Source organism: Salmo salar, chromosome ssa10 (assembly GCF_905237065.1).
Source record: "Salmo salar chromosome ssa10, Ssal_v3.1, whole genome shotgun sequence".
In the NCBI taxonomy this organism is placed as follows: domain Eukaryota; kingdom Metazoa; phylum Chordata; class Actinopteri; order Salmoniformes; family Salmonidae; genus Salmo; species Salmo salar.
In genome coordinates, this window is record NC_059451.1 from 23,992,158 (window position 1) to 24,136,336 (window position 144,179).

The 144,179-nt window shown below is 43.5% G+C and overlaps 7 protein-coding genes across 8 annotated transcripts in view; 6 read left to right on the forward strand and 1 right to left on the reverse strand.

The window, feature by feature from the left end:
• Positions 1 to 4,240, forward strand: part of LOC106613828 (cysteine-rich motor neuron 1 protein) — a 5,125-nt gene extending 885 nt beyond the window's left edge. The window contains exons 3-5 of the mRNA XM_014216479.2: positions 2,970 to 3,128; positions 3,288 to 3,440; positions 3,589 to 4,240. Of these exons, the coding sequence (XP_014071954.1) occupies positions 2,970 to 3,128; positions 3,288 to 3,440; positions 3,589 to 3,836 (560 nt within the window). The 3' untranslated portion in view covers positions 3,837 to 4,240. The remainder of the gene's footprint in view (positions 1 to 2,969; positions 3,129 to 3,287; positions 3,441 to 3,588) is intronic.
• A 93-nt stretch (positions 4,241 to 4,333) lies between these two features.
• On the forward strand, positions 4,334 to 8,167 carry sec22bb (SEC22 homolog B, vesicle trafficking protein b). Of its 2 annotated transcripts, XM_014216480.2 has the most exons (6): positions 4,359 to 4,594; positions 5,748 to 5,759; positions 5,952 to 6,061; positions 6,228 to 6,388; positions 6,548 to 6,694; positions 7,209 to 8,167. In XM_014216480.2, the coding sequence occupies exons 1-6, from the start codon at positions 4,520 to 4,522 to the stop codon at positions 7,361 to 7,363; spliced, it is 660 nt and encodes a 219-aa protein (XP_014071955.1). In that variant the 5' UTR covers positions 4,359 to 4,519; the 3' UTR covers positions 7,364 to 8,167. The 2 variants fall into 2 exon arrangements, with proteins under 2 accessions (XP_014071956.1, XP_014071955.1); XM_014216481.2 differs by lacking the exon at positions 5,748 to 5,759 and having other exon boundaries at positions 4,334 to 4,594.
• Positions 8,168 to 20,658: 12,491 nt separating this feature from the next.
• notch2 (notch receptor 2) lies at positions 20,659 to 75,285 on the forward strand. The gene is given in 36 exon segments (XM_014216483.2): positions 20,659 to 20,984; positions 38,589 to 38,670; positions 50,718 to 50,983; positions 51,266 to 51,607; positions 51,955 to 52,077; positions 52,261 to 52,494; positions 52,651 to 52,806; positions 52,956 to 53,141; positions 53,281 to 53,394; positions 53,493 to 53,606; positions 56,840 to 57,073; positions 57,924 to 58,034; positions 58,150 to 58,342; positions 58,620 to 58,765; positions 58,906 to 59,019; positions 59,129 to 59,248; positions 59,331 to 59,483; positions 59,679 to 59,907; positions 60,145 to 60,346; positions 60,488 to 60,641; positions 61,640 to 61,824; positions 61,957 to 62,089; positions 63,336 to 63,587; positions 63,693 to 63,805; positions 64,255 to 64,799; positions 65,447 to 65,800; positions 65,916 to 66,058; positions 66,279 to 66,483; positions 69,072 to 69,153; positions 69,256 to 69,409; positions 69,528 to 69,847; positions 69,973 to 70,120; positions 71,462 to 71,559; positions 71,724 to 72,902; positions 72,904 to 72,942; positions 72,944 to 75,285. Coding segments are annotated over 36 exon segments (7,467 nt in total). The 5' UTR covers positions 20,659 to 20,911; the 3' UTR covers positions 73,115 to 75,285.
• Positions 75,286 to 75,778: 493 nt separating this feature from the next.
• On the forward strand, positions 75,779 to 89,490 carry slc35a3a (solute carrier family 35 member A3a). The gene is made up of 8 exons (XM_014216484.2): positions 75,779 to 76,157; positions 76,749 to 76,961; positions 77,131 to 77,285; positions 82,961 to 83,083; positions 83,248 to 83,422; positions 83,936 to 84,054; positions 88,066 to 88,199; positions 88,318 to 89,490. Exons 2-8 carry the CDS (start codon positions 76,772 to 76,774, stop codon positions 88,406 to 88,408), a joined length of 987 nt encoding a protein of 328 aa, XP_014071959.1. The 5' UTR covers positions 75,779 to 76,157; positions 76,749 to 76,771; the 3' UTR covers positions 88,409 to 89,490.
• A 278-nt stretch (positions 89,491 to 89,768) lies between these two features.
• On the reverse strand, positions 89,769 to 93,671 carry fam78bb (family with sequence similarity 78 member Bb). Its single transcript, XM_014216485.2, has 2 exons — positions 92,539 to 93,671; positions 89,769 to 91,506 (listed from the first exon to the last, which is right to left on the reverse strand). The coding sequence occupies exons 1-2, from the start codon at positions 92,799 to 92,801 to the stop codon at positions 90,984 to 90,986; spliced, it is 786 nt and encodes a 261-aa protein (XP_014071960.1). The 5' UTR covers positions 92,802 to 93,671; the 3' UTR covers positions 89,769 to 90,983.
• Positions 93,672 to 118,134: 24,463 nt separating this feature from the next.
• On the forward strand, positions 118,135 to 120,057 carry foxe3 (forkhead box E3). The gene has a single exon (XM_014216907.1). It carries the CDS (start codon positions 118,333 to 118,335, stop codon positions 119,656 to 119,658), a length of 1,326 nt encoding a protein of 441 aa, XP_014072382.1. The 5' UTR covers positions 118,135 to 118,332; the 3' UTR covers positions 119,659 to 120,057.
• An 8,209-nt stretch (positions 120,058 to 128,266) lies between these two features.
• foxd2 (forkhead box D2) lies at positions 128,267 to 130,792 on the forward strand. The gene has a single exon (XM_014216486.2). The coding sequence runs from the start codon at positions 128,773 to 128,775 to the stop codon at positions 129,883 to 129,885; it is 1,113 nt and encodes a 370-aa protein (XP_014071961.2). The 5' UTR covers positions 128,267 to 128,772; the 3' UTR covers positions 129,886 to 130,792.
• The last annotated feature ends 13,387 nt before the right edge of the window (positions 130,793 to 144,179 follow it).

Below are 144,179 nucleotides of genomic sequence, written 5' to 3' on the forward strand. Positions count from 1 at the left end.
AACTCCATATTCATAATTATTACATATCTACGTATAAATCGATCTGTTTTTTCTACATTGTCAGGACAGAACGGTGGTGTCGGGGGAGGGGTGTGTCTCTGTTAACACCTGGTCTCTAATATGAAGGAAGTCTCGAGTTTCTGCTCGCCGGAGTTAGAATACCTCATGATAAGCTGTAGACCATACTATTTACCAAGAGTTTATCTATATTTTGCTATCTATTTACCACCACAAACCGATGTTGGCACAAAGACCGCACTCAACGAGCTGTATAAGTACATAGACAAACAAGAAAATGCTCATCCAGTGGCAGCACAGGGAAACTGAAATCTGTTTTACCTCATTTCTACCAGCATGTCACCTGTGTAAGTAGAGGCGAAAACACTCTAGATCACCTTTCCTCCACACACAGAGACGCATACAAAGCCCTCCCTCACCCTCCATTTAGCAAATCTGACCATAACTCTATCCTCCTGATTCCTGCTTACAAGCATAAACTCAAACAGGAAATACCAGTTACACACATGCTTAATATAGAAGTGGTCTGATGAAGCGGATGCTAAGCTACAGGACTGTTTCGATAGCACAGACTGGAATATGTTTCGGGATTAATCCGATGGCATTCAGGAGTTTACTACATTAGTCACCGCCTTCATTAATAAGTGCATCGATAACATTCGTCCCCACAGTGACCGTACATAGATATCCCAACCAGAAGCCATGGATTACAGGCAACGTCCACACTGAGTTAAAGGCTAGATCTTCCACTTTCAAGGAGTGGGACACTAATCCGGACGCTTATAAGAAATCCAGCTACGCCCTCCAATGAACCATCAAACAGGCAAAGTGTCAATACAGAATCCTATTACACTGGCTCTGATGCTCGTTGGATGTGACAGGGCTTGCAAACTATCACGGATTACAAAGGGAAACCCAGCCGCAAGCTGTCCAGTGAAACGAGCCTTCCAGACAAACTATATACCTTCTATGCTCGCGTCGTAGCTAGCAACACTGAACCATGCATGAGAGCACCAGCTGTTCCAGACGACTGTGTGATCACGCTCTCCGTAGCCGATGTGAGTAAGACCTTTAAACAGGTTAGCATTTACAAGGCCGCAGGACCAGATGGATTACCAGGACGTGTACTCAGAGCATGCGCTGGCAAGTGTCTTCACTAACATTTTCAACCTCTCCCTGACCCAGTCTGTAATACCTACATGTTTAAGCAGACCACCATAGTACCTGTGCCCAAGAACGCCAAGGCAACCTATCTAAATGACTATCGCCCCGTAGCACTCGCATTTGTAGCCATGAAATGCTTTGAAAGGCTGGTCATGGCTCACATCAACACCACCATCCCAGACACCCTGGACCCACTTCAATTCGCATACCGCCCCGACAGATCCACAGATGACGCAATCTCTATTCAACTCCCCACTGCCCTTTCCAACCTGGACAAAAGGAACACCTACATGAGAATGCTGTTCATTGACTACAGCTCAGCATTTAACACCATAGTGCCCTCAAATCATCACTAAGCTATGGACTCTAGGATTAAACATTTCCCTCTGCAACTGGATCCTGGACATCCTGACGGGCTGCCCCCAGGTGGTGAGGGTAGGCAACAACACATCTGCCACGCTGACCCTCAACACGGGGGCCCCTCAGAGGTACGTGCATAGTCTCCTCCAGTACTCCCTGATCACCCACGACCTGCATCATTAAGTTTGCCGACGACACGGCGGTGGTGGGCCTGATCATCGACGATGAGACAACCTGGCAGTATGGTGCCTGGACAATAACCTCTCCCTCAATATCAGCAAGCCAAAGAGGCTGATTGTGGACTACAGGAAATGGAGGGCTGAGCATGCCCCACATCGACAGGGCTGTAGTGGAGCAGGTCGAGAGCTTCAAGTTCCTCGGTGTCCACATCCCTCAGGAATTATCATGGTCCACACACAGCAACACAGTTGTGAAGAGGGCACGACAACACCTCTTCCCACTCAGGAGGCTGAAAAGATTTGGGATGGGCCCTCAGATCCTCAAAAAGTTATACAGCTGCACAAGTGAGAGCATCTTGACTGGCTGCATCACCCCTTGGTATGACAACTGCTTGGCACCTGACCGCAAGGCGCTACATCATTTCAATAATGAGTGAGAAAGTTAGACGCATAAATATCCCCCACATAAATAACACCCACAACGAAATGCTAACCTCCCATGTTATTGGAATGTTGAGAAGTTAGCGTGTCTAACTTTCTCACACATCATTATTCATGACTCCTTCAGGTAGCATCCACATTAATGTATAAGTGGTTAGAAACACTATATTCTTATTTAGAATAAAAGTGACTCAAATTACACCGTACATTTATTTACCATTAAATTATTTTGGGCACAAAATTATCTGAAACACAACCAAAACCAACAGCAAATGCATCCAACAAATGTGTAGAGTCACAAGCTTGATGTAGTCATTGCCTGCTATGAATATGGGACCAAATACTTAACTTTTTACTACTTTACTACTAAGTGAAATTGTCCCAATACTTTTGGTCCCCTATAATGGGGGAGGCTATGTATCATTTCAAATCCAAAGTGCTGTAGTACAGAGCCAATACAACAACAAAATATTGCCACTGTCCCAATTATTTTGGAGCTTACTGTATCTACCTCAATTACCTCGTACCCCTGCACATTGACTCAGTATTGTTACCGTGTATATAGCCAAGTTATCATTACTCATTGTGTATTTATTTATCAATTTATCTTTTTTTTGTCTCTACATTGTTGGGAAGGGCCCGTATGTAAGCGTTTAACTATTTGTTTACGAAGCATGTGACAAATAACATTTTATTTTATTTGACATATATTATAACAGATCTTCAAATAAAGTGTTACTTTTACTATCTCGTTACCTTATCCCAGTAATCTCAACCTGTCTGTGACTCTCCCCTGTCGTGTTCCAGTGTTACTTGGGCATCAGGCAGACCCCCTGGCAGACCCCCTATGCCCCTGGATGTGGGGCTGCAACGTCAGGGCAGGGGCCTGTGACTGCTACACCCTACAGACTTGTCACGCTGCCTTCTCCTATCACAGTTTGGACCAATGTCTCAAAACATTGAGAGGTGAGATATATAGACCTAGGCACCCATGTATACAGACACACACAAACTGATAAGGTTGGAAAGTACTGTAGCCTTTCAATATTTTGTAGAATGAGCTCCAGCTGTATGTGCTTTTGAAGTTTTAGGCATATGATTGAACTTTGGCTATCGATTTTCCAGGGGATGAGCTCTGGAGTGAGATGGAGAAACAAGGGGAGCATATATGTGTGGAATGGGGCTGCGAGTTGCAGGGAAGCCAGTGTGTGTGTATGGAGAGGAGCTGCTACTCACCCACACCATTACTCTCTGAAGACACCTGTGAAAACATGCTGCGTGAGTTTCACCACAAAAATAATAACCAACTGCTGCAACACAATAGAGTAAATCTATATTTTGCAAACAATATGGTATTCAAAAACTAAACGTGAACATCTATACATTAATCTCCGTTCCTCTTTCTCTCCACATGTCTCTATCTCAGAGGGAGCTCGCTGCAGCAATGTTATCTGCCCTGAGGTCCAAGTCCCTTCCTGTCCTGCTGATTCCTTCCTCACTGAGCCTTACATTCCTCATGGCCAATGCTGCCCCCTGGTGCCAGCTATCTGCACATGCAACTTCGATAAATGCCCGTTGGCACCCCCGACCTGTCCTCCTGGCCAGCAAGTCCACCGTGTGGAGAGCAGGGATGGTATTCCAGGGGCTTGTTGCCACCAGTACCAGTGTGTGTAGGGTTAGGCACTGCTTAGGCAGCAAAGTGTGATGAGATGATGACAGACAAAGAGAAAGAAGAGAGAAGGGGTAGACAGGCCAAATGAAAGTGCCAGGACCTCACACAGAGCTGGACTCGACAGACAGGACTCCACTGGTTAATAGCTGATGGACTGCATGGGCAATTTTATATGCATTATGACTCACACATTGCCTACAGTTTTTATTTCTGAAATCATGGCATTAATAGCTTTTTTGAGCAACGTAGCCTAAAAGTAACTAAAACCATTTAACTAAATTCTAATACATTCTAATACATCACTGATAATGGGTTGGGAGGAATAGGGTACTGTGCCCGTGGTAGGATACTGGATGTCATGTGCACATTTTCATAATAAAGGAAACAATAGACCCCTCTTTTCAAATGACATGAGTCGTGATTTATATTTTATGCATAGTGGTCATTGTATTTAATCCCAGAGGCTATTCGATTATAATAAGTGAGGGAGTAACGCGGAAGCTTTGAGGCGTTCCTGTCTGGGATGGACGGACATATTTGAGCGACACCCAAAGCGCTAGCGTTTCCGGCCAGCTCAGCGCGTCCGGAGTGTTGTGTTGTCAATCTAGCTACTGCTGTCATTAGCTTTCACTTAGCGACACTGTGGCGATCACTAGTGGTGGACAATAACAAATTCAGTTCCAAAATGGTGCTGCTGACAATGATCGCTCGGTTGGCGGATGGACTGCCGCTTGCCGCCTCAATGCAGGAGGACGAACAGGTTAAGATTTTTAGTTTTCCTAATGCCATGTATGTTAGCTTGAATTGCTTGTGCTAGCTATCTATCGACCCACCTACTATTGGCAAATAGTTGTTCGCTGGTGTGCTACGTGTGCAATATGGACCTTGTCATCTATGCAGGCCTACTTTCTTCTTTCATATTATATGAGCTTGATTGTGTCTGACATTGAAGTCCAGATGGACTTATTCCAGCTGTGTCAGAGTAACAGGCAGCTAATCATTTAATGGTCTAGCTACAGATAATGTGTTTAAACAAAGATTGTTGGTATCCATTAGTGGGATAGGTACTGTTTGGTGTAGCTTGGCAATGCTTTCTTCGTCCTCGATACGTAGTAACAGGAGTCTCCATTAAATGGCCATGTCCAGTTGCACGGGGTCCGTTCGAATTCAGAAAATGTTCCGTTATTAAAATAAGTACTTTTTTGCTCCTTTTAGTAATCCAACACTGCCATCTTGTCTATTTCAAGTATTCTCTAATTGACCGAGACAGGTGGGTGTCTACACCGAAGTGCCGCATTTCTTGATCAATGTGCGAAGACTTGAAATATACAAGATGGTGGTGTACACGTTGTTGGATTACTTAGACCCCCCAAATTATTTATTTTAATAAAGGAGCATTTTCTAAATTCAAATGGACCCCGTGCAACTGGACATGGCCATTTTGAGACTCCTGTTTCCACAACTCGAGGACGAAGACAGGGTCCCCAAGCTAAGGTTGGTCGAAAATGCTCTGCTACACCAAACAGTACTTATCATGTAATGTATACCAAAAATCTACGGTTAAATCACATTATCTGGTGTAACAATCTGTAGCTGCTAATGGCCAGGCGTTGTCAGCTCATGTGATCCATTTGCTTACCATTTTGAATGTTGGGATACTGTATCTCCTTTGGTTAATAAAGTAAGTCCATTGAGTAAATTCTGCTCAAGTTAATTTGCGATTTGTGACGGTCTACTGTACTCCCACATTAAATTGTTTATCAAAAGCATCATTCATCCTTGTTATTTCCTTGTAGTCGAAGAGAATGAGGAGGCAATGTATTACTGAGTTGCTGTAGGCTACATGTGAGTCTTGCCACCTGCTGGAAGAACTCTAACATGTTTCCCTTGCTTTCCTAACTGCTCTCCCAAAGGGAAGTGAGAAGGTTGGTCTTTTCTCTGCACTGTAACCGATGCTTGGAAATCATACACATTGTTCCTGTGATGTGTTACTGTTTTTACCATACCCAGACCACCTGCTTCTTTGTTGATGACATTTTATATTGATCCCAATCATTGGTTCAGTGTCCTTTTAAATCTTCTTGGATGCTTAACCTCTTGCTCTGTCCTGTGTTTAGTTGGGTCGGGACCTGCAACAGTACCAGAGCCAGGCTAAACAGCTGTTCAGGAAACTGAATGACCAGAGTCCCACACGTTGCACATTAGAGGCAGGCTCCATGTCCTTTCAGTGAGTTCAAACCACACTCTCTTGGCAAAACACTGGTCATAACACACCTTTCTCAAATGTTTTTTTTTTTTTTGAGTAATGACTTGCACTAATAAGCAGGTATCCACTGACCGTTATGCATACCAGACACTGACTCATGTTTCCGTTCTTATGTTTCTCCCTCCAGCTACGTCATAGAAAAAGGAGTAGTCTACCTTGTGCTCTCTGAAGCAAGCTTTCCCAAAAAACTTGCCTTTGCTTACCTGGAAGACCTGCAGGCAGAGTTCCATGAACAGCACGGGAAGAAGGTCCCCACTGTGTCCCGGCCGTACTCCTTCATTGAGTTTGGTGAGATTCAATGAAATATATAATCGTTAGAATCCCTACTAACAACCCAATGTTGATATAATAGGAAACCCTAGCATTAAATTATGAATAAATATGCCTTAAAGTCCTGTAACGTTCCCGTGTCTCTTTTTTATGGCGTTTTTCCGTCTCTGTCTACAGACACCTACATTCAGAAGACCAAGAAGTCGTACATAGACAGCCGAGCCCGTAGGAACCTGGGCAGCATCAACACAGAGCTGCAGGACGTCCAGAGGATCATGGTGGCCAACATTGAGGAAGTATTGCAACGAGGGGAGGCCTTGTCTGGTAATGTCTACTTCTTGTTCTTCCTTCTCATAGATTTACAGTGATAATGGTTCATGTAGGTCGATGTACAGTGAGGGGGGGAAAGTATTTGATCCCCTGCTGATTTTGTACGTTTGCCCACTGACAAAGAAATGATCACTCTATAATTTTAATGGTAGGTTTATTTGAACAGTGAGAGACAGGATGACAACAAAAAAATCCAGAAAAACACATGTCAAGAAAGTTTTATAAATTGATTTGCATTTTAATGAGGGAAATGAGTCTTATTTCATTAGCATAAATGCATATCATTGCAACAGAATGATAATAGGTAGAATGTAAATGTTAGGTAGAATTTACTAGATTCACTAATAAAAGGGAGTATCACTTCTGCTACACACTGTTCGTCAAGCTCTGACAAAGAATAGTGCTTCAGAGGAAGAGGAAGCAGATGCCATTCTCACTTGTGTTAAATGAGGATTTGTTCTGGTTTCTGTTCCCTCTGATCACCTGGATCCACTCCTATCACATCCAGCTCTGGACTCCAAGGCCAGTAATCTGTCCAGCCTGTCGAAGAAGTACAGAAGCGATGCCAAGTACCTGAACACTCGCTCCACCTATGCTAAGCTGGCCGCAGGCGGGGTCTTCTTCATCATGCTTATCGTCTACATCCGCTTCTGGTGGCTCTGAGAGAGGAGAGGAGAGGAGATAGAGGGGTTGGAGAAGAAGAGCTGGAAGAAGTTGAGCTCTGGTCTCACATTCTATCCAATATGGGATCCCTCCTTTTAACACAAGACTGTTGAAGACTTATTTTTCCCAACTGTCTGTCCATATATCTATAAAGTAATTACATGTTATGTTTTATTAGCAATTACGTAGTCATCCTGTAGTGGTTATACCTTGGAGTTGAAAGAGTGTGAGTATTGCATGTGAGAATGTGACAGAGGAAATGTTTGTTTTCCTGTGTGTGTGTGTGTGTGTGTGTGTTACCAAAACCTGTATGATGACAAATCTTCTCTTATCAATTTAGTTCTGTATAGCAGGAAGAAAGAGAAAATCTACATAATTGTATTTACCCAGAGGACATCATAAGGGCTTTGCCGTTAATAACACTACTATTATTATGTTGGCATTGTGGTTTGGTGGAGATTTCTTGAAGGTTAACCTCCTGTTCTGGGGTGATCAATCACATTACATGTGATATTGGCTGCAGAAATAATATTCCTCATTCACCTTCATCTTCACACTGAGAGATTGGAACAGTTTATCACCAGACCAGACACGTTCATCGGTTGATATCTAAAGGGGGCATCTTTTATTTTGTAAAAAGTTTACACAAGTGAAGACACCATGTTAAAAAAAATAAAAATAAATCAGGATGAGAATTGTAGCTAGTTTGTTATGTAACTGGCTTATGCTAATCAGCGGCTGGATAGGCTAATGAATATCAACTTCACTGTTTCATCTGCTATAAATAAAATGATTTTCACTAAAGTATTGAGTTTCTACTACAGAATGCAAACTTGCTTACAAATCAAGATGCATGCTGTACCGTTCTAATAGAAACACTTGTATTCCTGCCCGGTGCTTGTTCATGAACTTTGGACACAGCCAGTGGTGGTCTATCAGGTCAAAGTCAGACCTCTAAATACATAAGAGGAAGGGGTGTCATCAGCTGAGTTTTGGTCAAGTTGTGTTTGTTTAAAAGAACCAACAGCTACTGGTAGGCCTGGTTCATGCATCAGCTCAAGCTATTCCTATCCCAGCCAGCAGTTGGTGCCCTTTGCTTATGATAATGTTGCATGTGAAAATGGCATTCCCTTGCAACTTGTACTGTTGCGGCGAAGACTTCTGCACAAGATCTTAAGGTAGTATTGGAAGAAAAATATAGACTGCTGCTTCCGGGGTAGAAAAAACTATCTACATACGTTTAGAAAGTGCTGAAGCTTGTTTCTGCTCACGTAGTTTGAACAGGAAGTGGGCATAGCAGAAATGAGAAGCAGCGGAGGGTAGCGTCAGTAGTAGCATGCAGAGCTAACCACAGGGCACAGGCTAGCCTTTTCACCTCTCACCATACTCTCATCTTCAAGGGAAGTGTGTGTGACTGACCTAGCAGAGACAGTCTTTACAGGAAGGACACATCAGATACCGATGGTACTTAATGGATTCAAAATGATAATGCAGCCTACAGTCATCACTATAGTCGCCATTATTCTAGTCTGTTACATTTCCGGAATCAGCCCATATGCTTCACATGAGCTCTTGGCACTTACATTTTATTTCACACCCTATAATAGATGTGTCCAGCACCACTTATCAATCCCTCAATTTTATTTTATGCAGGTAGAAACAGTAACAAAAGTTACTAAACAAGTGGAACTCAAAGCTGTAAAGCAATTTGCATTTATTTCATGAAATGTACTTTGAAAGGGTAGAGTTCATACTGTTGATCCCTCTTGTCAAATAACTCTCTTGCTAGTCAAATCACTCTGTCTTGTTGGAGGTGCGTTTGAATGGGTTCCTCGGGCCTTTGGCCATGGCTGAGAACACCCTGATGATGAGTCTTTTTTGGGCTTCTCCTCCAGCTGAAAGATGGAGGAAGAAATGTCTCGAACTGAAGGCTCAGCACCATGAGGCTCAATGTGAGGGGCTAAAGACAGGAGAGGGTGGGGGGCAGAGAGTGAAGGAATGAGAGAGATGTATTTATCATTGTTCCGTAGCAACTGCTATTTACATGTTCCTAACACACACCTAAACAAAATTACAAATCTAGTTACAGTTGAGCTCTCAAATATTGTTACAGTGGAAATGTCCATCAGCAGAGGAAATATGGTCCTGGACTGACTGGCAGTTCTTCTTGTGTCCTCTCTTGGAAAGCTAGCGGGTGAAACAGAAATAAATTACGGAGGGAATATGTAAATAAATGTAACTCCTCCTAATCCCAAAGCCAACAATATAGTGTTGAATAGCAGATGCCGCTCTTGTATTTCTCTCATCATCTCCACATCAATAACACAACCTAATTGGGGGAAAAACAAATCTGTCTGATGTACCTTGAAGATCCTGAGTTTGGTCATTGGAAAACAATGGAAAATCCTTCCTTTCTGCTGAGCCTCGATCTCTGCTCTTTATTTACGCCCCTGAACACCATGTGGATACGCAGGATTCATGGAGCAGCCGGACGCAGAGCAGAACTCAGACAGGACTTGACTGATGAGCTGCCGAGATGTTGTCATGTCCGCTGACTATTGGGAGGGCCCATCTAGAACTGGGAGTAACACGAAGTACCTGGGATGCTGTGGCTCAACATGCTATTGGATGGTCCTACCTGATCCAACCCCCATGATGAGGGGGGAATCAGAGAAGGCAGCAAACAGTGCTTCACCGACTCCTCTGCAAAGGTGTATAGGTCTTCAGAGGCAGTAAGATATGAGAGGAGAGCTGCCCTGCCATCTCATCAGCTCCTTGGACCAGTATTTAATCTCAAGAGCCAGCAGCCTTCTGTCCATCGGGCTAAGGCTCCACTCCTCAGGTTCACCCCCAGGATACAAGCCAGCACCGGCAGCAAAATCTTGAGGGCCGTATGGGTCACGATCTTAACGATCTTCAGGCACAGCATGGATAGCTGCTCGAACGTCAGCTTTAGCCAACAACAGTGTAGGGTTTTGTCAATATCTTAATTTTGTTTTGCCTCTCAGATGACACCCTATTCCCTATATAATGCACTACTTTTCACCAGAACCCTATCTAAAGAGACTTACGTTATTCTTCATGCCATGCTTGATCACTCTCCATTGGCTGGATAAAAAAATATATATATATTTTAGTTGGTGTTCACTGGTGTTAATGAAGTTACCGTGTCACCAGATAGCCATTAGCTATAACAAGAGTCTATTCCGTTAATAGTGACTACTGAGTACATGAGCCATTTGTTCTAGGCTTATGGTTAGAGTGAAGGGTAGGGTTGAGGTTGTGTGTAGTGATTGCTGTTATTGTATTTGAGGTTAGTGAAAGACATGGGATATACTCATCCGTTAGACTTCAACTTCTCAGGTAGTTGAGGAGGATTGGAGCACAGCCTTTCGCTATGTTGAGAGAAGGCATTAGAGTCCTCTGAGCCTCTTTCTCCAGCTGCTCAGTGGTAGACCTCCGGTCCATTTTAACCACACCTGGGTCCCTGAGAGGACTCTCGGGAACCACAAAGAGAAATATGGAGTTGAATCTTAAGTTATATGGGATTGATTTGCACTTTTCTCACCAAAGTACGTTCATCTCTAGGAGACAGAACGCATCTCCTTCCTGAGCGGTATGACGGCTGCGTGGTCCCATGGTGATTATACTTGCGTACTATTGTTTGTTCAGATGAACGTGGTACCTTCAGGCGTTTGGAAATTGCTCCCAAGGATGAACCAGACTTGTGGAGGTCTACAATTTTTTGGGGAGGTCTTGGCTGATTTCTTTTTATTTTCCCATGATGTCAAGCAAAGAGGCACTGAGTTTGAAGGTAGGCCTTGAAATACATCCACAGGTACACCTCCAATTGACTCAAATGATGTCAATTAGCCTATCAGAAGCTTCTAAAGCCATGACATAATTTTCTGGAATTTTCCAAACTGTTTAAAGGCACAGTCAACTTAGTGTATGTCAACTTCTGACCCACTGGAATTGGGATACAGTGAATTATAAGTGAAATAATCTGTCTGTAAACAATTGTTGGAAAAATGACTTGTGTCATGCACAAAGTAGATGTCCTAACCGACTTGCCAAAACTCTGGTTTATTAACAAGAAATTTGTGGAGTGGTTGAAAAACAAGTTTTAATGACTCCAACATAAGTGTATGCGAACTTCCGACTTCAACTGCATTCGGAAACTATTCAGACCCCTTTACTTTTTCCACATTTTGTTACATTACATCCTTATTCTAACATGGATTGAATTGTTTTTTCCCTCATCAATCTACACACAATAGCCCATATTGACAAAGTAAAAATTGTTTTTTAGAAATATGACAGTTACATAAGTTTTCAGACCCTTTACTCAGTATTTTGTTAAAGCCCCTTTGGCAGCGATTACAGCCTCGAGTCTTCTTGGGTATGATGCTACAAGCCTGTATTTGGGGAGTTTCTCCCATTCTTCTCTGCAGATCCTCTCAAATTCTGTCCGGGGCTCTGGCTGGGCCACTCAAGGACATTCAGAGACTTGTCCCGAAGCTACTCCTGCGTTGTCTTGGCTGTGTGCTTAGGGTTGTTGTCCTGCTGAAAGGTGAACCTTCACCCCAGTCAGGTGCTGAGCACTCTGGAGCAGGTTTTCATCAAGAATCTCTCTTTACTTTGCTCCGTTCATCTTTCCCTCGATCCTGACTCGTCTCCCAGTCACTGCTGCTGAACAACATCCCCACAGCATGATGTCACCACCATGCTTCACCGTAGGGATGGTGCCAGGTTTACTGCAGACGTGACACATGGCATTTAGGCCAAAGAGTTCCATTTTGGTTTCATCAGACCAGAGGATCTTGGTTCTCATGGTCTGAGAATCCTTTAGGTGCCTTTTGGCAAACTCCAAGCGGGCTGTCATGTGCCTTTTACTGAGGAGTGTCTTCCGTCTGGCCACTCTACCATAAAGGCCTGATTTGGTGGCGTGCTGCAGAGATGGTTGTCCTTCTGGAAGGTTCTCCCATCTCCACAGAGGAACTCTAGAGCTCTGTCAGAGTGACCATCGGGTTCTTGGTCACCTCCCTGACCAAGGCCCTTTTCCCACGATTGCTCAGTTTGGCCGGGCGGCCAGCTCTAGGAAGAGTCTAGGTGGTTCCAAACTTCTTCCATTTAAGAATGATGGAGGCCACTGTGTTCTTGGGGACCTTCAATGCTGCAGACATTTTTTGGTACCCTTCCCCAGATCTGTGCCTCGACACAATCCTATCTCGGAGCTCTACTGACAATTCCTTTGACCTCATGACTTGGTTTTTGCTCTGACATACACTGTCACCTGTGGGACCTTATATAGACAGGTGTGTGCCTTTCCAAATCATGTCCAATCAATGGAATTGACCACAGGTGGACTCCATTCAAGTTGTAAACATCTCAAGGATGATCAATGGAAACAATATGCACCTGAGCTCAATTTCGAGTCTCATAGCAAAGGGTCTGAATACTTTTCTAAAAACCAGTTTTTTCTTTGTCATTATGGGGTATTGTGTGTAGATTGATGCAAAAAAATATATATTTCATCCATTTTAGAATAAGGCTATAACAAAGCAAAATGTGGAAAAAGTCAAGGGGTCTGAATACTTTCCCAATGCACTGTATATATATTTTACAAAGTGCAGAAAACCACCTTCTCCTTTAACTCTAGTGTGGTTATATTATAAGCCACAAGCTGGTTGTCAACATTCCAAACAACAGCCCTGTTCCGTCTGTGACATGTACTCTGTAGTTAGAGCGTGCATGATTAGTGTGCCCTTCTGAATTTCCTGTCAAATGTCCTTTTTATATGTGTCAGCATCTCACAACTTCAGCAATTCCTTCCTCGCCCCTCTGTTCTTTGCAAATCTCAAAGCCCCCATGTTCCCCTTGCTGCTTGTAAACCATCAAGTCACAATGTTTTTGAGGCCTGCAAAATCTCTCACTGCCCCATCTCCCCTGTTATATCTTTCCACATTCAGTAAGTTCTCATGCTTCACCTCAGACACAGATCTACTATGTAGCGTTAGCAGGGAATGGGGAGTAGAATTCCACCACATGGGAAAGCTGAAATGTCAGACTGATAAAAGGAATGAAGGAGTTGAGAGAGTGATGTATTGCTCACCCTCCTGTCCTTTCTCTCACCCTCCTCTGTATGTTACCATGGCAGCAGGGGGTGCGTGACAGTCATGTGAAAACAAAGCTGATTGGATTAAAATACTTTGTGTGATCAGGGGTCAGGTAAAACTGCACACGCACTAAACACACCATAAACTGATTATATATACACACAGACACAGGCAGACACACACACACACACACACAAAATATTCACACAAAACACACACACACACAATCACATTAATGGCATAGAGCATGGCATACAAATTTAGACCACAGCGACATAGATACAATAGACAATGCATGACACGCTAACTTGATTAAAGACGTTTACTACAAAAGACTCGCAAAGACACAAATAGATGCACATAGTCCCTCATGTCTCCTGCACATGTTTTACTTACTTTAAAAAGCAACAGCACCTTTAATTGATGACATCCAAGCCACATGCTGTAAACCTTGTTTGAGGGGAAATTCAATGACAGATCGTTGTTCCAAGCTTATGAAACATGGATTCATTCAGTCCAGGCCAAGAGCCTCACTAGACAGGATGTGAGGATAAAGGCCCACACACACAACTGTCCTATGTAAAGTACATGAGTTTAAATGATGGATGTGACCGTGCAACGTACATGCAGTGTTATCAGTTTCTACTACAGTAATACAAGCCCCTCTATTGTAGTTCTACAACTTAGACATAATCATATTTACTATAACAGTATTGAATAATATCAATAACAATCATTGTCATTAAACCAGTGTGTTTCTCTCCTCCCAGCTTTCCTTATGCTTCCCTGTCTCTTCCTGTTCCTCTTCTCTCACGCTCCCTCCCATCATTCAGCTCCCTCCCATCCAGCAGCTGCATGGTAGTGGACGATGGGGTTGTAAAAGCGAGGGCCGAAAGAGGAAGTCAGCGGGACCTTGTGAGTTATTATCCCCCCACCCCCCAACGTACACACAGGGGCCTGGGAACTGTCCTCTTCTCATAGAGGACCACAGTGCAGCGTGGAGCAGGGCTGTTCTCCGGGCCTAGTTCCTCCATCCCCATCTGTGTACCTTACCACCCCCTCACAGGCCTGCTATACGTCCACAGCCGTCATAACAACACATGAGCGTATATGTACAACAAGACAGCATTTGCTTCACAATAAAACCACTTGCTCACCATTGCCTAACAACAGATTTGTTTCCACCGTGATCACTTGCGGGTACTGCCCGAGGTGTCTGTTGCTGTGTGGCCCTAAACACGTCACAACGTGATAATTCATGGCAAAGTCATGGGTCTGGCAACAGAAATAGAAAATGTACGTAAATGTATGACTCAATGGGTCGGACATTATTACCGGGTACACCAAGATATAGACCATTTAAAACACAGTCAGATTTCACCTGTGGAGGCCCATGGTTATGGTGTTGAGATGCAGCATCTGGGTTTATTAATAGTGTCCTATCTGGATCCCTGGCCTCTGGTCTGAGAGAAAACTGTGAGGTGTGAATACCAGTCATGCCTTTCCTCTAACAGCTGGTGATGATACAATTAACCCCCGCCTGGAGAAATGCCAGTCTCACTCACTTTACACTCGGGACTCCCGAGTGGCGCAACAGTCTAAGGCACTGCACCTCAGTGCAAGAGGCGTCACTACAGTCCCTGGTTCGAATCCAGGCTGTATCACATCCGGCTGTGATTGAAAGGCCCATAGGGCGGAGCAGAATTGGCCCAGCGTCGTCCGGGTTTGGCCGGGGTAGGTCGTCATTGTAAATAAGAATTTGTTCTTAACTGACTTGCCTAGTTAAATAAATAAATAAAAAACACAATTTCTCTGTTTGTCAGACACTAACTCACAAACATGAACAAACACACACACCAGTGCTTTCATCTCACTTGCACCTCACTGATAAACACTCATCACTGATATAGAAGAACATCTGACTTACAACAGCAACACTTTTTTAAATTCTCTCTCTCCCCCCTCCCCTCTCTCTCTCTCTCCCCCCTCCCCTCCCTTTCTCTCTCTCTTTCTCCCCCCCTCTCCCCTCCCTCCCTTTCTCTCTCTCTCCCCATCCCCTCCCTCTCTCTCTCCCCCCTCTACCCTCCCTCCCTTTCTGTCTCTCTCCCCTCCCCTCCCTCTCTCTCTCCCACTCTCCCCTCCCTCCCTTTCTCTCTCTCTCTCTCTCTCTCTCTTTCTCCCCCCTCTCCCCTCTCTTTCTCTCTCTCTCCCCCTCTCCCCTCCCTTTCTCTCTCTATCTCTCACTCACTTTCTCACCCAGTCAGTGTGTCAGTGTGGTTAAAAGGCCATGGACTATGGCAGATTAGTTTGACCTTAGTGTACCGTGGGGCCAGAGAGACAGGATATGACTCCAGAGGGGAGAGAGCTGGCACCATGAACTCCAACTCCAGCCCATATACCAAGTCAAACATACGCATGCATTTGTTATTGTGTATTACAGAGGTCCTGGTATTGACCTGAGAACCTCAGGGCTCCCCATATTCCTCTAAATAATCTGCTCAAATCATATCAGCTCCAACTCTACCATACTACAAACAGACCTTGACCCAGCTAGGAGCTGGTTCCATGTATCATGTCTTTGAGTCTCCAGGTCATAAATATGACAGGGAAATAAACCCTGCAGAACCCAGCTCCCACTACTGGGGCCATCCTTTTCCCACAGTGCAGTATAAATAGCCCAGAATAGTGTAGGCCGGGTGACAGCATGGCCACTCAGGGAAGGATCCCACACGCAACAGCACATTCCAGCCCACCTGGCCTTGACAGCGCCCAGGTCACCTTTCAGGATATACATCCCCCTCCCGCCTCCCCAAATAACCTCACACCTTCAAACCGCTCCCCCCGCTGACCCTCTGCTTTCTCCATATCCCCCTCAGTAGGACCCCTTTGCTCTGAAGGCATCCAGGCTACCTCATGCCTGCCTCCTCGGCTCACGCTCAATGACCTTCCAACCCTGACCACTGTGGAACGCCATGACATGGCACGTTGGCGCGCCCAGAAAGAGGGGAGGGGGGTTTGAAAGTTGAAATGTTTTGAAAGCTGAAGCTCATTTATTGCATTTCTATTCAATTAAAAAACTTTAAAATGCTATTTGGAAAACCCTATCCATTATCACCTTAGCTGCTGTAGGTTAATTCACCTCAGTAAATCTATAAAAAAACACATAGACTATTAGCTATACAATTGTAATATGAAAAATGGGGGGAAATATATCGGACATATCTGTAAGCGACTATTTATTTACTAGTTGTGCACTCATTCTCCGAGAGTCGGTTTTTGTTTGTTTGGGGGATGTCCATAGACACCGCAGGAGTCGCGGGACAGGTTTAAAATAGCTTTTTGCCCGGCATCTCGCCAAAACCGTCAGCAGCGTCTCTAGACTGTTGCCTATTGCGCAGACTGCGCGTTGGGGTAGTTCATTTTACGTCCGCGAGAAGGCGAAGTTAGCCGTTTTAGAAAGTGGTTCACGTTTTGGTAAAAAAGGCACATCCAGGAGGCAAATCCGGGGGACGCAGAAGAACATAACGAACTAACCACTGTTAAGGATTCAATTTGTTAGCACGGATGCAAGCGCTCAGTCAGATCAAGAATATAAGAGTTCTGAGCTTTGATCAACTGGGAACAATGTTGACCCGTAATTTATTTTCAATATATATTTTTTTATTGTATACATTTTTTTTTAATGAGAAATAATTACCTCACGTGCTTCTCACCAACTTGTTGTGATGTGGTTGTGAAGTAGCCTTAAGCATATTTCCATGTATGAACATCAAGTGCAATATGATATTGTGTGCTGCTGTAGAACCTGATTGGGTTTTGTAGGTCACACTGCATATCTCAGTCAGTGTGTGGAGACATTGTGGAGACCAAGGCCTAGTCACTTATCTATAGCCTAGTCATAACAAATAGTTGAGGGAATCAGTGGTTAGTTGTTATTTAAGGTCTGAACTTGTGACTTGACAAGACCAGAATTCAACAGTATTTATCGAACTTTATTGTCCAATGTGTATTGTCAGTCAATGTCGAAAGTCAACAAGGTAAAGGAATACCACAATGTGTAAATAACATTTGATATGGGTTTCTGTCAAGTCAATCACATACTGTAGTTGAATTATGAACACGTTTAATGATCTGGGTGTTCTCTATTTCCTGACATTAACATTGGCTCATGACATGATTAATGCAATGTGCTTCTTATTTTGGAAGTGCATTTCTGCAACTGTATCACTTCATCTCTAGCATAGACTAGAAACACTAAAGATATGTTGACGGTACAACATGAAAACAGTTGCCTCCAATGCAGTGTCCACCCTTGAAATATCTGTTTGGTGACAGTAGGCAAAGCTTGTCTGTCATTTTCTTGGATCTTGTAACCCATCTATTCCTCTAACCGACAGCCACTTTATATCGGGGTGTTGTGTGTGCATACCTTTTCTTATACCTCAACATCTCAACATGCCCTAAGGTCCTGCCCAGTGCTGTGTCGTGCAGACATGTATAGCTGTTTGTGGTTTCATTTCCTACGGATGTCTCAATGGGTTGGTGAGAAGGGGGAGGTAATCGGCCCTAAATATACCCGTTGCTTCCTGTCACCGGGAGGGGGGGTTCTAACTAAGGCACAGCATCTCAGTGCTAGAGGCACCACTACAGACCCTGGTTCGATTCCAGGCTGTATCACAACCGGCCGTGATTGGGAGTCCCATAGGGCAGCGCACAATTGCCCCAGCGTTGTCCGGGTTAGAGTTTGGCTGGGTAGGCCTTCATTGTAAATAAGAATTTGTTCTTAACTGACTTGCCTAGTTAAATTAATAAAATAAATAAATAAAAAACTATCACCAAGTGTATAATTATTTTGATCTTTTGGTCTGTGTTCAGATATTTTCTGTGGATTAGTCCAGGAGCCTACTAGGGGCCATGTTTCATAGATGAGTGTCGTGAATTACATGTAAACAACTCCACCAACCATCAATGACTTAATGTCGATATGTCTACCTCAGAGGAGGCTTGTGGTAGGAGCTATAAGAGGATGGGCTCATTGTAATGGCCAGAATGAAATTCATGAAACGGAGTCAAACGTGGTTTCCATATGTTTAATACCGTTACATTTATTCCATTCCAGCTTCCCACCAGCCTCCTCTGGTATAACTATATATTCGTCTCACTTGCCAACTATGCCGCTACAGAAGGTTACTTCCTTCTAGAATGACAACCAGTGATTTGGTTTCCCACGGCTATGAAATTGGGGTGGGGGAGTACCAATGAGGGGGGGTACCAATCCACGGGCAATCACTCTTCAGCCCTTTATCTGCCCTCTGACACCAATGTCCACCGCTATAAATCTATTGCCTGGCAGCTGGAGTCTTCCTGATAATCACTACAGTGGTGTGAACCACGCTACTTGACAAACACACACATTGAATCTCCAGAACTATACACACACAGATCTATACAGAACAATTCAATATCTGTTGGCCTACATCTTCCTCAATTGAACAGATCAATTCATCTTAGTTTGTATCCTTGTTTTGCCTCCCAAATCAGGAAATGGGTGCTACAGACTCAAATACATAATTTGTGACACTGCACTGTTCAATCAAAGACTCTGAAGTGAGTGGGGTAGTTTCCAGGTGTATGTCCTTGGTTATTAAACGTATTTGAGTTGTTTATAAAAACAGTCATGTTTTTTTAACATGTTTAACATGTTCTAGCCAATGCATCAAGAGAAGGATGAACAAACTGAAGTACAGCAACCAGGTGAAGCTGGTTGAGAGAATGCCAAGAGTGTTCAAAGCTGTCATCAAGGCTACTTTGAAGAATCTCAAATGTAAAATATATTTTGATTTGTTTAACACTTTTTTTTAACTGGTATTGTATGTCTCATTTTCAAGTAACTTATGGTCTTTGGATAAAGTGTCATTTTACGATCCAACTCATGATGTATCATAAAACTGTTTTGATATTTGTTGCATGAAATGTTTCTACAGCAGTGAATTTGTGTCCTGTCTGTTAAAAGAGAAGACAAGGTGTTTATTGAAGGCAGATGGTAGAACAGAGAAAGAGAAAGTGATGGCACTGTAAAGGAATAGAAAGCGAGCAAATGTCTTTTTTTTGTTGCTTTACATTGCATTGACCCTGCTGCCATAAGGGTTGTCTTGACATTGATTACCGCTACAATAGAGTTAGGTGGAATCCCCGAGGAGATCAATTTGCTCCCCCTGGACCCAGCTCTTTCATGAGCGGTGAATAGGTACAGCGGGAAGTCCCAACAGCAGGGGTCCTACAATGTTTCTCTAACAGAGTGTGAAGACAAACACATCACTGTGATGAGCTCTTTGTTTAGGTCATGAGCTTGTTATTTACACCTGGATCAGAATGATATGACCACGTCAACCTGCAATAATTGTTGTAATTATCTGTGGATACAGTAATAGATAATTAAGTTTGTTGTTATATTGGAGGTTGAATGATATCAATAAAGTGATGCTCTTTTGCTCAAACTGCATGATGGAAATAGGATTTTGATAAGATCACTAACCCGTTTCTAATATTGAACTATGTCAAGACCTACAATAACTCTAATGTATGGCATATCACCCACTATTTTACTGTAGACTACCAGATTGCTCAGTGACTGCTCTACTAGATTGCTCTGTAACTCATTTTTATTTACGTTGCTTTTTTACTAATCGATTGAAAGTTATTTTGTTCATCAAAAGAACATTGACTGTAAATACTATGGTATAGATATTGAAGGGAATATTCTTTCACAAATACCAGTAAACCTGCCGATGAGGGCAACCTATAGTTGCACAATGTTTAAGTGGAAGTTAAAAGGCAGAACGGAAAATCGTCAACATCTCTGCGGAGAAAAATACTAAGAAATAAATCAACGGGTTAGTTTAGAATCGTACGAAGCTTTGAGAAGTTGAAAAGGAGTGAAAATTCCTCCGCGACAGAAAAAAAATGAAGTTAAATTCGAAAGGTGGATATTTAAAACAGTTCTACAATTAAAAGCACTCAAATATCTCAGTAATCCGATTGTAATGCAATGTTGGTTGGGTGAGTGTCAAGTGTATATTAAAATGTGACGACACTCAAACAGATAGGCCAACTCCTCAGATAGATCCTCCTCTGTAACTTCTGCGGAGGAATATATTTTCCTTTGAGTGACTTCAGTAGTGACGGGGTGAGGGGATAGTAGTGAAGAAGCTTTGACCAGGGTGACGTTGTCTTTTATAGGAAAATATAAACAAAAACGAATATTTTAAAGTTAGAACAGACGCGGAAGAAATAAAGGGAACGGGTGTTTTATAATTTTTTTACTCAGTAACAGTATTGTTCTTGGCGACAGACGTTTGAGTTCATTTCACCTAACCAGAGACGGAGCTCAGCCTCGCGCTGGCGACTCTATGTGGATTTTACAGAAAACATGGGCCAATTACCCGGTTTAGCTTCGGACAAAGTATTAGTCTTCGTCGTCTGCTGCATTCGGCTTTCTTTGGGTAAGATACTGCGATGTTTTTTTGAAATCCCTTTATTTTTTAACCTAAATCGTATTCTCTCGCAAGTTGCTTAGCATCTCTGCACACATGTCTGCATACCAACGCAGATGTGATTTTGACTTATTGATTCGCAAGGTGATTGGGCTACGTTTGATACAAAGTAACACATTTCGATACTTTGAAACTTTGTCACGTCAGTTTAGTAAATAGCCAGAAAGAACGTTGTAGTGGTTACATGGCCTTAGCAGCTCGAGTAAAGGTGAAGAATGGGAAAAAGTTACAGGACAGCTACTGTATTCTTTAGCAGTTTATTATTCAGGGTACATTGCATAGGCCTATTTATATTTTAAATATGTGATATAGTACACACAATATCACGTAAGATTGATAGATGGTGTTTAATTATAAATTATACTTAGTTGCCGAATTGTAGCTATATTGACTTTATTCTCGAGAGCTCGCACCGCTGCCCAGATGTTAGCTAACCATTGCGCTCGTCCATTATAGCTAGGGCTACAAGTGAAAGGAATTCAAAATGGTTGTGTTGTGTTAGCTGTGAAAGTCGGAATTAAAATGTACGAATAAATCTCTTCTTTGTCATTTAATTGAGGTTGATGGAGTGTAGATTTGAGATGTCTATATGGTATTTTTTTGTATTTTTTAAAATGTTTTGGCCGTATGTGTTTAATGCTTATTGCTGATTGGCTCAAACAATATTTTTTTCTGACAACACGCATATTGTCACATATTGACGATAATCACAACAATCATAGTGATAACAGTACTATTGTCAATAGAATCATTCAAATCATCACGCTATGAATTATTATGCTAATACCAATGATATAAATACAGAAATTGTTATTGTAAGGGACAGATCGAAATATACTGGGGGGGTGGTCCAAAATAGGGGAGAGTTGTCAAACTTTTTTTTTCTGCTTTGGGGAGGGACGGTAGTGCTTTTTCCCCCATTGGTTTACATTTGCTCTTCTGCTCGTATTTCCCCTATAACCAATGGCTTGAGTTATTTTTGATATTACCCATATAAAGTTGAGAAACATTTGTGAATGTTTGGTATTGTGTTGGTATTACTATCTCTCTGGGGTTAGGCCTATGCTTCTCTTCCTTTGTACAGTTGTTGGAAGTTTACATACACCTTAGCCAAATATATTTAAACTCAGTTTTTCACAATTCCTGACATTTAATCCTAATAAAAATTCCCTGTCTTAGGTCAGTTAGGATCACCACTTTATTTTAAGAATGTGAAATGTCAGAATAATAGAGGAGAGAAAGATTTATTTCAGCTTTTATTTCTTTCATCACATTCCCAGTGGGTCAGAAGTTTACATACACTCAATTAGTATTTGGTAGCATTGCCTTTAAATTGTTTAACTTGGGTCAAATATTTTGGGTAGCCTTCCACAAGCTTCCCACAATAAGTTGGGGGAATTTTGGCCCATTCCTCCTGACAGAGCTGGTGTAACTGAGTGAGGTTTGTAGGCCTCCTTGCTCGCACATGCTTTTTCAGTTCGGCCCACACATTTTCTATGGGATTGAGGTCAGGGCTTTGTGATGGCCACTCCAATACCTTGACTTTGTTGTCCTTAAGCCATTTTGCCACAACTTTGGAAGTATGCAATTGTCCATTTGGAAGACCCATTTGCGACCAAGCAATAACTTCCTGACTGATGTCTTGAGATGCTGCTTCAATATATTTCATAATTTTCCTCCCTCATGATGCCATCTGTGGCTCAGTTGGTAGAGCATGGTGTTTGCAATGCCAGGGTTGTGGGTTCGATTCCCACAGGGGACCAGTACGGGGGAAAAAAACATGTATGAAATGTATGCATTCACTACTGTAAGTCGCTCTGGATAAGAGCGTCTGCTAAATGACTAAAATGTAATGTAAAAATGTGAAGTGCACCAGTCCCTCCAGCAGAAAAGCACCCCCACAACATGATGCTGCCACCCCTGTGCTTCATGTTTGGGATTGTGTTCTTCGGCTTGCAAGCCTCCCCCTTTTCCCTCCAAACATAACGATGGTCATTATGGCCAAACAGTTAGACCAGAGGACATTTCTCCAAAAGTACGATCTTTATCCCCATGTGCAGTTGCAAACCGTAGTCTGGCTTTTTTATGGCGGTTTTGGAGCAGTGGCTTCTTCCTTGCTGAGTGGCCTTTCAGGTTATGTCGATATAGGACTTGTTTTACTGTGGATATAGATACTTTTGTACCTGTTTCCTCCAGCATCTTCACAAGGTCCTTTGCTGTTGTTCTGGGATTGATTTGCACTTTTCCCTGTCATGTTGTCCGACGCAAAATGTTCCTAAAAGTAACTCTGAAATGGTATTGTTTTTATGAAGATTTTTGAATATTCACATGAAAATCTGTCACCATTTGGATGGAACCTAGCTATAGACACTCTAAAGACTCTGGCAAGTGAGCCCCAAACATCTAAAGAATAAGCTACCAGCCAAACAAGCTTGTAAGAATTGTACTTAAATTCCCCCCTCGTACTCATCTGGAGAGTGAGCATTTTTTAGTGTCTGTATCTATGTAATGTGTCTGTATCTATGTAATATGTCTGTATCTATGTAATGTGTCTGTATCTATGTAATTGTTTTCATGTAAAAAATAGGGACCACAATGGAAATAAGTCCCAGACTTTATTGTGCAATCCCGGGCAATTTTAAAAATCTTTGTGTGTGTATATATATTATATATATATTATATATTTTTTCTTTGCTCACAAATAAAATCAATCAATCCAAACCGTGCAGCAGCCAATTGATGAATGAAAAGAGACGTCTGTTACAAAACACCAAAAAGTTGAATGACATTCAGAAATTGTCAAGTCAAGCCTTCTATACTGGGTAAGCCTACAAAGTAGGGAGGGATGTATTTTCTGTTTGTCAAGATTTACATAGTATATTTATTGTGGTGTTGAAAATGCAAACCATGAGGGGGGAGGGTGTTCCGTTTATTTTACAGTACAAGGGGAGGGTCATGTGAAAATATTTGTATTGTTGGGGAGGGGGGTGCATTTTTTTTTGACACCTTGAGTTGGACCAGCCCCCCACCAGTACATTTCTATATGTCCCTTACTATTACTATCTGCTCTGTACTATTACTCCTTTGTGATATTAACCAGATTCAACAGTACTGGTGCAGACACAGGCATAGCACAGAAATGGTGGTCAATAGAAAAACACATGAATTCCACCCAGGTAAGGGACACTAACAAAAAAGTGATTACATGTGACTGTAATTTATCCATTTTACATGGACTCTCACAGTTTACAACAGAGGAGTCACACAAAAGAACACAAGACAATGCAAAACTGCTGCATGTAGGAGAAGAAGCGAGTGGAATGTTGCTGTTGGTGTTTCACATTCCTCCCTCTTTCTTTCTCTCTGTCCCTCATGCTTTCTCTCTTCCCCCCTCTCTTCACTCACTCTCACAGTGCAGCACTCGGCTGTAACCTCCCTATTGTGTCAAGCAGATGATGCTGTCTTCTGTTGTGCTGTATTAAGTATCATCCCTTGAGGAGGAAGCCTCTGCCTATTTTTGTGGCACACGACCTAGTGCTTGCTCTTAGTGATGGCTGCATGTATTTACTCAGTCCAGACGGCGTGTGTGTGCACTGAAAAAGCCCAGTGATTGTGCCTGTAACTGCATTGCTTGTTCTGCAGTCTGACCCATGCTGGAGCGTGGTGTGAAATGTAATTTATCTGTGACATGCTGCCCCCTTCGCATGGAACACAAGCATCTGTTTATTGACCTGCCCACAGTTCTGCATTACTGAGCAGCCGGTGGCTGAGAGCCTGCTCTTTCCACTGCCAGTGGTGGGCACCGTGGTCGGCACATCAATCCGTCCCAGCTCTGAGTCTGCCTCTACAGACAATTTTTGATATTGTTCTGTTTGTTGCTCCCTTTCTCCTTCCTAAGCTATAATGCTCATATTAGAATAGACCACATGTGTTTTTCCCTGTTCTTTTGGTTGGGGTAGTAGTAAAAAAGAATCAAGTGGCGTTACAGCAGAAAAGAACAGCTGTGTGACGAGGTCAACGGCAAGAAGCTATGGAGCTCCAGATGTGTTTTTAGTAAAGTAGAGGGGATAAGATCTGATGCAAGGGGGTCTTGGTGTGGTTAATGCATACATCAAAAGCACAGGCTGCCAAACTGAGCCTGAAGTGGTATCAGTGTTGGATGAGTGAAATAGCAGAGGAGGTGAGAGAGCAGAATGGAGTAAGAGAAGGGGGTGCTGCTGTGAAGGGTGGGGGGATTACAGGGTGTTGTCTGCATTGTTGAACAGGTTAGCAAATTAACAGGGAATTAAGATATCCTGCATTCCTGCCCTAGCAGAACCCAGTAATCCTGGAGCCACCAGGGCAGAGAGCTAATGCCCATGTCCAGGGCTCTACAGACTGTACACTACACCCAGAGCATTGCCCTCTGTGTACACAGCTTTAGATCAGGGGTGCTAACTACTTGAAACAGCAAGATTATCATTGGGACTTAATTGTTGCTCTTGGCACTCTGCATTTTTTTAAAAGTCGCCTCCCTCGCTGTATGTGACCTAGTCCTAGTACAAACCTAGCTTGATGTTGATGCTGCTGTTTGTGCAGGCCACAGATGTAAGTAACCCTCTGACAAAGTTGTTTAGCTTAGTTTCTCTGCATGCTGAGCCAGGGTATTTTATTGCAGGCTCCCATGGCAACTGTTTGGCCCCTGGATATGGGCTATAGCAGTGTTTCCCAACTCCAGTCCTTGAGTACCCCCAATAGCACACATGTTTGTTGTAGTCCCTGACAAACCCATCTGATTCAACTCATTGAGGGCTTGATGATTAGTTGACAAGTTGAATCAGGGGTGCTTATCCGGGGCTACAACAAAAATGTGTACTGTTGGGGGTACTCGAGGACTGGAGTTAGGAAACACTGGGTTAAAGCAATTCCAGGAAACTGGGTTACTTCCTCAGTCGGTGCGAACAACTTCCTGTCCTCTCCAATATTGGACTGGAGCCAGTGCTCGGGGACGCCCATGTGTGTGCACCCTTTGTCAGTGTTTCATAATTACTTCCCCATCTCACTCCTCAGCCATTAGTTCAAATCCCCTTCGTCACTCATTCCCTCTCCGCAATGGGACCCAACTAACAGAGCCTCCCCTCCCCAGGGTTTGTAGGGGTTTCAGTAACAAAGCAGTGGTGAGCATTGAGGGAGGAATCAACGTGTGCCAGCCAGCTGCACAGCAACATGCCAAGGCCCCTGGCCCTGACTAGACATACTGTTTGTTTGTCTTTGATCTGTGCCCTTTTTTCAATTCCCATTTGTTCCAAAATATTTTCATTAATGACCGTCTTGTGATTTATCCTCATTGGAGCTTCTGAAATAGACATGGAACTTTGGTTAATATTGAACTTCTGAAATGAACAGAGATCTCTGGTTGTCAAATGTCTTACAGTGCACAGACCAATGCAGGCACATGCACACACGCACAGAGAGAGAAAGGAAGAGGGAGCGTGAGGAAGAGGGAGCAATAGATATTCACTTCCATTTCTACTCATGTGGTCATTTCATTGTCCAGCCCACACAGTCTCTGACCGCAGTCACACATGCACCTGCTCGCATCACTACACGTGTGGTGGAGGAGTCATTACTGCCTCTCTGTGTGTGTGTTGTCACAACACCAGAATTGTGACTTTGATACTAATACCAGGTTTAGTATCACAATACTCTATACCATCACGATACGCGATACCGAAACGATACCAAAACACTATACCACATCAAAAAAAGAAGGAATATTAGCCAAAGTCGCAGAATGGGACTTGATCCAGACAGATAAACTCAGCTACTGCTCTGTTCAATCATTGGGCATCTTTTGAATTGCATTTAAAAAAATGTATATGTCAACTTTTTTCAGAGACTGCAATGTATGCGTTAATGAATCAATTATACAATCATACAATCAATTTGACTTTGTTTTTACCAATATAACTTTTATTTGAGTGTTAAATCAAGATGCAGCCTAGACCTATTCACAGTACAGGTAGCCTAGTGGTGGGGCGGCAGGTAGCCTAGTGGTGGGGCGGCAGGTAGCCTAGTGGTTAGTGTTGGGCCAGTAACTGAAAGGTTGCTGGATCGGATCCCAGAGCTGACAAGGTAAAAATCTGTTGTTCTGCCCCTGAAACAAGACTGTCCCCCAGTAGGCTGTCATTGTGAATAAGAATTTGTTCTTAACTGTCTTGCCTAGTTAAATAAGGGTTACATTTTTGTATTTTTTTTAAATGCATATCAATAGGAGTGTGTGTGCATGCATTGAGTTATTGATCTGGTTTTGGCTGATTTCATGCGTCTACTGATCAACAACGTTTGCATAGAAGTAGTTTCTCTTGTAAAAATGTGCGCTGTCTCTTTAACAAGTAATGACATCATTCACGAAGCAAGAGGGGGGCGGCCTGTCAGAGCACAGTCAGTTTGCTGAGGCAATAGATCATCTCTGGGAGAGATGTGAGAGAGAGAATGAATAAGTGAATGAATAAAGTTTTTGGTGGCAATCAGCTCCTGGAGAGAGAGGCAGTCGGGACTGGGCTGTATAGACGCCTGCCCCATTCGCCACTCCGCTCAGCCTCTGCTTCACATTAGCTCCTCACAGCTTCACACTCACATCAGCAGGGATCACAAGCTGCTCCCACACAGACACTGTAAATCTCATCCGTTCTTCCTTTCTTCTCCTTTCCCGTCACGCCATCTCTTTTTTTCTTCTTCATCTCTGTTCCTGCGCTCACTCCAGCCATCCCTCAGTCAGTAGCAATGTTGAGGAAACTAGATGGAGGAGGTGAGGAAAATGAATACAAATATAGCTGTAGTAGTATGTGAGGGAAGGAGGAAGGGTATGTTTTAGTCATCTAATACCCTTTGTGTTCTCCCCCTCCTCTCCAACTGACCCCAGTTTTCCTTAGCCGCCTGGTTCTTATCATGTCTACAATGTCAGGGAATTCCCCTAAAGCACATTTCACTGAATAGGAGAGCCTCCATTAGGGGGAAGAAAGAATGTCAGTTTGTAGTTACAATAGCTTGGTAAAAGTTATTTATCAGCGGGGTGTGTGGTCGTGTGGTGGTACTGTTTGTTGTGTCTGTGTGAGAGGAGTGGGGCCAAGCTGCAGTGGGGAGGACCCTCACCTCCCTCTCCCAGAGTCCTCCCTCCTTTCCTCCCTCTCCCAGAGTCAAAGCCCGGGCCGGTGGCCTGCTTCAAGGGCTGTCCCTGACAAAAAAATGAAATAAATATTGGTCTACCGGAAGTCATCTGTTCTTTTGACCAATTGATTGGTTGAAATGTTTAAACGTCTATTTTTCCGTTTATAGACACACCCTATGTGTTTCAATAAAATCAACTATATGCATTCTATAAGCCTTGAACTTGTCTGATGCTTTAAGTTTACGATTTGATTAAATAAGACAAACCCCTCGAGGGCGCCGTTTTCATATCTCAAAATAATTGTCATGTGGTTAATCAAAATTCTTTTCCAAATCTAAATGAAAATGATACAAACCTAAAAAGTAACTTTTATTTCCATTGCCAGCTATGTAAAAATAGCCTACATAAAACCAACAAATAAAAATATTGCATCCTGCAGGTAGAAATGATCCTGATAAAAATCCTGTAAATCACATTGGCTACACATGGCCTGTCTGCAACGAACTTAAAACATTGTATCAACTATTAACTTGGGTCTGGCCTGAAGCTTGCATTGGCTAACTTGCAACATTGTATAAAATATTCTGGGCCCTCAGAGTTTCCTGTACCAGTGAGCTCGGGACAGACACAACTGTAGGCTATTTGCGCAAGGGATAAGAAGCAGTGCTTGATTTGGGCAAGAGCTCACCGGAGCTGAGTACCGGCACCACCTCTCCTAAAGTCCATGGAGAAGAAGAGCACCTCCTCCCAGCTGCCCACTGCACTGAGGCTAAGAAACACTGTCACCACCGATAAATCTACGATAATCGAGAATTTCATTAAGCATTTTTCTATGGCTGGCCATGCTTTCCACCTGGCTACCCCTAACCCGGTCAACAGCTATGCACTCCCCACAGCATCTTGTCCAAGCCTCTCCCATTTCTCCTTCACCCAAATCAAGATAACCAATGTTCTGAAAGAGCTGCAAAATCTGGACCCCTACAAATCAGCTGGGCTAGACAATCTGGACCCTCTCTTTCTAAAATTATCCGCCGCAATTGTTACAACCCCTATTACTAGCCTGTTCAACCTCTCTTTCGTATCGTCTGAGATCCCTAAAGATTGGAAAGCTGCCGCGGTCATCCCCCTCTTCAAAGGTGGCGACACTCTAGACCAAAACTGTTACAGACCTATATCTATCCTACCCTACCTTTCTAAAGTCTTCGAAAGCCAAGTTAACAAACAGATCACCGACCATTTCGAATCCCACCGCACCTTCTCCGCTATGCAATCTGGTTTCCGAGCTGGTCATGGGTGCACCTCAGCCACGCTCAAGGTCCTAAACGATATCATAACCGCCATCAATAAAAGACAATACTGTGCAGCTGTATTCATCGACCTGGCCAAGGCTTTCGACTCTGTCAATCACCGCATTCTTATCGGCAGACTCAACAGCCTTGGTTTCTCAAATGACTGCCTTGCCTGGTTCAACAACTACTTCTCAGATAGAGTTCATTGTGTCAAATCAGAGGGCCTGTTGTCCGGACCTCTGGCAGTCTCTATGGGGGTGCCACAGGGTTCAATTCTCGGGCCGACTCTTTTCTCTGTATACATCAATGATGATCTTCTCAACTGTATACATCAATGAACTTGACTTCTCAACTGGCCTACCTGGTTAAATAAAGGTGAAATAAATACAAAATAATGTTCTGTTGCTGGAGCTCCTGTTCCTCTTATAGAATATTAGCTCAAAAGTATTGTTGAGCTCCTGCACCTAATATAAACACTACCAGCACCCAAAATGAGTACCGGAACCTATTTCAGTCCAAGTCAAGCACTAATAAGCACTAATAAGTAATCAGGAAGCCATAAGACTCCTGAACAGCTAATCAAATGGCTACCCAGACTATTTGCATTGTCGTTGATGTTTGAGGTGAAGAAAACATTACTTTGAGAAGCTGCACAGGTCATTAGTGGAGGTGCGTTAAGCCAATCAGAAATACTATCAGATCCCCAAATGGGCACATTAATATGCCTACATTTGTGAGCAGGCCAGGTAGCCTATAGGCCTACTTCTGTGCGTGTGCGTCCTTACTCAACATTGACAGGGGCGCTCCAAACAAAAGACTGAATAAATTGACAAAAATCGTAAATGTAATGAAATTAACCAAAACTTGTTTCTCACAAGTGTAGCATAGGTTGTGCACTCTGCAAACGATGTGTCCACTCCTACAATGAGAACAGAAAGACCGACTAAATAAACTAAATATAATAATATTGAATGCATTAACAGAAATTACCATAACCAAAGTAACAAACATTGTAGATTACAAATGATAGGAATTAACGGTAAATGTACTACTGGTGATATATGTAATGGGGAATTGATATACATTAACAATCAAACGCAAACAAAAACAATTCACACAATGAAGTTATGAAACAATGAATGTGCACAAATTGTCGGGAGAGAGCGCATTCTGGACTGAGAAGTGCATTATTGTCACGTCCTGGCCAGTATAAAGGTTAATTAGTATTGTAGTTTGGTCAGGACATGGCAGAGGGTATTTGTTTTATGTGGTTCAGGGTGGTGTGTCTTGTAAAAAGGGTGTTTGATTTAGTAATTCCGGGTTTTGGTTTATGTTTAGGTATTTCTATGTGGAGTCTAGTGAGTGTATGTCTATGTTTGATTAATTGGGTTTGGGACTCTCAGTTGAAGGCAGGTGTTGTCTATCTGCCTTTGATTGAGAGTCCCATATAGTAGGGTGTGTTTGTGTTTGGTATTTGTGGGTGATTATTCTGTGTTGAGCTTTATGCTTTGCCAGACTGTTGGTTGTGCGTTCATTCACGTGGTTTGTTATTTTGGCATTCATTTTTGAAAATAAATAAACGTCAAGATGAGCCTGCACTTACCTGCTGCGTTTTGGTCCTCCTTCACCGACGACAATTGTGACAATTATGCATCTGGGCGCATGGTCAATCTGATGTCTGCATTGGCCATGCAGCATTTACGTGATAAGGTCTCAGCAGAAGTCAGGGCAAGAATGGCCTCAGCAGAAATCAGGGCATTCATACGTCTTGCGCTTCGCGGAGTAGTACAGAGCTGTTGTCAAGGAAGTGAGTTTGTGTTTTTTACAGGATGTACCACCCCCACCTACTGTCAACCGATCATGTCAATCCAGAGCTATACAGCGCACTCTACATTGTTACAACATTTGGGGGATGAATGGTGATGCAGTACGGAGTTCGATTTGGCCTCTGTATGCCTCTGGAGGCTTCGCAATTGCGTCACACCCTTTATATGGAGCCTCCGACCTCATTTTTGGATCAAGTATTGGCTTTTAGTCTAGGCACAAATATATATACAGCTGGACTAAAACAATCTCGGGTTGACCAACAGCCTAACGACCAAGCAAGCGACCAGTCGATTAATTGGGGTCAGCCCTGCTTCAGAATGGAAATGGAGTAATTAGTGACAGCCCATCCCAAATCCTGAGATCACTGCACCTGCAGTGTTTCCCCTAGGATTTTCTTCAGCAGCGGTGGCAAAGTTAGCTTGGAATAGTGGGCCTGGCCAATTGTGCAGTCTCCAACCAAAATGTTTTGAGACCGGCCTCTTGGCCACAAGAGAGACAAAGAGCTAATTTCCTGAAATTATATACTTTGCTATGGGCAGAGAGAAAATGATACAGTTTTAAAGCTAGTTTCCTGCAATTCTACACATTTTGACATGGCTTATGCTGTGTTCTTATGCTATCTGAGTGACTCAAGCCTTATAACAAAATCAATGCCATGACATTTTTAAAATTTTAGATTCTCCCTAACGGTCTAGTTTTTATTTTGTGATTGTTAGTTCTCAATGATGTTATTTAAAAATATGTAACTCCATTATCTTTTCTACATACTTTATATCTGGTTTTAGTCATTTAAGTTTACACTGAAAACGTTTTACCGACCACTGCTAAATGAATATAGGGGCAACACTGGCCTGGCATTGTGACGGCCTGTATGTGGAGCTTGTCAAACCAGTCAGGGGAAAGATCACAGCCGCGTACTCGCTTACTCTCCTTCTTGTTGCTCTTTTTAGCGCTCTTTCATGTCGCTATACTTTGCTATTTTTTCTGTCCTCCTACTCAGTTCTGTTTTTCTCTTGTCTTTTTGCTTTCTGTTTCTTTAACCCTTTATATACTACTTCCTGCTTTCTGTCTATTTCTCTCCTTCGTGTCTAAAAAGTTATGAATTTTGGATCAACGTGGTGGCTGGCTTGAGCAGTTTTTACTGAAGAATTTCCTATTAATGAGCCAGTGTCTGTAGAGTGAAGCCCTAGACACAAATTTCACTGTTCAATCATGTGCATATTTTTGGCCCCTCTTTTTTAACCACAATGACCACAAATGAGACAGGACAGGAAAAGTGTGTCTGCCTGTAGCGCTTCCAAGTGTGTTTCTGTCACAAGAAGGCTAATAGGCCTAGCATATCATTTTAGAAATGTTTTGATATGCATTTTCTTGCAAATATCCCATTGATAATAGCCTCTCTATTCCTATCTGTGGTTAATGCACATGTAGACTAAGTTATCACAAGTTAGGATCAGCCTTGAATCATCAGTCACATGGGGACAAAAGTGAAGGATCCAGACAGAGAGTGACCTCAGAGTGATCTGTAATGTCTTCCTGTCTAAGTAGCATGAATAGTAGGTGTATTATTTCCGTGGTCAGTTAACATGCAAAGTCACACATGATATCACAGCATAGTTGTACGCAGTACAGCAGTATGTGGTCTGATATGTCAGCTGATGAGTGTGTCTTTTTGCCTCAGGTGTTCCAGGCTCATTCGGTTGCCCTAAATGGTAGTGGTCATTTTCATGTAAAAGGACTAGGGCTGTCAAATGATAAAAATAATGAATCGCGATTAAGTGCAATTTTTGAATTTGCTCATGTGGACCTAAATAAACCATTTTCCATTTAAAAAGCAGTGTATTGAGTTATAGGCATACTACACTGAACAAAAATATAAACGTAATATGCAACAATTTCAAAGATTTTACTGAAGTACAGTTCATATAAGGAAATCAGTCAATTGAAATAAATTCATTAGGCCCTAATCTATGGATTTCACATGACTGAGAATACAGATATGCGTCTTTTGGTCACAGATACCTTAAAAAAAGGTAGGGGTGTGGATCAGAAAACTAGTCAGTATCTGGTGTGACCACCATTTGCCTCATGCAGCAGCGCAACACATCTCCTTCACATAGAGTTGATCAGGCTGTTGATTGTGGCCTGTGGAATGTTGACCTACTCCGCTTCATTGACTGTGTGAAGTTTCTGGATATTGGCGGGAACTGGAACACGCTGTCGTACACGTCGATCCAGAGCATCCCAAACATGATCAATGGGGGTTACATACAGGTCATGGAAGAACTGTGACATTTTCAGCTTACAGGAATTGTGTACAGATCCTTGTGACATAGGTCTATGTATTATCATGCTGAAACATGAGGTGATGGCGGTGGATGAATGGCACAACAATGGTCCTCAGGATCTCATCACGGTTTCTCTGTGCATTCAAATTGCCATCTATAAAATACATTTGTGTCCATAGCTTATGCCTGCCCATACCATAACCCCACTGCCTCCATGGGGCACTCTGTTCACAATGTTGACATAGGGCAAACCGCTTGCCCACACAACGCAATACATGCTGTCTGCCATTTGCCTGGTACAGTTGAAACCGGTTACGACACCGAACTGCAGTCAGGTCAAGACAATGGTGAGAACGACTAGCACGCAGATGGCCTTCCCTGAGACAGTTTCTGACAGTTGGTGCAGAAATTCTTTGGTTGTGCAAACCCACAGTTTCATCTGCTGTCCGGATGGCTGGTCTCAGATCATCCCGCTTGTGAAGAAGCCGGATATGGCGTTCCTGGGCTAGCGTGGTTATACATGGTCTGCGGTTGTGAGGCAGGTTGGACGTACTGCCAAATTCTCTAAAACAACGTTGGAGGCAGCTTATGGTAAAGAAATTAACATTCAATTATCTGGCTACAGCTCTGGTGGACATTCCTGAAGTCAGCATGCCAATTGTACCTGTGTAATGATTATGCTGTTTAATCAGCTTCTTGACATGCCACACCTGTCAGACGGGTGGATTATCTTGGCAAAGGAGAAATGCTCACTAACAGGGATGTAAACAAATTTGGGATGTAAATACATTTGTGAGAAATAAGCTTTTTATGCATATCAAACATTTCTGGAATCTTTTATTTCATTTCATGAAACATGGGACCAACACTTTACATGTTGGGTTGATATCTTTCTTCATGTTACACTACCGTTCAAAAGTTTGGGGTCACTTAGAAATGTCCTTGTTTTTGAAAGAAATGCAGATTTTTTTGTCCATTAAAATAACATCAAATTGATCAGAAATACAGTGTAAACATTGTTAATGTTGGAAATATTTTAAAGGCTGATTTATGAAATATCTACATAGGCATACAGAGGCCCATTATCAGCAACCATCACTCCTGTGTTCCAATGGCACGTTGTGTTAGCTAATCCAAGTTTATCATTTTAAAAGGCTAATTGATCATTAGAAAACCCTTTTGCAATTATGTTAGTACATCTGAAAACTGTTGTTCTGATTAAAGAAACAATAAAACTGGCCTTCTTTAGACTAGTTGACTATCTGGAGCATCAGCATTTGTGGGTTCAATTACAGACTCACAATGGCCAGAAACAAAGAACTTTCTTCTGAAACTTTGTACTCTGGTTAGAGCCAGTTTGCGTAGTTCTGTGAAGGGAATATTACACAGCATTGTACGAGATCTTCAGTTTCTTGGCAATTTCTCGCATGGACTAGCCTTCATTTCTCAGAACAATAATAGACTGACAGGTTTCAGAAGAAAGGTCTTTGTTTCTGGCCATTTTGAGCCTGTAATCGAACCCACAAATGCTGATCCTGCAGATACTCAACTAGTGTGTAGAATAATTCCCAAATATGCGGAGAAGGATATCACATATCTATATAACTTTTGTGTACCTATTCAGGATACATCACCGTGAAGAGATTCATTCATATCCATAATTATGCATTTATATGCAGTACAGATCAGGGACCCATGATGAAATTCCGTTACTGCAATTCCGTTACTGGGTGTAAATCCACTTTACTTAATGTAGTTCAAAACCCAAAATATATTTTTTTCAAATTCAATGTGTCGTGTCATAGCTGACACCCCATTCTTTCTACAGACATTGTTGAATCTTAATTCAGAGCAGATATTTAAGAGTTTTTGGAAAACGTGGACACATAAAAAACGGAGGGAGATTTTACCGAAATTCTGTTATCAAACTTTGCGTCTGCACATTTCTTCCAGTAAATGTATTTTATGTTAAATGTTCAGTGTAAATTGTTAAAAGTAGTCCTTGAGCATAGAGTTGGTTTGTTAATCTATGAAATCAGTGTTTTTTCTTTGGCATACATTTTAAGTGAAAAAAATCTGAGCCAGTGCAATTCCGTTTTTGTGGAATTGCCCCAGTGTGGTTGTGTTGATCACAGTTGTTCATAGAAACTCAGTGATTATTAGTTAATATCTATTGATTCTTGGACCTCAGTCTGATTCCCTTCTTTGTCCTCCAACCATCACTCAGTTGTTTAAAATATTTTTGACAAAGATCTCGGCTTTTCCTTTAAATTGGTAGTAGCTTTGGATTTGTATGTGAGTCTGCATCGTGTAATTCCTTTCAGAATGGTATGCATACAATATGTGACAGTCTTCTTACAGGAAGTAGTGTTAACGCTGAGCACACTTCCTGTGCTGTGATGACTGTCCTGTCACACGAGGGTTGGCGTTGCTGTGATGTTGTCTGACCTGCCCTCTTTCTTCCTGGAAAGAGCTCCCTCTGGGTTTTGGCAGTGACTCATCCACTGGTTGATTATGGCAGTGAACGTCAGGCAAATACTTAGACCACACTAAATTAGGCATTAATGAAAAAGGCTTATTTTTTAACGTTGTCTTTCTAGCAGCTAAAGATTTTCACAAATGCATGTTCTGTTCCTTCCTGTTGAAAATCCACATTTTTAGAATGGTGGATACTTGGTAATCTGAAATGCTGTCAGCTTTTTTCATACCTTGAGTTTAATCAACGCTATCAGCCCTCATATTAAATTTGAAAATTGATATTGGCAACTAACATCATCATTCTATTTGGCATGTGCCACCACCACCTGGTATGCATCAGGACCACTTGAGTTCCATCTCTTGTTGAATCCTCACCACATGATGGAGGATGTGTTTGGGCCTGAGTGTCTGATTGGCAGCCAGATAGATGAGCTTTGTGGTCTCAATTAAGGCTCACTGATGTCTCTGTCTGCTGCATGTTCACTCGCTGACTTATCTGGCTTTAGTAGTTTCCTATGTTGCTATGATCTCCTGGGGATGGGTTTTGCAGTACTGGTGAGTTATACATGAGTTTGATTGGCATAAGACTGTTGGAATATATATTAGGATAATTGGATCTACACTACATGATCAAAAGTATGTGGACACCTGCTTGTCGAACATCTCGTTCCAAAATCATGGCTATTAATATGGAGTTGGTCCTCCCTTTTGCTGCTTTAACAGCCTCCACTCTTCTGGGAAGGCATTCTACTAGATGTTGGAACATTGCTGTGTTGACTTGCTTCCATTCAGCCATAAGAGCGTTAGTGAGATTGGACACTGATGTTGGGCGATTAGGCCTGGCTCGCAGTCGGCATTCCAATTCATTCCAAAGGTGTTCGATGGGGTTGAGGCCAGGGCTCTGTGTAGGCCTGTCAAGTTCTTCCACCCCGATCTCGACAAACCATTTCTGTATGGACCTCACTTTCCTGTTTCAGCATGACAATGCTTCCATGCACAAAGGGCCTTCCTCAAACTGTTGCCACAAAGTTGGAAGCACAGAAACGTCTAGAATGTCGTCGTTTGCTGTAGCATTAAGATTTCCCTCTGGAACTAAGGGGCCTAGCCTGAACCATGAAAAACAGCCCCAGACCATTATTCCTCCTCCTCCAAACTTTACAGTTGGCAGTATGTATTGGGGCAGGTAGCATTCTTCTGGCATCCACAAATCCAGATTCGTCCGTCGGACTGCCAGGTGGTGAAGTGTGTGATTCATCACTCCAGAGAATGCGTTTCCACTGCTCTAGAGTCCAATGTCTGCGAGCTTCACACCATTGCAGTTGACACTTGGCATTGCACATGGTGATCTTAGGCTCATGTGCGGCTGCTTGGCCATGGAAAACCATTTCATGAAGCTCTCGACGAACAGTTCTTGTGCTGACGTTGCTTCCAGAGGCAGTTTGGAACTCGGTAGTGAGCGTTGCAACCGAGGACAGATGTGTCCCATTCTGTGAGCTTGTGTGGCCTACCACTTCGCGGTGAGCCATTGTTGCTTCTAGACGTTTCCACTTTACAATAACAGCACTTACAGTTGACCGGGGCAGCTCTAGCAGGGCAGAAATTTGACGAACTGACTTGTTGGAAGGGTGGCATCCTATGATGGTGCCACGTTGAAAGTCACTGAGCTCTTCAGTAAGACCATTCGACTGCCAATTTTTGCTATGGCGATTGCATGGCCGTGTGCTCGATTTTATACACCTGTCAGCAACGGGTGTGCCTGAAATAGCCAAATTCACTCATTTGAACTGGTGTCCACATACTTTTGTACATATAGTGTATGTTTTCAAGAGGGTTCTGAGTAAACAGATATTGGAAGGCCTATAGAAAAAGATCAATAACATTATTTATCATGTTGCGTGTTCTACACATTTTCCTTCCCAAGAAAATTGCAAGAAATTACCGGGCTTCCTGATATTCCCGTTCAAAGTGCATATGCTATTTAAAAGCATATAATACCTGCAAATTTTGTCATTGTTGATGTTTCCTAGTTTTAACAGGCCTATGAAGCACTGTTGGCCGATTGGTCAAATGTTATGAGGTTATTACAGTCTAGTGAAAAATTTAAATTTGTTTTAGCCTACCTTTGTTACCCTATGAAATGCGATTAAAGGTTGCATGTACAGTTTCACCATAAACAATGCGTGCACTTTGAATTAAGGGCGACTTTGTGTAAGTAAATACGGTAAACTACAACAATGTGCGCACACACGCACAAACACACACACCCTGAGTGTTGATTATTGATTATGCAGAGAGCAGAGAAGCCGAAGGAAGACCGATTTAGACATTGCTTGCATATCATTTCCATTTCACATCATGCTGTTCAAAGAAATAATGTATTATAATTTACCGGTTTCTCGCAATTATTTATCCCAGGAAAGGGGAGTGGGTTTGGATGGAAAATCCCAGTAAATTTTGGTAACCCAGCTCCAACCATTAAACCCTATTCTTGACTGATGTGTTGTATTCCTGTCTGTTACAGCTCTTCAGTGTCTGGATGCTGTTAAGCCGTGTGTGAACAATGCTACGTGTGCCACCTTCACCAACGGGACAGGCTACTGCAGGTAAGACTGGCTTGGCTGAGGAGGAACCCCTCAGCTGATTGTTGAGTCCAGGACTAACCCAACCCAAGGGATAAATCAAACCCCATCTTTCCACAGGCACAGGGAACACTGACTAATACCAATACTGAGAGCACCACCAAAATATATACTTATACCTCCAAAGAGATCTCGGGGGATCTCCCAAGTTGTTGTTGCCAAATTAATAAAGACTCTGCCACTGTATTCAATGGTAACACTATCATTAACTGTCTAAATCCAGATAGGGTATTGCTTTTTAATGTTGGGGAATTCCACATTAACAGAGTGATGCTGAGACTGACTTTTCACTTTAAAATGTATGTGAAACAGAAACCAATGATTGCAAAGTTAAACAATTTCTACATAAAATTTTCCAAAAACACATTTACTTTAAGAACCGTGCAGATGCAAAGTTTGATAACAGAATACCGGCACGAACAGCACCAACCGTCATTCTGTTACCAAACTTTGCATCTGCACTGTTCTTCAAGTTCTTCTCTTAACACAGAGGCCCCCCAGGGGTGTGTCCTCAGCCCTCTGCAGTACTCCATGTTCACTCACGACTGCGTGGCTTTGTATGACACCAACTCCATCATTATGACCATCCTGTGTCACTTTACTTGGACTATGAAAATATACTTTATGAAACTGTCAATAAGCATTATGACCAGCATAATCATATAAGCTAGATAGGCCTATCACATACATGTCCTTATGTCAATCATCAGTCAAAAAGAGGGTGTCTTGTCCTACTCCTGAAATGTGCATTAGGGTAGGTGCATGTCTGACATCAATGTGAGCGCAATTACGATGATAATTAAATATGGTAAATTTCAGAAAATTGTATATAACATAAACATACTGTTGACAAGTAGGTTATGGTGTAATGGAATGTTTTGCCTTGTGAGTTTTGACACTCTTATGTAGGTGTCATAACCAGCAATAAAATAATGCAATATATCTCACAACAGGTCTAAATATATGTTGTGACAGTGTTAGGACCATATTATGACAGGTTATGTCAGCTGTTATGACATAATGACATGGTATTGACCGTGTCATAACGTGTTAGGAGGCTGGATGTCAAGTAAAGTGCTACCTAATTTTAATTGGAAATTGTTAAGTAGTCATTTTGCATAAACAAACCATACAACTTTAACTTTGCAATCATTGGTTTTTATTTGACATACATTTTACAGTGAAACATCTGAGTCTGTGTCACTCTGTTACCATGGAATTGCCATGTTCTGTAAAGGTCTGTAGTTATTTAGGTTTGTCATGGCATAGGCCTAAGCCTAATTCCTTTGAAAGTGCTTGTAATTATGACCTTAGCAGAGAAAGAACAGATACTCCCAATATGATCACCAATTATGGAAGCACACAGCTGGGTCATAAGCCTATTATGTTTCATTTAATGGTATGTGAATCACACCATGTTTCTGTTCCCAAACCTGTGGAATCTGAAAGGTTTGCTGCTTTCAAAATAAATAGAAAACATCTAGGCTATAATCAATGTTTGCAAATACACTACATGACCAAAAGTATGTGGACACCTGCTCGTCAAACATCTCATTCCAAAATCATGGGCATTAATATGGAGTTTGTCCCCCCCTTTGCTGCTATAACAGCCTCCACTCTTCTGGGAAGGCTTTCCACTAGATGTTGGAACATTGCTGCGTGGACTTCGATGGGGTTGAGGTCAGGGCTCTGTGCAGTTCTTCCACACCGATCTCGACGAACAATTTCTGTATGGATCTCGCTTTGTGCACGGCGGCATTGTCATGCTGAAACATTAAAGGGCCTTCCCCCAAACTGATGAGACAAAGTTGGAATCACAGAATCGTCTAGAATGTCATTGTATGCTGTAGTGTTAAGATTTTCCTTCACTGGAACTAAGGGGCCTAGCCTGAACCATGAAAAACAGCCCCAGATCATTATTCCTCCACCACCAAACTTTACAGTTGGTGCTATGCATTGGGGCAGGTAGCATTCTTTTGGCATCTGTCAAACCCAGATTTGTCCATTGGACTGCCAGATTGTGAAGTGTGATTCATCACTCCAGAGAATGCGTTTCCACTGCTCCAGAGTGCAATGGCGGCGAGCTTTACTCCACTTCAGCCGACGCTTGGCATTGCGTATGGTGGTCTTAGGCTTGTGTATGCGGCTGCTCGGCCATTAAAATCCATTTCACGAAGCTCCCGACGAACAGTTCTTGTGCTGACGTTGCTTCCAGAGGGAGTTTGTAACTTGGTAGTGAGTGTTGCAACCGAGGACAGACGATTTTTACGAGCTACGCACTTCAGTACTCTCCGGTCCCTTACTGGGATCTTGTGTGGCCTACCACGTTGTGGCTGAGCCATTGTTGATCCTAGACATTTCCACTTCACAATAACAGCAGTTACAGTTGACCGGGGAAGCTCTAGCAGGGAAGAAATCTGACCAACTGACTTTTTGGAAAGGTGGCATTCAATGACGATGCCATGTTGAAGGCCATTCTACTTTCAATGTTTGTCTATGGCTGTGTGCTCGATTTTATACACCTGTCAGCAACGGGTGTGGCTGAAATAGCCGAATCTACTAATTTGAACTGGTGTCCACATACTTGTGTGTATATATAGTGTATGTTACTCTACAGGTGTAGGGAGTCCATTGTGTGTCCTCCCCTGGTCTAGAACATGACACTGACCTTGAACTTGGTGTAGCTTTTTACCATCAGTGGTTGTAATGAGAACGACTAGGAGGATAAGGGAGCCGAAGGAAAATAACACTGAACTTGAGTCAAACACACTGGTTTTAAGGGTGACTATTGAGTAACTGGCATTGACTGCACCAGAGGGAAGTTTCAACATTCAAGTTTGTCCCTCTTCTCTATTATCTAAAAATATAAATGTACTCCTTTGTCCCATATTGAATGTCTATGATGATAACGGTAGCAGCAGAGTTGAGTATGTGAAGGCTGAGGGGCCTGGCAGCGGGCTGCGCCTCCTGAAGAGAGGAGTCTTTCAGTCCAAGGCCAGTCAGGTGACCGAGAGCAGGGCAACTGTTAGACTGATTAACCAATCAGTCTATGTGCCGTCGTCACACAGGCACGGCTCCTTCCCGCCGACCGACCTCAAAAGAGTCATTGTGTGAAAATCCCATTATGTGTTTATTAGACTTCTAACATATTAAAAGGCAAGCAGTGAAAAATAAACAGTGACCTTCCATTCCCCCTCAAGACGTGTAATTATGGACTGTAGAGCAGCCCAGGGGTGAGAGAGATAATTATGATGACTACTGTTGTGTTGACATGCTGTCTTTTGGACAAGGCTGGACACCGGCAGGGGACGAGGGAAGCAGGCTGAAATGTGCTCGAAGATGGATTGATGGCTGCCCGTTGGCTTTTGTGCAAATGAAACAGGAGGATACAGAGAAGGGATACAGGAGGATACAGAGAGGGAACAGGAGGATACAGAGAATGGATACAGGAGGATACAGAGAAGGGATACAGGAGGATACAGAGAAGGGAACAGGAGGATACAGAGAAGGGATACAGGAGGATACAGAGAAGGGATACAGGAGGATACAGAGAAGGGAACAGGAGGATACAGAGAAGGGAACAGGAGGATACAGAGAAGGGATACAGGAGGATACAGAGAAGGGAACAGGAGGATACAGAGAAGGGAACAGGAGGATACAGAGAAGGGAACAGGAGGATACAGGAGGATACAGAGAAGGGATACAGGAGGATACAGAGAAGGGATACAGGAGGATACAGAGAAGGGAACAGGAGGATACAGAGAAGGGAACAGGAGGATACAGAGAAGGGAACAGGAGGATACAGAGAAGGGAACAGGAGGAGACAGAGAAGGGAACAGGAGGATACAGAGAAGGGAACAGGAGGATACAGGAGGATACAGAGAGGGAACAGGAGGATACAGAGAGGGAACAGGAGGATACAGAGAAGGGAACAGGAGGAGACAGAGAAGGGAACAGGAGGATACAGGAGGATACAGAGAAGGGAACAGGAGGAGACAGAGAGGGAACAGGAGGATACAGAGAGGGAACAGGAGGATACAGAGAAGGGAACAGGAGGAGACAGAGAAGGGAACAGGAGGATACAGAGAAGGGAACAGGAGGATACAGGAGGATACAGAGAGGGAACAGGAGGATACAGAGAAGGGAACAGGAGGATACAGAGAAGGGAACAGGAGGATACAGGAGGATACAGAGAAGGGAACAGGAGGATACAGAGAAGGGAACAGGAGGATACAGAGAAAGGAACAGGAGGATACAGAGAGGGAACAGGAGGATACAGGAGAATACAGAGAGGGAACAGGAGGATACAGAGAAAGGAACAGGAGGATACAGAGAGGGAACAGGAGGATACAGAGAAGGGAACAGGAGGAGACAGAGAGGGAACAGGAGGATACAGAGAGGGAACAGGAGGATACAGAGAAGGGAACAGGAGGATACAGAGAAGGGAACAGGAGGATACAGAGAAGGGAACAGAAGAATACAGGAGGATACAGAGAGGGAACAGGAGGATACAGGAGAATACAGAGAGGGAACAGGAGGATACAGAGAAGGGAACAGGAGGATACAGAGAAGGGAACAGGAGGATACAGAGGAGGGAACAGGAGAATACAGGAGGATACAGAGAGGGAACAGGAGGATACAGAGAAGGGAACAGGAGGATACAGAGAAGGGAACAGAAGAATACAGGAGGATACAGAGAGGGAACAGGAGGATACAGGAGAATACAGAGAAGGGAACAGGAGGATACAGAGAAGGAGATAGGGGCACATTCAGCTGATGCTTAGTAATGCTTTTTCATTGAGGTGACACCCAAGCATTCCTCTGTCTATCTTTTTGCTTACTGGGAACGTATGAGAGAGATGAGTCTGGGAGGGAGAGGCTGGCTGGCTGGCTGGCTGGCTGACAGAGCAGATTCTGGGAGGGAGGGGCTGGCAGAGTCTGGGAGGGAGAAGCTGGCTGGCTGGCTGGCTGGCTGGCAGAGTCTGGGAGGGAGAGGCTGGCTGGTTGGCAGAGCAGGGTGTGTTTCAGCTGTTGGACCGGTGGGACTACAAACCTTCAGCCAGGGTGTGTGAAAGAGGCGTGTGTCACCGCTGTGTGTTTTGTGTGTCGCCTGTCTGTTGAGCCGGAGCCCAAGTGAACCTATGTGTCACAGCACAGTGTTGATCTTAACATTTAGAAAACATAAGCTACGCTAGACCAATAAGGCCCAAAGAGAATGGCCGTTGGATGATATTCCTGTTTTTAGGAACATTCACAAGATACTAGAGCCCAGTACCTGAGAACAGCAACCCTAGGGCGAGAGTGATGGCATCCAAACCTTTTTTCTTTGCTGAACAAAATCCCTTTGTCTACTGCAGTGCCATGGTGCAAACTGATTATTTCTCCTCTCGCTCTCTTGCTCTCCCTTTCTTTTCTGGCTAGAGAGTTTAGTGTGTAGTTTGTTTGACCTGACAAGTAGAATTTGCCTTGGGGCAGAGGGAGGGAGAAAGAGAGAGTAAAGAAAGGAGGATGTCTCTAGCAGTAATTTGAGGAGAGTATCTCAGAGCAGACTCGTCGCTGATGAGCGGTGGGGAGGGGGGAGAGAGAGATTAGCCTGTCACTGCCCCTCGCTCATCACTCTGTCTGTCAGTCATCTCTCAGTCTGCCGGGCTAGATGCCTCTGGACACAATTTATCTGGCTTCTTAATCCGTTGCTCCCTCTCTCCCTCAATTTATCTCCCTTTTCATTATTCCCACCATCTCCTCCCTTTCTTTTCATTTAACCCCTCCACCCTACTTTTTGTATCTCTGTCTCAGTCCTTCAATCACTCTGTTACCCCTTGTCTTTGTCCCACTGACTTAACCTTACCCCCTTTCTACATGTCTGTCAGTCCTCTTTCATCCTAGGCTTTCCCTGCAGAGAGCCATGATCCCAATGGAGCATCATACAGCCTCAGGTGAAACAGGAGAGAACCAGAAACTCTAGCAGTAAGGAGGGAGAGCAGAGTGGAGGAGCACTGCTTTAGCTCAATCACTTCCTCACTCCTTTCACTGCACTCTACTCCATACCTCTACTCCACTCCAGCAGACTAGCAAGCACACAGCCGCAGTAGCTGATAACACACACACACTTGAGTGGCCAGGCAAACACATGACCAAAACCTAAGTCAATAAAACCCTGTGATTTTGAAGAAACAAACCCAAGGCGTTGATTTTTCTCTTCATAGTCTCGAGTCATCACGGTCCTCTTACCCACCACAGCTCAACTAGATGCATTGATAGTGTGGAACCACACAGATTAGAGGCTAAAGCCAGGCCCAAGGGCACCTTGAGACTAGGGAGTGGCTGGCCTGGCACTGGGACAGTCAAGCAGGGAAGGAGCTGAAGTGTGGCTGGCACAGAGGGCTAGGAAGAGGTCTGCCGATGGGGGTGTTGGTGGATGTTAGGGAGGGGTATGACTGGGGGCTGTGTGTATGGTCTATGGGAAGGTTCGGAACGGGGTGGAGACGAGACCATTCATCATTGCCAACTCTTGTCAACATGGCCCGCTAGCCAAGAGGGACTGTCCCTTTTGAGGGTGTGTGTTTGTTCCTGCCACACACACATGCACACACGCGCACCCCCCCCCACATGTCCACACACTCTTCACACACCCACTCTCACCCTCAAAGGGAGGAAGCCTTACAGAATAGTGGGGAATATAACAACCAGATTCTAAACCCACAAGACACTGCAGTGACAAGAGGAACTCTGTGACAAAGATCTGTGGTGATAATGACAATAATGAAGAGGTGATGCCACTCTGAAGCCATCCCACTGTGGCCTCATGTCCCATCTCTGAAGCCAGTACAGTTAAGCTGGGCTAACCATGTGAAGTTTAAAATGAGAACCTTTTCAAAGGCCCAGTGGTTGTATGACCTCAATGAAATATGTAGGCCTCCTAGACCTTAATAACTAAACGACACCACACAACAGAGGAAAGCAGATGGAGCATACAGACTCAAAATGGATTCTTCCTTCTGTCTGTCAGATCTTGATTCTTTTGGAGTGTGCTTTTAAATACAGTTTGCTATTTTACCACACAGCCCAACATTGGACTCCACCCTCCAACAGTCTCTTTTTCTCTCCTCTCTTCCTCCTTTCATTCCCTCTCCCGTCTCCCCGCAACCCACCCTTTTTCTCTCTCTATTAATTACTTTCCATTCGCACCCCTCCCCCTTTCCCCCCATCACTCGTGTTGTTTTTGCAGCCTTTCTTTCTTCTCTTTATGAAAATAGGTTCAAGCTGAAGCTGAACGAGACAGAGTGTTTGCTTCCAAAAATACCACTCTGACATGTCTTCTGAGTAAAGAGCATAGAATGCAGTGAGCAAAAAGGAATGGGAGAGTTTTATTGTAAAGAAGCCAAGAAAGAAAAGCAATACTTTTTCTATTATGCCCATGGTGTCCTATAGCCTAGATCAGGTGTGTTAACCACACGGTCCCCCAAGGACGATTCTGTGATTCAATTTTTACAGCTAGGAAATATAGCACATTTTCAGTGTGGACCTCCAGACCTCATTGAATACCGAATGTGGCCCCCGGGGAAATGAGTTTGACACCCCTTGCCTAGATCTTCTAAAAAGAGGCACACATCTCCCAATATTTTCAACCTACACCACCATTTTTGGTTTTGAATTGTTACTTTCTACTGTAGAATATATACTACATACTTGCACCAGAGAGTCCACCTACGCTTCAGTCCAACCAGCCAAAGCGAATGAGGCGAGTGTGAAATGTGAACAGGAACTCTGTTTGTACAGCCCAGTCAGTGTCTGATGGCCAGAGGGAGAGAGGAGAGGAGGAGGGCATGACAGAACTATTAGGCATTAGTGAGCGGGCGGGGATAAATGAGAGAGTTAGAGAGGCGAAATCCTCCCCTCAGCCCTCACCCACGCCCCAGTGGACAGGACCGGGAGAGGTCAGCCATCGGAGAGCCAGAGGTAGAGTGAGAGGGAGAGGGAGAGGGGGTGCAGGGACTGGACGGGGGCCTCTAATGTGAACCAGCTGTAGAAACCTGACACCACGAGAAGAGGGAGGAAAGCTGCAGGGAACTGAACTGAGAGAAGGAAACAGGGAGGGAAAGAAAAATCCCACATTGAGGATAACAAAGAATCCTATAGATGAGTTTGGCTGCAGAACCTCTGGGTTATTCCTGAAAGTAGAGCTGACTACAGTCTAGTTATGTGGTGAGGAGCAGTCTGGACCGTATTTGACTGAAGGGTTTTGTGCATGATTTATACAATTTATTTTTTTGTTCAAGTTCAACATTTTTTATTTGTTCAACATTTGAGTGAACAGACTCCACAGGCCAACATGTTTTGTTGTATTATATACACTGAGTATATCAAATATTAGGAAACACCTTCCTAATATTGAGCCGCACCCCTTTTGCCCTCAGAACAGCCTCAATTCATCGGGCATGAACTCTACAAGGTGTTGAAAGCGTTCCACAGGGATGTTGGCCCGTGTTGACTCTAATGCTTCCCACAGTTGTGTCAAGTTGATTGAATGTCCTTTGGGTGGTGGACAATTCTTGATGGAAACGGTTGAGTGTTGAAAAACCCAGCAGTGTTGCAGTTCTTGATACACTCAACTGTGTGCCTGGCACGTATTACCATACTCCGTTCAAAGGCACTTAACTATTTTGTCTTGCCCATTTACCCTCTGAATGGCACACACACAATCCATGTATCAATTGATTTAAGGCTTTAAAATCCTTCTTTAATCTGTCTCCTCCCCTTCATCTACACTGATTGAAGTGGATTTAACAGACGACATCAATAAGGGATCATGGCTTTCACCAGATTCACCTGGTCAGTCTATGTCATGGAAAGAGCAGGTGTTCCTAATGTTTTGTACACTCAGTGTATGTAATTTTAGGTCCTCTCCCATAATAGTAATGATGTGTGTCATGCACAGCCTTGTTCTTCTGTTGCAAGGGGTAGGTACTGATTTGGTTAGGGGCAATATTATACTGAACAAAAATGTAAGTGCAGCATGCAACAATTTCAAAGAGAGTTACAGTTCATATAAGGAAATCATTCAATTGAAATAAAATCTGGTGTGACCACCATTTGCCTCATGCAGTGCGACACATCTCCTTTGCATAGAGTTGAGAAATTGCTGGATATTGGCGGGAACTGGAACACGCTGTCCTCCAAATCAATCTAGAGCATCCCAAACATGCTCAATTGGGGACACGTTTGGTGAGCATGCTGGCCATGGAACAAATGTGTACAGATCCTTGCAACATGGGGCTGTGCATTATCATGCCGGAACATGAGGTGATGGTGGCGGATGAATGGTACGACAATGGGCCTCAGGATCTCGTCATGGTATCTGTGCATTCAAATTGCCATCGATAAAATGCAATTGTGTTCATTGTCCGTAGCTTAGGCCTGCCCATACCACAACCACCATGGGGCACTCTGTTCACAATATTGACATCAGCAAATCATCAACAACAACGCCATACATGTGGTCTGCGGTTGTTAGGCAGGTTGGATGCTCTGACAAATTCTCTACAACTATGTTGTAGGCGGCTTATGGTAGAGAAATGAACATTAAATTCTCTGGCAACAGCTCTGGTGGACATTCCTGCAGTCAACATGCCAGTTGCACACTCCCTCAAAACTTGAGACATCGGTGGGATTGTGTTGTGTGACACAACTGCCCATTGTAGAGTAGCCTTTTATTGTCCCCAGCATAAGGTGCACCTGTGCAATGATCATGCTGCTTAATCAACTTCTTGATATGCCAGACCTGTCAGGTGGATGGATTATCTTGGCAACGGAGAAATACTCGGTAACATGGATGTAAACAAATTTGTTCACATCATTTTAGAGAAATAAGCTTTTTGTGTGTATGGAACATTTCTGGGATCTTTTATTTTCACTCATGAAACATAGGACCAACACTTTACATGTTGCGTTTATATTTTTGATCAGTATATATTGAATAGAGCACAAAAACCTGAAGGACAACTATGTATCGCTGACACTGTGACATTTCATTTTGTCAACACCGGTTTGATAATCCCAATTTAATTCAATCAAACTTATGTCATCTTTCTTTCAACACTGGTGAATTTCAGACAGATTTTTCAAATAAGTGCACATTAGTTTATAGCCATCTTCACAGTAAAATATATTGTTCCCTTTAATCATACAGTATAGGTCTTACTGCTGAAACATAAAACGAATACTAACGTGGACATGGTCGGCTTTGTTTGACAGGCTGCTAATGTGATCTATGTCTGGGGGAGCAGGGGCTGTGTCATCATTCTTTCAGAGGGTTGAGAGGTTGTCATGGAGTAGAGGGGAGTGTAAATTCCCAGGGCATTAGTATTGTTGCGATACCTCGTAGTACAGCCTGTCGATGGTGTGGATAGTGTTACTGGAGAGAAGTGCTAAGACAGGGAGGAGACAAGATGGAGGGATGGGGAGGTAGCTATGCCTGTGGAGCATGTCCAATCGGAGAGAGGTGAGGTGAAGAAGTCTGTGTCACAGCTCTTTGAAGATCTGTTTTCCTTGTCTTTCTAGAGGTTGTGTGTGTGTGAAACAACAAGTGTGTTAAAACAGGTGTGTGAACCCTCGGACTGTGTGATGAATACTTGGGTGAAGACAACACTTACACACTTTCTATTGATCTATTCTGGGCTTCTCTCTGTCATTGATCATGACAGCCGGAGTTTCCCATGCTCTCTCAACCTAATATTTTCAAGCTGCGTTTAGTGTAGAATAAATATAGTACTGTGAGACTTAATTAAAAAAATATTTCCATCTCCATTTCAAAAGATTCAAATTATTCTAATTTACTGTGCTCCTGCATGTTTGTCCGTCAATTATCTGCGAAAAAAATAAATATATTACCGGTTTGAAAAGGTAACTGTGTGTATGGGGGGGGTGAGATGTGAAAGGCTGTGTTTGTGTTCCTATCGTCTGTTACCTGAGCCTCCTCAGGGAGGTAGGTGTGGTTGCCTGTATCTGTGAGGCAGCAGTTCACTCTATGGCTGAGAGTCCCTCGACAATGTGTCGGCAGTGTGCCAGACACACACACACACACACACACACACACACACTCAGCAGCACTGAGGAGCAAAAGGCCCCTGAGACAGTGTCTGTCTAGAGCAGGGTGACTGACCACTGATGATGCTTCAACATCAGTCTCTGACCACAACCAGCAGATAGCACTTAAGAAAATACAGACACAACCAAGACAAAATACCAGACTTAAATACACACACGTCTAGCTGACTACAGTACAAATTACACTGCCAAATAGAAAGAGTCAAACTGAGAGGGAAATGTCAGACCGAGAGAAGCGGAAAGTGAAAGTAGGGGGTGGTGGGACAGGGGTAGGTCATAGAACGGGTGGAGTGCAGGTTTTCATTTTTCCTCTTGTGCAATATTGTAATTCCCTCTGTGCTGTTCGTCATGTGGTTAAATCACTTTACAGAGAGAGAAGAAAAGAGAAATGTATTCCCTATGTCTTGTGACCTAGCAAACACACACACACACACACACACACACACACACACACACACACACACACACACACACACACACACACACACACACACACACACACACACACACACACACAAGTTCCAAGTGCTTGTCCAACTCCACATACGATTGTTCTTGTTTTTAGTTTTTGCCACTTGGGTAACTTCCATGTAAAACCACCTCGTCACATCCTTCTGCTTTTTGATATGTCAAAAACCTGACCTTGCTGTCACCCTTTCAGTTCTTTTCAAATTTCTTAGCTCCAGCGAAATTAACATGAATAGTCCAAATAGTATTTTCCCTGTATGAATCACACACACCCTCTCCAACATAAGATTCTCACACTATGACATGTACTGTCCACTATTACTGCTTCTCTTTCTCTTTGATGTATAGTGTTTGTTGTGTAGGTTTCTATAGCTGATAACGTGCTGTCTTTAATGTAGTAGCTAGCTGAGAAAACTCCTATTGTCCTCTGTCTACAGGTGTGCCGCAGGCTTCCTGGGTGAGTACTGCCATCACAAAGACCCGTGTCATCCTGGTTACTGTCTGAATGGAGGGAACTGCTCAGTGGCTGTGTTGGGCATCCCGGGCAGCCCCACCTGCTCCTGTCCCCTGGGCTACACCGGGCAGCACTGTCAGACCCCCCAGAACTCCACCTGCTATCCCAACAACCCTTGTACCAATAGAGGAGTCTGCACCCTGCTCTCCCTCGACAAGTACAAGTGCCAGTGTGCTCACGGATGGACAGGTCAGCTCCTCTCTGACTCAAAAGTACTACTGTACAGTCCATTCCTGACAAGTCCTGTGCAGTTCACTAGTCCAAATCCCAATACATTATTTCCACGATTCGTCATATGTTTGGTACACGTGTTCAGGACAGTTCTTAGCCTTTGCTTTGATCAGAACTCTGTACTGTATGTTGTGGTCATGATACGTAACCAAGGTTACAAGGACATGAGGCTCTGTTTCCCCTATTTTTCTGTTATATAACCTTATATAAGCCCACTCATCTCTCTCCCTGTGCATCCAGGCATACGATGTGAGCGTGTGGACACCTGTCTACCAGGACCCTGTGCTAACGGAGGCACCTGCAGCTCTCTGTCCGAGGGCAAGTTCAGCTGTACCTGTCCTGCAGGCTACTTGGGTCCCCGCTGCCTCAATGACACTGACGAGTGTGCTGCCTCCGCCCCGGTGTGTCAGAACCAAGGGACGTGTGTCAACACCCCCGGCTCCTACAGATGTAACTGCGCCCCCGGGTTCACCGGCCGCCACTGTGAGACCCCCTACATCCCCTGCACCCCCTCGCCCTGCCTCAACGGGGGCACGTGTCGCCAGACTTCTGAGACCAGCTACTGGTGCCACTGCCTGCCAGGTGAGAGAGAGCGAGGAAAGAAAAGAAAGAAAGAAAGAAAGAACGAGAGAAAGGCTTCATGAGGCCTGTATGCATGCAGCATATTGTTGCAATCAATGTTTGAGGTGCAAGCACTAGAATCCTGCTGGCGCTGAAACACTATTCACCATGTATTAAAACCCTACTGTACCCAGCAGAGCTTTATGGGCACAACAATCAAGCACTGTCAACCATAGCCCATGTTATCTGTTTACAATATAACTTGTTATCACTATGATAACTGATACATGATATGACAGAGGTTGCCAGCCAGATTGATAGCGGTGAAATAATAAGTATCATTCCTATTTTTGACACTGTCATGGCAGGTTTCAATGGGACTAACTGTGACAACAACATTGACGACTGCCCCGACCATCACTGCCGAAATGGAGGGACCTGCATGGATGGCGTCAATACCTACAATTGCAAATGTCCCCCGGAATGGACTGGTAAGTATAAAGATAGTCTATGATTTTTTTCTGTTTGTCTTTTTTCTTCTTTGTTTCAGTTTCTGTCTTTTGTTCAGTGTCTGTGTTTCTGTGTCTGTCTGTGGTTTCTCTCTGTGTCTAAATGGGGGACTTATTTCTACTCTAGTCTCACGTGTCCAACTCTCTTCCCCCAACCCCCTACAGGTCAGTCCTGTACAGAGGATGTGGATGAGTGTCGCCTGCAGCCCAACACGTGTCAGAATGGAGGGACCTGCAGCAACATCCAGGGCAGCTACACCTGTGTGTGTGTCAACGGCTGGAGTGGCCTGGACTGCTCTGAGAACATAGATGACTGTGCTACGGCTGCCTGCACCAAGGGCTCCACCTGTATCGACCGTGTGGCATCCTTCCTCTGTGTCTGCCCCTATGGAAAGACAGGTGGTGACAAACAGCCTGTCTGCTGCGTAGATATATACAGCTGTCTCATATAGACTGATCAATGGATAAGTAGAAAGATAGTGTATTAATCCCCAAGGGGAATCTATAAGCACAGAAAACACACAGGCTAAGTAACCGTTGAATATTGCCTGCCAGGTTTGCTGTGCCACGTGAACGATGCCTGCATCAGTAGCCCGTGCCGGGACGGGGCGCAGTGCGACACCAACCCCATCAACGGCATGTTCAACTGCAACTGTGCCCCAGGCTACAAGGGAAGCACCTGCAATGACGACATCAACGAGTGCATCATTGGTGAGGGACAGATCAAAGCACATGATACCCAAAGTGTTTTGCGATTAGACTATACAGACTATTCTGTAAGAAGTATCCTTCCTCTCTGTTTGGTACTTTCTGTACTCCTTTATAGTTCTGTGTAACTAACCTCTCAGGCTTCCCCTCAGGTCCAAACCCCTGTGAGCATGGAGGATTGTGTGTGAACACGGATGGCTCGTTCACATGTAACTGTGCAAGAGGTTATGATGGGCCGCGCTGTGAGACAGACATCAATGAGTGTGTCTCCAGCCCCTGCCAGAACGACGGCACCTGTCTGGACCGCATAGGAGACTACAGCTGCATCTGCATGGAAGGTAAATGTGATCAGTGATTCCCTATCTCTCTTTCTCACACACACACACACACACACACACACACACACACACACACACACACACACACACACACACACACACACAATACTGTTGTGTAATATTCTCTCTCTGTTTCCAGGATTTGAGGGAACACACTGTGAGATTGACATCAATGAGTGTGCTAGCTCTCCATGTCTGAACCAAGGAATCTGTCTGGATCAAGTCAAACGCTACGTCTGCCAGTGCCCTCTAGGTTCGTCTGCCTTTTTCTAATCAAATGAATTTCTCAGTAGTGTTTCAGAAGGTGTCTAGCTACAGTATGTAACGCTGAGTTCCGTCCCTGGCCTTTAGGATTCAGTGGGGAGATGTGTCAGATCGACATTGACGAGTGTTCCAGTACGCCCTGCCTCAACGGGGCCAAGTGTATCGACCGACCCAACGGATACGAGTGTGAATGTGCTGAAGGTACTAACCGTGTGTGTGTGTATGTGTGTGTGTGCACTAATGTTCAAAAGTTTGGGGTCACTTAGAAATGTCCTTGTTTTTGAAAGAAAAGCACTTTTTTTTCTCCATTAAAATAACATCAAATTGATCAGAAATACAGTGTAGACATTGTTAATGCAATAAATGACTTTTGTAGCAGGAAACAGCAGATTTTTTTATGGAATATCTACATAGGTGTACAGAGGCCCATTATCAGCAACCATCACTCCTGTGTTCCAATGGCACGTTGTGTTAGCTAATCCAAGTTTATCATTTTAAAAGGCTAATTGATCGTTAGAAAACCCTTTTGCAATTATGTTAGCACATCTGAAAACTGTTGTTCTGATTAAAGAAACAATAAAACTGGCCTTCTTTAGACTAGTTGAGTATCTGGAGCATCAGCATTTGTGGGTTCGATTACAGGCTCAAACCCCTGCCTTTCTTCTGAAACTCGTCAGTCTATTCTTGTTCTAAGAAATGAAGGCTATTCCATGCGAGAAATTGACAAGAAACTGAAGATCTCGTATAATGCTGTGTACTACTCCCTTCGCCGAACAGCGCAAACTGGCTCTAACCAGAATAGAAAGAGGATTGGGAGGTCCCAGTGCACAACTGAGCAAAAGGACAAGTACATTAGAGTGTCTAGTTTGAGAAACAGACGCCTTACAAGTCCTCAACTGGCAGCTTCATTAAATAGTACCCGCAAAACACCAGTCTCAACGTCAACGGTGAAGAGGCGACAATTAACAGGTGTGCCTTGTTAAAAGTTCATTTGTGGAATTTCTTTCCTTAATGCGTTTGAGCCATTCAGTTGTGTTGTGACAAGGTACGGGTGTCTCAACGTCAACAGTGAAGAGGCGACTTTGGGATGCTGGCCTTCTAGGCAGAGTTGCAAAGAAAAAGCCATATCTCAGACTGGCCAATAAAAAGAAAAGATTAAGGTGGGCAAAAGAACACAGATACTAGACAGAGGAATTCTGCCTAGAAGGCCAGCATCCCGGAGTCGCCTCTTCACTGTTGACGTTGAGACACCCGTACCTTGTCACAACACAACTGAATGGCTCAAACGCATTAAGGAGGAAAGAAATTCCACAAATGAACTTTTAACAAGGCACACCTGTTAATTGAAATGCACTCTGGGTGACTACCTCATGAAGCTGGTTGAGAGAATGCCAAGAGTGTGCAAAGCTGTCATCAAGGCAAAGAGTGGCTACTTTGAAGAATCTCAAATATAAAATATATTTTGATTTGTTTAACTATTTTTTTGGTTACTACAATATTCCATGTGTTATTTCATAGTTTTGATGTCTTCACTATTATTCTACAATGTAGAAAATAGTAAAATGTCGAAAAACCTTTGAATGAGTAGGTGTGTCCAAACTTTTGACTTGTACTGTGTGTGTGTGTGTGTGTGTGTGTGTGTGTGTGTGTGTGTGTGTGTGTGTGTGTGTGTGTGTGTGTGTGTGTGTGTGTGTGTGTGTGTGTGTGTATATATATATATACATACAGTTGAAGTCGGAAGTTAACATACACCTTAGCCGAATACATTTGAACTCAGTTTTTCACAATTCCTGACATTTAATCCTAGTAAAAATTCCCTGTCTTAGGTCAGTTAGGATCACCACTTTATTGTAAGAATGTGAAATGTCAAAAATAGTAGAGAGTGATTTATTTCAGCTTTTATTTCTTTCATCACATTCCTAGTGGGTCAGAAGTTTTCATACACTCAATTAGTATTTGGTAGCATTGCCTTTAAATTGTTTAACTTGGGTCAAACGTTTTGGGTAGGCTTCCAACAATAAGTTGGGTGAATTTTGGCCCATTCCTCCTGACAGAGGGTGTGTAACTGAGTCAGGTTTGTAGGCCTCCTTGCTCGCACACACTTTTTCAGTTCTGCCCACAAATTTTCAATAGGATTGAAGTCAGGGCTTTGTGATGGCCACTCCGATACTTTGACTTTGTTGTCCTTTAGCCATTTTGCCACAATTTTGGAAGTATGCTTGGGGTCATTGCCATTTGGAAGACCCATTTGCGACCAAGCTTTAACTTCCTGACTGATGTCTTGAGATGTTGCTTCAATATATCCACATAATTTTCCTCCCTCATGATGCCATCTACTTTGTGAAGTGCACCAGTCCCTCCTGCAGCAAAGCACCCCACAACATTATGCTGCCACCCGCATGCTTCACGGTTGGGATGGTGTTCTTCGACTTGCAAGCCTCCCCCTTTTTCCTCCAAACATAACGATGGTCATTATGGCCAAACAGTTCCATTTTTGTTTCATCAGACCAGAGGACATTTCTCCAAAAAGTACAATCTTTGTCCCCATGTGCAGTTGCAAACCGTAGTCTGGCTTTTTTATGGCGGTTTTGGAGCAGTGGCTTCTTCCTTGCTGAGCGGCCTTTCAGGTTATGTCGATATAGGACTCGTTTTACTGTGGATATAGATACTTTTTTACCTGTTTCATCCAGGATCTTTACAAGGTCCTTTGCTGTTGTTCTGGGATTGATTTGCACTTTTCGCATCAAAGTACGTTCATCTCTAGGAGACAGAAAGCGTCTCCTTTCTGAGCGGTATGACGGCTGCGTGGTGTTTATACTTGCGTACTGTTGTTTGTACAGATGAGCGTGGTACCTTCAGGCGTTTGAAAATTACTCCCAAGGATGAACCAGACTTGTGGAGGTCTACAATTTTTTTTCTGAGGTCTTGGCTGATTTCTTTTTGATTTTCCCATGATGTCAAGCAAAGAGGCACTGAGTTTGAAGGTAGGCCTTGAAATACATCCACAGGTACACCTCCAACTGACTCAAATGATGTCAATTAGCCTACCAGAAGCTTCTAAAGCCATGACATAATTTTCTGGAATTTTCCAAGCTGTTTAAAGGCACAGTCAACTTAGTGTATGTAAACTTCTGACCCACTGGAATTGTGATACAGTGAATTATAAGTGAAATAATCTGTCTGTAAACAATTGTTGGAAAAGTGACTTGTTTCATGCACAAAGTAGATGTCCTAACCGACTTGCCAAAACTATAGTTTGTTAACAAGAAATTTGTGGAGTGGTTGAAAAACAAGTATTAATGACTCCATGTAAACTTCCGACTTCAACTGTATATGTATATACATTTCTTGCATGTTAAAACCATGATGTCTAAACTAAAGCTTTAACACAGGGAATATTTAACCGTTACTCAATATGTGGTTTCTCTCCCCAGGCTTCTATGGGCCACTGTGTAAGGAGAACATCGATGACTGTGACCCGGAGCCCTGCCACCATGGTGTGTGTCGTGATGGCATCGCCACCTTCTCCTGTGACTGCGACCCGGGCTACACCGGCTCCATATGTAACATCCAGGTCATGGAGTGCCACAGCAACCCCTGCCAGAACCGCGGACGCTGCATCGACCTAGTCAACAAGTACCAGTGCAACTGTCTGCCTGGCACCTCAGGTGAAAGAATGGGTGAAATAGTTTTTGTATTTCTTTGTTTTTGGGTTACAAAAACATTCATAATAAGGGGAAACCAGTACAATAACAGAATGTTTCGGGCAAACAAAAACATAAACTCACATACACTGTGTAGTGTGGACGGTGCATCTCTGTCTACATACTATTTGTGAAACTTTGGTCTAGACTCTAGACCATGACTGATTTCTAGTTTGTGAAACTGTAGTAGACCATGACTTAATTGGTGTTTGTTATGTATCCCCAACTGACCCTTTTAACTGCTGCTCACTCAGTGCTGTCAGCCAGCCCCAAAGCCCTGTGCTGTGCTCCTGTGAACTTGAAACACCAGCAGTTCCTACTCTGTTCTGTGGAGTAGAAGTGGCTTCCTGCAGGGTAGAGCAGAGCTCTCAGCTCAGAGCACTCAGACAGGAGGGGATCAGTCATAAGGGTAGGCCCAGCTCTGCTCTGCCCAGCACACTGCCCTGGCCTGGGGGATTTGTGCAGGCCAGTGCACTGGTACTGTACACACACACACACACACACACACACACACACACACACACACACACACACACACACACACACACACACACACACACACACACACACACACACACACACATGCAGGAGACAGCTTAGGTCACACATACTTTCACTCGCTCAGCTCACTGTCTTTGGAACACACCTGTTAAACACGGTCAGCTAGTCCACTGCTCCCCCTGGTGGATGCCATTGGAACTGCAGCTAACTTTTGTAACGGAGTGCCTATTCAAAAAGCTTCCAAATGCATCCTTCCTTCCTTTCTTACATTTGACTCAAAGCTAAATGGTTTGTCTTCTGGTTTTCTTCTCAGGGGTGAACTGTGAGATCAATGTTGATGACTGCGCCAGTAACCCCTGTGAGTATGGGAAGTGCCAGGATGGGATCAACGAGTACAAGTGTGTCTGTGCTCCAGGGTACACAGGTAAACACACATACTTTTCCCTCTCAACTATTCAGATGCTTCTCCATGTTAATGACAGTACATGCCTGATTTTTCCAGTGAATTAATTAAGCCATTTCTGAATTATTTCTCTCAGGTGCAAAATGTGACGTGGACATCAATGAGTGTAATTCCAGCCCGTGTATGAGTGGGGGCACATGTGTAGACAAGGTGAACGGCTTCATCTGCCTGTGCCCCCCTGGCACCCACGGCCCCCTGTGCCACTCTGGCACCGACCACTGTGCCCCCCGGCCCTGTGTACACGGAGACTGTGTAGAGCAGCAGAGCGGGTACGCCTCTCCTCACCTTTTCTCTTCCTCTCTGTCACTAGCTTTCTATCACTCTTTCTTGAGTCATTTCTGAGTCATTTTTCCTACCCATCGACATATATGATTTCAGGTTATATGAATGAAAATGTTGAATTGTATTAGTAGCCCCATTAGCTGACACCATGACGTCAGCTGATCTTCCTGGGCTCCAACACATAGTTCATATGATAGAAATGCATACTTTAGGTCACTCTCTGTCTGTCATGAACCCTTACTCCCTCCCTTGGTCTGTGTGTAGGTACCATTGTGAGTGTGAGTCTGGCTGGGTCGGGCAGCACTGTGACCAGGAGAAGGATGAGTGCCAGTCCAGCCCCTGCCAGCACAGTGGCAGCTGTGTGGACAGACTCAATGGATACTCCTGCCAGTGTCGCCCCGGATTCACAGGTCTGAATCAGGCTTTTCTAAATCCTTTATTCATTATACAGATGATCCCATTAAACTGCAGTCCTCAATAGATTCAAGCATTATTCTGTTCGCCGTTTTATTTAAAAGCCCACTAATTTCCTTCCTGCCTCTCCCCTCAGGTGTGAACTGCGAGGTCAACATAGAGGAGTGTGCATCAAGCCCGTGTGAGAACCATGGTACCTGTGTGGACGGAGTCAACAGCTACACCTGCCTGTGTGCCGCTCCGTACTCAGGTAACAATACCATCCGCTCTACGGTACTACCCAGGACACATTCCCTCTGGTGGAGCTGACGTTGATTGTATCATGGGCATTTTGGATATGAACAATCTTGTGTCCACAGGAAAGCACTGTGAGGAGGAGTTGGTTCCCTGTGCGTCTCATCCATGTGAGCGGGGAGGTGTGTGTCAGCCAACCCCAGACTACACCTTTTACACCTGTAGATGTCCCAGCGGCTGGCAAGGTGGGTATTCACACAGAGGGAAAAGGTGTGTGTTGGGGAGATTTTCTACCGTGATGTTCATTCAAATGGGATGTTTGAATAGGCCCCCGTTGCACTGAGGATGTGGATGAGTGCAGGAAGAACCCGTGTCAGAACAGGGCCCGTTGCATCAACAGCCAGGGCAGCTACGTGTGCAAGTGTCAGCCAGGCTACAGCGGCCTCAACTGCCAGACCAACATCGATGACTGCTCCCCCAGTGAGTTATCACCCAGCTCTTGTGCACACTCCCACGGATAGCCCAGGCATACTCACATTACATATTGTGTATATTCTCTATGAGCATCTTGTGCACTGTACTCCTCTCTGGAGCTAATGTGTCAATCTTCACAAACAGCTTCTATTGTGGGTCTGTTGAACTTCTTGTCTGTCTCTCTCTCTCTCTCTCTCTCAGACCCGTGTCTGAACGGCGGTTCCTGTGTGGATGGAGTGGGAGGGTTCTCCTGTGACTGCCGGCCAGGGTTTGATGGGGAGCGCTGTGAGGCAGAGATGGATGAGTGTGCCAGTCAGCCGTGCCGGAACGGAGCCATGTGCCGTGATTACGTCAACAGCTTCGTCTGCGAGTGCCGTCCAGGCTTCGACGGAATCCTATGTGAACACAACATCCCAGAATGCACTGAGAGGTGGGTTACAAAGGACTGTAACTGCAGTCACTGTGTTAAAGTGTTTGCAGTTGATTCACTCAAAATTATTCTTCAACGAGTTTTCCTTTTTGATATGTGGCTACATGTGGACTGGGACGCATTTAGAAAAAAGTATTGAAAATTGATTTCGGTTGCAAAACGCTAAGACTTCTATCATGGGTGACCACATATCTTTCTTTCTCGCTCTCTCTCTCCCTCTCCCTCTATTTCCCTCAGTTCTTGTCTGAATAACGGGACCTGTGTTGACGACATCAACACCTTCTCGTGTCGTTGTCGTCCTGGTTTCTACGGGACCTTCTGTCAGTATGAGCAGAATGAGTGTGACTCTCAACCCTGTAAGAACGGAGGGACCTGTACAGACGGCCTGGGCTCCTACCGCTGCACCTGCCCTGTGGGCTACAATGGACAGAACTGCCAGGTAGAGAGAGAGTGTGTAAAATGGCGTTGAACTAAAAATGACGTAAAAAAAAAAGGTATCTGACTATAACATCTCTCTTTGTCTGGTTCTTCATATGAAAATCAACACTTAACATTTCCTACTCCATTTGTCCCATTGCAGAACTTTGTGAACTTGTGTAGCCAGCCACTGTGCAGGAACGGAGGGTCCTGTTCCCAGTCACAGACCACCTGGTCATGTCACTGTCCTGTGGGCTGGACTGGTCTGTACTGTGACGTCCCCAACATGTCCTGTCAGGACTATGCTGCTCGGAATGGTGAGCATTCCATGTCTCTACAATCCACTGTGTTTTATTCAGTCACCTCTCTCAGGTAACGGTCAAATAGCCCACAGTCAGTCAAAGGGATAGTTCAGGATTTTGGCAATGAGGCCCATTATCTACTTCCCTAGAGTCAGATTAACCATTTTTATGTATCTGTGTCCACTATGAAGGAAGTTAAAGGTAGTTTTACGAGCCAGTGCTAACTAGCGATGACTTGTTATCAACTTCCTTCAAACTGCATGCAGATACATAAAAATGGTCTCCACGAGTTCATCAGACTTTGGGGAAGTAGATAAACAGCCTCATTGCCAAAATACCAAACTATCCCTTTAATCAAATTACATGTTTATAAAGACAGATGGATGAATATAAAGAACATGACGATATAGAGGTATTTATAAACTGGGTGGTTCGAGCCCTGAATACTGATTGGCTGACAGCCGTGGTATATTTAAGCAATAAAGCATTAAGAGGTGTGGTATATGGCCAATATACCACGGCTAAGGGCTGTTCTTATGCACGACGCATCGCAGAGTGCCTGGACACAGCTCTTAGCCGTGGTATATTGGCCATATATCACAAACCCCCGAGGAGCCTTATTGCTATTATAAACTGGTTACCAACGTAATTACAGCAGTAAAACTAAATATTTTGTCAAACCCCTGGTATAAACTGGGTGGTTTGAGCCCTGAATGCTGGTTGGCTGGAAGCCGTGGTATATGAGACCGTATACCAGGGGTATGACAAAACATTTATTTTTACTGCTCTAATTACGTTGGAAATCAGTTTATAATAGCAATAAGGCACCTTGGGGTATATTGCCAAAATACCACGGCTAAGGGCTGTGTCCAGGCACTCCACGTTGCGTCGTGCTTATGAACCGTCCTTAGCTGTGATATATTGGCCATATACCACACCTCCTCGGGCCATATTGCTTAAGTAAACCATGCTGATTATGGCTAATATGTTGTGTGTGTGTGTGTCTCTGTCAGGTATCCCAGTGGAGATGGTGTGTAAGCACATGGGTCGCTGTGTGAACGTCGGTAATGCCCACCAGTGTCAGTGCCAGCCTGGCTACACAGGCAGCTACTGTGACAAGACTGTGGATGAGTGCCAGTCCAACCCCTGCCGCAACGGAGCCACCTGCATGGATTACCAGGGCACATATGAGTGTATGGTAAGTTTTTTGTGTGTGTGTGTGTGTGTGTGTGTGTGTGTGTGTGTGTGTGTGTGTGTGTGTGTGTGCGTGCGTGCGTGCGTGCGTGCGTGTGTGCGTGCGTGCGCATCTAACAAGGTGTCTCTGCTCCAGTGCAAGGCTGGCTACCAGGGGGTGAACTGTGAGTATGACGTGGATGAGTGTCACTCTAACCCTTGTCGTCATGGAGGAACCTGCATCAACCTCATCAACCGCTTCTCCTGCGCCTGCCCGCCTGGTACACATGGTAAGCAGATACCAGAAGATTCTTTCTTCTTTCATCTATCTCTTTCGCTCTCTTGTTTTCTGGCCCATTGGTTTTACATAATGTACAACTACAACCCTGACCTCTCAACCGATGGTCTTTCCTCTCTCTTTCCTCTCTTTCCTCTCTCTTTCCTCTCTCTTTCCCCTCTCTCTTTCCTCTCTCTTTCCTCTCTTTCCTCTCTCTTTCCTCTCTCTTTCCTCTCTTTCCTCTCTTTCCTCTCTCTTTCCTCTCTCTTTCCCCTCTCTCTTTCCTCTCTTTCCTCTCTCTTTCCCCTCTCTCTTTCCTCTCTCTTTCCTCTCTTTCCTCTCTCTTTCCTCTCTTTCCTCTCTCTTTCCCCTCTCTCTTTCCTCTCTCTTTCCCCTCTCTCTTTCCTCTCTCTTTCCTCTCTTTCCTCTCTCTTTCCTCTCTTTCCTCTCTCTTTCCTCTCTTTCCTCTCTTTCCTCTCTCTTTCCTCTCTCTTTCCTCTCTCTTTCCTCTCTCTTTCCTCTCTTTCCTCTCTTTCCTCTCTCTTTCCCCTCTCTCTTTCCTCTCTTTCCTCTCTTTCCTCTCTCTTTCCTCTCTCTTTCCCCTCTCTCTTTCCTCTCTTTCCTCTCTTTCCTCTCTCTTTCCCCTCTCTCTTTCCCTCTCTCTTTCCCCTCTCTCTTTCCTCTCTCTTTCCTCTCTCTTTCCCTCTCTCTTTCCTCTCTCTCTTTCTTCTCTCTTTCCTCTCTTTCCTCTCTCTTTCCTCTCTCTTTCCTCTCTCTTTCCCTCTCTCTTTCCTCTCTCTTTCCTCTCTTTCCTCTCTCTTTCCTCTCTTTCCTCTCTCTTTCCTCTCTCTTTCCCCTCTCTCTTTCCTCTCTCTTTCCTCTCTTTCCTCTCTCTTTCCCCTCTCTCTTTCCTCTCTCTTTCCTCTCTCTTTCCTCTCTCTTTCCTCTCTCTTTCCTCTCTTTCCCCTCTCTCTTTCCTCTCTTTCCTCTCTTTCCCCTCTCTTTCCTCTCTTTCCTCTCTCTTTCCTCTCTCTTTCCTCTCTCTTTCCTCTCTTTCCCCTCTCTCTTTCCTCTCTTTCCTCTCTCTTTCCTCTCTCTTTCCTCTCTCTTTCCTCTCTCTTTCCTCTCTCTTTCCTCTCTCTTTCTCCTCTCTCTTTCCTCTCTTTCCCCTCTCTCTTTCCTCTCTTTCCTCTCTCTTTCCCCTCTCTCTTTCCTCTCTCTTTCCTCTCTTTCCTCTCTCTCCTCTCTCCCCTCTGTAGGTGTTCAGTGTGAGGTGAACATGGACGACTGTGCTCCCAAGCCTGGCTCCTGGGGGCCTCGCTGTCTGAACGGGGGCCAGTGTGTGGATGGGGTGGGCCGCTACACCTGCTCCTGCCCCCCTGGCTTCGCTGGAGAGCACTGTGAGGGGGACGTCAATGAGTGTCTCTCTGGACCCTGTCACTCTCCTGGCAGCCTGGACTGTGTGCAGCTGGCCAACGACTACCAGTGCCGCTGTCGCCTGGGCTACACAGGTAGAGAACTACACCCCTCTGTATATGTTATAAGACACATCAACAACTGTTATCTAGCTTACCCCACACTCATGCTGTGTAACATGCCATCTGTCTCTTTTTTAGGACGCCTCTGTGAGTCCATGGTGGATCTGTGCCAGTCTAAGCCGTGCCATAACAGTGGCACCTGTTCCATGAACATGAGCTCAGTCCATGGATACACATGCACCTGTCAACCAGTAAGTCATGATAATGTTACTCTACCCTTTTACAATGTTGGTTTTCCAATTGCCAGACTGCTGTGTTTCTAAGTACTCCATGTACCAGCTTGCTGATCTTTATCTATTTCTTTGGCAGCCCCATTGATATTGCATTGTGCTGTATAACATTGTATTTACCTCAAATGTAGCTTTGGAGTGAGTGGCTGAGTGTCTATTCTTTCACTACTGGCTTGTTTTCCTAACTACTAACCATTCTCATCCTCCTTATTCTTACCTTTGCTTCAGAGGGTGAGACAACATAGTTCAGGTATGACTGAGAAACAGGAAGAGACCAAACATTCTCACAGGTTTTCTGACTAGTCAACTGCAGGAATGTATGTTATGAATGTAAAACCGAGTCCACAGGTGTCTGTCCAGCCAGTCAGTTCACATGTCTGACGCCTTCTCTGTCTAATTTCTTTACTCAGAGTTTCACTGGCTTCAACTGTGGAGAGGTAGAGGGCTACAACTGTGCCCAGCTGCGTTGTCAGAACGGCGGGCACTGCCAGGATTCTCAGGGTGGTCAACTGCACTGCCGTTGCCAGCCAGGCTTCAGTGGGTCGCGCTGCGAGACCGTCCACAGCTGCCAGAACCGGCCCTGTCTGAATGGAGGAACCTGTGTGAAGGACCCACACAACCCATACCAGTACAGCTGTCGCTGCCCAGCCCACTTCTCAGGCAGGCACTGTGAGAATGTCATCTTCGACCAGTCCCCCCGCACCCCCTCCTGCCCTTATGTAGAGTGTGAGCAGCGGTCCGGGGATAAGGTGTGTGACCCGCAGTGCAACAACCATGAGTGCCAGTGGGACGGAGGGGACTGTTCTCTACATTGGCGCCGGCCATGGGTCAACTGCACCGCCTCCGTGCCCTGCTGGGAGCTGTTCCGCAACGGCCGCTGTGACCACGAGTGTGACAACTCTGGCTGCCTCTTCGACAGTTTTGAGTGTCAAGAGAGCACAAAGTCCTACTGCAAGTACGTACAAGAGTTGTTAACAACATAAACACATCAATACACATGTTTATTAGGTACACCCATCTAGTACCGGGTCAAACCCCCCTTTGCCTCCAGAACAGCTTGAATTCTTCAAGGGCATGGAAATGTTGCTCAATTGGTATCAAGGGACCTTAACGTGTGTCAGGAAAACATTCCCCAAACCATTACACCACCGCCACCAGCCTGTACTGTTGACACCAGGTGGGATCGGGCCATGGACTCATGCTGCTTACACCAAATCCTCACTCATCAGCCATCAATGCATGACGCAACAAGAACTGGGATTCATCGGACCAGGCAGTGTTTTTCCACTCCTCAATTGTCCAGTGTTGTTGATCACCCGTTTTGCCCATTCTAATGTTCAATCGAACAGTAACTGAATGCCTTGATGCCTGTCTGCTTTATATAACAAGCCACGGCCAAGTGACTCAATGTCTGAAGGAGCAAGCCATTATCGTGACCCTAATAAACTGGCCACTGAGTGTATATGTCTTATTAAGAGATTATTAAGATTATTACTAGAAAATGTATACAATAAATTCAGATTTAAATGCTTTTTAACCCATAGGAACTCCTAGAGTCTTCTAAATTCCCTAACCCCTCCCTCTCCCCTTTCCTATCTACAGGTATGATGACTACTGTGCAGACCACTATGCCAACAAGATCTGTGACAAGAGCTGTAACACAGAGGCATGTGGCTGGGATGGCCTGGACTGCTCTGAGGACACCCCTGCTAAGGTGGTTGACGGCACGCTGGTGATCGTAGTGTTACTGCAGCCTGAGGAGCTGCTGGGAGACGTGAGAGGCTTCCTGCGCTCCCTGGGAACCCTGCTGCACACCAACCTCCGTGTCAAGATGGACGCCCAGCAGAAACTCATGGTGTATCCTTACTATGGCCTGGAGCACGACAACGCCATTGAAGGACAGTCTGCTACAATGAAACGTAGAGGCAAACGGGAGCTGGACAAGGAGGTTATCGGGTAAGGAGATGTCTTTATCCTGACTGTCTCTCTCTCTTTCACTGCTAGATAAGATTAAGTGTGTATAGTCCTCCGTGTTGTGAAGTAAGCCTAACCAAAGTTGTGTTTGTTGCAGGTCTAAGGTTTACCTGGAGATTGATAACCGAGAGTGTGCTGAGAGCTCCATGGACTGTTTCTCCAGCACAGAGCTGGCTGCATCCTTCATCGCTGCAGAGTACCTGAAGTCTGCACTGCCCTACCCTGTTGTCTCTGTCGACAGTAAGTCCCTCTCCTTTTTCCCATTGTGACACCTCTAAACCACCCTAATGGTAATGTTACATCAGCACACACTTCATTATCTTTGATTATAGACCTTATTAAACTCACTTATCATGTTCTTTGGTAAAAATTGACACTTTGCTCCATTACTCATGCTCTGAATGCAGAGCCCATTTCAGATAACGTCACCTAGTTAAGAGTTCCATGTCTCCTCCTCCAGGTGACCATATGGACCCCAAGAAGCCCCCCGTCATGCTGTACCTGGCTGTGGGAGCAGCTGTCATCATCCTGCTCATCCTGGTGCTGGGTGTGCTGGCCGCCAAGAGGAAACGCAAACACGGCATCCTCTGGCTCCCCGATGGCTTCCTGGCCAAGAAAGATGACAAGAGGAGAGAGCCCCTGGGCCAGGACGACTTCGGCATGAAGTGAGTGCAGAAAAGACAGAGGTTGCGTCCGAAATGGCACCCTATTCCCTGTACAGTGCACTACTTTTGACCAGAGCCTGCGTATGGTCTATATATACATTGCATTCGAAAAGTATTCAGACCCTTTGACTTTTTCCACATTCTGTTACTTTACAGCCTTATTTTAAAATGTATTAAATTAGTTTTTTTCCTCATCATTCTACACACAATACCCCATAATGACAAAGCAAAAACGTTTTTTTCTTCTTTTTTTGTACATTTAGCATATTTGTATATATTTAAAAAAATGAAATCACATTTACATAAGTATTCAGACCCTTCACTTCATTGAAGCACCTTTGGCAGCGATTACAGCCTCGAGTCTTCTTGGGTGTGACGCTACAAGCTTAGCATACTTGTATTTGGGGAATTTCTCCCATTCTTCTCTGCAGATCATCTCTGTCAGGTTGGATGGGGAACATTGCTGCACAGCTATTTTCAGGTCTTTCCAGAGATGTTCGATCGGGTCCGGGCTCTGGTTGGACCACTCAATGACATTCAGAGACTTGTCCTGAAGCCACTCCTGCGTTGTTTTCGTTGTGTGCTTAGGGTTGTTAAAAATGTTTATTGAACCTTTATTTTACTAGGCAAGTCAGTTAAGAATAAATTCTTATTTACATTGACGGCCTACGAAAAGGCCTGATGGATGGTGAACCTTTTCCCTAGTCTGAGGTCCTGAGCGCTCTGGAGCAGGTTTTCATCAAGGATCTCTCTGTACTTTACGCCGTTCGTCTTTCCCTTGATCCTTACTAGTCTCCCTGCCTGAAAAACATCCCCATGGCATTATGCCAGGTTTCAACCAGACGTGACGCTTCAAATAGTTAAATCTTGGTTTCATCAGACCAGAGAATCTTGGTTCTCATGGTCTGAGAGTCCTTTAGGTGCCTTTTGGCAAAACTCCAAGCGGACTTTCATGTGCCTTTTACTGAGGAGTGGCTGGCCACTCTACCATAAAGGCCTGATTGATGGTGTGCTGCAGAGATGGTTGTCCTTCTGGAAGGTTCTCCCATCTCCACAGAGGAACCCTGGAGCTCTGTCAGAGTGACCATCGGGTGCTAGGTCACCTCCCTAACCAAGGCCCTTCTCCCACGATTGCTCAGTTTGGCTGGGCGGCCAGCTCTAGGAAGGTTCTTGGTGGTTCCAAACTTCTTCCATTTAAGAATGATGGAGGCCACTGTGTTCTTGGGGACCTTCAATGCTGCAGACATTTTTTGGTACCCTTCCCCAGATCTGTCCCTCGACACAATCCTGTCTCGGAGATCTACGGACAATACCTTCGACCTCATGGCTTGGTTTTTGATTTGACATGCACTGTCAACTGTGGGACCTTATATAGACAGGTGTGTGCCTTTCCTATCATGTCCAATCAATTGAATTTACCACAGGTGGACTCCAATCAAGTTGTAGAAACATCTCAAGGATGATCAATGGAAACAGGATGCACCTGAGCTCAATTTCAAGTCTCATAGTAAAGGGTCTGAATACTTATGTAAATAAGGTATTCCTGTTTTGGTTTTGTGTAACAGTGTAGGTTCCGTCCCTCTCTTCGCTTTGTCATTATGGGGTATTGTGTGTAGATTGATGAGGATAATTATTATTTTTTAAATCCATTTTAGAATAAGGCTGTAATGTAACAAAATGTGGAAAAAGTCAAGGGGTCTGAATACTTTCCGAATGCACTGTATATACTGAACGAAATATAAACGCAACATACAACAATTTCAAAGATTTTACTGAGGTACAGTTCATATAAAGAAATCAGTCAATTGAAATAAATTCATTAGGCCCTAATCTATTGATTTCACATGACTCTGAATACAGATATGTATCTGTTGGTCACAGATACCCTTTAAAAGAAAGTAGGGGTGTGGATCAGAAAACTAGTCAGTATCTGGTGTGACCACCATTTGCCTCATGCAGCGTGACACATAGAGTGTAGAGTTGATCGGGCTGATGATTGTGGCCCGTGGAATGTTGACCTACTGCACTTCAATGGCTGTGCTAAGTTTCTGGATATTGGCGGGAACTGAAACAGGCTGTCGGTCACGTCAATCCAGAGCATCCCAAACATGCACATTGGGTGACATCTCTGGTGTGTACGCAGGCCATGGAAGAGCTGGGACATTTTCAGCTTACAGGAATTGTGTACAGATCCTTGTGACATAGGTCTGTGTATTATCATGGTGAAACATGAGGTGATGGCGGTGGATGAATGGCACAACAATGGTCCTCAGGATCTCATCACGGTTTCTCTGTGCATTCAAATTGCCATCAATAAAATGCAAACATGTTCGATGTCCATAACTTTTATTTCAGCTCATGAAACATGGGACCAGCAACTTCACATGTTGTGCTTTTTTTGTTTATATTAAATTCCGGCACTATACTGGGAATGAAGACAAATAGTGTACCTCTATAGTGTACAGTACCATACTCTAGTATGTTCAAACTGGTACTGAACTGAGAAAAATGTTTGACCAATGTACCATAATGTAGAGCCTCATTCTCCTGATCCACACCCTGTCCTCTTCTTCCTCTCCTCCCTGCAGGAACTTCAAGACCCAGGATGGAGGGATGATGGACGGAGGCCAGAGATGGATGGAAGAGGAGGCTCCGCCCAAGAAACCAAGGGTGAGAATGAGAAAGGAGAGAGACATTTTGGGTCAGAAGGCTCACCAGTTGCATACCAGCATGATGTATTTAGTTAGTATCTAAACATCTCCTCTCCCCCAGACTGAGGACAAGCCCCTGCTGCCACTGGGTGTGGATGGAGGAGTGGACCGACGGGAGTGGACTTTACAACACCACAAGGCTGCTGACATCTCTCTCACTCCACCACAGGCTGATCTGGAAGCAGACTGCCTTGATGTCAATGTCAAAGGACCAGGTAGAGTTTAAGGTTGATTAGGATTGTTGTCAATCAAGTATAAGGATACCTGACTGATTGCCCATGGTGTAACTGTATCATTTTTTACTCTGAACCAAATTGAAAAATTCTCTTCCAGATGGCTTTACCCCCCTGATGCTGGCTTCTCTACGAAACGGAGGGGCGTCTGATTGCGGCCTGCAGGCAGAGGAGGAAGAGGAGAGTGGGGGAGATGAGCCGGGACCCAACGTCATCTCAGACCTCATCAACCAGGGTGCAACACTCATGGCCCAGACAGATCGCACCGGGGAGACGGCACTCCACCTGGCTGCTCGCTACGCCCGGGCCGATGCCGCCAAAAGGCTGCTGGATGCCGGGGCAGATGCCAATGCTCACGACAACATGGGTCGCACACCTCTCCACGCTGCTGTGGCAGCCGATGCCCAGGGAGTGTTCCAGGTAAGAGGCTTGAAAGACACTCTTATTAGAGCTGTTGATTAACTAGTGCTGGTACTGTGCTCACATGGGCAAAGGTTGAAAAATCATATTAAGCTTATTGAGTTAACACTCTGTTCCCTTCTCAGATCCTGATCCGTAACCGGGCCACCGAGTTGGATGCCAGGATGAACGATGGCACCACACCTCTGATCCTGGCTGCCAGGCTGGCTGTGGAGGGCATGGTGGAGGAACTGGTCCACTGCCACGCGGACATCAATGCTGTCGATGACCACGGTGAGCCCTGGCATTGTTTTTACATGTATATTGTATATCAAGGGTCTCCAACAGGTTGATCGTGAGCTACCAGTAGCTCGCAGCCGACCTATGAGTAGCTCGGGAAAAAAATCTGAAAGTGCATGGAATTTTTCACGTGCTCCACCGCAAACTATCATTAACAAATCTCACAAGTATCAGACACCGCAAGGTCTCAGCTACTATCTAATCAATGCAACACTGACATTATCCCACCCCTGGTTAGCCACTATTGGCTTAAATAGCCAAATCTAACACAATATCTGCCAATTAATTTCCAGCAACATTGCCCCAGTCTGTCTGTGTGTTGTGTGCTTTTGTCTATCACTCCGTGTGTAGCCAGTTGATGTGACAACTGTCTTGTGTGTTGACCGGAATACTTTCCCCAAATCCTCCTCAATTAAAAGTTAACTGCAAAGTAGGCATACCAGGCTTAAGTATATATTTTGTATCTATTGTTATTTGCTAACTTTGCCATGAAATTAGCATCGGCAGTACAGAACCATCGCTAGACCGGCACATTAGATGGAACATTCCTCACTCGTTAGATGCGCAATTAAAGGGCAAATAAACAAAAAAAATAAAATGTGTTAGTTTTCTTCCAGACCCCAAAAACGTGTCTTCTGGTGTGATTTAAGCATTGACATGGACTCAGAACATCCAATTTCATTGTTTCTCTATGAACAATTGTAATTTTGAGTGAAAAACTAACTAAATCTAAAACCAGGAAAAATAAAACTGAGAACATAATTTGGGAAAATATGAAACTGCATTTGGGGAAAAAATAACAGATTTTATAGGGCCCCGTTAGAGTTGTTTATGAACCATTATTTTACCAGGTATATTGTCAGAAAACATAGTGCACTACTTTCTATTGTACACTAAGGACCTGGAGAAGAGAAGAATGTGCCAAATTGAAAGCTTAAAAAAAATGTTGCTCTCATGCTAGAAAAGGTTGGAGAGACCCCTGTATATTTTTACATTATTTTATACAGTTAATCACATTGGGATGAGAGACTTGTCGTAAACTGAGACTAACTGTTCAGTAATACAGTACATAGGAAATATTGTTTTAGACATTTTCTCACTGAGTGGTGCCATACGGAGCAAGAAATAGGGAAACAAATAGGAATGGAGTCCAATTACCATTATAGTACGATTAGAGCTGGGTCTTTAGTTTGCGGTGTGGTTTTGTCATTTGCATTTCCGTCATGCTATTGCTCGAGAACCATAACAGAGCAATTTGCATATTTGTCTCAATGACCAGTATTCTTCTCTCTCTCTCTCTCTCTCTCTCTCTCTCTCTCTCTCTCTCTCTCTCAGGTAAGTCTGCTCTGCACTGGGCAGCTGCTGTGAACAATGTGGAGGCCACCCTAGTGCTGCTGAAGAATGGAGCCAACAGAGACATGCAGGACAACAAGGTTTGTATTTCACATCCCCGTCTTGTTTTGCACGAGTTTTCCTACCTCAAAAGTAGCTTTTATGTCAAGCTATATCCCATATTCTATCACTTTAGTATAATTTTTTATTAGCTTTGTACATTTACATGTCTTCATGGGTTGTTTTGCCTGTTGTGTTCCTCCAGGAGGAGACCCCATTGTTCCTGGCAGCCAGAGAGGGTAGTTTTGAGGCGGCCCAGGTTCTGCTGGACCACTACTCTAATAGGGACATCACAGACCACCTGGACCGGCTTCCCCGTGACACGGCACAGGAGCGCATGCACCACGACATTGTACGTCTGCTCGATCAGTACAACCTGGTCCACAGCCCTCACAATGGCCCCAACCACATGGGCGGAGGAGTGGGACACTCCCTGGTCTGTGGGGGCAACGGAGCGGGCTACATCGGCATGCGGGCCGGGCCCCAGGGCAAGAAGAGCAGGCGGGGCGGGGGGAAGGTTGGAGGTCCGGGCGGGGGTACAGCCAAAGAGCTGAAAGACATGAAGGCTAAGCGGAGGAAGAAGCCAACAGGAGGAGAAGGGCCTGCAGTGGGAGCTGTTGGAGGAGCCAGTGGCAACGGCACAAAAGCTGCAGGAGGGCTGTCAGAGAGCTCAGTCACCATGTCTCCTGTGGACTCCCTGGAGTCTCCACACTCGTACACAGGAGATGCTGCCGTGGCATCTAACACAGCCAACTCTCCTCCTCTCCTGAGCAGCCCCTCCTCTAGGCCCCTGCTGCCTCCCGTCAGCCACATGCTGGGCCAACAGCAGAGCTGGCTGGGTTTGAAGCATGGATACGGCAGCCACATGTTCAGCCTCCTCCCCCAGCAGATGGGTAACGGCCATTCTGGTATGTCCCAGCACCATGGCCAAGGCCTGCTCACCCCCATGAATGTCACCATGAGCCGCGAGCAACTGCCTCCCATCGTTACCTTCCAGATGATGGCACCGGGGGGCGGGCAGGCCCTGCTGAAGCAACCCCAGCCTGGGCAGGTGCAGTCACAGGGGCAAAACCAGGGCCAGCCCCGCTCTCAGCAGGGCCCTACTCACCTGCACTGCACCCAGGGCATGATGTACCAGATGCCCGGCGTGGGCCTCCAGCACAGCCTGTCCCACAGCCTCCCCCACTCTCACGGCCTGGCCCACAGCCACGGCATGGTGCATGACGGCCAGTCCCGCCAGCAGCTCCCTCCATATCAGGCTATCCAGAGCCCCGTGGATAAGTACCCCACCCCTCCCTCTCAGCACAGCTACGCCACCGCTGGCTCTGAGGGCACCACCCCGGGGCACCCGGCTCACCCGCCCAGCGAGCACCCGTACCTCACCCCCCTCCCCCGAGTCCCCTGACCCCTGGTCCTCCTCCTCCCCCCCACTCCAACTCAGACTGGTCTGACGTCACCACCAGCCCCACTCCCCTGGGGAACCCCAATGCACTGCCGCCTCCCCGCCACACACATATTCCGGAGCAGCCGCAGTCCCAGCAGACGCAACAGAACCCCCAGCAGCCTCAGCATGGCAACATGCAGGTGTTTGTATAGATGAGGACTCTCTTAAAGCACCCAACTCTTAAAAATGTTGTTGATCTTTGTAGTTAAACTACAACACTTAAACTCTTATCCGTCACTTCTTTCATAATTTGTTTTTGTCTTATCTCTGGTTACAGTAATCACTTTTACACTTCATTGTTACATGCTTTTCTTCCATTTTACACTTAAAGATAGAGTGTGTAGTCTGGTTTGAGCATTGCTAACTAAAACCAAAAACTGTTTGAGTACCTTGGACAGTTTGAAAGTGACTGATCATCAGAAATCAAACAAGGAACCAGAGCCAAACAGTGATCATGTCATGTAAGGAAAATGGACTGTTCAAGAAGGCACTAAGACAGAATCGACATTGGATATTCTTCATTTGGCTTAATCGGCTTCTTTTTGTCATCCCTTTTGGGCCGTTTCTTTTGGCTGAGCCTTATTTTAGACATTTTTGATGGACATATTTGCTCATTTTAACATTTGATCGTTTTCATTCACTTTGTTTTATGTAGACCTGCCAATGACATACTAATGTTTCATTGAAAATTAACTCTACTTTTTATATGATGGGTCCGTTCACTTATGTTAAGTTGTGTTCTTTAAGCAAAAACTTAGGATTTGTATTCTGGAATGTTTCTTAGTAGGATGTGGTGAGGCTATTTTGAGGGGCTGTCGTCGTGTGGTTAGAAAGATACACACAAGCTAAAAACATATAGATACATCTCTTCAATGTTTGGTTCTAAGCTAAACTGTGGTGTAAATAGTTGTCATATAAGTCACTGTATTCTTTTTCATTCTTGCTTCTGTTACAGTGTAGCCTCTGTACTCCCCCACACCCTGGGAGTGATGTTAGTAAGTTGTGGCTGTGGTGTTTCTGTGTCAGGAGAATCTGTGTTACTGAAGAGTTTGAGATTTATGGTACGTTTATGGATACAAAAGAATATATGGTGACTGATGAAATACCAGATGAAAGAGAAGGGCATAATTGGATGTTGCACTATGTCTCTCGCTATAGATGGTCTTTCACCATAGGGGTTTCACTATGGTGTGTGCAATACAATGAATATGCTTTACACCACCAAGCCAACCACCTTAGTAAGTCCCCACTGTTAAAGAACAAGGTTTGACTATGATACCTGTTACTTTTAAAGCTGTTATTACTATTCTATTTTACATGAATATTGTTGTATATTATCACTTCCCTCAACAGTTTGACTGGTTCTGAAGTTGTACTTTTTTTGTTTGATATGGCAGTTGCTTTTCCCCCAAAATCATTTAATCACCATTTTGCTTAATTACAATCAGTGTATTGGTGCACCTTCTTTAATTGTTTTGTGATTCATAAGCCAAGTCTGAATATGTTTAAGATATTTGTTTTGTAATGAGTATTTTTGTTTTCGTAATGTTTCTCATATGAGCACAGCCTTATGTGACTACTCTGTGACTGCAGACAATCATTGATTGTTTCTATTTTGCACCGTTAAATGGAACATCAATGTCTCCAAGACCAAATTTACTTGTTAGCCAAAAACTCATTGCAAATCATTGTATATCCACAGCATTGTTCACAGTTTAAAGTGTTGATTGGAAATGTTGCATTTGGACATATTGTCTTATCAAAGTAGATTATTGTCACAATGTATTCTAGGTTCATGTATTTTGACAGAGCAAGATCCAAATACACACCCTCACACCTGACAAGGTGATTTGCAGTCAATCATTATGTCTGTTATGGTAAGGTATATTGTTTTGTGAAAAGTGCCTCTATGAGCAAACCACAAACCAAAGTCATTACCCGTTCCCCATCTCTGGCACTTAATATCCTCCACTACAAATTACTTCCAATGTGCTATCTCTGGGTCCAGGCCTTTTAGCTAATTGGACCATCAATCCACGTGATCAAATCAGCAGAGCTCCCGGAGCATGGTATTTACACTTAAATGCCTCATTATTCAAGGCAATTTTTTACAGGCTGTATATAAACTATTTTTGTATGTTTATTGTTCTTTATTTTTCTGTAAACCATATACATGTTATATGAATGAAGTAGTTTCCCCTCATGTTTGTATAATGTAGAAGGTGCCTGTTTATAAAGAACAAAACCTATCTAATTGAAATAAACCAAACAAATGATCAAGTGCATATTATATACATAAATAAAGTCAGACTTTTCAGATCCATCTGCCTATTGTGCATGTCATTCTTTCATGGTTTTTCACAGGAATTGTTTTAAGAAATGAAAACAAATAAAACGGTTTAATTACAACAAATTGTGCTCTGTATTACACTGAACAAATTCAGTGATAAAGCAATCAAAGCAAAGCATTGATATTATGCTGCTTGGCAGACAATTTTATCCAAAGTGACTTACACAGTTTAAATGTATGCACTCACTGTACTGTATGTGATCTCTGGGGGGATTGAAGCCATAACTTTACCAACGGAGCCAGGAGGAACACGCAGGATGTAAACCATCGTTGCCTCAAACCACATTTCATGTGACCTTACTTGCCAGTATGAGCATACTTGAATGACAGAAATCTTACATATAGTAAAGACCCGATTCATCTAAAACTCACAGACAATGCCGCCACAGTTTGCAGCAGAAACCTGTCCACCAGACAGACATTTAATTAATTTGATTTCTATGGTCCACCCATCCAGCAGACAGCAGTAGAGAGCAGGCTGAAGGTCAGTTGTTAGTGTTCTGAGCAGATGAGGAAGCAAAAATACTGTACAAGGAAGTAAAATCATACAAAATGCTTTTGATTTAGCTATGTCGTTGCAACTTTAGAATATATACTGTCATAACGCAGACAACAATTATGGTATTATGGACAACAACATCGGTATGAAGGGGCAATAGTAGAATCCCGTTGCTGTTAGCCAGCCTGGGTCAATGGACGCGAGGACTTGAACTGTGGATAAGTTACCTGGCTAGCTACTAACGGACAGCTGAGCTCATTAGCTAGCGCTACAGCTCTCGCTTGAAGAATTACGGCTCAAGTTCAACAACTTTTGTATTACCTAGCTAGCTTTCCAGTGCTACCAGGTAGGTCTGCTAGTCTTGCACTATCAAACTGTATGAGATTGGGTCAGTGTCTCCAGCGTAACATTATCAAGCCTGCTTTCTTGTTGAGTGATTAGACACCTGCGCTAGCTAGCTAGCTAGCCAGCCAACTTTCTTGGAATGGTCACTTGCTTTGACTGTAATCAAACTGAATTAAAAGTTGAACTATTACGTTGATCATTGAATGGTTAACTTTCTGTCATTTGTTCAATGTAGCCTGACTTGTTTTGTCTAATCGTCATTGAAAGGGATTCTCCAATCATGAGAATGTCCAAACGCACCTCTCACACTACAAATGAAAGGTAGTTCGTCTTTGATGGACAAGGAAACTGTCAGTATGGCATTTGCTGGTGCCCCTGATCTTGTGGCCAAAGAGAGGATTGTGTGTTGCTGTTTGTTAGCCAGCAGGAGGAGGCCAGCTTGGCTGCCGGGCTACAGTGTAAGTGTGAGCAAATGTTTCTTCACAACCACTGAAGCTTGTCTCCAGTGCCAGACCACAGGAGCAAGAGTTGCAGCCATTTGGCCCATCGGTTCTTCCTTTGAATGTTTTAAGACTGTCCCCTCTTCCTGCAGACTGACTCCCGTCTGTCCCCAACATGGCATCCTCCAGGCTGAAGTACCTGTCTCTGGGGGTGCTGGTGTTCCAGACCACCTCTCTGGTGCTGACCATGCGCTACTCCCGCACCCTGCAGGGGGATGGTCACCGCTACCTGGCCTCCTCGGCTGTGGTGGTGGCTGAGTTCATGAAGATCATTACCTGTTTGCTGCTCGTCTTCAAGGAGCACAGTGAGTGGTCTGGATAGAGCTGTCTACTTCCCATCTGCAGTATAGGAAAATAAGACTTTGTGTTTATGTATAAATGTAGGCCTAGTGGATGACACATGGAAGGGTTATGCAAGTTATATCTCGGTATCTAACTTTCCCTCTATCTACACCTCTCTCCTGTATGGCCCAGGCTACAGTGTTCGGGCTCTGAGCAGTATTCTGAGGCAGGAGATAGCCCACAAGCCTATAGAGACCCTGAAGCTGGCCATTCCTTCTGGGATCTACACCCTCCAGAACAACCTGCTCTACGTGGCTCTGTCTAACCTAGATGCTGCCACCTACCAGGTAGAACAACCTGTTATGGAGTGTTTTTTTCTCATCCATCTCTACACATAATGCCCCATAATGACAGAGTGAAAACCTGTTTGACATTTTTGCAAATGTATTGAAAATGAAATGCACAAATACCTAATTTACATACGAATTCACACCCATGAGTCAACACGTTAGAATCACCTTTGGCAGTGATTACAGCTGTGACTCTTTCTGGGTAAGTCTCTAAGAGCTCCTGGATTGTACAATATTATTCAAGGTCTGTCAAGTTGATTGTTCATCATTGCTAGACAGCCATTTTCAAGTCTTGCCATAGATTTTCAAGACGATTTAAGTCAAAACTGTAAGTACGCCACTCAGGAACATTCAATGTCGTCTTGGTAAGCTACTTCAGTGTATATTTGATTTGTGTTTTAGGTTATTGTCCTGCTGAAAGGTGAATTTGTATCACATCGTCTGTTGGAAAATGGACTGAACCAGGTTTTCCTCTAGTATTTTGCCTGTACTTAGCTCTATCCCATTTCTTTTTATCTGAAAAAACTCCCTAGTCCTTGCCAATTACAAGCATACCCATAACATTCAGCCTGGTCTCATAGACTATACATAACATTTTTACATTTTTTTAAAACATTTTAGTCATTTAGCAGACGCTCTTATCCAGAGCGACTTACAGTAAGTAGTGAGTGCATACATTTCATTTCATGCATTAAATTATTTTTTTTTTGTACTGGCCCCCCGTGGGAATCAAACCCACAACCCTGGCGTTGCACACACCATGCTGGGGTTGCAAACACCATGCTCTACCAACTGAGCCACAGGGAAGACATAACAAAGAAATTGTAAGTCCAGAACAGTCAAATGAGTATGATATGTTACATTTGGTATGGTTACATAAGACAGATGGTTACTTAAGGCAAAAACAAAAGGACTGGAACAGCTAGCAAACTAAAGGTTGAGTGTTCAAGTCTCATCACGGACAACTTTAGCAATTTAGCTAATTAGCAACTTTTTAACTACTTACTACTTTTTAGCTACAGCTTCGATTCCCTTTTGCTTGAATTCCCTCCCCAAAAAACTCTCACTGAGTACATTTCGGGTCTGCTGAGTGCAAACTTGAACGTTGTGAAAATTCTGTGCAACTTCCAGCGCACAGAGGCTGTACCTGTTTTTAAGTTAGATTTAACAGTGGCCAAGAATGCTAATGTGGCTATTTGATCATAATGTTGGCCGACCATAAAAAGTAATGGAGAAAATGCATCTCATAACATTTTAACATAGAAATAGCTGTTCTATCATTCAGCCTACAGTAGCAGCCAATGTGTGGTGTTCAATGTAGGCCTACATTCCATGAGACATTTGAAAGAAACATGCAGGGCTTGACATGAACCTGTTTATCCATTTGTCCTTCAGACAAGGAGGTGACTGAAAATGTTGTTATTTGGTGCAAGAAACCACTTTACAAAGTAAAACGCATTATTACAGACAATCAGACAAATTTTGCTACCCGCTGCCTATTGGTTACTTAGCTTATTCAAGCCTGTCTCAAAATACAACACTGCCTCTTTAAGGCAAGAAAATAGCTCTTTACCTGACTCGCTTTTCAAAGATGTCTAGAAATGTACATATTTTGTGCTCTTGTAGGAAGCAATCACTCCCCTATTGCTGACTACAAATGATCTATAACTGGGCTAATAACTCACTAACTAGCAAAATATATTAATAGAATGTGCACACATGGGTACATGCAGCTCGCTGATCTCAAAACAGGCAGCATCTACTCACGACTGCTCATGCTATAAACACAGTCCAGTTCAAAGTAAATGGCACAGATCCATATATAACAATGGTCTATTTGCATATAGGCCTACTGCAGCTCTGATTGTTTATGCTGCACTGGTCTGTGTAGAATATGTCAATGCATATTGAATCCTACTCCCATGCATTCTGCCTACAACAAAATCTCATGCATAGTTAGTTTTGTTTCTGTATGTTGCGTTGAAAGTGGCTAATATTGCATTTATTCGATGACAATTGCTGTAGTAAAGGGAAACGTTGATAGTGTTAACAGCGAAAACACTCAGAAAAGTGCTTCCAACGTTTTCTGAGTCAAGATCACTATTTGAGTCAAAATGCAAGCCGAGATCTAGCCTATGCAATATTAACCAATTACGAACAGTACTGTAACAATTAGGTTGTTGTAGTAAGCTATAGGCCCAATACATTATCACCGCATATTGGCTTTGCTTGAATTGCCCTACCAATGCATTGTTGTTTGGGCCATTTTTTAAATTATATTGCAAAATTTGAGGTTGGTTATATGATCACACTGGCAATAGATCCGTTGTTGTATTACTTGTGAGGCACAGCTGAGTGCACATACCTTAAAAAAAAAAGCTTTTCATTTGTATTTTGCTGGTGCCTGCATCTAATGGTCAGTCTAATGGGAGAGAGCAGCAGACTGAGGGTCCGCCTCAACATCCTTCCGCTCTCCCTTACCAAAAAGGGACACCGTCTTCCAGCTGATGGCGAAACTCAAGTCGCATCTCATTATTTCTGCCTCATGCACAAATTCATGTTACGCCTATGAACAGAGAAAGGGAAATATTCCTTGACATTAAAAAAGACCCAAGACACTAATAATAACAACAACGTAAGCCTATATAATTTCTTACTCATTTACAATGCATTCGTAAAGTATTCAGACCCCTTGACTTTTTCCACATTTTGGTACGTTACAGCCTTATTCTAAAATTGATTAATTTGTTCTTTTTCCTCATCAATCTACACAGAATACCCAATAATGACAAAGCAAAAACAACTTTTTAAGACATTTTTGCAAATGTATTAAAAATAAAAAACAGAAATATACATTTTATATAAGTGTTCAGAACCTTTACTCAGTACTTTGTTGAGGCACCTTTGGCAGCGATTAAAGCCCAGAGTCTTCTTGGGTATGACGCTACAAGCTTGGCACACCTGTATTTGGGGAGATTCTCCCATTCTTCACTACAGATTCTCTCAATCTCTGTCAGGTTGGATGGGGAGGGTTACTGCACAGTATTTTCAGGTCTCCAGAGATGTTAGATCAAGTTTAAGTCTGGGCTCTGGCTGGGGCACTCAGCCAGACTTGTCCCGAAGTCACTCCTGCATTGTCTTGGCTGTGTGCTTAGGGCGTTGTCTTGTTGGAAGGTGAACCTTTGCCCCAGTCTGAGGTCCTGAGCAGGTTTTCCTCAAGGATCTCTGTACTTTGCTCTGTTCATCTATCCGATTCCTTCGATCCTGACGAGTCTCCCAGTCCCTGCTGCTGAAAAACATCCCACAGCATGATGCTGCCACCACAATGCTTCACTGTAGGGTGGTGCAAAGTTTCCTTCAGATGTGATGCTTGGCATTCAGGCCAAAGAGTTCAATCTTGGTTTCATCAGACCAGAGAATCTTGTTTCTCATGGTCTGAGAGTCCTTTAGGTGCCTTTTCGGAGATCTACGGACAATTCCTTCGACCTCATGGCTTGGTTTTTGATCTGACATGCACTGTCAACTGTGGGACCTTATATAGACAGGTGTGTGCCTTTCCAAATCATGTCCAATCAGTTGAATTTACCACAGGTGGACTCCAAGTTGTAGAAACATCTCAAGGATGATCAATGGAAACAGGATGCACCTGAGCTCAATTTTGAGTCTCCTAGCAAAGGGTCTGAATACTTATGTAAATAAGGTATTTCTGTTTTTTTCTGTATTGTGTGTAGATTGATGAGATGTTTTTAAAATTTTATTTAATCAATTTTAGAATAAGGCTGTAACGTAACAAAAGTTAGAAAAAGGGAAGGGGTCTGAATACTTTCCGAATGAACTGTATTACTGCTGCAGTGCTTGTTGTAGCGCAGTGGAAATGGGAAGAATGTGCATTTTATGGCTGTATTTAACACTTTTATAAAAGTGTTGACAGTGCTGAGTAAGAACTTAAACATGAATTCACTCATTAAAAACAGCATATCTTTGCTGTATTTGTTGTCTCTCTCTAGTCATGGTTTTAAACATTTTGAAATCTCACAGTATCAACTTTGCTGTAGCTTTATTTTATGCCTGCTACGATACTGCAGACACGGTCATCTGAGCCTTCCGATTGGCCAGCGGTAGGCCTGTAGTGCACTTGATTTGCTCTCCGGGCACATCGGGAAGGCAGAGTTTGTACCTTCAGACACATGTAATGGTTCAAAATGGCAGCAATTTGCCTACCTGGCGCGCAGGGCAGCTGAATCCCCAGACTAAATAAAAAGATGTAGGAACACAAGGCTTTATCGTTGTTTTTTTTTTACAGAAATGTTTGGTGATCGACTAGGAATGCTTTGGAGATGACCACTGCTCTAGGAAGTTGAGTGAAGTTCAGTCTCGTGCTTCTCTCTGTGGGCTGATATTTCTTCTGTGCCACAGTCTCGGGGCTACTGCGTGCAGCTTTAGAGGGAACATTGTTTGCAACTACTTAGCATGTTAGTTAACCCTTCCCCTAACCATAACCCTTTTTAGCTAACCCTTCCCCCTAACCTTAATCCTTTAACATAATACCCTAGCCTAGCAAACGTTAGCCACTACAAATTGGAATTCGTAACATATCATACAAAATGGATGCTAGACATCCAAAAATGAATACATACGAAACGTAACATATATCAAACTAAATGCAATGTCTCGGATTTAAGTGTACAGAATAATAAGAAATGCTCTGAGACCAGGTTGTAACATGATGAAGCCATCACCATACTTGAAAAAATAAAGAGTTGAATTTGCCCCAAACATACCACTTTGTCTTCAGGACATAAAGTGAATTTCTTTGCCACATTTTTAGCAGTTTTACTTTAGTGCCTTATTGAAAATAGGATGCATGTTTTGGAATATTTTTATTTATAGGGTTTCTTATTTTCACTCTGTCATTTAGATTAGTATTGTGGAGTAACTGCAAGGTTGATGATCCATCCTCACTTTTCTCCTATCACAGCCATTAAACAAAGTCACCATTGGCCTCCTGGTGAAATCCCTGAGTTTCCTTCCTCTCTGGCAACTGAGTTAGGAAGGATGCCTGTATGCTTGCTGGGTGACTGGTGACTGGGTGTATTGATACACCATCCAATGTGTAATTAATAACTTCACCGTGCTCAAAGGGATATTCAATGTATGCTTTTTATTTTTACCAGTCTACCAATAGGTGCCCTTTGATTGCGAGGCATTGGAAAACCTACCTGGTCTTTTTGGTTGAATCTGTGTTTGAAACCTTACAGATAATTGTCTATGTGTGGGGAAACAGTCATTCAAAATCATGTTAAACACTATTGCACACAGAGTGAGTGAGTGAGTCCATCCAACTTCTTATGTGACTTGTTAAGCAAATCTTTACTCCTGAACTAATTTAGGCTTCTCCATAACAATTGTTTGAATACTTATTGACTCCTTTCAGCTTTTCATTTTTAATTAATTTGTTACAATTTCAAAAAAACATCAATCCTGTTTGACATTATGGGATATTGTGTGTCGGCCAGTGACAAATAGTAAGTTCAGGCTGTAACACAACACAATGTGGAAAAAGTAAAGCGGTGTGAATACTTTCTGAAGGCACTGTATTAGTGTCTGGGGTAGTATACTTTTTATGGTCTCTAAATGGTGTCTCCTGTTTTCTCCTTGTCTGTCTCCACCAGGTGACCTACCAGCTGAAGATCCTCACCACAGCTCTCTTCTCAGTGTCCATGCTGGGCCGAAGACTGGGTGTGTACCAGTGGCTCTCCCTGCTCATCCTCATGGCTGGGGTTGCACTTGTCCAGGTAAACTCTACTCCAACTCCTTTAAAATCCACTTTTTTTTAAACCTGCATTTTACTCACTCCAGTGTGTTTTTGTATCTTTGTGTGTGTGTGTGTGTGTGTGTGTGTGTGTGTGTGTGTGTGTGTGTGTGTGTGTGTGTGTGTGTGTGTGTGTCCAATGTCTAGTGGCCCTCTGAGTCCCCTGGGGCCCCTGAGAAGGAGCAGCTGTCTGCGGGGTCCCAGTTTGTTGGCGTGGCGGCGGTGCTGGTGGCCTGCTTCTCCAGTGGCTTTGCTGGCGTTTACTTTGAGAAGATCCTCAAAGAGACAAAACAGAGTGTCTGGGTCCGTAATATCCAACTGGGTCAGTATGAAATGGTTCTACCATACTCGGGTTGTAAGGGCACTTGTTCCAGTTTTCCGTCCCAGAATTACTCTGTTATTATCAAATAAATATTATTTATGACAGCGCTCTAGTACTGTGTCTTTGAAGTGAGTTTTTAGTGTTCCTTCCTCCTCACTGAAACCCTGTGTTTTTCTCTCGGTGCCAAATGAGTCTTCCTGCTGAGTTTTTTTTTTACAGCTGAACATGTGAAGCGTGTGTTAATTCTCCTGTGATTAATTTCCTGGTGTGAACTTGTGCTAGTTTTCTGTATAGAGTTTCTGCATTGAGAAAATGCTGCATTCATCCTCATACACATTGGATGAGACTAGTGTTTTAACATTAATGTCTATGGATGTAGACATTTGGTTTTTTTCAGTCAATCACTGCAGGTTATTGTTTTTGATGAAAGCTGGCAGGGTTACGTTAAATCCATTTTCCTATCATTCATATTCAGTTCAAACTCATATCATCTGCCTGTTTGTCTGTGTGTAGGAATGTTTGGCCTAGTGTTTGGTCTGATGGGGATGTTTGCGTACGATGGGGAGAGAGTCCTAGAGTCTGGGATGTTCCAGGGATACAACACAGTCACCTGGATAGTGGTGGCTCTGCAGGTACATCTCACTATTATTTTGTTTACGTCACCTGTGAGCTGCAGGTCAAATGTACTCAGTATGTACTGTTAGTTCACAAGCTACAAATGTGAAGAAATCGTGTTGTTAGATTCTAAATAAACAGAGTAAAACTCACGGACGACTAGTAAAGATCAAACCAAGTTTATTCACCCACTGGGTCACACAGCTGCATAACACAAAGACATATTTACACAAGCACTGGTATTTAAACCTTCCTCCTATGCTGAGGCATCTCACACATCTGGACAGCCAATACATCTCTGTTGCTAGACAGGACTTTAGTGATGCCTGTTCTTTCTCACTTCATCTGGCTTGACCTGACCTTGGCCCAAATTCCTCACTCTTCCCCAACTCACGGCTGTCCTGTTGACTTGTACCAGAATGTGGCCCTTCTCTCCATAGGATACCTGATGTCTAACAATAACATGTTCTGACAGAATGTAAACATTCTGCGTTCCCTTCTCTCCCTCAGTAACATGGAATAAGGATATTTCAAGTTTAAAAGTCAGAACCAGTCGTGGCCAAAGGTTTTGAGAATGACACAAATATTAATTTCCACAAAGTTTGCTGCTTCAGTGTCTTCAGATATTTTTGTCAGATGTTCTATGGAATACTGAAGTATAATTACAAGCATTTCATAAGTCTCAAAAGCTTTTATTGACAATTACATGAAGTTGATGCAAAGAGTCCATATCTGCAGTGTTGACCCTTCTTTTTCAAGACGTCTGCAATCCGCCCTGGCATGCTGTCAGTTAACTTCTGGGTCACATCCTGACTGATGGCAGCCCATTCTTGCATAATCAATGCTTGGAGTTTGTCAGAATTTGTGGGTTTTGTTTGTCCACCCGCCTCTTGAGGATTGACCACAAGTTCTCAATGGGATTAAGGTCTGGGGAGTTTCCTGGCCTTGGACACAAAATATTGATGTTTTGTTCCCCGAGCCACTTAGTTATCACTTTTGCCTTATGGCAAGGTGTTCTATCATGCTGGAAAAGGCATTGTTTGTCACCAAACTGTTCCTGGATGGTTGGGAGAAGTTGCTCTCGAGGATGTGTTGGTACCATTCTTTATTCATGGCTGTGTTCTTAGGCAAAATTGTGAGTGAGCCCACTCCCTTGGCTGAGAAGCAACCCCACACATGAATGTTCTCAGGATGCTTTACTGTTGGCATGACACAGGACTGATGGTAGCGCTCACCTTGTCTTCTCCGGACAAGCTTTTTTCCGGATGCCCCAAACAATCGGAAAGAGGATTCATCAGACAAAGTGACTTTACCCCAGTCCTCAGCAGTCCAATCCCTGTACCTTTTGCAGAATATCAGTCTGTCCCTGATGTTTTTCCTGGAGAGAAGTGGCTTCTTTGCTGCCCTTCTTGACACCAGGCCATCCTCCAAAAGTCTTCGCCTCACTGTTAGAGGTCGACTGATTATGATTTTTTTCAACGCCGATACCGATTATTGGAGGACCAAAAACCCCGGTACCGATTAATCTGCCGATTTTAAAATTTAAAAAAATTATACAAAAAATAATAATTATTTATATATTTATTTGTAATAATGACAATTACAACAATACTGAATGAACACTTTTATTTTAACTTAATATAATACATCAATCAAATCAATTTAGCCTCAAATAAATAATGAAACATGTTCAATTTGGTTTAAATAATGCAAAAACAAAGTGTTGGAGAAGAAAGTAAAAGTGCAATATGTGCCATGTAAAAAAGCTAACGTTTAACTTCCTTGCTCAGAACATATGAAAGCTGGTGGTTCCTTTTAACATGAGTCTTCAATATTCCCAGGTAAGAAGTTTTAGGTTGTAGTTATTATAGGACTATTTATCTCTATACCATTTGTATTTCATATACCTTTGACTATTGGATGTTCTTATAGGCACTTTAGTATTGCCAGTGTAACAGTATAGCTTCTGTCCCTCTCCTCGCTTCTACCTGGGCTCAAACCAGGAACACAGCCACCCTCGAAGCATCGTTATCCATTGCTCCACAAATGCCGTGGCCCTTGCAGAGCAAGGGGAACAACTACTTCAAGGTCTCAGAGCGAGTGCCGTCACCGATTGAAACGCTTTTAGCGCGCACCCCGCTAACTAGCTAGCCATTTCACATCGGTTACACCAGCCTAATCTCGGGAGTTGATAGGCTTGAAGTCATAAACAGCTTAATGCTTGAAGCACAACGAAGAGCTGCTGGCAAACGCACGAAAGTGCTGTTTGGATGAATGCTTACGAGCCTGCTGCTGCCTACCACCGCTCAGTCAGACTGCTATATCAAATATCAAATCATAGACTTAATTATAACATAATAACACACAGAAATACGAGCCTTAGGTCAATAATATGGTCAAATTCGGAAACGATCATTTCGAAAACAAAATGTTTATTCTTTCAGTGAAATACAGAACCGTTCTGTATTTTATCTAACGGGTGGCATCCCTAAGTCTAAATATTGCTGTTACATTGTACAACCTTCAATGTTATGTCATAATTATGTACAATTAACAAATTAATTACGGTCTTTGTTAGGAATAAATGGACTTCACACAGTTCGCAACGAGCCAGGCGGCCAAAACTGCTGCATATACCCTGACTGCTTTCACGGAACACAAGAGAAGTGACACAATTTCCCTAGTTAAAAGAAAGTCATGTTAGCAGGCAGTATTAACTAAATATGCAGGTTTAAAAATATATACTTGTGTATTGATTTTAAAGAAAGGCATTGATGTTTATGGTTAGGTACACATTGGTGCAATGACAGTGCTTTTTTCGCGAATGCGTTTGTTAAATCATCATCCGTTTGAGGAAGTAGGCTGTGATTCGATGAGAAATTAACAGGCACCGCATCGATTATATGCAACGCAGGACACGCAAGATAAACTAGTAATATCATCAACCATGTGTAGTTAACTAGTGATTATGTTAAGGTTGATTAAAAATCAGTTGTTCTGCCCCTGACCAAGGCAGTTAACCCACCGTTCCTAGGCCGTCATTGAAAATAAGAATGTGTTTTTAACTGACTTGCCTAGTTAAATAAAGGTTAAAAAATCGGCCACAATCGGTGTCCAAAAATGCCGATTACCGATTTATGAAAACTTGAAATTGGCCCTAATTAATCAGCCATTCCGATCGACCTCTACTCACTGTGCGTGCAGATGCACTCACACCTGCCTGCTGCCATTCCTGAGCAAGCTCTGTACTGGTGGTGCCCCGATCCCGCAGCTGAATCAACTTTAGGAGACGGTTCTGGCTCTTGCTGGACTTTCTTGGGCGCCCTGAAGCCTTCTTCACAACAATTGAACCGCTCTCCTTAAAGTTCTTGATGATCCGATAAATGGTTGATTTAGGTGCAATCTTACTGGCAGCAATATCCTTGCCTGTGAAGCCCTTTTTGTGCATAGCAATGATGACGGCATGTGTTTCCTTGCAGGTAACCATGGTTGACAGGGGAAGAACAATGATTCCAAGCACCATCCTCCTTTTGAAGCTTCCAGTCTGTTATTCGAACTCAATCAGCATGACAGAGTGATCTCCAGCCTTGTCCTCGTCAACACTCATACCTGTGTTAACGAAAGAATCACTGACATGTCAGCTGGTCCTTTTGTGGCAGGGCTGAAATGCAGTGGAAATGTTTTGGGGGGATTCAGTTCATTTGCATGGCAAAGAGGGACTTTGCAATTAATTGCAATTCATCTTATCACTCTTCATAACATTCTGGAGTATATGCAAATTGCCATCATACAAACTGAGGCAGCAGACTTTGTGAAAATTAACATTTGTCATTCTCAAAACTTTTGGCCACGACTGTACAGTTTTAAGTGAAAAATCTTGCACTGTTAATCATGTTGAATGAATATTGCCATGCCTCTTGACTAAGGTGCTATTGCTTGATCTCATTCCAATTGTGTGAGCTTAGTAGTATTATAGTGTCCCTTTGCCCACAGCTCATCCAGTCCATATCTGGTGTGTGTTTCTCTAGGCACTAGGAGGGCTGGTTATAGCAGCTGTCATCAAGTATGCAGACAACATCCTGAAGGGCTTCGCTACGTCACTCTCCATCATTCTGTCAACACTCATATCCTACTTCTGGCTGCAGGACTTCGACCCAACTAGGTTCTCACAAAACACACACATTCTCTCTTGAGCCGGGTTATTTTAATGAACTAATTGAATGTTGCTCGTCTCTGACACGTGTAATGCTGTGTCTTTTCTTGTCTTGTGTCCTCTCCAGTGTGTTCTTCATGGGTGCAATGCTGGTCATCGTGGCCACCTTCCTGTATGGCTACGAGGGCAAGCCCTCCCCCAACCCCAGTCGTGCCTAGGGGACATCGCAGAGGAAAAAAAGGAGGACCGAAAGAGAGGTCAGGTAAAAGAAGATATGAGAAGTGGAGAGGAAGAGAGAAGGGGAGTGAATGACACTAGACTAGTGGTATTGAGATGGGCCTCTGACACCATGAAGTGCATCAACTATGAAATGTGACCAGGAAGTAGCCAGACAAGGCTGTGCCTCACCATGGTTACCACTACAGAGAAATAGACCCATGAGTCATGACCAAGCTGAGCAGTGTACTGGTCAGCCAGCTTACCGCACTGGGCCAAAACTAGTTGGGGGGGGTTCCCCTGTCTTAATGTTACTGTCATCAGCTCAATCATGAAGATGATCGGTAAAACAAAGACACCATAATGTTCACACATGGCTTGTGACAATAGTCCAGATGTATTGGACTCCGCAGACATACTGATCAACTATGTTGCTGTAGAACTCTGTTTGTGGGTCGTTCCACGAAATGAGTGCCTTTTGCGCCCCTTTGATATTTTAAGGAAAATTGTGCACCGATATTACATTTTTTAAAGTCTGTTATATTAATTGAAGTGCCCTTTTGTGTATATACTGTATTTCTAAAGATGATTATTTATTTAATGTGATTAGTTATTAATTTACGTCTTTCCCTAATTTTAAGGTCAACCCTGTTACCTGAACTGAATTCTCATTTTAAATATAAAGAAACACTGAACATCTAATATTCAAACCATAGTGTAAAAAAAGCTGGTTCTACTCTTTTTGGCCATTTTCTGTCACAAGGGGATTTATGGCTGTTTTTAAGATTAAATCGTCAACCCTGTTACTTTAATTGGCCCTTACTATAATATTATTTTGAGATGGGAAAATGTGTTTTTATGAAGTTGAACATGTGGTCTTTGACAGTGTTAAAATTACGTGAAATCAAACATTCTTTTTTTTCCAAGTTACACTACTCAAAAGGCACCCAATTGGTGAAACGACCCTTGTACTTTTCCTGTCCTTGTGGTCACTTGATTTGTTTGTTATTTGGGGAAGCGGGTAAGGATGACTTTGTTACTGTATTTACCAATCATCCATAAAGAAAATGTTTCCTACATCAAAGACGAGTGTGTCATTTAGAAATTCTACAAGTGCTCTGATCCATGAGATGCAAACACAGTCACACTCATACTCTCCCTATTATATCTGACAGTAATACATCTTCTGAGTGCATATTGTGCGTGAGACCTATAGCTTAGAGGATTGACTGATTCCACTGACCCTCTGTCAACACCGAAACATGAATATGCAGCAGCCGTGTGTACACTGGCAATGTTCGACTGAGGGCAACAACTATTACACTTGCAGATGAATTCAAAGACGTTCTTAGAACACGCAAACATGTTTTACTTTCATTTTATTGAATTAAAAACAATGCTTGCATGCTAAATCTCCCACGCATCCTTTATGAAACCCTTTGGAATACCTGGCCACGTTGTCCCACTGTACATATTGAATGTACAGTTCTGTACATCCTCCCAGTCCGAGTCGTTCTGTTCTCAGGACACATCTGTTACTGTGAATGACTGGCTCTCAATGGACGTTTGTCACCATACATTGTCTACCATACACAGTATGTGATATGACCTTCAATATAAACAATTGATTTGTAATATCCTATTCAGCCCACTCGTCCCTCATAGAATTATGGCTTGGGTGTAGTCACAGAGGGGATGTGTGTGCATGCGTGTGTAGTCACAGAGGGGATGTGTGTGCATGCGTGTGTAGTCACAGAGGGGATGTGTGTATCAGTGTAAAGGCTAGTATGGTTTGCACCTCAGTAATGAGCAGCATGGGGAGTTCATTTTGTTACATTCTCAGACTCCTTCTCCTCTCTGTACATCATGCCTGACCTGGCCCACACTGCTGTTCTCCTTGGCCATTCTGTAGGTGGCTATAGAGAGCCTGTCTTCCCCCTTTTCCCAGTAACACATTCATCCTTGTCTGTAACTGTACTGAGCATGAAGGCTGCATTTAAATGTACTACAATCTTTGTTCTTACATATAAAATACATTTATATTCCCCAATCTCACCTGTATTATACCCATAAAGCCACATTCATGTACTGCTGGGCCTCTCACACCTTGGGTTAGTCTCAAATGGCCACCTATTCTCCACATAGTGCATTACCTTTAACCAGAGCCAAAGGATAATGGGGTGCCATTTGAGAGACAACCCTCTACATCACTGTCATAGACCCAGAACAGTCTGTGATTAAAGATGGCTGCTCTGTCATCTCGGTGAGGCAGCATGGTGTGCAGTAGGCTACAGGCTGCTCCCCTAGAGTGTAGCCTACTCTGAGCCCTGCTGGGCCTGGCACACTCACAAAGGACTAGTCCTCTCTGCTTCTCCAGGACAGAGGATGTTATTAAGGCAGGCAGAGGTCCCTCCGTGGGTCTGGTCTGTATTTAGGCCCTGGTCCAGACAGCAGTCCTCTCTCTACTCAAAGGCAGTGGTGGGGATTTAAGGCAGCTGTCCCCCAAGTCTCTGTCCATATTGATCTCATCATGGCAGGATGTCTGGGCCCTAGTTACACCTCCCCTCCTTCTCTCTGCTACTTAGGAGGGATGACCACCAGGGGTGGGCCCTTCCTGGGCCTCCACATCAGCACCTGTGCATCGTTGGCGTTGGGCCTCCCCAGGGCGTTGGGGGGGATGGGCTCCATGTGGGTTAGGACGCGGGGCTGGTCCTGGTGTGTCTGGCCCGTCAGGGTGGCTCTGGAGCCAAGGGGCATGGAGGGGTCCACCAGGATGTCCACCCTCATGCGCCACTTGACCGTCTGCAGAAGGATCTTCTCCCGCGTGGCCGTGTTGAGGGCCACCAGCCAGGTGGTGAAGCTCTGGTCCCTCTTGATGCGGGTGAGCAGGGGCAGGTTGTTGTCGCTGATGGGCACGGCCCAGGTCACACTGGGGTAGAAGTTATCGTTCATGCTAACGGTGAAGCGCAAGGGCTTTGAGGTGGGCCCCGCCAGGGTGACCGTCTCGGTGGTGTTGCCGTACCAGGGGTAGCTCACCCCATCTGAGTCACTGATGGCCCTCACAAGACCCTCACGCAGCTCTGGTAGCTCCCAGCTAGACCTGCAGGAGGACAACAGGTCAGAGGTCAAACTACAGTTAAATAGATGATGGGTTGGAACCTGTTCTTAGTGGGTCATGGATTAACAGTGTCGAACTGTAGGGTCACAAGGAGACTTAAAGAGCTTTAGGTGTCTCACACAGCACATTACATTTGGGAGCCTCTGTTAGACATTCTCAAAAAGAACTGAGTAAGACATACAAATACATAAAAGAAGTTTGATAAATGGATTTCACCTCAGGGCTCCATACTGTAGTCTATGTATGATAGATGGTTCAGTGAGTCTATGTATGATAGATGGTTCAGTGAGTCTATGTATGATAGATGGTTCAGTGAGTCTATGTATGATAGATGGTTCAGTGAGTCTATGTATGATAGATGGTTCAGTGAGTCAGTGGGTTAATATCTTATTGTGTTTTTCGGCCAATGAGAGGGTGTCGGCTGGTGTGACCTGATGCCACGTTCTCCCCTACAGATCAGCTCCATTTGTCAGTACCCCATGTTTTTCTGCTGCACCCCTAGACCCCCCCCAGTCAGGATTATACACCTCACATACGCCTCCTCCAGAGAAAAACACCCCCAGGCAGTGCTGGAGGAGGCTGTACGTCTTGCTCGTCAGTGGGTGTGTGATTCTGTCTCCTGGAGAGAAAGGAGCGTGGGAGCGTGTCAGTGCATCTCTCTCTCTCTCTCTCCCTTGTTTCTGTGAACACAATGTATGTCTAGGAGCAGTTGTTTAGCTCCTCTGTCATCTCTATTTTGATGGTGAAGTCACAGGAACAGAATCAATTGGTGGGGGTTTGAATGAAGGAGGGTGAGTGCATAGTTAACCTTCTGTTTGCGCAAATGCTCTGCTACACATGCACTCACACATATCCACATATCAACTGTTGCATTGCATTCATGTCCATTTTGACACCACACAAAACACACACACTTCCTACAGCACCAGAGAAGTGACAGTTTGGGACAGAGCAGCAGAGGGAGGTGGGAGCAGCTGGGGAGCTTCAGTCAGCAGCCTGGAGAAATCAACTCACATGCCAATGTCATTGTAGGTGTTGTAGAATTCCATCTGTGTGCATGCCTGGATCCAACCCACCACCCAAGTCTCATTACGGGGAATAGGGGGCATCACTATCCGCGCAGAGGCCTTGAAATAGGCCGTCTTGTAGCGCAACACTATAGGAGAGTTCTCCTCAATGATTGTTGGGGAGTGATCGATAGTGGCGGAAACGTCATAGACCACTATGTTTTCGCGTTTGATGCGCGACTTACAGGCGATGCTCTGTATGCAGCCCATGATGACGTTAGGCTTCTAGTCAGTTGGACCAGACAGGATGATAACACTGTCACGTCCTATCGACTTACAAACAATATGCTTAATATGTCACATTAGTCAATGCATTGGATGCATCCAAAAAGGCAATCAGGACCATTTACATTTATGCACAAAGATAAAACAGATAGGTGGTCAGATCTTAGGGTAGGGGAGCAGATTCATTAAATAACAGCAGTTGGTGGTATTAGATCCTCTCTACGCCTCGGATCGCAGGTGTAGCCTATCGGTGTCTGCGTGGCACTGCCCTCTCTTGCAGTCCGGGCTTCCGTGGGCTCCAGCCCCTCAAAATTATTCAAATCCATACGTCCTCTTGCAGGTCTGTGCCGTTTGATCCTCTTCTTTCTTCCCCGGGCTGTCATGTCACAAGCCGGGGGAGAGCGGCACACTCAGAGGCGTCGTGTCAATGGCCCAGTCGGGTGGTTGTCGTGATGCATGATGATGCGGCTCTGGCGGCTCACGAGGCGCGCTTGATCCGAGCGATGACAATCTAGACCACCAGGCATTCCTCACCATGAGTGTAAAACGAAGGATAAAAACACGGTCAATGCAGAGAGATCCCCCATTTTTTATTCAACGCTTCCTCTGCAGAATTGGCTGAACAACAGACTCGCGCTTCGATAAATCAGCGGGTGAAAAACAAATGTTCAAAAACCTAGAAATCATAGACAACAGTTCTATCCAATCCGACAATCAGTGTATCGAATTGTTGCTGCATGGCTTGATAAAATCCCCGTATAGACACATTAAGGATGCTGTCTTGTCTCTTCTCTCCCAAGGCGATGCATCGTCTGGCGCTGTTCAGCTTCCTTGGTGCTGATGATGCTGAGTGAACCAACGAACAGCAGAGGGAGAGTGAGCGCGTGGGAGTACCGGGGGTCCTTTATTTGGCCGTAACAGTCTGTGGATTTCCACCATGGCTTGAATGGCTATAGCCTATGACTGCTAGGCTACTCACATTCATCAAGTGTCTGCCTGGTGATAAGAATAGACCAATTGATGGTTTCATATTTTATGAGCGACATATTCACAATCATGCAGTGGCAAGCTCTTGTCAAATCTAGACCCATTCTTTGATGGCAGCACAATTGATAAGATCCGGCCATAATTGTATCATATGATTTTAGGGCAAATCAAAATAGATACGAGGAACGCTTGATATTCTTGTAAATAAATAGTACTTTTCTGATTAAATGCCTAATAATTTATAGCCTTCGTCACTAGACTCATCTTTGTTTGACATGATGATGAACCACTGTCGAGTTTTTTCCTTAGCTAATAAATCAACAAAACTAAGCGTGGCATTATGAGCAGACAAGACAGCTAATACGGACAAATAGGAGGTTCTACAGTTGATTTATGCCACTTGGTATCACATTTCAGTTTATGCGATCGGCTCTGCGAGTGAATCTGATGTGTACAGTAGACAGAAGTAGCAAAGCACCTCCCCTTAATGACACACTGGAACTCTGCTGTCATCCTTCAGTGATCCATTTGCCTTGGAGTTGGTTAAAGATCACTCCTGCCTCCGAGTAGGCCTACTTTTAACAAAATAATTTTTGCGTGTTCCTGATGATACTACAGGTTGTGTTTGTACTTGAAGGACTGGGCGCAGGGAAATGAACCCAGTGTGCCAAAATTGTGGAAGTATGTGAACATTTGAAATTAGAGGCTATCAGTCTTAAAGGCTTGCCCGTTTGCACGTTATTTTGGCATTAATACTGTCACATATCAGTTCGCAAACAATGTAAAATATATATATATATATATATTATTGAGTTAATAAAGCCGCAGACACATAGTCTCTTTTTTGTTTTCTTGAGTAAGGCAGCTCCAAAATGCAGGTGTTTCAGCCTAGCTCAATGCTTTCTGTGGTGGTGGGGCAGCCAGCAAAAAAATAGGAGCATTGCGCTGTGATTGGCTCAGTGTTCTGTCAGTCATGGGGACACTACATCATCGCAAAGTGTATGTCCTTAGTAAGGGTAGACATCCACAATTTCAGGCCTTTGGGTCCTGCCATAGAGTTATATTACAAGTGCCCTTCCAAGAAGGCTCAAGGTCATTGGCCACAGATAAAATGACATCAAATCACGTTATATGTACAGTAGCTTTGATTGGACTGATCATGGCAACATCATACTTTCAAAGTCTCAGCTAGCAGTCATCATCATGAATCAAGTTGACAATTTACTGGCAAATCCTTTTAATCCTTGTCATATGAAGAGAAATAATGAAGATAAATTATAGATAAAACGTATCGGTGCTCATCGGCCATTGGACATAAAGATTGCGCAACAAAGTTGGAAATCGCAAATTCAACAATAAGTCGTTTGGAAGGAATCAGTGGCTAACTGCAAGCAGTGGAAAGCAACCAGTAGCTTGCTATTCAATGGAATGGCTGTGTGTTTTTTATTCCGAGTTCCCACCATAAATCCAGAGAATGCCAGACTTTGCTTTGATGACAAAGTCTGAATACAAAACCGCCGCGCCACCTTCGTGTTTAAGTGAGCACATCACAAGCTAAGGTGAGTCCAAAAATGTCTTGAATGCTGCTGCATAAATGATGCAATATGCTAGGGAGATATGTATACTGTAGCTAAGAAAGTAATACTATGTGTATGTTGTGTAGTAAGCTGTTAGCAGCCCATGTGCCTCACCCTAATAATTTGGTCTATTTTCACCTCTTAATTTCACCTAACGTTACTGTTCTGACTCGGTGGTGCTGCACATGTAGCCTATAACCTGTTTTAGAGAAATGTCATCTAATATTGTAAGAGGCTTCATTGTCTGTTTATATGCACCCTTTATTTATCCTACGGTTCTGACTTGGTGTACAGGGAAAATACTGTAAGAGCAGCCGATGTTCTGCATTCTGTCGCTGTACATTTCAAAAGTACTGAACACATAGTTAAACTGACTACGTCCGTCGTCGCTCATTAATGTCTTAATCGAAATTACGGAATGGCTCTTATCCGCTCATCGTTCCCTTATGCCATAGTTTGTACATCTCAATTGTCAGTAGAAACCACATTTGTTTAAGCAAGTCAGCCATATCAGCTATCGTTTTTAAAAGGCAGTGAACGAGGCTGAATGAATTGTTTCGCTGCCAGACAAGGCTCAGCTGTAAGCCAAGTGTAGCAGTGGTAAGGTGTTGGGACTGCTGTTGGGACTCTGCTGTTGGGACAGCTTTATGTAGGCCTTAACAGTTTGTGGGCACCGTTTGTCGCAATTATAGTGCAATTAATGTATTGTTTAGTGTTGTTTAGAACCTCCTATTGTTTAGTGTTGTGCCAACTTTTTTTTGTTCGCTCCACCAAGATTTACATGCTAAAATCGCCACTGATGGTATGGTATGTCCATCACCCATTTCTTATATTTAACAAATTACAATTCGTATTATATGTTTCGAATTTGCAAAACGTATTATATTTAACAAATTCTAGCTAGGTGGCTAGCTGGCTAATGTTAGGTAGGCTAGGAGTTAGGGTTAGGATAGGGATAGCTAAAAGGGTTAGGGTTATTTTTATTAGCATCCCCATTAGCTAACGCCGTAACGCTAGCTAATCTTCCTGGGGTCCAACACCAATTAACAAGACATTACAATTAAAATACCTGACAGGAAACACATTTAACATTCAGTTGATGCTTTCTATTTCCTGTCCAGTCATATGGTCTATTGCATTAGATGTTCTTTTATTTTTTTCTTGAAGGTGGATTTACTTTTTGTCTGAGAAATATAGATTGGTAAAGAGTTCCATTCAGCTATGGCTCTATATCAAACTGTAGATTCAAGGCGATTTGTCCTTGGGTTGTTTTAGCTGCCCTGAATTTGCCTTTCTGGTTTGGTGGTTATGCATGTTGCTAGTATGTACTAACTGGCCATGAAAAATACTGTGTTTAAAAAATATATATATAACATTTCTAAAGAAAATCAGAAAACAGATAGTAATTTGTTTTCAACGTGAAGCCATGAGAGATTCTGATGCATTTGGATAATATTCATACAGAGAAAGCAATGAAGAGCTAATCTGGCAGCCCTGTTTTGAGCGATTTAGAGCTTTTTTATATCTTTCTTTGCTGCAGCTGACCATATACAGTTGAAGTCAGAAGTTTACATACACTTAGGTTGGAGTCATTAAAACTCGTTTTTCAACCACTTCACAAATTTCTTGTTAATAAACTATAGTTTTGGCAAGTCGGTTAGGACATCTACTTTGTGCATGACACAAGTACTTTTTCCAACAATTATTTAAAGAAAGATTATTTCACTTATAATTCACTGTATCACAATTCCAGTGGATCAGAAGTTGACATACACTAAGTTGACTGTGCCTTTAAACAGCTTGGAATATTCCATAAAATGATGTCATGGCTTTAGAAGGCTAATGATAGGCTAATTGACATAATTTGAGTCAATTGGAGGTGTACCTGTGGATGTATTTCAAGGCCTACCTTCAAACTCAGTGCCTCTTTGCTTGACGTCATGGGAAAATCAAAAGAAATCAGCCAAGACCTCAGAAAAACAATGTTGACCTCCACAAGTCTGGTTCATCCTTGGGAGCAATTTCCAAACGCCTGAAGGTACCACATTCATCTGAACAAACAATAGTACGCAAGTATAAACACCATGGGACGACGCAGCCGTCATACCGCTCAGGAAGGAGACGCATTCTGTCTCCTAGAGATGAACGTACATTGGTGCGAAAAGTGCAAATCAATCCCAGAACAACAGCAAAGGACCTTGTGAAGATGCTGGAGGAAACGGGTACAAAAGTATCTATATCCACAGTAAAACGAGTCCTATATCGACATAACCTGAAAGGCCGCTCAGCAAGGAAGAAACCACTGCTCCAAAACCGCCATAAAAAAGCCAGACTACGGTTTGCAACTGCACATGGGGACAAAGATCATACTTTTTAGAGAAATGTCCTCTGGTCTGATGAAACAAAAATAGAACTGTTTGGCCATAATGACCATCGTTATGTTTGGAGGAAAAAATGAGATGCTTGCAAGCCGAAGAACACCATCCCAACCGTGAAGCATGGGGGTGGCAGCATCGTTGTGGGGGTGCTTTGCTGCAGGAGGGACCGGTGCACTTCAGAAAATAGATGGCATCGTGAGGCAGGAAAATTCTGTGGATATATTGAAGCAACATCTCAAGACATCAGTCAGGAAGTTAAAGCTTGGTCGCAAATGGGTCTTCCAAATGAACAATGACCCCAAGCATACTTCCATAGTTGTGGCAAAATGGCGTAAGTACAACAAAGTCAAGGTATTGGAGTGGCCATCACAAAGCCCTGACCTCAATCCCATAGAAAATTTGTGGGTAGAACTGAAAAAGTGTGTGCAAGCAAGGAGGCCTACAAACCTGACTCAGGTACACCAGCTCTGTCAGGAGGAATGGGCCAAAATTCACCCAACTTATTGTGGGAAGCTTGTGGAAGGCTACCCGAAATGTTTGACCCAAGTTAAACAATTTAAAGGCAATGCTACCAAATACTAATTGAGTGTATGTAAACTTCTGACCCACTGGTAATGTGATGAAAGAAATAAAAGCTGAAATAAATCATTCTCTCAACTATTATTCTGACAATGATGTCAATTAGCCTATCAGAAGCTTCTAACGCCATGACATAATTTTCTGGAATTTACCAAGCTGTTTAAAGGCACAGTCAACTTAGTGTATGTAAACTTCTGACCCGCTGGAATTGTGATACAGTGAAATAATCTGTCTGTAAACAATTGTTGGAAAAATTACTTGTGTCATGCACAAAGTAGATGTCCTAACCGACTTGCCAAAACTATAGTTTGTTAACAAGAAATTTGTGAAGTGGTTGAAAAACGAGTTTTAATGACTCCAACCTAAGTGTATGTAAACTTCCGACTTCAACTGTAAAACATTTTTGGGGGCAGACTGTATCTTTCATACAATCAAATGGCTAAGAAATACAAATGGTTTATAGCCTAAATACTGATTTATGATAAGGGCCTCTGGATAACATTTTCTTGTAGGAATTCCCCAAAATGTAATTGCTTAATTTAAACAGATTAGAAACAGGAGGAGAGCGAGAAGGAGTGAAAGTGGGACAAGCTGAAGCGGGAATTGGACCCCAGACTTCTGGGGCAGTAAGATGGTACATTTCATTGGAATTTCATTGGAATTTTACACGCTCAACCACAAAGCCACACTGTCAAAAATGATCCTGGGGGTGAATTGAAATTGACTCGAAAAACAACCAATGATTTGTTAATTTAATTTAAACAAAAAATGTAAAAATAAATGCAATTGAATAATAGGTTTCACAAAATGTAAGTATATTTTATAATGTTTGAGGATAAACAAATATAGAGGACATTGAGTGATTGAACTAATTAGAAGTCTGGTTTTAACTTCCTTGCACTTCCTATCTTACCACGTGGCTCTGTTATTAAGATTGTGGGTAATACATTTTTAAAATACTTTTTCACACTTTGTTGTATGCATGTTTGAAGATAGGAAAGTATACTTCTATATTAGTATTAAGCAGATTGTTGTGCCATGAGGTGTAATGTATCATGGTGATCGGATATCAAAACCGTCAGGCAAAATGGCGTTCCACGATGAGACCACCCATTCCCACATTTCCAACTTTTAACGGTAGAGGAAAATACAGTATCCTGCTGTAAAACCTACAGTTACTGCTGGTGGAATGAGCACTGTGCTCAACAATGCCTGACAAAATGGGTTAAACTGATAAATGATCAGATACCTAAATCAATGAAAATACTCCTGAAGAAGTTATCTAATTCTGCACTAGACAGGGTATAAAACACCATAATACTATTTAGAAGCTTTAAAGAGAGGAAACAACACCAAAAGAGAAGTTATCTAATTCTGCACTAAACAGAACTTGAAACACCAAAATAGTGTTTTGAACCTTTTCCGGTAGTGCTCCCAGTTCCTGGCAATGTGTTGCACAACACCTGATTAAGTGGTGTTACAACACCATGTGTCATGTTTCAAAACATCTCAGGATGATATGTTTCAATACTCCAGAAAAATGAAGGTTTTGTCTCCTTTGCATTGGTGACAGCTCAGTTGCCATTAGTTTTGGTGTTACAAAAACACTACATTTTAACAGTGTACCTCGTCATGTGATGTTTGCTATCCATTTATTTACACTTAAAGAGGAACTCCATTTTGGTATTTTTTCCAATTAGTCCACTGTTGATATAGTCCCAAAATGTTTTGCATGTCAGCAGTCATGTTTTTAAGATATTGGAGTGTCAAGAAGCAAAGTGTCAATGGCCACATCCTCATGATGATGTAAAATGCCACCCTACATTATTGTTTTTTACTTTACAAAATTTGCTACAAATGTAGGATCTTAATTGTATCACCCTGTTGCAGGATAACTTTCCAACAAAGCAGAACATTTCAAACTTGTGTGTATTTGAGGTTTAAAAAGGCTACTGAAGTGTATTGTTTACACTTTGAAATTTCAGACATGATTTTCCCTTTCGAAAAATATATTAACCCCTACAAAATGTCCATGAATTATAATCCACATAATAATTCACATTCTCTGTTTCTGCAAGATTATTTTCCTGCTGTAGCAAACTGGCTCAAGTTAAGATCCTAGATCTGTACTGGGCCCGAGTGTTACGACTTCCGCCGAAGTCGGTCCCTCTCCTTGTTCGTTCGGCGGTCGACGTCACCGGCCTTCTAGCCATCGCCGATCCACTTTTCATTTTCCATTTGTTTTGTCTTTGTCTTACACACCTGGTTTCAATCCCCCAATTACTTGTTCATTATTTAACCCTTTGTTCCCCCGTGTTTGTTTGTGAGTAATTGTTTGTCTTGTATACGGTCCGTTATTGTGGGCTCGGTATATTGTGTTGTATTTGTGAAAACTTGAGTAAATACGTTGATTACTCATATCTGCTGTCCTGCGCCTGACTCTCTACACCAGCTACACACAGGACCTTACAGACCTGGTGTTGTTCTACTCATATCTGCTGTCCTGCGCCTGACTCTCTACACCAGCTACACACAGGACCCTTACAGACCTGGTGTTGTTCTACTCATATCTGCTGTCCTGAGCCTGACTCTCTACACCAGCTACACACAGGACCCTTACAGACCTGGTGTTGTTCTACTCATATCTGCTGTCCTGAGCCTGACTCTCTACACCAGCTACACACAGGACCCTTACAGACCTGGTGTTGTTCTACTCATATCTGCTGTCCTGCGCCTGACTCTCTACACCAGCTACACACAGGACCCTTACAGACCTGGTGTTGTTCTACTCATATCTGCTGTCCTGATCCTGACTCTCTACACCAGCTACACACAGGACCCTTACAGACCTGGTGTTGTTCTACTCATATCTGCTGTCCTGCGCCTGACTCTCTACACCAGCTACACACAGGACCCTTACAGACCTGGTGTTGTTCTACTCATATCTGCTGTCCTGCGCCTGACTCTACACCAGCTACACACAGGACCCTTACAGACCTGGTGTTGTTCTACTCATATCTGCTGTCCTGAGCCTGACTCTCTACACCAGCTACACACAGGACCCTTACAGACCTGGTGTTGTTCTACTCATATCTGCTGTCCTGAGCCTGACTCTCTACACCAGCTACACACAGGACCCTTACAGACCTGGTGTTGTTCTACTCATATCTGCTGTCCTGAGCCTGACTCTCTACACCAGCTACACACAGGACCCTTACAGACCTGGTGTTGTTCTACTCATATCTGCTGTCCTGAGCCTGACTCTCTACACCAGCTACACACAGGACCCTTACAGACCTGGTGTTGTTCTACTCATATCTGCTGTCCTGAGCCTGACTCTCTACACCAGCTACACACAGGACCCTTACAGACCTGGTGTTGTTCTACTCATATCTGCTGTCCTGAGCCTGACTCTCTACACCAGCTACACACAGGACCCTTACAGACCTGGTGTTGTTCTACTCATATCTGCTGTCCTGCGCCTGACTCTCTACACCAGCTACACACAGGACCCTTACAGACCTGGTGTTGTTATACTCATATCTGCTGTCCTGCGCCTGACTCTCTACACCAGCTACACACAGGACCCTTACAGACCTGGTGTTGTTCTACTCATATCTGCTGTCCTGCGCCTGACTCTCTACACCAGCTACACACAGGACCCTTACAGACCTGGTGTTGTTCTACTCATATCTGCTGTCCTGCACCTGACTCTCTACACCAGCTACACACAGGACCCTTACAGACCTGGTGTTGTTCTACTCATATCTGCTGTCCTGAGCCTGACTCTCTACACCAGCTACACACAGGACCCTTACAGACCTGGTGTTGTTCTACTCATATCTGCTGTCCTGCACCTGACTCTCTACACCAGCTACACACAGGCCGATTACACCGAGTAGAAAGGCTTGACAGGGCATTATTTTGAAAGGAATTGAGTAAAACCCTACATGCAGTCATCGGATCCTGTTTATACCCTTCCAATTCCTCTGCCCCCGTCCTCTCCCAGGCGATGGAGGAGATGATGCAGTTGAACCAGCCATAGTTCAGCTGCCTAATTGATGGCTTTCTGCGTAACCAAGACAACCTCCAGGGCTGGACCCATGTCATGTAGGGGACTGCTGACATCCGATACGTTCTCTTCTTTGACTGCAGTAATCAGATGGGAGGCAACTAACTACAGCGCCTTGAATAGCAGTGAAAGAGCAGTGTGCTCTTGGATCTCTGATACTTTTCTTCCAAATGCAACTGTCCATGTGAGGAAATGACCTGATCCAAGACAAGGTGGTCAGTTACATTTTCTATGTGCAAGTGTGTATTGACAGGTGTCTGGAGAGAGGGAAGAGCAGTAGATGCTCAGATGACAACAGAGACATTCTACAGAAGCAATAAGGCCCCATCTATCCCAAGCCACCAGACATTTATTGTTGTTGTACTGAAATGTTCTGTGTTGTGGATGTGCCAGTTTGTGTGTGTCATGTACAGGTAACTGCCAAAATAAAGTAAATGAGGGATACAAAGTATATTGAAAGCACGTGCTTTCACACAGGTGTGGTTCCTGAGTTAATTAATCAATTAACATCCCATCATGCTTAGGGTCATGTATAAAAATGCTGAGCAAGCCATTATGCTGGTCATTATTTTGGCTACCATGGCTATGCCCCCATAGGATGAGAATGCCCCCATCCACAGGGCACAAGTGGTCACTGAATGGTTTGTTGAGCATGAAAATGATGTAAAGTATGACCATTTTCGTCACCAGATCTCAACCCAATTGAACAGTTATGGGAGATGCTGGAGCTACGCATGAAACAGCGTTTTCCACCACCATCAACAAAAAACAAATTATGTAATTTCTGGTGGAAGAATGGTGTCGCATCCATCCAATAGATTTCCAGACACTTGTAGAATCTATGCCAAGGTGCATTGAAGCTGTTCAGGCTTGTGGTGGCCCAGCGCCCTATCTCAGGAAACATCAACTAGGTGCAGCTGTGGGCAGATTTGTTCTTGAGGGGATGGTAAGGGGGCCGGAACATAATTACTAATAATTTATAGACTGCAAATTGACCGCAAGAAGCCCAAACAGATGACTAAAACACTTCAAACATTGGTTACATTTCTATACAATCACATACACACTACATGACCAAAAGTATGTGAACACCTGCTCGTCGAACATCTCATTCCAAAATCATGGGAGTTGGTCCCCCCCTTGCTGCTATAACATCCTCCACTCTTCTGGGAAGGCTTTCCACTAGATGTTGGAACATTGCTGTGGGGACTTCTATTCAGCCACGAGCATTAGTGAGGTCAGGCACTGAGGTTGGGCGATTAGGCCTGGCTCGCAGTCGGCGTTCCTATTCATCCCAAAGGTGTTCCATGGGGTTGAGGTCAGGGCTCTGTGCATGCCAGTTAAGTTCTTCCACACCGATCTATACAAACCATTTCTGTATGGACCTCGCTTTGTGCACAGGGGCATTGTCATGCTGAAACAGGAAAGGGCCTTTCCCAAACTGTTGCCACAAAGTTAGAAGCACAGAATCGTCTAGAATGTCATTGTATGCAGTAGCATTAAGATTTCTCTTCACTGGATGAATGATGAAAAATGAATGAAAAACAGCCCCAAACCATTATTCCTCTTCCACCAGACTTTACAGTTGGCACTATGCGTTGGGGCAGGTAGCATTCTCCTGGCATCCGCCAAACCCATCTGCCAAACCTGCCAAACCCAGATTTGTTCGTACTTTTGGTCATATAGTGTAAGTTCCCAGGCTGTTCAGTCACACAGAGAGTGTCACATATCTGTTTCACTGTCTTCATATGACCACATCTGGATTGCTGTTTCAATACGAGCAGCTTTCCAAAAATTAGACTGGGGCAACTCAGCAGGCCAACCCATCTGTCCAAACACGTGTGACAGACATGTGTAACACTCCTCTCATTCTATCCATGTACAGAGTTGTGTGATTGTGGTGTTGTTAATTGAATGGAAATTCATTATTATGCCCTAATTAATTGTATCCTGTCTCCTCCAGGTATTTGCTGAAGTCAAGAGAATGTTAACATTGGGGCCATTGAAGTCATACCGCCAAGCCAATAATGAGTTGTTTGAATGAGTGCGTTATGCAAAGGGTTTAAGTATGAGGATTGTTGAAAAACTGGCCATTGGTGTGTGGGGCAGACTCCATGGTGACTTGTTTTGAATGAAGGCTCCAAGTTTTGCAATGCTGCCTGCTGTACCAAAATAGAGTTAGTTCTTGTTTTATCTATAAAGAGGTCCATAGCAAATAGCAACAATATGTTTTTATGTATGCTTTTATTCTGTTAAAACAGAATCTCTGCTCTAGTGGCAACTCTGTAATCAAAGTTAAAGGTTTTAAATGATGTGGCCAGTGGATCGCTCCTCTGAAGGACCACGCTGCACCGGCTACAACAGTCCAGTAGAGGGTAGTATGGGTGTGTGTTTTGCTATCTGTCGTCTACATTCCGACAGCCTGTCTGCTGACATCTTTACTATTGGGCCTAGTTTTCAAATCCTGACCGGTAGCAGCTCCTGACTCAGCCACATCATGCTTACCTTTTTTAAATTCCCCATCTCAGTGTTTGATGGTGCTACTGACCAACATTTGAGAAAAGGAGTGTGTCTGCATCTGATTCTAATAAATCTACACTGCTCACAAAAATAAAGGGAACACTTAAACAACACAATGTAACTCCAAGTCAATCACACTTCTGTGAAATCAAACTGTCCACTTAGGTAGCAACACTGATTGACAATAAATTTCACATGCTGTTGTGCAAATGGAATAGACAACAGGTGGAAATTATAGGCAATTAGCAAGACACCCCCAATAAAGGAGTGGTTCTGCAGGTGGGGACGACAGACCACTTCTCAGTTCCTATACTTCCTGGCTGATGTTTTGGTCACTTTTGAATGCTGGCGGTGCTTTCACTCTAGTGGTAGCATGAGACAGAGTCTACAACCCACACAAGTGGCTCAGGTAGTGCAGCTCATCCAGGATGGCACATCAATGCGAGCTGTGGCAAGAAGGTTTGCTGTGTCTGTCAGCGTAGTGTCCAGAGCATGGAGGCGCTACCAGGAGACAGGCCAGTACATCAGGAGAGGTGGAGGAGGCCGTAGGAGGACGACAACCCAGCAGCAGGACCGCTACCTCTGCCTTTGTGCAAGGAGGAGCAGGGGAAGCACTGCCAGAGCCCTGCAAAATGACCTCCAGCAGGCCACAAATGTGCATGTGTCTGCTCAAACGGTCAGAAACAGACTCCATGAGGGTGGTATGAGGGCCCGACGTCCACAGGTGGGGGTTGTGCTTACAGCCCAACACCGTGCAGGACGTTTGGCATTTGCCAGAGAACACCAAGATTGGCAAATTCGCCACTGGCGCCCTGTGCTCTTCACAGATGAAAGCAGGTTTACACTGAGCACGTGACAGAGTCTGGAGACGCCGTGGAGAACGTTCTGCTGCCTGCAACATCCTCCAGCATGACCGGTTTGGGGGTGGGTCAGTCATGGTGTGGGGTGGCATTTCTTTGGGGGGCCGCACAGCCCTCCATGTGCTCGCCAGAGGTAGCCTGACTGCCATTAGGTACCGAGATGAGATCCTCAGACCCCTTGTGAGACCATATGCTGGTGCGGTTGGCTCTGGGTTCCTCCTAATGCAAGACAATGCTAGACCTCATGTGGCTGGAGTGTGTCAGCAGTTCCTGCAAGAGGAAGGCATTGATGCTATGGATCGGCTCGCTCGTTCCCCAGACCTGAATCCAATTGAGCACATCTGGGACATCATGTCTCGCTCCATCCACCAACGCCACGTTGCACCACAGACTGTCCAGGAGTTGGCGGATGCTTTAGTCCAGGTCTGGGAGGAGATCCCTCAGGAGACCGTCCGCCACCTCATCAGGAGCATGCCCAGGCGTTGTAGGGAGGTCATACAGGCACGTGGAGGCCACACACACTACTGAGCCTCATTTTGACTTGTTTTAAGGACATTACATCAAAGTTGGATCAGCCTGTAGTGTGGTTTTACACTTTAATTTTGAGTGTGACTCCAAATCCAGACCTCCATGGGTTGATAAATTGGATTTCCATTCATTATTTTTGTGTGATTTTGTTGTCAGCACATTCAACTATGTAAAGAAAAAAGTATTTAATAAGATTATTTCTTTCATTCAGATCTAGGATGTGTTGTTTAAGTGTTCCCTTTATTTTTTTGAGCAGTATACATTTCAATTAACCCTAGAACTCATTCATCTAATACATTGTCATGCACATTTCTGTTTGAACAGTCTACAATTCCTGAAATGCTGGAGTTACTCAGAGTCTTATGATTGAATGCTTCACTACTTTGGAACCTTGCACTTCAGGAAGTGAAGTCTCCCCATTCCATATGACCAATGGATGTCTCAGACTGGGATGACATGCTCCAGTAAAACGGAACGTCTGACACTGCACTAATGAGGGGGGGGGGTAGCTGGGTGTCTACCAGGTGAATGGCCATTTGTGTGCCTAGGTTTTGTGGGGGCTGATCCCACCTGTCTGAGCTGGGCTTGGGCTCTACAGGACAATGGAAGGAAGGGGCGAGGGGTGTAGGGAAGAGAAAGACGTGGTGGGGGAGGGGCACACTGACCACTAGCAGAATGCTTTTAACCACAGGTGAATGAGAGAGCGATAGAGAGAAGTCTGTCTGGCTGGCTGTTAAGGAGGGGCTAAAATGACCATAAACCTGTGAGGGGACAGATATAATTTATACCAAAATGGGAAATATTTAGCATAAAATATATATTTTTTTACGGTTTTTAATAGGTCTCCAGATAGTACTTGTGAACTAGGGAGGTGGGGTGTACAGGGCGTAATCACCTAGCCTGCCTGCCTGCCTGTGAAACGTGTTTGCTGCTGACCTTTCTGCTTTAATGAAGTTTCACAGAGATAAAGGTTGAACACTGGGACTGGAGCTTGGCCCTCAGTGTGTGTGTGTGGGTGTGTGTGTGTGTGTGTTGTGTGCGTATGCGTGTGTATGTGTATGTGTATGTGTGTGTGTGTGTGTGTGTGTGTGTGTGTGTGTGTGTGTTTTTGCGTGCACACACATGCTTGTTCGCTCCTCGCCCTGCTCATGTGGGGTGAGCATGTGTGCATCTGCGCAAGCATGAATATGTAGGCTGGGATGGGACATTGGGATTGTTTGTGGAAGTGTGTGTAGCTCTCCCTATCTTGTCTGTCTGTGTGTGTAAAGGCTGTGTCTTATCACTGCTCCTCCCTCTGCTGTTTGTCTGCCGATGGACTGTCTGTCTGTCATCACCAGGTAATGCCAGGTCCAAGGGATGCTTTGAGGTGAACAACTAATGCTGCTGATGATGTCTAGGGTGACAACAATAGGCTAGATTGGCAATCATTTAATCAATTAGGCCTAGACAGACAGACAGACAGACAGACAGACAGGCAGGCAGGCAGGCAGGCAGGCAGGCAGGCAGGCAGGCAGACATACATACAGTGCCTTTGGAAAGTATTCAGACCCAATGACTTTTTCGACATTTTGTTACTTTACATCCTTATTCTAAAATTAATTAAATCGTTTTTTCCCTCATCAACCTACACACAATACCCCATAATGACAAAGCAAAAACATGTTTTTTGAATTTTTAACTAATTTAGAAAATAAAAAAACTGAACTATCACATTTACATTAGTATTCAGACCCTTTACTCAGTACTTTGTTGAAGCACCTTTGGCAGCGATTACAGCCTTGAGTCTTCTTGGGTATGACGCTACAAGCTTGGCACACCTGTATTTGGGGAGTTTCTCCCATTCTTCTCTGCAAATCCTCTCAATCTCAGTCAGGTTGAATGGGGAGCGTTGCTGCACAGCTATTTTCAGGTCTCTCCAGAGATGTTCGATCGGGTTCAAGTCCGGGCTCTGGCTGGGCCATTCAAGGACATTCAGAGATTTGTCTCTTAGCCACTCCTGTGTTGTCTTGGCTGTGTGCTTAGGGTTGTTGTCTTATTGGAAGGTGAACCTTTTTGAGGTCCCAGTTTGAGGTCCTGAGCGGTCTGGAGCAGGTTTTGATCAAGGGTCTCTCTGTACTTTGCTCCGTTCATCTTTGCCTCGATTCTGACTAGTCTCCCAGTCCCCCACAGCATGATGCTGCCACCACCATGCTTCACCGTAGGGATGGTGCCAGGTTTGCTCCAGACGTGACACTTCGCATTCAGGCCAAAGAGCTCAATCTTGGTTTCATCAGACCAGAGAATCTTGTTTCTCATGGTCTGAGAGTCCTTTTGGTGCCAAGTGGGCTGTCATGTGCCTTTTACTGAGGAGAGGCTTCCGTCTGGCCCCTCTACCATAAAGGCCTGATTGGTGGAGTGCTGCAGAGATGGTTGTCTTTTGGAAGGTTCTCCCATCTCCACAGAGGAACTCTAGTGCTCTGTCAGAGTGACCATCGGGTTCCTGGTCACCTCCCTGACCAAGGCCCTTCTCCCCCGATTGCTCAGTTTGGCCGGGTGGCCAGCTCTAGGAAGAGTCTTGGTGATTACAAACTTCTTCCATTTAAGAATGATGGAGGCCACTGTGTTCTTGGGTACCTTACATTTACATTTAAGTCATTTAGCAGACGCTCTTATCCAGAGCGACTTACAAATGCTGCAGACATTGTTTTGTACCCTTCCCCAGATCTGTGGCTCAACACAATTCTGTCTTGGAGCTCTACAGACAATTGCTTCGACCTCATGGCTTGGTTTTTGATCTGACATGCACTGTCAACTGTGGGACCTTTATAAAGGCAGGTGTGTGCCTTTCCAAATCATGTCCAATCAATTGAATTTACTGCAGGTGGACTCCAAGTTGTAGAAACATCTCAAGGATGATCACTGGAAACAGGAGCTCAATTTCAGAGCTCAATTTTGAGTATCATAGAAAATGGTCTGAATACTTATGTAAATAAGGTATTTCTGTTTTTATTTTTAATACATTTGCAAAAATTTGAAAAACGTATTGCCTGTTTTCGCTTTGTCATTATGGGGTATTGTGTGTAGATTGCAGATTTTTTTAGATATGTAATCAATTTTAGAATAAGGCTGTAACGTAACAAAATTTGAAAAAAGTCAAGGGGTCTGAATACTTTCTGAATACACTGTATATAGCAATGGCAAGAGACAACTTTGTGTCTACTTTTTTGTATGATGCACTCTCACTCTCATGTAATCAATTTTAGAATAAGGCTGTAATGTAACAAAATGTGAAAAAAGTCAAGTAAAGTGTCACGCCCTGACCATAGAGAGCCCTTGGATCTCTGTGGTGTTGTAGGTCAGGGCGTGACTAGGGGGTGTTCTAGTCTTTTCATTTCTATGTTGGTGCTCTTGGTGGTTCCCAATTAGAGGCAGCTGATGTTCGTTGTCTTTAATTGGGGATCATACTTAAGTTCTCCATTGTTCCTATCTGGGTTGTGGGATATTGTGGGATATTAGTGATATTAGTGATTAGTGATATTAGTGATTTGTGCACTATGGCTTTCACGTTTGTAGTAGATTGTTTATTGTTTTGTTTAAGTTTCACAGAAATAAAAGATGTGGAACTCAAATCACGCTGCGCCTTGGTCCGACCATTTCTACGAGCGTGACATAAAGTCAATACTTTCTGAATGCACTGTATATATACTGCTCAAAAAAATAAAGGGAACACTTAAACAACACATCCTAGATCTGAATGAAAGAAATAATCTTATTAAATACTTTTTTCTTTACATAGTTGAATGTGCTGACAACAAAATCACACAAAAATAATAAATGGAAATCCAATTTATCAACCCATGGAGGTCTGGATTTGGAGTCACACTCAAAATTAAAGTGGAAAACCACACTACAGGCTGATCCAACTTTGATGTAATGTCCTTAAAACAAATCAAAATGAGGCTCAGTAGTGTGTGTGGCCTCCACGTGCCTGTATGACCTCCCTACAATGCCTGGGCATGCTCCTGATGAGGTGGCGGATGGTCTCCTGAGGGATCTCCTCCCAGACCTGGACTAAAGCATCCGCCAACTCCTGGACAGTCTGTGGTGCAACGTGGCGTTGGTGGATGGAGTGAGACATGATGTCCCAGATGTGCTCAATTGGATTCAGGTCTGGGGAACGGGCGGGCCAGTCCATAGCATCAATGCCTTCCTCTTGCAGGAACTGCTGACACACTCCAGCCACATGAGGTCTAGCATTGTCTTGCATTAGGAGGAACCCAGGGCCAACCGCACCAGCATATGGTCTCACAAGGGGTCTGAGGATCTCATCTCGGTACCTAATGGCAGTCAGGCTACCTCTGGCGAGCACATGGAGGGCTGTGCGGCCCCCCAAAGAAATTCCACCCAACACCATGACTGACCCACCGCCAAACCGGTCATGCTGGAGGATGTTGCAGGCAGCAGAACGTTCTCCACGGCGTCTCCAGACTCTGTCACGTCTGTCACGTGCTCAGTGTAAACCTGCTTTCATCTGTGAAGGGCACAGGGCGCCAGTGGTGAATTTGCCAATCTTGGTGTTCTCTGGCAAATGCCAAACGTCCTGCACGGTGTTGGGCTGTAAGCACAACCCCCACCTGTGGATGTCGGGCCCTCATACCACCCTCATGGAGTCTGTTTCTGACCGTTTGAGCAGACACATGCACATTTGTGGCCTGCTGGAGGTCATTTTGCAGGGCTCTGGCAGTGCTTCTCCTGCTCCTCCTTGCACAAAGGCGGAGGTAGCGGTCCTGCTGCTGGGTTGTTGCCCTCCTACGGCCTCCTCCACGTCTCCTGATGTACTGGCCTGTCTCCTGGTAGCGCCTCCATGCTCTGGACACTACGCTGACAGACACAGCAAACCTTCTTGCCACAGCTCGCATTGATGTGCCATCCTGGATGAGCTGCACTACCTGAGCCACTTGTGTGGGTTGTAGACTACGTCTCATGCTACCACTAGAGTGAAAGCACCGCCAGCATTCAAAAGTGACCAAAACATCAGCCAGGAAGCATAGGAACTGAGAAGTGGTCTGTGGTCCCCACCTGCAGAACCACTCCTTTATTGGGGGTGTCTTGCTAATTGCCTATAATTTCCACCTGTTGTCTATTCCATTTGCACAACAGCATGTGAAATTTATTGTCAATCAGTGTTGCTTCCTAAGTGGACAGTTTGATTTCACAGAAGTGTGATTGACTTGGAGTGACATTGTGTTGTTTAAGTGTTCCCTTTATTTTTTTGAGCAGTGTATATATAGCAATGGCAAGAGACAACCTTTTGGCTACTTTTTTGTATGATACATGCAGTAGAATCATTTCATTTTTGATGAGATGCTGTAGATATTCAGTTAAAAAAAATTATACTCATAAATTGTAGGTATGAAATATTGCATGTTATGATAGAGAAACACTTGGGTGTTACCCTCTTTTCAGTGGAGAATAGAGAGAGGGAGCAAGGGAGAAGTGCCTGTTGATAGCTATGAAGAAACATAGTGAGGAGAGGAGTTTGAAAGAAACTCCTTGTCCCCTCTCACAGAGCGTGGCTCTCTCTCCTCTATCTGCCCTCTGAAACTCTGACGTCTAACGCCGCGTCTACCTGCGTCACCTCACTAATACCTCATTTAGCCCCGTGGAACATTATTGGTTAATGAAATGGGGGGGGGGGTAATATAACTCCCATATTCAGAACCTTGTGTTCTGACATTTGAAAGGTAGGTTGAGCTACTTTCATAGATATTCAGTCGACAACCCCTCACCCTCTTTACACATGCACACGCACACACCCAAAAAGACTTCCCAGACACCCGAGCCAAACCTCATCCCGTCCACCCCTGCCACAAGCTCTTACTCATCCTCCTTCAGTCTGGGCCACATAGCCCCCCAGGAATGCTCCACACAGACACATCCATATTCAGCTACATCACAGCTTGGAGGAAGGTTGATGGAGTTTTCATCTCACAGAAAAGGCCAAAATCCTATTTTCGAGAAGATAGTAAGATCTTAAGATATAAAAAAATATATATTTTTCTTCCCCGATGATCTCTTTGATACAGTATGATCCTCTTGTTTGTCCTTCTCCTTGGTGACCCTGTGAAGAGCAGGTAGGCCCACAATACCCACCCAGTCAGACAGGAGCTCAGAGCTTTACGTTATTAGGCCCTTTTTGTTGGTGTGTGTCATGTTAAACAGTGAGTATTAATGTTTACAACATCTTACACACCATTCTCTGACTGAGCTCTGCCAGTCATTCTGCAGGACATTCTGTCTCCCAAGATTTTTACATCTAGCTCATTCCTTTTGGCTATTCCATCACTTCACATGAAAGGCTGTTGAAATGCATGGGGAGGCTTACTATTTCAAAACTTTTATAAATGTTATTTTTAACATATATTATTCATATGATACATTACCTTTGAGTCATAACATAAGACAGGCCTACATGAGTCCTATGTAGATTAATTGGTTGGCTACATTAGGAGAAATCTAATTTTCACAAAATCAAAGACTATCTTCACACAGACCTATAAGTAAATGTACTTATTGATTACAGTAGCTAGGTTTCATCCAATTTGCAATGGATTTTCATGTGAATATTATAAAATCTGCATTTAAAGCATATGCGCATTTTTCCACCAAAGTTTTGTGTCCATCAAAACTGACTTGTTGCGGATAAAAGCCTGTACGTGATGATGTGGTGCACATAAAAACATTTTTGCACTAAAGTTCTCCTGTACCGAATAAAAAATATAAATTCAACGTGTTTCGATTGCATTTTCCACTCTATCGATGGTCAGTGGTGGTTCTAGACCATTTCAACTGGGGGGGGGGCCAAGCCGGGGCCAGTTGTACTGTTACATTAGACGTTATTGTTGTCATATCGTTTTCTTCACTGCATTGCAGGCATTAGCAGGCAAATGACCATGTTCATAATCATCATCGTTGCCACTGTCTAATAATGGATGTAAAAAAAAGAACGATAGCAAAAATGTGTTATGTAAAAATGATTTCATACTCCACATTTAGGGGGGCCACAAGGGGGTCCAAAATTGTTATTACAGGGGCACTACCCCCTGTAAAAACTCCACCCATGCAAAAGCTGAAATTGAATCTGGTCTTTTCAAACAGCTCTTACACTAAAAGGGTAATATCATAATTTTCACAATTTCACAGTATTATTTCAGTCTCATAGTGGGGAAATATATATAAAACACAGGAAAATCAGCCTAGGTATTTTTTTTACTGCACTGCCCCTTTAACCATAATCTGTAATTGCTTGTCAAGAGCTAGGCTTTATATGTAGGAAAGGGAGGTTGAAAATTACCCAAAAGCATTATAAAGTAAAACATGCCCAACAGGGCTTGGTAACCCCAGTCCTTCAGTAGCCTAATCCTGGGGGGTCTTCCACATTTTGCTCTTCCCCCTCGTCACCTGATTGCTCAACTGCTCTGCTTACCTGTAAGCAAGATGTCACCTCATTTTTGGTGTCAGTGGATCATTCCTCAGACATGCGAGGCGTTGGAGGGTGGGAGTTGCTCGCCTCATACCTGTCATAGGGGGTTTCCTGACCTGATAAAGACCTAGGGGACTGAACACATCAGTGTCTGAACACATCAGTGACCAGTGGAGTATTCATCAGCCTTGTTTTGTTTTAACATTTTGTTGCTAGACAAAATGCATGAATGAAAAATGCAACACTAATAAGTCTTGATTTGATAAGTATTCACCCCCCAGAGTCAATACATGTTAGAATCACCTTTGGCAGAGATTACAGCTGAGTCTTCTTGGGTACATTTATAAGAGTTTTGCACACCTGGATTTGTGCAATAGTTGGCCATTATTATTTTTCAAATTCTTCAATCTCTGTTAAGGTTGTGGGGATCATGACTAGACAATTTTCAAGTCTTACCATAGATTTTTCAAGCAGATTTAAGTCAAAACTGTAACTTGGCAACCCAGGATCATTCACTGTCTTCTTGGTAAGCAACTCCAGTGTAGATTTGGCCTTGTGTTTTAGGTTATTGCCATGCTGAGTTAATCTCCCAGTGTCTAGTGGAATGCAGACTGAACCAGGTTTTCCTATAGGATTTTACTTGTGCTTAGCTCCATCCCGTTTCTTTTTATCCTGAAAAACTCCTCAGTCATTGCCGATGTCAAGCATACCCATACCATGGTGCAGCCACCACCATGCTTGAAAACAAGGAGGCAGTTACTCAGCGATGTGGTGTTGGATTTGCCCCAAAAATAAAGGGGGATACCTAATCAGGTGTACAACTGAATGCTTTCAAAAATGTGTCTTCTGCATTTAACCCTGAATCAGAGAGGTGCGGGGGGCTGCCTTAATCGACATCCACGGCACCCGGGGAACAGTGGATTAACTGCCTTGCTCAGGGACAGAATGACAGATTTTTACCTTGTCAGCTCGTGGATTCGATCCAACAACCTTGCGGTTACTAGCCCAACGCTCTCACCACCAGGCTACCTGCCGCCATATAAGTGTATTCCTTTGCCATGTTTTTTTGCCTTGTTGGATACAGGATGCATATTTTGGAATATTTTTATTCTGTATATTTGTATTCTTCTTTTCACACTGTCATTTAGGTCATTATTGTGGAGTCACTACAACGTTGTGGATCCATCCTCAGTGTTCTCCCTTCGTCACCACTGGCCTCATGGTGACATCCCTTAACAGTTTCCTTCCTGTCCTGCAACTCAGTTCAGAATGACGACTGTATCTTTGTGTCTGAGTGGTTTAATACATCATGCCACAGCATTAATATTAACTTGACCATGCTTAAAGCACTAGTCAGTGTCTGATTTGTTATTGTTACCCATCTACCAATCACTGCCCTTCTTTTTGAGGCTTTTTCGAAAAGCTCCCTGGTCTTTGTAGTTGAATCTGTGCTTTAAATTCAAAACTTGACTGAGGGACCTTACAGATGTTGTATGTATGGAGGACAGAGGAAGGGTAAGTCATTAAAAAATCATGTCATCCGTTATTATTTTGAATTGTTTGAATTGTTCTTCCACTTTGACATTACAGAGTATTTAGTGTAGATCAATGAAATTTATTTCAATCACAATTTGTAATGGAACAAAATGTGAAGACATAGAGGGGGTGAATTCTTATGATACCCACTGTATATATTAATACATTATAGGTTTCATAGAGATGCATTGACAATCTTTGTTAGTATTTATTTAATTTCTATATTACCTATGACCCCAAATCACCAAGATGTTTGCCTGTTGGACATGGCTCTGAGGCAGTAGCAGTGAAGTTGAGTAACAGAACAAGTCCTTTATCTCACTTACTATCTGACCCTGTGTTCACTCTGTACATTCAGTTCTTTCAGTGTCTGGTCTCCACAACGTGTGTGTGTGTGTGTGCGCGTGCGTGCGTGCGTTGACTTGAGAGTGAGAGAGGGTGTGTGTGTGTGTGTGTGTGTGTGTGTGTGTGTGTGTGTGTGTGCGTAGTGTGTGTGTGTGTGTGTGTGTGTGTGTGTGTGTGTGTGTGTGTGTGTGTGTGTGTGTGTGTGTGTGTGTGTGTGTGTGTGTGCGTGTGTGTGTGTGTGTGTGAGAACCATATGCGGTGCTATAGCAGGGCAGTGTAGCGTGCAGTGCAGGAGCGAGCAGGGCCTAGCCGGCCCAGGAGAGCCCCAGTACCCTGGTAATCCCTGTGTTTTCAGGAGCCCTGGCCCGTACTTGATGAGCTTGGGCAAGGAAAGGGGTAGCGTTCTCTCCCTTTCTCCCTATCCCGCTTTCATTCCCCCCTCCACCCCTGGAGCCGCTTCGCGAATGAATGGGTTCCAAGTGTTAACTCAGCAACTCTCTCTTTCTCTCTCTTCTTTTCCTCATTTTCTCCCAAAGAGAGGAAGAGAGCCAGATGTGGGGATGCTAAACGTGTACCCAGAGAGAGAAACAGAAGAGAGATTCTTATCCTCTTTCTAGCTGACAACATTCTAAATGTTGCCGTGAAGTCTGTGTGAGTTGAAAATGGCATTCAGACATGTTGGACATATCTGACACCTTGAATTATTTTTAGCTGTACATGAATTATATGCAGAATCTTAAATGTTTCTAAACAGAACTATCAATATTCATGTTAATTTGTAATTTTCTAAATTAGTGACCAATTGAAGATTTGAATTTAGATAACACTTGCATGTTGCACATACCATACATGTGTTGCTCCCTCAGTGCCTGGAGTGCGTTGGTGCAATGTGTTGGTGGTTAAGGGGTTAAGGGGCAGACTGTGCGTGTGCACGTGCGTGCATGTGTATGTGTGTGCACAGGGAGGTGGGAGCGTACAGGGATTACTGTGAGGCTCTAGGCCCCAGGGCAGAGGGGCTGTTTCCTGGCCATAGCCCCTGTTTGTCCTGCCTGACCTGGCAGCTCTGGGGGCAGATCCTGCTTGGATACACCCCCGCTCCCACGCCTGTCTGAAGCTGTTAGCCACTGGCTGTGAGTGGCTAGCTGGGCTTAGTGCGTCTGAGCTGTGGGTGGGGTGGGTGCTGGGGGGGGGGGTGCAGGGGCCGTTGTGTTGGGATGGCTTAGTGGGGAGAGGAGGGGTGTAGAATAGGGTGGTTCTGGTTTATGACTTTGGTTTGATTCATTACACCATTTATTTCATATCAGCCTGTGAGAGAGCCAAGTGAATGAGCCTTGTTGGTGTTACCTTAAACACAATGTCTCGCTGCCCCGCCGTCACACACGCTCTAACTGTACCCCTCTCTTTTTGGCTCTCTCTATCATACCCGCACTCACACTCAGTCACATTCAGATAAACAAATCTTCTGAATATTTTTCTATGTATGACCTCCATCTGAAATGTTCATAATTTTGTCATAAAGCCATTGAAGCAAATTAAGATGAATTGTATGTTGAAAATGAATATGAAAATAATTGTCTTGGAACATTGTCTTCTGTGTCTTTGATTGGGTTGTTAATGTAACACCCCCAATTTGACCTAATCCATTAGGAGTGAAATCATGTGATATCCTAGCTTGTCTATGCGGTGACTTTGTGCAGTATGCTGTTGTTACTACAAAGTCCCGAATCATAACACCTCCCTCTCTGCCCTGAGGTCTGTTTGATTATCAATCTCAAAAATTCCTAATGAAATGGAGGGATATTTACTTTTTCCCCCCAAAAGCTTTCACAGTTCAATTGTTTGTATTTAATGGGTTGTTATTATTTTTCAATTGGTGGATTGAGCGTTGGGTTTTGAATCCCATAGAGTAGCTCTGTCCGTGTTTTTCTGGCCTAGATATACACTGCAGTCCAGAGCAAACCCACAGAGCCTCAGACACATGGAGAGAACAGAAAGGGAGGGAGAGCTCCCTGGTCCTTCACTCACATACTAACTTGTGATTGGAGCACTTACACTGACTGTGTGTGCTTGTGCCAACTATTTAACACCATTTTGACTTTTTACATTCATACTGTATTGAAACAGTTTAGTAGTATCTAACATGTAAGTATAGGCTGCTTGATCTGAATATCTGAATGTGACTGAGCCTATGCATTCCAACTTCACATTATGCATTATGTCAAACAAATGTGTTTTCGCTGTTTTAATATAACTGACATAGGTCACAATAATTTTAAAATTAGGATGTGGTCCTTTCTATAAAAGAGGCAAACTTCATCCTACTCTGGAAATAAAATTGTCTAGTATCATTAAGTTATTACTCCTAGAGTTACAGTGCGACTTCTTTCCTTACCGCTTATCATTTTGAAGTGTAGATAGGCCTACTGGAAATCATGATCTGTCAGGGGCCTGTAGCCCCCCCCCAACCCCACCCCACACACTGTCATAGGTTAGCCAGTGTTGTCACTCGAACCCTGTTTATAAAACTGTCCACGCCACTCACCTGGCAAGAGAGAAAGCTCATTGACGGCGAGGGCGACAGGGACTCAAATCCAGGCTCTCAAGTTAACATAGGGAGGGACCCAAAAGGCACACACTGTCTCTGAGCAAAACAATAGATCCCTTTTAACTTTATGGTGCCTGCATTTTTTCAGCTGCTATTTGGAAAAGCTATTTCATTTCAAGCATACATAAAACATATTTTTTTTATGAATCTTGAAAATTTCTCTTACTTTTCGGGCATGTGTAACATGACGGCTGAGTCACAGGACTCACCAGCCGAGCTGGCCAGCCCGCTGGTCATGTCGCCTAACGTGAGTCTGGACTCCCCTTTACCGCCATCGCCTCTGATGCTGCAGGCCCGGATCAAAGATGGGGTTCTGATCAAGTCTGAGCCACGGGTAACAAGTCCGAACGCGGATCGAGAGGAGGGAGCTACTCTGGGCCAAACCGAGGAGCACCTGCCCACTGGGAGTAGACGTAGGAAGAGGCCCGTTCAGAGAGGGAAACCACCCTACAGTTACATCGCTCTCATAGCCATGGCCATCGCCAACTCCCCCGAGAGAAAACTCACACTTGGTGGTATTTATAAATTCATCATGGAACGTTTTCCCTTTTATCGAGAGAACTCCAAGAAGTGGCAAAACTCCATCCGCCACAACCTCACCCTCAACGACTGCTTTGTCAAGATTCCCCGGGAACCTGGAAGGCCTGGTAAGGGCAACTATTGGACTTTGGACCCCGCTGCTGAAGACATGTTCGACAACGGGAGTTTTCTGCGGAGGAGGAAAAGATTCAAGCGCACTGACGTAAGAACCTATCCTGGGTACATGCAGAGCTCTAGTGCGTTCACTCCGACCCCCATGGGCAGACCGGCATACCCCAACACCATGTACCCAGGAATAGGATCGGGTTACGGCTCGCAGCTGGCAGGGACCCCCCTCCCGGCGATGCTGCATCATTATCAAACCCCTGCCGGAGTCAGTCAAGGACAGCCAAGGATGTTCAGCATCGACAACATCATCAGCCAGCAGTCAGTGATGCAGGGAGGAGAGCTCAACCCGCTGGGGTTAGGCGGTGGAGACCTGGACACCATGTCAGCTAGCTGCTCCCTCACTGGCACTGACCCCTCCAACTGCTTCCAGACGCAGACTGTCAATCACTCAGGGAATTCACTGGGCAGAGGCGGTGGGGGACTGTCATCAAACCTGGCACCCGGGTATCCTTACTCTTCCTCGGCATCCCCACCCCACCTACCTTCCATGATGCAGTCCAGTTTCTCTCCAGGTAGCTCTCAGGTGTACTGCACGGGGAACCGTCTGTCTCTACCCGCCGTGCGCTCCGGGTCTTGCGCGGAACACACTGAGCAATTACTGGGTCTCTCCAGCACAATGAACTCTTACAACAACTCTTACATGAGACAAGCCAACTTTGCATCAGGATTAGATCGGTATATGTGAAGAAAAAAAAACAACGATAGAACGATAGAGCCTCAAAAAACAACGATAGAGCCTCAATACATTCCATTTGAAATAGGTGTGAAACCTCTTCTTTGTTTTAAATGCAAATCGACATTCCATTATAGTTTTGTTCATATCTCAGTGCTTTTGGTTCGTTTATCTTATGTGTTTTATAACATTAATATTGATGTGTTTTTAGATGTTCTGTAGCCTATCTACTTGTACTTCTTTGTCCGAGAACAATTCCAATTACTGAACCTTACATTTTTGTCATTGTCACCTGTAAAAAATAAGAGTTCTCAAACAATATTATTAGCCATATACCTGTATACTGTTCTATTTTGTGAAATGTAAATAGTTTATTTCTTTGTGAATTATATTGAAAAGGCCTACATTGTTATTTACCGTGTTTGGTTGGTGTAATAAATAAATTTTTTGATAAGCATGGTCTTGTTGCTTGCATTTGTTGAACTGAATAGGTCTACATGTCTCTGATATGAATTATGCCTACTTTAAATTAATAGTTGATAGATCATTAGACTTTAAATCCAATTCCCATAAGCCGTATACTCATGAATTACTTTTTTTATTGCATACCTAATAGCCTATACATTTATATTAAGCGAACCAAATCTTTACTGATTTATTCACGATTGGCCTGCTTGGGGATTTTCGCAGACTCTCTCTAAGCTATATACTTCCTTTATAAAGTCGCTAATTATGTTGATATGATTCGTTTCCTACCTGCTAATAAAAATGACCAAATCAGAAATAGTTTGTCAAATGTATAGGGTTGAATTAGGCCTAAACAAATGTCTCCTAATTTAACATTTTGTTCTATTACAAACTTCTAGGGAATATATGCAGTATTTTATTTGCCTGATTTGTAACATCATTTATATGCATTGTTGGTAGTAGCACAGAAACTACATGCTTTACAGTTATTTGAAGTAGTATCGTTATGAATCCATGTACACACGTGGATATCCAAATATACACAGGTTTTAGACTTGACCTAGTTGATCAAGAAGATTGGAGGCCAAACGGACTTCTTAGTCTAGCCTTATTAAGGCCTAAAACATATTTACAACACATGTGCTGTTATCTGCTTTTATAGATTTTTTTTTAAAACATATACATTTGGAACATTGGATTGGGCCAGCACTGTTTACTATCGCCTCGAGTCTGCATGCATGCGTAAAGTAGCGAAGTCTATTGACTACATATACAGTGCATTCGGAATTTAGAGTTATTTGGTAACTTTAGCTGTGATTGATGCAAACCTTAGAATGTCTTAGAAATATACACACAGTGTCTTAGGAAAGTATTCAGACCCCTTGACTGTGTCCACATTTTGTTAGGTTACTACGTTTACGACTTATTCTAAAATAGATTAAATGTGTTTTTTCCCTCATCAATCTACACAAAATATAATAATGACAAAGCGAAAACAGGTTTATTAGATATTTTTGCAAATGTATTAAAAGTAAAAACAGAAATACCTTATTTACATAAGTATTCAGACACTTTGCTATAAGACTCGAAATTGAGCTCAGGTGCATCCTGTTTCCATTGATCATCCTTGAGATGTTTCTACAACTTGACTGGGGTCCACTTGCGGTAAATTCAATTGATTGGACATGATAGGAAAGGCACACACCTGTCTATATAAGGCTCCACAGTTGACAGTGCTTGTCAGAGCAAAAACCAAGCCATGAGGTCGAAGGAATTGTCCGTATCTGCAGCATTGAAGGTCCCCGAAAACACAGTGGCCTCCATCATTCTTAAATAGAAGAAGTTTGGAACCACCAAGACTCTTCCTAGAGCTGGCCGCCTGGTGACCAAGAACCCGATGGTCACTCTGACAGAGCTCTACAGTTCCTCTGTGGAGATAGGAGAACTTTCCAGGACAACCATCTCTGCAGCACTCCACCAATCAGGCCTTTATGTTAGAGTGGCCAGACGAAAACCACTCCTCAGTAAAAGGCACATGACAGCCTGCTTGGAGTTTGCCAAAAGGCACCTAAAGACTCTCAGACCCTGAGAAAAAAGATTCTCTGGTTTGATGAAACCAAGATTGAACACTTTGGCCTGAATGCCAAGCATCACGTCTGGAGGAAACCTGGCACCATCCCTATGGTGAAGCATGGTGGTGGCAGCATCATGCTGTGGGGATATTTTTCAGCGGCAGGGACTGGGTGACTATTTAGGATCAATGGAAAGATGAACGGAGCACAGTAGAGAGAGATCCTTGATGAAAACCTGCTCCAGAGCGCTCAGGACCTCAGACTGGTACGAAGGATCACCTTCCAACAGGACAACAACCCTAAGCACACAGCCAAGACAACACAGGAGTGGCTTCGGGATAAGTCTCTGAATGTCACACCAAGAAAGTCGTTAAGAGGACAACCCCTTTCCCTCTCAGGAAACCGAAAAGATTTGGCATGGGTCCCCAGATCCTCAAAAAGTTCTACAGCTGCACCATCAAGAGCATCCTGACCGGTTGCATCACCACCTGGTATGGCAACTGCTCGGCATCTGACCGTAAGGCACTATAGAGGGTAGTGCGTACGGCCAAGTACATCACTGGGGCCAAGCTTTCTGCCACTCAAGGACGTATATACAAGGCGGTGTCAGAGGAACAGAGGAAAGCCCAAAAAATGGTCAGACTCCAGTCAACCAAGTCATAGACTGTTCTCTCTGCTACCACACGGCTTGCGGTAGCAAAGAGGCTCCTTAGACTATTTACATTGACCCCCCCCCAATTTGTTTTTACACTGCTGCTACTCGCTATTTATTATCTATGCATAGTCACTTTACCCCTACCTACGTACATGTACAAATGACCTAAACTAACCTGTACCCCGCACATTAACTCGTTACCGGTACCCCCTGTATTTAGCCTCGTTGTTGTTATTTTATTGTGTTACTATTTATTATTTTTTACTTTAGTTTATTTGGTAAATATTTTCTTAACTCTTTCTTGAACTGCATTGTTGGTTAAGGGCTTGTAAGTAAGCATTTCACGGTAAAGTCTACACCTTTGTATTCGGCGCACGTGACAAATAAAGTTTGATTTGATTTGACATCTCTGGAGAGACCTGAAAATAGCTGTGCAGCGACGCTCCCCATCCAACCTGACAGAGCTTTAGAGTATCTGCAGAGAAGAATGGGAGAAACTCCCCAAATATGGGTGTGCCAAGCTTGTAGCGTCAGACTCAAGAAGACTTGAGGTTGTAATCGCTGTCAAAAGTGCTCCAACAAAGTACTGAGAAAAGGGTCTGAATACTTATGTAAATGTAATATTTCTATTTTTAATTTTGAATACATTTGCAAACATTTCTAAAAAACAGTTTTTGCTTTGTCATTATTGGGTATTGTGTGTAGATTGATGAGAGAAAAAAATGATTTCATCCATTTTAGAATAAAGCTTTAACGTAACAAAATGTAAAAAAAGTCCAGTGGTCTGAATACTTTACGAATGCCCTCTAGCCTGCTGGGACTGCTACCATTTGTCTCCAAACGTGCATATTTTAAATGACCTCTGGTATCATGTTTTTATCATCTGATGCATTTTACATACTCTGTGGCCGAACATGTGTAGGACAGGTAACCAGGCTTACACCTGTAGGCCCATGTTAGATACACTACATCACCAAATGTATGTGGACACCTGCTCGTCGAACATCTCATTCCAAAATGATGACCATTAATATGAAGTTGATCGCCCGTTTGCTGCGAGAACTTGCTTCCATTCAGCCACAAGAGCACTAGTGAGGTCGGGCACTGATGTTGGGCGATTAGGCCTGGCTCTCAGTCGGTGTTCCTATTCATCCCAAAGGTGTTCCATGGGGTTGAGGTCAGGGCTCTGTGCAGGCCAGTCAAGTTCTTCCACACCGATCTATACAAACCATTTTTGTATGGACCTCACTTTGTGCACAGGGGCATTGTAATGCTGAAACAGGAAAGGGCCTTTCCCAAACTGTTGCCACAGAGTTGGAAGCACAGAGTTGGAAGCACAGAACCGTCTAGAATGTAATTGTATGCTGTAGCGTTAAGATTTCCCTTCACTGGAACTAAGGGGCCTAGCCCGAACCATGAAAAACAGCCCCAGACCATTATTCCTCCTCCACCAAACTTTACACTTCAAAATAACAGCACTTACAGTTGACTGGTGCAGCTCTAGCAGGGCAGAAATTTGACAAACAAACTTGTTGGAAATGTGGCATCCTATGACAGTGCCACATTGAAAGTCATTGAGCTCTTCAGTAAGGCCAATCTTCTGCCAATGTTTGTCTATGGAGATTGCATGGCTGTGTGCTCAATTTTATATACCTGTCAGCAACGGGTGTGGCTGAAATAGCTGAATCCACTCATTTGAAGGGGTGTCCACTTACTTCTGTAATTATAGTGTAGCTAATAGGCATATTTGAGTTGAGACATGTAGGGCCTACCTATGCACGACTATGAAATTGAATCCATATACCTGTGCTGTGCTGTTCTAATCATACTTCTGGCGAGTCTATACTAAGCATTATTGGTATTAATTCTTAAAGCTAATTTATGCTATATCTGAAAATGTAGTCTGAGGCGCCATATGGCTGGTGTGACGCGTTCGCCGAGCCTCGGAAGGCATGCAGACGCCAAATTGAGCTCCTTGCTGCATCACTGTGCTCCACCCAGACAATGTGGAGGGCTCCATATAACTCCAGATTGACATGATTGTTTGAGGGTAGGTGGGGGCGGGAGGTCCTGTGTAAACATAAACTCACTTATTTTACAACTTCCTTCACAACCGCTCTGCTCAACAGCTCTGCTGCTCCGCGAAGTGCAAGAAGTATGAATGCCCTGACTTCGGCAGAGGCCATATCACCGTACATTCTGCACGGCCAAGTCAGACGTAGGGTTGACCATGTAGCGCCTAGAGATATGGCGTTTACCTCAATCAGGTAGGCCTGTAGTTGGAGCGACACCTGGTGGTCTCAATGAAAAGTTAGTTTCTAGTGATTTGTGGATTGAAATTGGAACCTTATTCTACAGTTTGTCCACTAGGGGTCATGCAATACTAAGAAGTCACAAACTGAAAACCATAGAGCAAAAATGAAAAGGAACGTATGTATTAATGTGATATTGTTGAGGTATGCAACATTCGGATGTTTTGTTTGTTAAGTTTCCAGGCTACAGTCCAATATGGATGGAAGTGAAATCTGCTCTCATCCCTTGATGAAAATAACATATTTTTGAGGCAATAACAAAAACCGTTTAGGCTACCATGTCCACCACCAGTATAAAAGCTGCACAAAACACTATTTTGAGTTGACTGTCCATGGTCCCAAGCAATCCAGACAGAACTGTTGGTTTATATCCTGCAAAAGCTATTCTACAAACAAGTTTTTTTTCTCATGTGATTTTGAAATAGACGAAGGTTTATTCCATGATTAGCCTACAATTCCATGATTAGCCCACAACAGAGACTTCTCTGTAGCCTATCCCTCGTATTTCATCTCAATACATGTCTGATCCAGGTGTTGTCGTGCCATGTAGAATAACCAACAGGTGAGCACACATCAAAAGTAACATCTGGCTCCTAAGTAATTCGTTTTTCCAGTGTCAGTGTAGGACCTGTGGTGGAAATGCAGACCCATGAGACTGCGAAATCCAAGTCTTGGTTTGGGTGATGATCAATTGTAAATGTGCGTCTACAGGTAACTACCAAAATAAAGAAAATACTTGAGTAAATGAGGGATACAAAGTACAGCATATTGAAAGCAGGTGCTTGCACACAGTTCTGGTTCCTGGGTTTGGGGCGGCAGGTAGCCTTGTGGTTGGGCCAGTAACCAAAAGGTTGCTTGATCAAATCCCCGAGCTGACAGGGCAAAAATCTGTCGTTCTGCCCCTGAACAAGGCAGTTAACCCAATGTTCCTAGGCCGCCATTGTAAATATGAATTTGTTCTTAACTGACTTGCCTAGTTAAATAAAGGTTCAATAAAAAAATGTAAATGCCCAGTTGCTTATTTTTTTGTCTACCGTGGTTAGAAGAAGGGTGTGTGTTACCCACTTGTGGGAGATTCTGGAGCGTTGCCTAAGACAGCGTTTTCAAACACAATCAACAAAACAGCAAATGATGGAATTTCTCGTGGAAGAATGGTGTCGCATCCCTCCATTAGAGTTCCAGACACTTGTAGAATATATGCCAAGGCGCATTGAGACTATACTGGCGGCTCGTGGTGGCCAAGCGCCCTATTAAGACGCTTTATGTTGGTGTTTCCTTTATTTGGTCAGGTACCTGTATAATCAGCCAATACATAATGTTATTTCTCGCCAAATCAACTCAAGCCTAAAATGGCGAGATAGCTTCGTGAGTGAACAATTATGAAGTAAGATTTGGCATTCCTCCCATGCAGCTGTCTGGGTCCTCGGCTCAGCTCAACGATGTGAGCAAGGCAGCGGCTGCCAGCGGAAGGGTCGGCTCGACCTGCCCAGGGCGGTGGAGGATTCGGGATGGTAGGGGTTCTGTGACGGACTAGCTGTGACTGTGTTTAGATAAATTACAATTGAGAGGATCTCACGGTCGACTCTGGAAACTTCAAATTCCCCACGGTTAGGCTACCTTCACCTGCTCTCCACCTCAGTAAAAACTGAACTTGAGTCAGGAGGCATCAACAAATTAAAAAATGTGGGCCTATAGCAAATTGACTTGGCATGAATGAAATACAACTTTGTTTATCATTGATGTGCTATCTTTTGCAGAGAGAGATAGCCTAAAATGTAATTCAAATGAATTTCGTAATTTATTTCGAATGACATTTGGGTCTGTATCGGGGGAAATCGTGAAAGGCTCATTGAAATATCGATTTGAATGTTATATAGATGGAAGAAAGCCATTTTAACCCACCCAAACATTGCCAATACAGTTGCTGTGGTGTTTTGGGCAAGATAAGCCTGTGCTTGTAACAGTTATACAGTTAGCTGATAGTCCTGTACATAGATGGATCAGGTGCTGATGTATGCATTACAATAACACCATGTTTCTGTAACATAATGAACTGGAATGCAAGCACTGCTCCCGTCATGAAACACATAGACCCTTACACATTAGGCTAACATGCCATGTCATCTGTTCTGCCCATAGCGTACTCTGACAAAGACGCATAGGAGCAGGTTGCAGGCGCATACGTTTGTCTTTGTCTGTATGTGAATGATGTAGAAAATGTGGATGGATATTATTGTTATGACTTCTTGACAAGCAAAAGATAAAACCCGTGAGAAGTGATCGAGGAATGAATGGTAGAGCCATGGAAATGGATTCCATAGCTTGTGCTGCCTTTCTCCTCTGAAAATAAATAATACAAGGTATTAGTAAACATTCTTATTATTATGATAATTATGCTATTATTCGTATAATTAGGATCATTATTATTAAACAGTAGTCATATATTATTTTATAATTCAAAGAGGATTCTTTCATTGGAAAATGCATCCCATAGTCTCAATTCTGAAAAACACTGCTTTCAATAGTCACACTTGCAATGTGGATTTAAAGAATATTTACCGGTCAATCTCGCTTGTGAATTAGTATATCAGCGCCATGTTTCAGTTAAATAATCAGTATATGTATACATACTGTATATAGCCATAAGTGAAACTGAGGAAATCTCCCTTTCGATAACATGTTTACAGAAGTAACAAGTCATACGTTTGTTTAAACCCAATGGACTCAATAATAATAATAATATCAATAGGCCTAATATTCATCTTAACATTAATAATAACAACACAATTATATTGTTTAAAAAATATGTATTGATTTGACTGGGTTAGAGTTGGGGTTTCAATAGTGTTTATAATTACATTGCAATGACTGTGCATTATTACTGGTTAACAGTATATGTGGTCGTACAGGCTTATAATAACATGGGACAATTTTTGACCCAAACGTATATCATTAAATAACAGAATAACCACTTATTTAATCAACTGTAACGATAATAAACAATTATTTGAGCACTTTTAAATCGTTAGCCTTGGTTTAAGCGATTGTGGATATTTAATTGCATCTATAGCATTGTTTTTGGTTTGTTTAGAAGGGTACAAGAGTGTCCATAATTGCAAATTGGAAAACTAAATATTTAGGATATATTACACATCAGATTCTAAAATTGATGAATATATCAAAATCAAGTGAGAACTAAAATAATCCACCGACTAACAAACAATTAAACAAACTTGTTTTCGACTTGAAAGCCATGACCATAAATATGCTAATTATGTTGTACAGGTTCTGGACTTGTGTATTTTTTAGCCAATCAACTTACTCAGATTCTTAAGAATTGACCACTATGAGGTTTCAACACTACTGACACTGTGTAAACGTCCATCCTGTTTTTATATTACATGCATAACATACTTTTGATGATATTCCATATTTAGAAGATGTACGTGCAGTAGAGTATCGTTAACCCAAGAGAATGTGTAAGGTAGCGCACTCACCACTCCTTCCTTACCTTGTCCGTCTTCCTTTCCCTTTGCCCTATCCTTCATTTCCTGGTAACGGTGACACGATGACCACGTGATATGGATGGCTGAATAAATAGCTTTTGAGCGCTATGAAGAGGAATAGTATGAAGCTCAGGCAGGATACTTGCTCCGTGCCTGTGCGTAAAGATATTCATACAGATATACAACAGTAAATTAACGACCTAAAATACAAACGCATGCAAGAAAGAAATACTTAATTAATGATTAATGTACCTATTAATGAATAAAGACAGCTTGTAGTGAACCTCAAGTAAATAGCCTTACTGATTAATGACTTTTCCATTCGAGTTTTGTTTTCCTGCGCTTGAATTCAGAAGAGTTTCTTCCTCGGTGAAACGAACCATAGCCCCCATACCAACTGGTTGGAGTGGCGTTACACCTGGGTACAAGCGTCGTCTTGCTCTCTTCTATATTCCAGTAATGTTTCTATGCAGCTCGTCGAATTAAACAGGAGTTAACGGTGGTCCTCCGAGGAGCTGGAGAGTGCTATACGCACGGACTGAGTACACCCAGCGTGGGAGCTGAAAAGACTCAGTACGGAACGAGAGGGAGGAAGAGAACCAGTCTCTCCAAGGATGACTCTAGGGACGGATATGTCCGACAACTCTGCTTTGTCTGATGATGTGGACATAGATGTGGTTGGGGGAGACATTTCCGTTGGCAAGGATGGGAAATACCTTCATCGCGATATCCTAGACAATGACTCGGACGATAATTTGTCTCAGAACGCGGGGGAGAGGGGTTCCTCCCCCGGTCTCAGCAGCTCAGAGTGTCCGGCTGACCAGGTTGGAGTTGGTGGAGATTCAGGGGCCATGATAGGAGATAAGCCTGGTAAGAACGCTCTAGTCAAGCCCCCGTACTCCTACATAGCCCTGATAACCATGTCTATCCTCCAGAGTCCCAAGAAACGCCTCACTCTTAGCGAGATCTGCGAGTTCATCAGCAACAGGTTCCCGTACTATCGGGAGAAATTCCCCGCTTGGCAAAACTCCATTCGTCACAATCTTTCTCTCAATGACTGCTTTGTCAAAATCCCACGTGAGCCTGGCAACCCCGGAAAAGGCAACTACTGGACCCTCGACCCAGAGTCCGCCGACATGTTCGACAACGGGAGTTTTTTACGCAGGAGGAAGCGCTTCAAGAGGCACCAAGCCAACGAAATCCTCAGGGACGCTGGGGGGTTCCTGCCCGGGTTCGGGTACGGCCCTTATGGGTACAACTATGGACTCCAACTGCAGAACTTCCATGCTCATAACCCCTATCATCCTCACCTCACAGCAGGCGCTTTCCCTTTCCATAATACCCCTTGTGGACTCCCCTCGCCAGCCTCAATATTCCCCACGCCACATCCCCTGCCTTCTCTATTAGGGGCTGATTTACGAAAGCCATTCTACCCTCAGCTAAGCCCAACCTTGCCCGGCCTGGCGCCTCTCAAGACGGACACAAACACGCCAACTCGGCCCTCTTTCTCTATAGACAATATAATCGGTGCAGCTAACTCCGTGGCCTCCCCGTACAGCGCACAGTCGGGCAGCCACAGTCACAGTCAGGCTCAGATCCTGGCCATGTTGAACCCTGCACTCACCTCAGCTTCGAACCACTTGAACCTCTCGCAGGAAACCATGCTTCAGCCTGGTTCACAGACATTCTCCAGCAAAACTGCAAATCTTAACATTTGTCATTTCTAAACTGGCAGCAAAAGCAAAACTCGCAGAAATCCTACCCGTTATGGTTCTGTCGTCTTATGTGAAGGTAGGATAACGTTCTTTGAGAAATAAGAGTGTTGCTCTACCCACCTTTCTGATCGGAGAGAGGAAAGTTAAATGTATATTTATGGATTGTAAATATGTATAGGATACAATAAATGGAAGAAGCATGATGGTCAGATTGCAAATTCTAAGACAACATTAAGTGTATTCGTTGTCCTACATTGGCCTAGTCCCTCAACTATCTGAACAAAGATCCAGCTATTTTAACACAAGTTAAATGTCACGTATCTCACTCTGTGGGGAATATTTAATTGTTTCTTAACTATAATTGAGATTTTATTATGATTTGTATTGTTTTATATATATATATATACATATATACATATATATACATATATATATATATATATATATATATATATATATATATATATATATATATATATATATATATATATATATATATATATATATATATATATATATATGTATATATATATATATATATTGTGCGTTGTGAGATAAGAGATAAAGCACTGTTAATACCGAGACCGCAAACTCAGGTTTTAATTGTTAGAAAGCACATTGAGACAAGGAGGGTTATTAAATACAAATCTAACCTTTCCCACTGCCCCTCGTTCCCTTAAAAGCGGTGTTGTTGTGACTTTGTATGGATATTATTTCATGTTGTCAGTGGACAGATATGTGGTTTTGGTGTAAAGCGCATTACCTCACATCCTGTTAAACTGTTGTGCTTTAGTTCCTATCTATTTCATTGAAATTAATATGTGAAACGTATGTTATGTGTATAGACAGAGACACTTAATGTTCATAGGTCATTTTTTGTTGTAATGACAAGAATAATAAATGTTTGTGAATTTAAAAAGACTTTCGTTAACTTGTTTATTGGAACGTTTTATTGGCAATATGCCTGCACACATATGTCTACTCAAAGCCTAAAATCACCTTAGGAAATATAGAATGTGTGCGCCTACGTTTTTAACTTGTATTTTTGCATTTATCTAGCTCATCATTGTTGACTCGAGATCAAAGTTCAATCTTCATGTGTAGGCCCAGTTTGAACCGTGTAGTCTTTGAGAGGCCTACAAGCGCACTTCCTGAAACCATTATGAGCATACATGGTAGTTTACGAATTGGTGCCATAGGTTTAAATCTGCAGTTACATTTTGCGTGCAATCTGTAGGAATTAGGAGCATTTATTACTAGTCTATTCTAAATTTAAATATCACTAGTAGCCCATAAATTTGCCGATATACCACTACAGCCAACAAGTGTTATGATGACAGACATGCACATATAGATACAGATTTGTGATGTCCGAACTCCCACATTGTACTGTGAGAAATATTCTGGAAGGGTGCGCATGTATTCCTTTAGTGTGGCTCTAAGGGCGTTTATAATGGACATTTTTTGGGGGCAAGTAACAAAGGGTTAAATGAATGGGGACATCAGGAATTTTGAGGCCTGTAATTGAATGTGAGCGTTCTGCATGAATACCCAGATTTTTGGGGTTTGGTTGCTAATTTGTAGCAGTATTGTTCATCAGGATCCTAATCCATGATAATGCGGATTTTTGCCCACTTGTTGATGTTGTCACTGAAGACCGAGTGCCCAGGGGCCTGATTTATAAACCGTGCGTACATACAAAATATAGCCTACGCCAAAATGTGCGTGGGCCTGTTTTCACGCAAAAGTTGGCATTTATAAAAATGTAACTTAACGTGAGAATGTGCTCACCTCCCCGTAAACTTTAGACCCTGCGTACGCACATCTCTACTAGTGGTTGAAATACTGTAGGCTATGTTGTTCAGATGGGGGATAGGGTGAAAAACTTATTCATTAAAAAAACTAAAAACAGGAAAACATATTAACAAGAATGCAGCAGTTTTCCATTAATGACAAGAGCTATAATTGGTGTTTAACTTTTAGAATCCGATATATTTTATTTTCATAACCATCGCAGAAAAGATTCCTCACATTTTCTGTCTGTGATGGGTTCATGTTCTCGAAGCAGCCATACAACAAATTACAATGCGCATCTCTCACTTAATTGGATCTAGTAGCCTAGTAAATAGGTAGCCTATTTCAAGTTTTACAATCCCATAGGTAGCGCGGTTTATAATATACAGTTGCATTTAAGACTTGAAGAGTTGATATGTTATATTGAAGTAGGCCTATGTATGCTACTGTAAGTACTGTAATTACTTGTTTTGAGTAGCCTGCCTTAGACAATGTTTCAGAATTCGCAGGCAGTCCATCATATTTAGGTTGGGTGAAAAGTCGATGCAAAACATTGTGGAATTCACAGGTTCTGCTGACAGGTCCACAACAATTTTCCATTGTTTTCTTTTCAGAAACGGACACATTCCTTTTCCAGATACAGCATACATCACTGGAAAAGATGAAAACATTCTGCCAACTCAGTAGATAGTCCGGTATCTTATGTAGAATATTTGACAGTATAGGTAGCCTCCAGTATTGCTGTGCAATAGGAGCGTGACATCATTGCCTATTTCATCTCAGTCTATACCAAGACAGGATATGAAAACCAAATAATCTATTGATAAACTAAACATTGAACAACAACGAATCTGTTGCACAGAAGTGTGGACTGTAGTGTTTAGCCTACTTTTACATAGTTTACAATATCCAATCAATACTATTAACACAATACAATCAATAAAATACAATCAATCTTGCAGAATGTGCTGGACAGTCACTACAGAACTGTGATCAAAATTACCATTGCAATTTATTTTTAAAACTGCCATGGCCTATCAAATAGTTCCAAATGATATACCAAATGAAGGGCGTTATTGTCACCATAAAAGGTTCATGGAGGACATTTTCCAGGTGGAGTTTTCATGCACAATTTTACAACAGGTCGGATTTATAACTGGAAACATGGTATGTATGGCGTTCACCAAGTTTATACATCTCAATATTTTTGTAGGCCTACATGCCTTAGATGTGTAGTGTGAAATGTACGGGCTATAAATGAGGCCCCTGGGCATAAATGCGCTCTGCAGCTAGTGGTCCACTCCGAGACCACCACACACATTTGCCGCTGAAAAGCGATCTTCTCTTCAGGCAGGCTCTCCGCTTTCATTTCATCTGTGTTGTCTGTGGACAGATACAAAGGAGGCAGCGGGACTCATCCCGGTGTAGAAAACAGACCGATGATTTCATTTTGTAGTTGGCTAAGCACATGTTCCCAGGCAGAGGGGGGTGTAAAAGCTTATTTTATTGACCAGATCTGTGTGCAAATGGTTAAATGACTTGGTGGGGTGTTTTTGACAGCTGATTATTAAGGATAAAGGGTGGGAGGGCTGACTCCTCTGTTCCACTTTCCCCTTCAGCTCACCCAAAGCCTTTGAAGAGAACGCAAACATGATGGTCTTACTTTTATGAAGTCTCATGCATTTATTTAGTTGGTGTGTTAAAAGCCTCAGAGCAGCCGATACCTTTTATATTATCTTCTTTCATTTCGGTTTCTGTGATGGTGCAACTTTAAGAAATAAACTAAACTAAACCAAATGACACATTGTGAAAAAAATCGAAAGGCCCTTCATTGGAACTTTCCTGCCTGTGAAATTAGGCTGTCAATTAATTCAGTTAATTCTCTATACATTGCCGATGCACTTGGTCTATGCTAGCCCTTCATGCAGAGGCTATGTGCAATAATTATCCCCCTAATAATGCTAGGAAGTGAAACAGTGAAATCAGAACAGATAAAAACAATCGATATGACGATATTGTTTGTTTTATTGAAAATGAAAACACACGACTAAGAGCAACTTATATGCCCTGCGTTTATTTTGTGCAGTGGAGTAGCAGGAGACCCAATGACCGTTATGGCAAATACCTAAAGACACATATCACTAAACCGTCACGCCTATACCTTCATTATGGTGCGAAGGAGATCATTTGATTACGATTAAAATGGTAAAAGGAAGGTCGAATCATTTGCTGACAGGGTAAGATTGTTATTTTATATCGGCACATATAGGCTATCTCTGTCAAACGTAGATAACAGCAGGCCTGCGCCTCCTATTCACCCGATGGCATATTGAATATGTTAGTAAATGTATTGAATAATATATTCATATAGTTTTGAGTAAAATATTCACTGTAGGCTAACTAACACAGGGATCAATTGCATGCACCACCGTCGATAGCCTCGTGCAACACAGGCTGCTATCTATCACCCAGAGAGCACTTATCATTGGAAAAGATGGTGTACCGAAATGGTGTCTCATCTCCTTCTTTAAAGTGACCCACAATAAAAATTGGATTACTAATAACACGTCTTGCTCGGGTCACAAATCACACAAACGTCCTTTAATCCAATTATATGCAAGACAAATGGCTGTCGTCTTAATAGCATGTTCATTCTGCTTTCATTTGTTCTACATGCCGTGTAGTTGTCACACGAGGACCACCCACAGTCTCCGGACTGAATTTGTTTCTTTATTTGTCTCTGCGACAGTCGTCTGTCCTACAATTACAGACTTGCGTCTTGGCGCACTAAAATGAGTTTCATGCTTTGAGTATATTTAAAACATGATGACTAGGTCTACTCCTCGCCTTTCTGAATAAAATACATGTAGGCTTTGACGTGGATTTGCTTTTGATTGGAATGTGTTTCTCACTATGGCACCTCACCAGTGTCTTCCGTCGTAGTGTGCAGACGATAGTTCGTGCTCCTATTCAGATAATAACAGGATAAATAGGCCAACCAGTGTCCTCCAATTTTGGATATAGGTGTTGATTATGGCAAAGTAGACTAGATTATCGATTTTTATTTGTGTCATTGAATGTCTTAAACATATTTTGTTTGGGGAGACCAATGGGCTATGACTTTACCCAACACCACATATACTTTTTGCACGTGTCACCTTGCTACAAAATATTGCAGCCTCGCCTTTCCTTGGCGTGCAGGGGATTACAAGAAATCGTTGTGCTTAAACCATCCATATCCGACTCTCGCTCGTATGCTAATTACACCACCAATCAATTTGCCACTGCTAGTTGTGCTGTAAAGGACACTAATGATTTTTTAATTAGGGGCATCAAGATGTGTCTCTCTCCAGTTCTAATGCCCGGAGAGAGAGAAAATGGATATCAAGGCAGCTAATATTTGATACAACGCCCAGTTTGGAAAATAAAATGTAGGCTAATGTTAGTCGTTTTCTTTTAACCTTATATTGTAATAAAATATTCCAGAGAAAACGCCTCTGTAGGACTACCTACACGGAAATGATGCACCATAATAGGGGCAGAATCGTGAATATTCAGAACGGGTATAGGGGATTGATTGCCATGCACTTGTTCCAAATGTTAACCTCTATATTATCTTACAAAAACAACAATATTACAGGCTGCAGCCTAATTTCCATAAGCTATGGATGAAACATATAATAAAACGGCCAAACATAAACAGAAGTATCATCATTATTATTATTATATTCATAACGTCAGAATTGTTGTTGGTTTAAAAATAAATTGCGCATGTGTAAAATAAATCCATATGCAGGCAGTTGCATATAGGCCTAATAGTTATAATGTCAAAATGTCATCTTATTATTTTGTCTTGTAATCCTACATCGATAATATCCTTTGCTTAAACAAGGTCTACATTTATTTTAATGTCTTGAAATGTATTATAGGCAAGCATCTGTACTATAACATTTTTATGTGGTCAACTGGGCTATGTTTTTTTTTGGGGGGGGGGAGGGGGAATTCCTAGTAACAGAGAGGGGCAGTGTATTGGTATTGCTTTATCAAAAACAGTTATCATATTACCATGGTTTTGGTTAAAGTCTTTCTGAAAAGTTGTAAAAGTTTCAGTTCAGCTTTGTCTTAACATTAGCGTCTGCACATTAACTATCTTGCAGCGCGAGGCCAGACAGTTCTGCTTTAATTTATCATGGACTCTATTTCAAACGGGGGTTACAAAGTGAGTTTAGCCATGTATACAATTTTCAATGCAAGTTTATTATTGCAATATGGTCGATGCAGATGTCATCCAAGGCTTGTTCTATCAAACCCGTATTGCAGTAGGCTATTGACGCAGTGGAAAAAATGAAATCCCAGAATGGAATAAACCAACAACGTAAAATATAGGAGAATAAAATATAGAAAATGAATGAGAACCATTGTTTTGATCACATCAAATGTTTTATTGGTACATAGACATATTTAGCAGATGTTATTGCGGGTGTAGCGAAGTGTTTGTTTTCCTAGCTCTAACAGTGCAGTAGTATCTAACAAGTCACAACAATACACAAATCTAAAATTAAAAGAATGTAATAAAGAAATATAGAAATATTAGTATGAGCAATGTCGGGTGGCATTGTCTAAAATACAGTAGAATATAAGACAGTATATACATATGAGATGAGTAAAGCTGTATTTAAACATTATTAAAGTGACCAGTGATTCCATGTCTATGTACATAGGGCAGCAGGCTGCTGCTAAGTAGCTGGGTGGTAGCCGCTAGTGATGGCTATTTAACAGTCTGATGGCCTTGAGATAGAAGCAGTTTTTCAGTGTCTTGGTCCCAGCTTTGATGCACCTGTACTGACCACGTCTTTTGGATGATAGCGGGGTGAACAGGCCATGGCTCGGGTGGATGATGTCCTTGATTATATTTTTGGCCTTCCTGTGACATCGGGTGTTGTAGGTGTCCTGGAGGGCAGGCAGTGTGCCCCTGGTGATGTGTTGGGCAGACCGCACCACCCTCTGGAGAGCCCTGCGATTGCAGGCGGTGCAGTTGCCGTACCAGACGGTGATACATCCCAACAGAATGCTCTCAATTGTGCATTTGTAAAAGTTTCTGAGGGTCTTAGGGGCCAAGCCGGATTTCTTCAGCCTCCTGAGGTTTAAGAGGGGCTGTTTTGCCTTCGTCACCACACTGTCTGTGTGGGTGAACCATTTCAGATCTTCAGTGATGTGAAAGCCGAGGAACTTGAAACTTTTCCAGTTCTGTACTGTGGTCCCGTCGATGTGGATAGGGGCGTGCTCCCTCCGCTGTTTCCTGAAGTCCATGATCAGCTCCTTCATTTTTTGTTGAAGTTGAGGGAGAGGTTATTTTCCTGGCATCTTTCCGCCAGCGTCCTCACCTCCTCCATGTCGGCTGTCTCGTCATTCTTGGTAATCAGGCTTACTACTGTTGTGTCATGTGCAAACTTGATGATTGAGTTGCAGGCGTGCGTGGCCACGCAGTCATGTGTGAACAGGGCTGAGCACGCACCCTTGTGGGGCCCCTTTGTTGTGGATCAGCGAAGTGGAAGTGTTGTTTCTCACCTTCACCACCTGGGGGCGGCCTGTCAGGAAGTCCAGGACCCAGATGCACAGGGCGGGGTTCAGACCCAGGGCCCAGAGCTTAATGATGATCTTGGAGGGTACTATGGTGTTGAAGGCTGAGCTATAGTCAATGATAGTTGTAAAAATTCTATTGAGGTGTTTCCTTTGCTGCTGATATATGCCTACCTAGCCTGCAAAACACTTTAGTTTTCAAACTATTTCACTTCGGCCTTTGTAGACTGTGAGCTGTTAGGCTGTGAAAGAGGCAGGCAGATGAGAGGTCCTCTGCGCCCACATAGTGCAGGAATGCGTTGGCCGGGGTCCCCAGGCACCACGAGGCCTGGAGGAGAGGAGCCGAGGGCCTACTGCTACAATAAATCAGGGCCTCCCTTCTCTGCTCCACATCGCCCCCTCCGTGTTTTTACAGCGGACAGAGGAATCCTCTGCTTAATTAATTTAGAATGTGTAAATAAAGCAAAGACAGTGAACTCCCCTCATCTCTGGAAGCAAAATATTAACTTTGGAAGCGCTCGCCTCATCGACTTTTGACACAGTGTGAAACACTGACGGACACCTGCTGCTGGTCTGGCATCCCACACACAGAGACACAGGGGGATTAATTACACTGGATATTAAACTGCACGGATTACCAGACTATGATAACAGGTGATCCAGTCCGCCGTTCACTTGCATGCCTCTATGCACAGCTCCTTGTCCCGTCCCTCTCAGAGAGCACGCGCAGGGTGAGGGGTAAGACATGGGATAGCTCAGGGTATCCAGGGTGAGGGGTGTGATGTATACTTCTTTAATGTGATTATTATCTCCATGACAACCTAGCCAGCCCTGTCTTTCTTTTGGAGTGGGACGTTTCTTTGAGTTGTTGTTGGCTTATTGGAGCAGCGCCGGGGACTTGAGAGGGCGAGTGTTGTGACCTTCCCGGTATTGCTTTGATAGAGAGGCACAGCTGTTGGCCGTTCTAGAACAGACTGATATTACTAATGGAAGTAGACAACAACATACGTTAGTAGAGTAACCTAGTAGGTCCATTTTATGCGGGGACGTTGATAGGCTACACGTCCCTTGGCACTTCGATGAGGGTGTGAATGGAACAAACAAGAAGCAATGGAAGCTGGAAAAAGGCGCGTCTTATGAGTTGGAATGAAAAGGCCTCCGAAATCTGAATGTATAGGGCCTAGGCAACAGCAAAACATACCAAACTCTTAGAACTGCAAATGAGTTAACCTCTATATTATGAGGGGCAATGAGGCCTTCCTTCTTCGTTTATTAGCCTTGAGGTTAACTGTTGCAGGCCTAGTTTTCCCATAACTGCTGTGGCCTATTTGTTAACCTATTACGCACAAAAGATAGGCCTGTTACGCACGGAGTATAGGCCTAATCATACATTTAGGCTAGGTGTAATTTCATGTCCAATAATTGCCCATAGAGAATAATAAATAATCAGTATATATTTTTTTTATGATGCAAATTTACTTTCAAGCTGGTCATTCTTAAGACTTGATCCTCGAGCTCTCCAAACATAATTATTATTTCTAAATTAATACTGACACTACACCAAAATATGTTAACACGAAAATGTGCACTTAATAATGTGTTGATCAACTTTTTCCCAAAATGTCTACCCCTTTAAATCACGCGCATACGCACTCCTCAATGTTCTTCTAATTGTTGCATAGCACTACTTTAATTGATTCCCTGCAGTTTACACAGTCTTAGACTTATATGGATGTTATATATTATTTGTATTAACATTTATTTATTTGTGTATGTGTTCTGTTTCAATTTGATGAATATTAAGGTGGACAATATGAAAAGCCTCTCAAATTAGGTTTACTCGATTAGGGAACATGTGGTATATTTTGGTACACTAAATAAAACGTTTTTATTTATTTATTTATTATAATTATTTTTTGGTTTATTCTTCCAATATATATTCCAATCAGTATAACAAAACACAAGTCTGTGCTGCATTTTATATTTTGCAGAGAAAATACCTCAAGTAGAGTATCTCCCCAAGAAAGGTGAAAAATCTACTTTGTTTAAGTTGACACGTAATATATTTTCCAATGTGAGTTTGTTTTCGGAAAGAAGGGGAAAACCTCGCGATAAAAATATAGTTTACTATCCAGAGTGAAATGCGATCATGATGGGGTCGAGGGGCCAAACTTTTTAAGACTAATGTTTATTTAGAGAAGTGAGCGCTGTCTATGCGACTCCCGGTTCTCCTAGAATTGTAGCACTAATGTCTTTAGCAGAGTAGTGCAGACCACCGCTTGAAAAGCCCACCACGGTTACAAGGCTCTGCTGGCTGCCGCGCTGTACAGAGCCGCACGAGGGGACTGCAGTGTCAAAACAACGAGCTGTAGCCTACATGCAGAATCGATTGTCGACTGTATAACTTCCATGAAGTTACATTCATTCGAGTTAGTTAGTTCCTTTCAGTGTCCAAAGATGTGTGAATGCGTAACGAAACAAGAACGCGCCAGATGCTGATTACACTCTCTCATTCCATTTGAGGAAGAACGCGTCTGTAGACGCTACCATGTTGTACCCGGTGTTTTCTTACAGTTTGTGAAATTGAATTAGTTACGGTGGGGATCTGACCTTTTACCATACCCACACATTTTTCCACACCCTCAAGTTTGTGGTGTTTCTGGGTGTTTTTGTTTGCTCAGCTGGAATCTCCATCAGACACTGTGTCCGAGTCGTCTATGTCTATCTCTCCTATATCCTCCCCTCTTCTCTCCTACTCTACTGCACTCTCGCCCTAGGTCCCAACGAACTCCCCCACACGCTCGCAGCCGGGCCTCGCCACCAACATGGATCTGAGGGAGGGCAGATGTGGAAGAAAACACACACACAAAAGAGCAATAATGGTACCTTACACAGCACATACATTTATTTGGTTTGTATTTATTTATTATTGTTAAACTATTCAACAAAAATAAAGCAATGTATTATTATTTAAGGTAGCGCCATAATAAAACGTTTACTAGTACTACCTTATTCTGCTGCTACTTGTGTTTGATATTATTACAAGGGTCTTATTATTTAAAAATTCATTATATTTAAAAGGCAATTGTCAAAGTAACTGTTCCTTCTTTCACTATCTAACATGCTGTTATGCACAACACTTGAAGATGTGTAACAGTGTGGGCTATTTACAACGTCACTCTAAGACATTGTGTTTGGTAACACTATTGAATAAAACAATTGTGTTAGGGTTACAATCAAAGTACTTTGTATGCTTTTACATTACATTTTTGTACACAGGCAGATTCATGCGGCAAAAGTAGGAGTTTGTTTTAGATATTATTGTGTACTGTCAGAATACATAACTGTGTATTCTAGGAATTTTGCTCTTGAAAGACAGATTTCCTATTCCATGCTGTTCCAAGTGATTTGTTGTTTTCCACAAAAGTGCCTCTGCAATTTGACAAAATGTGGTTCCATATGATGCCGCATCAGATAACAGCACAGAACAACCACAACAGAAGCTATAGAGTGTCACGTCACACCCCAAGCACACACTTATGTGAAGAGGCAGTGGTGGAGAATGCAGCATCCAAGCTCTCCCTACATCCCCACCTCCTTCCCACCACACACCTCCCTCCTGCCCCATTTTCTCAAAACCGGCAGGTCGAGGTGCACAGGCTCTGACTGAACCCTGAGTAAGTGCACAAAGGGAACTCAAGTTCTCCGGGGGACTCAAGACTCTTAATGTTCCACCGCGCTCCAGAACCTTTCCCCTTCCCACTCGTCCCCCTCCGAGACAGCCTCAATGGGAGGCAGTTGGGTGAAGTAATGAGAAAAGAGAAAAAGGGAGAAGAGGGGGAAGGGTTAGAGAGTACAGAGAGCCTCTCATTAATAACTCAATAACGCATAATCTGCTTGGGCAGGACCTTCACTGACAGGGTCTGCTTTGGCATTGTGTGAAGTGGCAGCAACCCCCTCTTCTGCAGCTAGCATGTCCTGGTTTAGACATGTGAAGTGTGTCAGCTGGCCTAAATATATCCAGTTGTTTTCAAGAAGCAGAGGTTTGACAAGACTCAAGAGCACTTTTATGTGGTTCAGCACCTTGCGAAAAATGTGTGCAGTCAGACAAAACATGTTTGAAGTCAATTTGAATTACATTCTTGTAGGAGTTTTCAATGATAGGAAGTTAGGAAAAGCTGTTTGATCTACACCCCTACTGTTTGTATCAATTCCATGAAGCCAGATCCAACGAAAAGCCTTGAAGAGATTGAATGGATGATTTATGAATGCAAGCCTGGCTTACCTCAGAGAGACAACAGTCTCTAATTAGTGGATGTTAGCTATAATCTGCAAGGAAAGTCTAAAATGTCCCACCTGGAGCCAAAAGTAAAGCATCTTTGAGTCACAGGGTTTATGTAGGCCGATATGTATTTATGCAGGAGTGGATGTTGTCAGGATAGGTCATATGACAGTGGAAGCTGCAAAGATACGTAGGCCACACATGCAGACGTACACACACACATTATACACACACAGATCAATATCCTTCTTTTGTGTGGCTGATGGAACTAGACTCCTGGGCTAACACTTGTTATGCAGTTGGAAAGGGAGAGAGGGGGCGCAATGTCTCATTCCCAGAGTGAGATCTCTTCCCTGTTCACCTCCTCTTTCCGTTGCTGTTATTCATCCTGCTGGATCCACATAATAACACCAAATAATGACTGCTGCCCACTGTACGTGTGCACGTGTGTTTGTGTGTGTGTGTGTTTCACATCGGTGTCTGCCCTATTAGCACCAATTCAACGTATTTCTAAGCGCATTAAACAAGATGGCAGTGAGGTATCATAAATGGTATTGTGTGCGTGTGACATGCCTGGTTTTGAAGAGGGTTGCGGTGGTAAGCTCCCAAGTTCAAAGCTAAAGAGAGTAAAAGGGGGAAAGATGATAAGGCCACTCTAATGCTTCTTATTTAGAGAGAGAAAAAATGTAGATAAAGAAATAAGAGCTGTAGGGGAACAATGGCGTCTGTGGTGAATGGCTGATACAGAGGTGAAGTGGCCTGAGATTGCAGCCTCAACAGCAGTGTGGAGGGGCATCTGGTCGTGTGTGTGTGTGTATATGTGTGGTGGGGGGTCATAATGCTCCTCATTATTAATGCTCAGAGTCATTTCAGTGAGGAGTTTTTTCTGATGGGAATGGATGAATGAATAGATGGCTGGATTGAGAGAGGAGGCTGAAGTGTTGGGGGGATGGCAAGGAGCAGAGAAATTGAGGTTAAGTGGAGGTGTTTAGATGCTGCAGATGCAGAGAGGAGGGAGAGAAAGAATAGGAGAGTAGACATCACAGGGCGGTGTGTTCTCAGTGTGTGAGTAGGACCACAAATAGGATAATTGAGTACAAATATCCTTATTTTAGCATTGAGCCTTTGGGATGGTAAGGATATCTTAGGCCACTCTGAGTGCAGAGCTCGTTGATGAATACAACTTCCTCCAACTCAACAGCAATAAGACAGAGGCAATGCTCATAGGCACCCTCCAGCAGACCACTAACATCCTCCCTGCCATAGATGGCCATACCATTCTCCTCTCCTCAGTCATCAATAACTTGGATGTGAAATTCGACCCTACTCTCTCCTTCAATGCCCCTATTACTCACGTCTGTAAAACTTAATTCCTTCACAAATGTGCATGTGTCTGCTCAAACGGTCAGAAACAGACTCCATGAGGGTGGTATGAGGGCCCGACGTCCACAGGTGGGGGTTGTGCTTACAGCCCAACACCGTGCAGGACGTTTGGCATTTGCCAGAGAACACCAAGATTGGCAAATTCGCCACTGGCGCCCTGTGCTCTTCACAGATGAAAGCAGGTTCACACTGAGCACATGTGACAGACGTGACAGAGTCTGGAGACGCTGTGGAGAACATTCTGCTGCCTGCAACATCCTCCAGCATGACCGGTTTGGCGGTGGGTCAGTCATGGTGTGGGGTGGCATTTCTTTGGGGGGCCGCACAGCCCTCCATGTGTTCGCCAGACGTAGCCTGACTGCCATTAGGTACCGAGATGAGATCCTCAGACCCCTTGTGAGACCATATGCTGGTGCGGTTGGCCCTGGGTTCCTCCTAATGCAAGACAATGCTAGACCTCATGTGGCTGGAGTGTGTCAGCAGTTCCTGCAAGAGGAAGGCATTGATGCTATGGACTGGCCCGCCCGTTCCCCAGACCTGAATCCAATTGAGCACATCTGGGACATCATGTCTCGCTCCATCCACCAACGCCACGTTGCACCACAGACTGTCCAGGAGTTGGCTGATGCTTTAGTCCAGGTCTGGGAGATCTCTCAGGAGACCATCCGCCACCTCATCAGGAGCATGCCCAGGCGTTGTAGGGAGGTCATACAGGCACGTGGAGGCCACACACACTACTGAGCCTCATTTTGACTTGTTTTAAGGACATTACATCAAAGTTGGATCAGCCTGTAGTGTGGTTTTCCACTTTAATTTTGAGTGTGACTCCAAATCCAGACCTCCACGGGTTGATAAATTGGATTTCCATTGATTATTTTGTGTGTGATTTTGTTGTCAGCACATTGAACTATGTAAAGAAAAAAGCATTTAATAAGATTATTTCATTCATTCAGATCTAGGATGTGTTATTTTAGTGTTCCCTTTATTTCTTTGAGCAGTATATATATATATATATATAGTTGAAGTCGGAAGTTTACATACACCTTAGCCAAATACATTTAAACTCCGTTTTCACAATTCCTGACATTTAATCCTAGTAAAAATTCTCTGTCTTAGGTCAGTTAGGATCACCACTTTATTTTAAGAATGTGAAATGTCAGAATAATAGTAGAGAGAATGATTTATTTCAGCTTTTATTTCTTTCATCACATTCCCAGTGGGTCAGAAGTTTACATACACTCAATTAGTATTTGGTAGCATTGCCCTT

Coding starts and splice junctions, on each gene's coding strand:
- slc35a3a (XM_014216484.2), top strand. CDS start 76,772: ATGGCATCCTCCAGGCTGAAGTACCTGTCTCTGGGGGTGCTGGTGTTC. Junction 83,423..83,935: donor GGTCCGTAATATCCAACTGG/GTCAGTATGAAA, acceptor GTCTGTGTGTAG/GAATGTTTGGCCTAGTGTTT. Junction 84,055..88,065: donor GGATAGTGGTGGCTCTGCAG/GTACATCTCACT, acceptor GTGTTTCTCTAG/GCACTAGGAGGGCTGGTTAT.
- sec22bb (XM_014216480.2), top strand. CDS start 4,520: ATGGTGCTGCTGACAATGATCGCTCGGTTGGCGGATGGACTGCCGCTT. Junction 6,062..6,227: donor GCAGGCTCCATGTCCTTTCA/GTGAGTTCAAAC, acceptor TTCTCCCTCCAG/CTACGTCATAGAAAAAGGAG. Junction 6,389..6,547: donor GTACTCCTTCATTGAGTTTG/GTGAGATTCAAT, acceptor CTCTGTCTACAG/ACACCTACATTCAGAAGACC.
- foxe3 (XM_014216907.1), top strand. CDS start 118,333: ATGGTGCCTGCATTTTTTCAGCTGCTATTTGGAAAAGCTATTTCATTT.
- foxd2 (XM_014216486.2), top strand. CDS start 128,773: ATGACTCTAGGGACGGATATGTCCGACAACTCTGCTTTGTCTGATGAT.
- fam78bb (XM_014216485.2), bottom strand. CDS start 92,801: ATGGGCTGCATACAGAGCATCGCCTGTAAGTCGCGCATCAAACGCGAA. Junction 91,507..92,538: donor ACCTACAATGACATTGGCAT/GTGAGTTGATTT, acceptor GTCCTCCTGCAG/GTCTAGCTGGGAGCTACCAG.